The sequence below is a fragment of the Coregonus lavaretus genome (genome assembly GCF_964263955.1).
Source record: "Coregonus lavaretus genome assembly, contig: HAP1_SCAFFOLD_868, whole genome shotgun sequence".
Taxonomy (NCBI): domain Eukaryota; kingdom Metazoa; phylum Chordata; class Actinopteri; order Salmoniformes; family Salmonidae; genus Coregonus; species Coregonus lavaretus.
The window spans coordinates 64,763-207,239 of record NW_028158638.1 but is presented as its reverse complement, the minus strand read 5'-3'; the positions used below and the strand labels follow the sequence as shown (position 1 = coordinate 207,239).

General features: G+C 44.7%; 7 protein-coding genes and 1 pseudogene across 12 annotated transcripts in view; 5 read left to right on the top strand and 3 right to left on the bottom strand.

Moving 5' to 3' along the window:
• The first annotated feature begins 26,699 nt into the window (after positions 1-26,699).
• On the top strand, positions 26,700-32,210 carry LOC311123739 (protein NLRC3-like; annotated as a pseudogene). The gene is made up of 7 exons: positions 26,700-26,843; positions 27,098-27,264; positions 27,438-29,582; positions 29,662-29,835; positions 30,097-30,270; positions 31,395-31,441; positions 31,578-32,210. The product of its transcript is annotated as a protein NLRC3-like (transcript).
• Positions 32,211-34,258: 2,048 nt separating this feature from the next.
• LOC311123737 (NACHT, LRR and PYD domains-containing protein 1 homolog) lies at positions 34,259-37,945 on the top strand. Its single transcript, XM_084197977.1, has 7 exons — positions 34,259-34,466; positions 34,599-34,813; positions 35,000-35,259; positions 35,509-35,643; positions 35,771-35,903; positions 35,986-36,015; positions 36,451-37,945. Exons 1-7 carry the CDS (start codon positions 34,384-34,386, stop codon positions 36,762-36,764), a joined length of 1,170 nt encoding a protein of 389 aa, XP_084054103.1. The 5' UTR covers positions 34,259-34,383; the 3' UTR covers positions 36,765-37,945.
• A 7,001-nt stretch (positions 37,946-44,946) lies between these two features.
• Positions 44,947-68,810, top strand: LOC311123730 (NACHT, LRR and PYD domains-containing protein 1 homolog). The gene is made up of 11 exons (XM_084197968.1): positions 44,947-45,007; positions 49,821-50,095; positions 62,419-62,513; positions 64,659-64,696; positions 65,503-65,567; positions 65,700-65,914; positions 66,079-66,338; positions 66,563-66,697; positions 66,827-66,959; positions 67,042-67,071; positions 67,790-68,810. The coding sequence occupies exons 2-11, from the start codon at positions 49,848-49,850 to the stop codon at positions 68,122-68,124; spliced, it is 1,554 nt and encodes a 517-aa protein (XP_084054094.1). The 5' UTR covers positions 44,947-45,007; positions 49,821-49,847; the 3' UTR covers positions 68,125-68,810.
• Positions 68,811-70,789: 1,979 nt separating this feature from the next.
• chic2 (cysteine-rich hydrophobic domain 2) lies at positions 70,790-80,249 on the bottom strand. Of its 2 annotated transcripts, XM_084197978.1 has the most exons (6): positions 79,914-80,249; positions 79,425-79,479; positions 78,673-78,828; positions 74,612-74,668; positions 74,161-74,220; positions 70,790-74,050 (listed from the first exon to the last, which is right to left on the bottom strand). In XM_084197978.1, exons 1-6 carry the CDS (start codon positions 80,042-80,044, stop codon positions 74,000-74,002), a joined length of 510 nt encoding a protein of 169 aa, XP_084054104.1. In that variant the 5' UTR covers positions 80,045-80,249; the 3' UTR covers positions 70,790-73,999. The 2 variants fall into 2 exon arrangements, with proteins under 2 accessions (XP_084054104.1, XP_084054105.1); XM_084197979.1 differs by lacking the exon at positions 74,612-74,668 and having other exon boundaries at positions 79,914-80,226.
• Positions 80,250-81,012: 763 nt separating this feature from the next.
• On the bottom strand, positions 81,013-90,178 carry LOC311123734 (OCIA domain-containing protein 1-like). Of its 2 annotated transcripts, XR_014612635.1 has the most exons (10): positions 90,005-90,178; positions 89,677-89,761; positions 89,456-89,509; positions 88,942-88,989; positions 88,728-88,854; positions 88,559-88,646; positions 86,728-86,824; positions 84,512-84,676; positions 81,408-81,547; positions 81,013-81,082 (listed from the first exon to the last, which is right to left on the bottom strand). XR_014612635.1 is itself a non-coding variant. In XM_084197973.1 (9 exons), the coding sequence occupies exons 1-9, from the start codon at positions 90,053-90,055 to the stop codon at positions 81,504-81,506; spliced, it is 759 nt and encodes a 252-aa protein (XP_084054099.1). In that variant the 5' UTR covers positions 90,056-90,172; the 3' UTR covers positions 81,013-81,503. The 2 variants fall into 2 exon arrangements, 1 of the variants encoding a protein (XP_084054099.1); XM_084197973.1 differs by having other exon boundaries at positions 81,013-81,547; positions 90,005-90,172.
• A 3,178-nt stretch (positions 90,179-93,356) lies between these two features.
• Positions 93,357-96,577, top strand: LOC311123731 (uncharacterized protein). Of its 2 annotated transcripts, none has more exons than XM_084197969.1 (2): positions 93,357-93,625; positions 94,236-96,577. In XM_084197969.1, the coding sequence occupies exon 2, from the start codon at positions 94,727-94,729 to the stop codon at positions 96,026-96,028; it is 1,302 nt and encodes a 433-aa protein (XP_084054095.1). In that variant the 5' UTR covers positions 93,357-93,625; positions 94,236-94,726; the 3' UTR covers positions 96,029-96,577. The 2 variants fall into 2 exon arrangements, with proteins under 2 accessions (XP_084054095.1, XP_084054096.1); XM_084197970.1 differs by lacking the exon at positions 93,357-93,625 and having other exon boundaries at positions 93,649-94,702; positions 94,805-96,577.
• A 34,330-nt stretch (positions 96,578-130,907) lies between these two features.
• LOC311123736 (uncharacterized protein) lies at positions 130,908-136,813 on the top strand. Its single transcript, XM_084197976.1, has 9 exons — positions 130,908-130,995; positions 131,082-131,650; positions 131,826-132,188; positions 132,334-132,524; positions 132,616-132,952; positions 133,109-133,733; positions 133,842-134,030; positions 134,478-134,944; positions 135,047-136,813. Exons 3-9 carry the CDS (start codon positions 131,979-131,981, stop codon positions 136,085-136,087), a joined length of 3,060 nt encoding a protein of 1,019 aa, XP_084054102.1. The 5' UTR covers positions 130,908-130,995; positions 131,082-131,650; positions 131,826-131,978; the 3' UTR covers positions 136,088-136,813.
• Positions 136,814-136,952: 139 nt separating this feature from the next.
• Positions 136,953-142,477, bottom strand: part of LOC311123735 (uncharacterized protein) — a 6,610-nt gene continuing 1,085 nt past the window's right edge. The window contains exons 3-10 of one of the 2 annotated variants that reach the window (XM_084197975.1): positions 142,054-142,477; positions 141,516-141,878; positions 141,180-141,370; positions 140,752-141,088; positions 139,971-140,595; positions 139,674-139,862; positions 138,760-139,226; positions 136,953-138,657 (exon numbers count right to left, since the gene is read on the bottom strand). The exon at positions 142,054-142,477 is cut by the window's right edge and continues 37 nt beyond it. In XM_084197975.1, the coding sequence (XP_084054101.1) occupies positions 137,428-138,657; positions 138,760-139,226; positions 139,674-139,862; positions 139,971-140,595; positions 140,752-141,088; positions 141,180-141,370; positions 141,516-141,878; positions 142,054-142,477 (3,826 nt within the window). In that variant the 3' untranslated portion in view covers positions 136,953-137,427. Of the gene's footprint in view, positions 139,227-139,673; positions 139,863-139,970; positions 140,596-140,751; positions 141,089-141,179; positions 141,371-141,515; positions 141,879-142,053 lie in introns of both variants that reach the window. The other variant, XM_084197974.1, reaches the window with a different exon arrangement.

Below are 142,477 nucleotides of genomic sequence, written 5' to 3'. Positions count from 1 at the left end.
TCTCCGACCACTACTTTGTTTCCTTTTCTCTCTCGCTCTCCTCCCACACTACTCACTCTGCCCCTACACAGATGGTAATGCGCCGCCGCAACCTTCGCTCTCTCTCTCCCACTACTCTCTCCTCTTCCATCCTATCATCTCTTCCCTCTGCTCAATCCTTCTCCCTCCAATCTCCTGATTCTGCCTCCTCAACCCTCCTCTCCTCCCTTTCTGCATCCTTTGACTCTCTGTGTCCCCTATCCTCCCGGCCGGCTCGGTCCTCCCCTCCAGCTCCGTGGCTTGATGACTCATTGCGAGCTCACAGAACAGAGCTCCGGGCAGCGGAGCGGAAATGGAAGAAAACTAAACTCCCTGCCGACCTGGCATCTTTTCACTCCCTCCTCTCTACATTTTCTTCATCTGTTTCTGCTGCTAAGGCCACCTTCTACCACTCTAAATTCCAAGCATCTGCCTCTAACCCTAGGAAGCTCTTTGCCACATTTTCCTCCCTCCTGAATCCTCCTCCCCCCCCCCCCCCCCCCCCCCCCTCCTCTCTCTCTGTGGATGACTTCGTCAACCACTTTGAAAAGAAGGTTGACGACATCCGATCCTCGTTTGTTAAGTCTAATGACACTGCTGGTCCTGCTCACACTGCCCTACCCTATGCTTTGACTTCTTTCTCCCCTCTCTCTCCAGATAAAATCCTGCGACTTGTGACTGCAGGCCGCCCAACAACCTGCCCGCTTGACCCCATCCCCTCCTCCCTTCTCCAGACCATCTCCGGTGACCTTCTCCCCTACCTCACCTCGCTGATCAACTCATCCTTGACCGCTGGCCATGTCCCTTCCGTCTTCAAGAGAGCGAGAGTTGCTCCCCTTCTCAAAAAACCAACACTCGACCCCACTGATGTCAACAACTACAGACCAGTATCCCTTCTTTCTTTTCTTTCCAAAACTATTGAGCGTGCCGTCTTTAGCCAACTCTCTTGCTATCTCTCTCAGAATGACCTTCTTGATCCAAACCAATCAGGTTTCAGGACTGGTCATTCAACTGAGACTGCTCTTCTCTGTGTCACGGAGACTCTCCGCACTGCTAAAGCTAACTCTCTCTCCTCTGCTCTTGTCCTTCTAGACCTGTCTGCTGCCTTTGATACTGTGAACCATCAGATCCTCCTCTCCACCCTCTCCGAGCTGGGCATCTCCGGCGCGGCTCACTCCTGGATTGCGTCCTACCTGACCGGTCGCTCCTACCAAGTGGCGTGGCGAGAAGCTGTCTCCGCACCACGTGCTCTCACCACTGGTGTCCCCCAGGGCTCAGTTCTAGGCCCTCTCCTTTTCTCCCTATACACCAAGTCACTTGGCTCTGTCATATCCTCACATGGCCTTTCATATCATTGCTACGCTGACGATACACAACTAATCTTCTCCTTTCCCCCTTCTGATAACCAGGTGGCGAATCGCATCTCTGCATGTCTGGCAGACATATCAGTATGGATGACGGATCACCACCTCAAGCTGAACCCTGGCAAGACGGAGCTGCTCTTCCTCCCGGGGAAGGACTGCCCGTTCCATGATCTCGCCATCACGGTTGACAACTCCGCTGTGTCCTCCTCCCAGAGTGCGAAGAGCCTAGGCGTGACCCTGGACAACACCCTGTCGTTCTCCGCCAACATCAAGGCGGTGACCCGCTCCTGCAGGTTCATGCTCTACAACATTCGGAGAGTACGACCCTGCCTTACACAGGAAGCGGCACAGGTCCTAATCCAGGCACTTGTCATCTCCCGTCTGGACTACTGCAACTCGCTGTTGGCTGGCCTCCCTGCCTGTGCCATTAAACCCCTACAACTCATCCAGAATGCCGCAGCCCGTCTGGTGTTCAACCTTCCCAAGTTCTCTCACGTCACCCCCCTCCTCCGCACACTCCACTGGCTTCCAGTTGAAGCTCGCATCCGCTACAAGACCATGGTGCTTGCCTATGGAGCAGTGAGGGGAACGGCACCTCTGTACCTTCAGGCTCTGATCAGTCCCTACACCCAAACGAGGGCATTGCGTTCATCCACCTCTGGCCTGCTGGCTCCCCTTCCTCTGCGGAAGCATAGCTCCCGCTCAGCCCAGTCAAAACTGTTCGCTGCTCTGGCACCCCAATGGTGGAACAAGCTCCCTCACAACACCTCTTTAAGGAATACCTGGGATAGGATAAAGTAATCCTTCTAACCCCCCCCCCCCCCCAAATTGTAAAGTGGTTATCCCACTGGCTATAGGGTGAACGCACCAATTTGTGAGTCGCTCTGGCTAAGAGCGTCTGCTAAATGACGTTAATGTGCCCTTGAGCAAGGCACTTAACCCTAATTGCTCCTGTAAGTCGCTCTGGATAAGAGCGTCTGCTAAATGACTAAAATGTAAATGTAAATGTACTCTGCTCTGTTGGAAGATCTGGCACCGCTGCATTTCACAGAGAGCACGTTTTTAGAGACAGGTGGGACTTTTTAGCAGAAAGTACAGATTGGCTCATCAGATATCGTTTCCCAAAACCAATCTTATAGGATTTTTGAGAGGATTTAAGACCTACTTTAGAAAGGCAAACCCATGCCATTCGGGTGCGCGTCAAAGTGTTATCCATCCTCGGGTTTTTGGCAACGGCACTTTTCAACCGGAGCTTTCCGATCGGCCAGCGGCATCTCACATCCCTCGATGAGCCAATGTTTTGGATGCAATCATCAGCAAAACGTACTGTAACATACAATTCCCACCATCGCGCAACAGGTTAAGAGGGGTTTCTTTGCCATCAATGGGTTCCCAAATACGAACGGAGAAATAGACGGCCCCCACATCGCCATAAAAGAACCATCCCAAAACGAGTTCAACTAGGCTATGTGAACAGAGAAGGCTTCTACTCTTAATGAGCAGGTGATAGGTGATGTTATGTGCAAAAGACGCTACTGAATGTGGTGGCCAGGTGGAAAGCACGACTTGTTCATTCAGCAGAACCTTTTGGTTGTATTAAATATCTGACACTAGCACCTCTATTTCAGTCTAGGAAAAGTTTTTTCTTAGCTTTTGTTGTTTCATTTCATTGTAAGGCTTTGTACATTCCCCACGGGCTTTAAATGGATGATTTTGACCATATCTGGTTAATTAGGGGCGTTTCTAAATGCTAAATAGCCAAAGTAATACACAAGAACTGAGGCTGAGAACAACTGGTATTTATCAATGGCGACCTCCTACGTTTGCGTCATAGGATTGGTTGATACATCACACTTTTTCTATGCATACCAACATTTAAAATAGCGTTTATAAGTAGTATTTTAGGATAGTTTCTACACAATATTTATAAATTGATAAATGTGCACAAAAGCATTGAGATGTATAAACTTGGCGCATTCATGTTTGCAGTTATAAATCAGACCTGTTGTAAAACGGTGCCTGCATGAACTAGCGTTATGAAATACACCCATCATCAATCTTTTATGGTGACAATAATGCCCTTATTTGCTGTATACTTTGGAAGGATTGGAATTAGGCCCAGACAGTATATCTAAAGGAAATATCCATGGCGAACTTGATCAAATGTCTTTGAAGATGTTGGCAGAATGTTTTATTTTACAGTGACATTTGCTGTAGGCCTTTCTGACCTATCTGATAGGCCCAATTAAATGAGAAATGCGCATGGTAATTTTCTGTATGGCTACATCGGGAATATGAACTCATCATGGCCAGAAAAGGTGAGGAATTTATTATGCAATGATTATGATAATGTATTATGTTTGTAAATGAAATGTTTTCTACGCAAGAAATGTCACATTACATAATTCAGTCGCCTACAAACGTCAATGGAAAAGGTGAATCGTCTGTTCTAACGTTAAACTGCGCTTCGGATCGGATCGCATAGAGCAAAATAGGCTGCTGGAAATACTGTAGCTGATCTATTTACTACTGTGAAGTGGGTCCTATTAAATGAGAGATGGGACGAATGGTAGCCAATCCGAACTTGTTGTAGGCCTATAGGCTATTTGGCGAGTATAGGCTTTATTCTGCAATAACAGGAAATATATGCCTATTTCTAATTATTTTAGAATGTAAAGATAAATGGATTTTCACTAGCAGCAAATGATTGCATCTTGTTATTGTATTTAGCTAGGGCTACCGGTTGTTTTGTTATGAATAAGAGTCTCGTCATATATTCCCTATTTGCACAAAAATTTACTAGGCTACTTTTGCCTTATTAATATGCAAGACTTCAACCACTAGAAACTGTGCGCACGCATGGTCTAAAGTTTGCAGCAAATTCTCAGGTCAAGTTCCGTTTTTATAAATGACAACATTTGCGTGAAAAGTGCCACATGCATGTTTTGTGGCATATTTTGTGTGTAGGCAACGTTTATAAATGAGACCCCTGGTATTATTTATTATAGAGCAAAATACTTGAAACAGCTGATCTATTTACTGCTGTGAAGTGGGTCCAATTAAACGAGAGATGGTTGGAACAGTAACCTTGTTGTAGGTCTATATGCTACCACGTGAGTATGAAACCATCACAGAAACTGTGAGGAATTTATTATGCAATGATCATGGAAACGAAATAAATAATAGCCTAGGAAATAGATGTATATTCGTAATTATTTTAAAATGCAAAAGAAACGAAATATATTTTATCTCTAACGGAAAATGATTGCATCTTGTTATCAACCTTTTTATTGTTATGAATAAGCTTGTCCATCATATTCTCCATTTACACTAAATACTAATCGACTTGCCTGTGTGTGATGATTTTGCGGATACAGGCTGTGTTGGTATTTACATACGTGTGTGTTTGCCAGACCTTACCGAAATAGTATTTGTTTTCTTTCTGGACGCCAGCAGGTATTGAACTAACCTCTTTTCGTTCTCCTCCTCCTCCTGCTCAGACTCCTCCTCCTCCTGCTCAGACTCCTCCTCCTCAGACTCTTCCTCTTCCTCAGACTCCTCCTCCTGCTCAGACTCCTCCTGCTCAGACTCCTCCTCCTCCTGCTCAGACTCCTCCTCCTCCTCCTCAGACTCTTCCTCAGACTCTTCCTCCCCCTCCTCCTCCTCCTCCTCCTCAGACCCCTCCTCTTCCTCAGACCCCTCCTCCTCCTCCTCCTCCTCCTCCTCCTTTCTTTAGACAGGGCTCCAGATGTTGTAGTAACAACCTCCCCCTGACTCTGGAAGACCACATGCTAAGCTGGAGTTAGTAGAACATGTTGTCCCAAATGGAACCCTATTCCCTTTATAGTGCACTACTTTAGACCTGGAACCCTATTCCCTTTATAGTGCACTACTTTAGACCTGGAACCCTATTCCCTTTATAGTGCACTACTTTAGACCTGGAACCCTATTCCCTTTATAGTGCACTACTTTAGACCTGGAACCCTATTCCCTTTATAGTGCACTACTTTAGACCTGGAACCCTATTCCCTTTATAGTGCACTACTTTAGACCTGGAACCCTATTCCCTTTATAGTGCACTACTTTAGACCTGGAACCCTATTCCCTTTATAGTGCACTACTTTAGACCTGGAACCGTATTCCCTTTATAGTGCACTACTTTAGACCTGGAACCCTATTCCCTTTATAGTGCACTACTTTAGACCTGTCTCTGTGTGCGTCTGTCTGTCTGTCTGTCTGTCTTCACAGTGTTCGTTGTCTCTTCCACCACCATCTTCCTGTCTACCTGTCCAGACTGTTATCTGACCCAGACTACAACCACCATCCATGGACACACCTACACCTCTCTGGAAATCTCCAGTAACAACTGAATTGAATCATATTGAATGGATTGGAATTGAATTGATTGGACTCTGTTGAATTGAATTGAATGGATTGGATTCAGTTTAATTGAATTGGATTGAACTGAATAAAATAAAGAAATGAGTCATGTAATTCACTAAATGAAGTCATGTGTATTCACTATTATGACTTAATGTTCCAGGTAAGTGAAGGGAGCTCACCACTCCTGTCTCTGTGTGCTTGCTTCTGTCTGTCTGTCTGTCTGCCTGCCTGCCTGCCTGCCTGCCTGCCTGCTGACATCTTGAACCCAGAATCTAACTTATAAATGCCTCATGAGCTCAGTTCAACTATCATACCCCAACAGAACCCATAATCTAACATATAAATGCCTCATGAGCTCAGTTCAACTGTCATACCCCATCAGAACCCAGAATCTAACTTATAAATGCCTCATGAGCTCAGTTCAACTGTCATACCCCATCAGAACCCAGAATCTAACTTATAAATGCCTCATGAGCTCAGTTCAACTGTCATACCCCATCAGAACCCAGAATCTAACTTATAAATGCCTCATGAGCTCAGTTCAACTGTCATACCCCATCAGAACCCAGAATCTAACTTATAAATGCCTCATGAGCTCAGTTCAACTGTCATACCCCATCAGAACCCAGAATCTAACTTATAAATGCCTCATGAGCATGGTCATGTGATGAGGATAACAGACTGTCTCATTGAGAAGGCGGATCACCTGCGTTTTACACAGGCAGCCCAATTCTGATATTTTTCCTGTTAATTGGCAAAATAAGCTGATCTGATTGGTCAAAAGCCAATGAGTGAAAGAAAAGAACCCAGAATTGGTCAGCCTGTGGAAACACAGCCATAGGGACCTGTAAAGTCCACACTGAAGTTGTACAACTGATGTAGGACTACAACGTGTCAGTTAGTTCATTAACAAATAATGACTTCATTTGAATGACGTTATTCTGGCTCAGCCTTTTTCAAAGCTCTCCTCCAGGGCCCCCAGGAGGTGCATGTTTTAGCTTTTGGTCCTAGAACTAACACCTTAGATTCAACTAATTAACTTTATCATCAAGCCCTTGATTGTTTGTATCGGGTGTGTTAGTGCTAGGGCAATTTTATTTTGTATCTACCTGCCCAGGGACTACAGTTGAAAACTAGCTAGCTGGCTAAATCTGACACCTTTACTGAAATGTTGATTGATGTGCAGCGTCCCTGTCAAATACATTTCATAGATTAAATTAAAAGGAATGGAATGTATCTATGTGTCTGTCTATCTGTGTATGTGAATTTGTAAAACATGAGGAAAAAAAAAAAACTGACCCTCCCCTATACCCCAAATTACCCTCACTCCTAGGACAGACCAGAGCCTTTAGATATGGAGTTTTAGAAACTGTTCTTTGTTTTGTAACCATCACATGGCAAAGTAGCCAGAAGGTTGTGGATTCGCAGACCACCACGGACAATGGTAGGGGTGAAGAAATGATAGCTTTTATAAAAGGCATTTCATGCAATTCTTTGTCATTTTACATGACTGGAGACAAGCAGAATATATTTTAATACCACAACAGAGCATGACAACGAATGAGCGCACGCTGCAGCACCGGAGACGTTTTGATTTCTATACAGGCTGTTCACCGGAGACGTTTTGATTTCTATACAGGCTGTTCACCGGAGACGTTTTGATTTCTATACAGGCTGTTCACCGGAGACGTTTTGATTTCTATTCAGGCTGTTCACCGGAGACGTTTTGATTTCTATACAGGCTGTTCACCGGAGACGTTTTGATTTCTATACAGGCTGTTCACCGGAGACGTTTTGATTTCTATACAGGCTGTTGTTAAGAAAGAGGATAGTCTAAGTTTTGGAACAGTGCTAAAGTTGTATTCCAACTGTAAAAAATTAAGTGCAACAGAACCAGTTACAACTGAACTATTTGATCATCAATGAATTTGTGTGGTGTATTGAGATTATGAAGTTGTTAAATGTTTTTAAGTGGAACTGAAAGAATGTTGATTTTAGTATCAAGAGGGAATGTTTTAGTGTAACGTCACATACAACAGACAGGAAGTGTGTTGTAGACAGGGGAGACTGGTGATTGGCCAGAAGAGGGAGCATCATTTTGCATTGTTTATAAGTAGGGGGAAAACCGAAGGAGAAGGCAGAACGGCCATTGCAATCTGGGACGCCGTTCTCCGGACACCGCGGGTCTGTAACTTATGCTGTAACCTTGTGATATTAATAAAAGCCTCTAATCATTGTGCAGCCTAAGCGGACTCTTTGTTGACAGCAATAATTGCCACCATTCACCCGATACGACATTTGCAAAGTCAATGTTTTGTCTCCTTTGTCTCACCGGCTGGGGCGGTAGGTAGCTTAGTGGTTAAGAGCGTTGTGCCAGTAACCGAGAGGTCGCTGGTTCTAATCCCCGAGCCGACTAGGTGAAAAATCTGTCGCTGTGCCCTTGAGCAAGGCACTTAACCTTAATTGCTCCTGTAAGTCGCTCTGAATAAGAGCGTCTGCTAAATGACTAAAAATGTAAAAATATAGAAAGTTGTAGCACAGCCTCTGAATGTCATAGAGACAAACCAATGATATTCTATATGCAACACAAATCCCTCGTTGTTAGTAGCCTAAAGCGACATTAAAATGAAGGTTGTTTAAGTGAATGAAGCCTTCTTGAATTAGCCTCCTGTCAGCACCCATCCACTGTCCATCTCCACGGCTGCCGCTTCATGGGTAAGTTATGGAAATTACTGGTTTATGGTTTATTTCTTTATTTACCTGAATTTAAAATCAGGGGAGCCCAACTGAAACCAGTGTCTCATTTGTAATGGTGTCTTGAGGACAAAAATTCCATCAACACAACAACAAAAGACAAAGAGAAACTACCAGACAGCTATAAATACATGACACACTTCAGTGGGACTCATTTAACAACAGAGTTTTAAACTGCCCTATCAGCACCTGGGAATCCAGATGGATTCGAATCATCGAATTGGTGATTCGTTTTGTATTCCATAACTGTGGTGCGTTAAAACTAAAGGCAGATTTACCAAAAAATGTGTCGAGACAAGCGGGACCCCAAGAGTTAACCAACCTTGCGAACGGGTTTGGTATCTCATGTTGTTATATTTCAACAGGGAAGTGAGGTATGTTGGAATCTTGTGGACAAGAGCTCTGTAAACACGAAGGGAGTAATGAAGTGATCTATGGGATTTTAGTGAGGACCAGCCAACCTTTTAATACAGGATTCAGCGATGTTTATTAAAACTATCACCTGTGATAAAGTGAAAGGCGCTATGGTAGACGGCATCCAAATGTTTAAGAGTAGTGGCTGCTGCATTCTGGTAAATGGAGTCACCGTGGTCAAGAACTGGAAGGAAAATTGACAGCACAATCTGCTTCCTGCTGTTAATAAAAAAGAAGCCCACTTTAAAATCTTAGCTTTTTAACTAGCTCATCAGTATGTTTTTTTAAACGTTAGATCTTTATCAACCCAAATGCCCAGATATTTATTAGCGGGAACGCGCTCCATAACAGAGCCACCCAATGAGTGAATATGTAGCCCATCTGAGACAGTTTATTCAGTGAATAAGAGAACAAGATATTTAGTTTTGCCCGCAATAAGTACGAGTTTTAAATCAACAAGGGCTTCCTGTAATGTAACTAAATCAGATTGCAGCTCTAACATAGCTTTGTAAACAGTCGGCGCAATGGCATGCATAACCGTATAGTCTGCATATAGAAGAATATTACAGGATTTTAATACATAGACCAGTAGTATTTATATAAATGGTAAAGAGAGGTCAATAACTCTGATAAATAGCTTCATTATGGGGCAACAAAACATATTGTTTTTATTCATATCAATTACATCAGTAGCAAGCTTACCTCCTGTCTTCCTTCTCATGTTCACGTACTCGCTCTCAAACTGAACAGGAAGTAAGTAAGACTAGTCCGGGCACACAGATATTGCATTTTTTTTTAAACCTTTTTTTAAATTTATTTTTTCGTTAGAAGCCTTTGACTCGCCTCCTGAAGTCCCACGGTACACAGCACATCCATTGATTAGGAAGCACACCAGGGTTTACATCAGCAAGAGCAGGGTAGGACAGGGCTCATGATTGGGATAACCTATCCATTGCACTGTGTAACACTGTATACACCATCCCAGCAGCAGTGCAAAAACTCGGAAAAGGAAGTACATTTTCTTAGAAATGGAACTTGGCGCTGTTCTTCTCCGAGCATTCTCTTCCTATAGCCTTAGGCCTACAGTAGAGGCCATGGATCATGTGATTGAGACCAAGCGAAAGATCATGACCCTCCCCCATTGTGAACAATTGCGTGCATTTCGACCACTCCCTAATTTAATTAAATCATGAAATACAAAATATAAATCGACTTTTACTAGATAGAATATGAACGTATCGGCTGAATACTTGCCTTAAGTGTATGGAGACTTTACATGACCTAAATATCAATATATAATAGGCTATAAACCTATGAGTATTTTTGGTGAGCCGGTTCATTTGACTCCGTTCACATAAGAGAGCCATCATTTGGCTCCCAAATGGCTCTTCATTTAAAATGCTTAATTGCAAATCTACAATATAAAGGTCAAACGGTAGACTACCATTACGTCAGATAGTGAAATGCGCGTTCAAATACATTTTTACCTGGATAAATTATTAGATCACCTGCTTAAAAAATAAAGTTTATTTTTAACGCACTACAAACATAAGCCTGGACCAGAATGACGCGCTCTCCCCACTATTTATTGTTTCTGCAGTAAGGATTCTTCCTCTTTATATAATTATTGTGTAACTTATCTGCGGGTGATCGTTGTTTTGAGCTCAAAAAGCACCTCCTGGCTGCATGTAAATCAGGGAGACAAACTAACGGCTCTTTCACCGATGCAATTCGATTCCTGATGTTCGCCAAAAAAGATCCGTTCACAAAGAGCCGTTCTTTCGCGAACGACCCCATCACTAGTTTGAAATAGGAAATACATGTATAAGGAAGTAGAGGACGTTGTCGTCGAGGAAACATGTTTAAGAGGTTTGTAGCGTTCTTGTACAATTTAATGTAGACTATTATTTCTTGAGAAGTTATGCTATCATAAAGAGAGAGATGATTTAGGGGGGTAAGACATCCGCCAAGTCATTACAATATTGATTTCAGCTTCCGTGAATGATAATTTTGGCTAATTAACATTGGTGTTAGTGATCAGCCTAATCAATAAGATCGAATGTGATGTGAAAGGCTACGGGGCTATGATTATGGGTATTATTGTTATTGGCGATTGACAGCACATTATCGTGATAATTATCCGCGTGAAAGACTGTGTAAACTGCGCACTTTCACTTCCTGAAAGAAGACGTGCATCGGAATTATGTAAAGCTGTCCACTAAATAAAATAGTATGTCTCGTCAAGTAAAAGTGACGTGCAACAATGTGCATAGAAACTATTTAAATGTAGGGCTAAATCAAATTTTAAGTTTGAAGCTTTCTGGTGACGGATCAGAAAGGCGGTGGTCCGTTTGGCGCAGGTGCGCTCGATATAATTGACCGGCTCACGTACGCGCATTGTTAACCACAGGTTGAATCGGCAGCACACCTTTTCTCTGAATGCAAAACCCCGGTGCCCCGGGCGAGATAAACTGATCGCACCTCAAGGGAACTCAAGCGCTGCATGGGTGTATTCACTAAACCAGGGATGGGCAACTGGCGGGCCGCGACCCACCTTTTGTAGTCCCGCGGACCAATAATAAAAGACGTTGTTTTGGAACTCAGTCTGGGTCTCAACTTGCTGTTGACCGTTAGAATAATAGAACACACGAGGTGCAATTTCGAAATGTGGTTGTGCCTCAGCAGTCACTCAATTAGCCCATGTCAGCTACATTTGTTTTTAGATTGGTAGGTTACTGAATTACAGACCGCGGGTGGGGACCATTGATCATCAGTTATCATATTAAAAACGGCAAACATTTGCCTCCACCCTTTGGCAAAATGTGTAGAATTGCATGAAATTAGTTAGAAAATTGCGAAATATTCTCTCCGCCCTCATGGCGAAATGTGTAGAATTGCGAAATATTCTCTCCGCCCTCATGGCGAAATGTGTAGAATTGCAGGAAATGAACATGAAAACTATTATGGATGTGGGTACGCAGAGACACTGCGGCACCCCATGATGAGTTCTGTTTTTTTTGTGGCACCCACCCCCATCAAAGTTGCCCATCCCACCACTAGGGACCTACCAGAATTAGTCCAATAGAAAAGTCTTGTTGTTGAAACATTTTGCTACGGTTTGGTACGGTGTTCACTAACGAGTACACCCAAGCTCAGGCACTATCAAATGCACTTGCCATACAAACAAACTTTTCCATCATTGGACATTTTTCTGCATGAGGTAATTTCCATGTAAAAGGACCCATGAGCACCATGTGAAGTTCATAGGAGAATATCAAATTGGGTATCAAATGAAAGCTAAGAGTCTGTGTTTTAGGGAAATCAGAAGGCATATATACATTTTTCAACCATTTTCCATCTTAAAGATTATGCATACATTTTCGATGGGACCATCTAGCCAATGAGAGGGCAGATATGTGTGTGAACAACAGGCCATAGAGATAAAGGGACTCATCTTTGTATCTGTGCCATTATAGCATCTGTGACAGCATGGGCAGAGCCATTCAGGCTATCTCCATTTTAAAGTAGTACATTTTCTTCTTCTTCATTGGCTGATTGCTCCCAACTCACAGGAATCCCCATCCAGTTGACTACTTTAAAATGGTGGAAGGCCTCAAGCGCAATGTCCATGCTAAAACCGGTTATATCCCTGATGAGTCCTCTATTTCTATGGCAACAGGCACAACTCCGATGGTTTGTTTACATTTCTACCGTTGTGGCTAGATGGAGTAGGCCTACAGCTCTGTCTAGTGGTTGCGTTGGGGACAACAGTTGTTGACAAATGTAGCATTTTAGCTAAGCCTAACCCTTTTCCTAACCTTAACCTCAGTCTCCTAACCTGCTGTGTTACTTCTCCTAACCTGCTGTGTTAGTTCTCCTCCTAACTTGCTGTGTTAGTTCTCCTAACCTGCTGTAATAGTTATCATAACCTGCTGTGTTAGTTCTCCTAACCTGCTGTGTTAGTTCTCCTAACCTGCTGTGTTAGTTCTCCTAACCTGCTGTGATAGTTCTCCTAACCTGCTGTGATAGTTCTCCTCCTAACCTGCTGTGTTAGTTCTTCTAACCTGCTGTGTTAGTTCTCCTAACCTGCTGTGATAGTTCTCCTAACCTGCTGTGATAGTACTCCTAACCTGCTGTGTTAGTTCTCCTCCTAACCTGCTGTGTTAGTTCTCCTCCTAACCTGCTGTGTTAGTTCTCCTAACCTGCTGTGTTAGTTCTCCTAACCTGCTGTGTTAGTTCTCCTAACTTGCTGTGTTAGTTCTCCTAACCTGCTGTGATAGTTCTCCTAACTTGCTGTGTTAGTTCTCCTAACCTGCTGTGTTAGTTCTCCTAACTTGCTGTGTTAGTTCTCCTAACCTGCTGTGATAGTTCTCCTAACCTGCTGTGTTAGTTGTCCTCCTAACCTGCTGTGTTAGTTCTCCTCCTAACCTGCTGTGATAGTTCTCCTAACCTGCTGTGATAGTTCTCCTCCTAACCTGCTGTGTTAGTTCTTCTAACCTGCTGTGTTAGTTCTCCTAACCTGCTGTGATAGTTCTCCTAACCTGCTGTGATAGTACTCCTAACCTGCTGTGTTAGTTCTCCTCCTAACCTGCTGTGTTAGTTCTCCTCCTAACCTGCTGTGTTAGTTCTCCTAACCTGCTGTGTTAGTTCTCCTAACCTGCTGTGTTAGTTCTCCTAACTTGCTGTGTTAGTTCTCCTAACCTGCTGTGATAGTTCTCCTAACCTGCTGTGTTAGTTCTCCTAACCTGCTGTGTTAGTTCTCCTAACTTGCTGTGTTAGTTCTCCTAACCTGCTGTGATAGTTCTCCTAACCTGCTGTGTTAGTTCTCCTCCTAACCTGCTGTGTTATTTCTCCTCCTAACCTGCTGTGTTAGTTCTCCTCCTAACCTGCTGTGATAGTTCTCCTAACCTGCTGTGATAGTTCTCCTAACCTGCTGTGATAGTTCTCATCCTAACCTGCTGTGTTAGTTATCCTAACCTGCTGTGTTAGTTCTCCTAACCTGCTGTGTTAGTTCTCCTAACTTGCTGTGTTAGTTCTCCTAACCTGCTGTGATAGTTCTCCTAACCTGCTGTGTTAGTTCTCCTAACCTGCTGTGTTAGTTCTCCTAACTTGCTGTGTTAGTTCTCCTAACCTGCTGTGTTCATTCTCCTAACCTGCTGTGTTAGTTCTCCTAACCTGCTGTGTTAGTTCTCCTAACTTGCTGTGTTCGTTCTCCTAACCTGCTGTGATAGTTCTCCTAACCTGCTGTGTTAGTTCTCCTAACTTGCTGTGTTAGTTCTCCTAACCTGCTGTGTTCATTCTCCTAACCTGCTGTGTTAGTTCTCCTAAGCTGCTGTGTTAGTTCTCCTAACTTGCTGTGTTAGTTCTCCTAACCTGCTGTGATAGTTCTCCTAACCTGCTGTGTTAGTTCTCCTAACCTGCTGTGTTAGTTCTCCTAACTTGCTGTGTTAGTTCTCCTAACATGCTGTGTTCATTCTCCTAACCTGCTGTGTTAGTTCTCCTAACCTGCTGTGTTAGTTCTCCTAACTTGCTGTGTTAGTTCTCCTAACCTGCTGTGTTAGTTCTCCTAACCTTCTGTGATAGTTCTCCTAACCTGCTGTATTAGTTCTCCTAACCTGCTGTGTTAGTTCTCCTAACCTGCTGTGACAGTTCTCCTAACCTGCTGTGTTAGTTCTCCTCCTAACCTGCTGTGTTAGTTCTCCTCCTAACCTGCTGTGTTAGTTCTCCTCCTAACCTGCTGTGTTAGTTCTCCTCCTAACCTGCTGTGTTAGTTCTCCTCCTAACCTGCTGTGTTAGTTCTCCTCCTAACCTGCTGTGATAGTTCTCCTAACCTGCTGTGTTAGTTATCCTCCTAACCTGCTGTGTTAGTTATCCTCCTAACCTGCTGTGTTAGTTCTCCTAACCTGCTTTGTTAGTTCTCCTAACTTGCTGTGTTAGTTCTCCTAACCTGCTGTGATAGTTCTCCTAACCTGCTGTGATAGTTCTCCTAACCTGCTGTGTTAGTTCTCCTAACCAGCTGTGTTAGTTCTCCTAACTTGCTGTGTTAGTTCTCCCAACCTGCTGTGATAGTTCTCCTAACCTGCTGTGTTAGTTCTCCTAACCTTCTGTGATAGTTCTCCTAACCTGCTGTATTAGTTCTCCTAACCTGCTGTGACAGTTCTCCTCCTAACCTGCTGTGTTAGTTCTCCTCATAACCTGCTGTGTTAGTTCTCCTCCTAACCTGCTGTGTTAGTTCTCCTCCTAACCTGCTGTGTTAGTTCTCCTCCTAACCTGCTGTGTTAGTTCTCCTCCTAACCTGCTGTGTTAGTTCTCCTCATAACCTGCTGTGTTAGTTCTCCTCCTAACCTGCTGTGTTAGTTCTCCTAACCTGCTGTGTTCATTATCCTAACCTGCTGTGTTCATTATCCTAACCTGCTGTGTTAGTTCTCCTAACCTGCTGTGTTAGTTCTCCTAACCTGCTGTGTTAGTTCTCCTCCTAACCTGCTGTGTTAGTTCTCCTCATAACCTGCTGTGTTAGTTCTCCTCCTAACCTGCTGTGTTAGTTCTCCTAACCTGCTGTGTTCATTATCCTAACCTGCTGTGTTCATTATCCTAACCTGCTGTGTTAGTTCTCCTAACCTGCTGTGTTAGTTATCCTAACCTGCTGTGTTAGTTCTCCTCCTAACCTGCTGTGTTAGTTCTCCTAACCTGCTGTGATAGTTCTCCTAACCTGCTGTGATAGTTCTCCTAACCTGCTGTGTTAGTTCTCCTAACCAGCTGTGTTAGTTCTCCTCCTAACCTGCTGTGTTAGTTCTCCTCCTAACCTGCTGTGTTAGTTCTCCTAACCTGCTGTGATAGTTCTCCTAACCTGCTGTGATAGTTCTCCTCCTAACCTGCTGTGTTAGTTCTTCTAACCTGCTGTGTTAGTTCTCCTAACCTGCTGTGATAGTTCTCCTAACCTGCTGTGATAGTACTCCTAACCTGCTGTGTTAGTTCTCCTCCTAACCTGCTGTGTTAGTTATCCTCCTAACCTGCTGTGTTAGTTCTCCTAACCTGCTGTGTTAGTTCTCCTAACCTGCTGTGTTAGTTCTCCTAACTTGCTGTGTTAGTTCTCCTAACCTGCTGTGATAGTTCTCCTAACCTGCTGTGTTAGTTCTCCTAACCTGCTGTGATAGTTCTCCTAACCTGCTGTGTTAGTTCTCCTCCTAACCTGCTGTGTTAGTTCTCCTCCTAACCTGCTGTGTTAGTTCTTCTAACCTGCTGTGTTAGTTCTCCTAACCTGCTGTGATAGTTCTCCTAACCTGCTGTGATAGTACTCCTAACCTGCTGTGTTAATTCTCCTCCTAACCTGCTGTGTTAGTTCTCCTCCTAACCTGCTGTGTTAGTTCTCCTAACCTGCTGTGTTAGTTCTCCTAACCTGCTGTGTTCATTCTCCTAACCTGCTGTGTTAGTTCTCCTAACCTGCTGTGTTAGTTCTCCTAACTTGCTGTGTTCGTTCTCCTAACCTGCTGTGATAGTTCTCCTAACCTGCTGTGTTAGTTCTCCTAACTTGCTGTGTTAGTTCTCCTAACCTGCTGTGTTCATTCTCCTAACCTGCTGTGTTAGTTCTCCTAACCTGCTGTGTTAGTTCTCCTAACTTGCTGTGTTAGTTCTCCTAACCTGCTGTGATAGTTCTCCTAACCTGCTGTGTTAGTTCTCCTCCTAACCTGCTGTGTTATTTCTCCTCCTAACCTGCTGTGTTAGTTCTCCTCCTAACCTGCTGTGATAGTTCTCCTAACCTGCTGTGATAGTTCTCCTAACCTGCTGTGATAGTTCTCATCCTAACCTGCTGTGTTAGTTCTCCTCCTAACCTGCTGTGTTAGTTCTCCTCCTAACCTGCTGTGTTAGTTCTCCTCCTAACCTGCTGTGTTAGTTCTCCTCCTAACCTGCTGTGATAGTTCTCCTAACCTGCTGTGTTAGTTATCCTCCTAACCTGCTGTGTTAGTTATCCTCCTAACCTGCTGTGTTAGTTCTCCTAACCTGCTTTGTTAGTTCTCCTAACTTGCTGTGTTAGTTCTCCTAACCTGCTGTGATAGTTCTCCTAACCTGCTGTGATAGTTCTCCTAACCTGCTGTGTTAGTTCTCCTAACCAGCTGTGTTAGTTCTCCTAACTTGCTGTGTTAGTTCTCCTAACCTGCTGTGTTCATTATCCTAACCTGCTGTGTTCATTATCCTAACCTGCTGTGTTAGTTCTCCTAACCTGCTGTGTTAGTTCTCCTCCTAACCTGCTGTGTTAGTTCTCCTCATAACCTGCTGTGTTAGTTCTCCTCCTAACCTGCTGTGTTAGTTCTCCTAACCTGCTGTGTTCATTATCCTAACCTGCTGTGTTCATTATCCTAACCTGCTGTGTTAGTTCTCCTAACCTGCTGTGTTAGTTCTCCTAACCTGCTGTGTTAGTTCTCCTCCTAACCTGCTGTGTTAGTTCTCCTAACCTGCTGTGATAGTTCTCCTAACCTGCTGTGATAGTTCTCCTAACCTGCTGTGTTAGTTCTCCTAACCAGCTGTGTTAGTTCTCCTCCTAACCTGCTGTGTTAGTTCTCCTCCTAACCTGCTGTGTTAGTTCTCCTAACCTGCTGTGATAGTTCTCCTAACCTGCTGTGATAGTTCTCCTCCTAACCTGCTGTGTTAGTTCTTCTAACCTGCTGTGTTAGTTCTCCTAACCTGCTGTGATAGTTCTCCTAACCTGCTGTGATAGTACTCCTCCTAACCTGCTGTGTTAGTTCTCCTAACCTGCTGTGATAGTTCTCCTCCTAACCTGCTGTGATAGTTCTCCTCCTAACCTGCTGTGTTAGTTCTCCTAACCTGCTGTGTTAGTTCTCCTCCTAACCTGCTGTGTTAGTTCTCCTAACCTGCTGTGTTAGTTCTCCTCCTAACCTGCTGTGTTAGTTATCCTCCTAACCTGCTGTGTTAGTTCTCCTAACCTGCTGTGTTAGTTCTCCTAACCTGCTGTGTTAGTTCTCCTAACTTGCTGTGTTAGTTCTCCTAACCTGCTGTGATAGTTCTCCTAACCTGCTGTGTTAGTTCTCCTAACCTGCTGTGATAGTTCTCCTAACCTGCTGTGTTAGTTCTCCTCCTAACCTGCTGTGTTAGTTCTCCTCCTAACCTGCTGTGTTAATTCTCCTCCTAACCTGCTGTGTTAGTTCTCCTCCTAACCTGCTGTGTTAGTTCTCCTAACCTGCTGTGTTAGTTCTCCTAACCTGCTGTGTTCATTCTCCTAACCTGCTGTGTTAGTTCTCCTAACCTGCTGTGTTAGTTCTCCTAACTTGCTGTGTTTGTTCTCCTAACCTGCTGTGATAGTTCTCCTAACCTGCTGTGTTAGTTCTCCTAACTTGCTGTGTTAGTTCTCCTAACCTGCTGTGTTCATTCTCCTAACCTGCTGTGTTAGTTCTCCTAACCTGCTGTGTTAGTTCTCCTAACTTGCTGTGTTAGTTCTCCTAACCTGCTGTGATAGTTCTCCTAACCTGCTGTGTTAGTTCTCCTAACCTGCTGTGTTAGTTCTCCTAACTTGCTGTGTTAGTTCTCCTAACATGCTGTGTTCATTCTCCTAACCTGCTGTGTTAGTTCTCCTAACCTGCTGTGTTAGTTCTCCTAACTTGCTGTGTTAGTTCTCCTAACCTGCTGTGTTAGTTCTCCTAACCTTCTGTGATAGTTCTCCTAACCTGCTGTATTAGTTCTCCTAACCTGCTGTGTTAGTTCTCCTCCTAACCTGCTGTGTTAGTTCTCCTAACCTGCTGTGACAGTTCTCCTAACCTGCTGTGTTAGTTCTCCTCCTAACCTGCTGTGTTAGTTCTCCTCCTAACCTGCTGTGTTAGTTCTCCTCCTAACCTGCTGTGTTAGTTCTCCTCCTAACCTGCTGTGTTAGTTCTCCTCCTAACCTGCTGTGTTAGTTCTCCTCCTAACCTGCTGTGTTAGTTCTCCTCCTAACCTGCTGTGTTAGTTCTCCTCCTAACCTGCTGTGTTAGTTCTCCTCCTAACCTGCTGTGATAGTTCTCCTAACCTGCTGTGTTAGTTATCCTCCTAACCTGCTGTGTTAGTTATCCTCCTAACCTGCTGTGTTAGTTCTCCTAACCTGCTTTGTTAGTTCTCCTAACTTGCTGTGTTAGTTCTCCTAACCTGCTGTGATAGTTCTCCTAACCTGCTGTGATAGTTCTCCTAACCTGCTGTGTTAGTTCTCCTAACCAGCTGTGTTAGTTCTCCTAACTTGCTGTGTTAGTTCTCCCAACCTGCTGTGATAGTTCTCCTAACCTGCTGTGTTAGTTCTCCTAACCTTCTGTGATAGTTCTCCTAACCTGCTGTATTAGTTCTCCTAACCTGCTGTGACAGTTCTCCTCCTAACCTGCTGTGTTAGATCTCCTCATAACCTGCTGTGTTAGTTCTCCTCCTAACCTGCTGTGTTAGTTCTCCTCCTAACCTGCTGTGTTAGTTCTCCTCCTAACCTGCTGTGTTAGTTCTCCTCCTAACCTGCTGTGTTAGTTCTCCTCATAACCTGCTGTGTTAGTTCTCCTCCTAACCTGCTGTGTTAGTTCTCCTAACCTGCTGTGTTCATTATCCTAACCTGCTGTGTTCATTATCCTAACCTGCTGTGTTCATTCTCCTAACCTGCTGTGTTAGTTCTCCTAACCTGCTGTGTTAGTTCTCCTAACTTGCTGTGTTCGTTCTCCTAACCTGCTGTGATAGTTCTCCTAACCTGCTGTGTTAGTTCTCCTAACTTGCTGTGTTAGTTCTCCTAACCTGCTGTGTTCATTCTCCTAACCTGCTGTGTTAGTTCTCCTAACCTGCTGTGTTAGTTCTCCTAACTTGCTGTGTTAGTTCTCCTAACCTGCTGTGATAGTTCTCCTAACCTGCTGTGTTAGTTCTCCTAACCTGCTGTGTTAGTTCTCCTAACTTGCTGTGTTAGTTCTCCTAACATGCTGTGTTCATTCTCCTAACCTGCTGTGTTAGTTCTCCTAACCTGCTGTGTTAGTTCTCCTAACTTGCTGTGTTAGTTCTCCTAACCTGCTGTGTTAGTTCTCCTAACCTTCTGTGATAGTTCTCCTAACCTGCTGTATTAGTTCTCCTAACCTGCTGTGTTAGTTCTCCTAACCTGCTGTGACAGTTCTCCTAACCTGCTGTGTTAGTTCTCCTCCTAACCTGCTGTGTTAGTTCTCCTCCTAACCTGCTGTGTTAGTTCTCCTCCTAACCTGCTGTGTTAGTTCTCCTCCTAACCTGCTGTGTTAGTTCTCCTCCTAACCTGCTGTGTTAGTTCTCCTCCTAACCTGCTGTGTTAGTTCTCCTCCTAACCTGCTGTGTTAGTTCTCCTCCTAACCTGCTGTGTTAGTTCTCCTCCTAACCTGCTGTGTTAGTTCTCCTCCTAACCTGCTGTGTTAGTTCTCCTCCTAACCTGCTGTGATAGTTCTCCTAACCTGCTGTGTTAGTTATCCTCCTAACCTGCTGTGTTAGTTATCCTCCTAACCTGCTGTGTTAGTTCTCCTAACCTGCTTTGTTAGTTCTCCTAACTTGCTGTGTTAGTTCTCCTAACCTGCTGTGATAGTTCTCCTAACCTGCTGTGATAGTTCTCCTAACCTGCTGTGTTAGTTCTCCTAACCAGCTGTGTTAGTTCTCCTAACTTGCTGTGTTAGTTCTCCCAACCTGCTGTGATAGTTCTCCTAACCTGCTGTGTTAGTTCTCCTAACCTTCTGTGATAGTTCTCCTAACCTGCTGTATTAGTTCTCCTAACCTGCTGTGACAGTTCTCCTCCTAACCTGCTGTGTTAGATCTCCTCATAACCTGCTGTGTTAGTTCTCCTCCTAACCTGCTGTGTTAGTTCTCCTCCTAACCTGCTGTGTTAGTTCTCCTCCTAACCTGCTGTGTTAGTTCTCCTCCTAACCTGCTGTGTTAGTTCTCCTCATAACCTGCTGTGTTAGTTCTCCTCCTAACCTGCTGTGTTAGTTCTCCTAACCTGCTGTGTTCATTATCCTAACCTGCTGTGTTCATTATCCTAACCTGCTGTGTTAGTTCTCCTAACCTGCTGTGTTAGTTTTCCTAACCTGCTGTGTTAGTTCTCCTCCTAACCTGCTGTGTTAGTTCTCCTAACCTGCTGTGATAGTTCTCCTAACCTGCTGTGATAGTTCTCCTAACCTGCTGTGTTAGTTCTCCTAACCAGCTGTGTTAGTTCTCCTCCTAACCTGCTGTGTTAGTTCTCCTCCTAACCTGCTGTGTTAGTTCTCCTAACCTGTTGTCATAGTTCTCCTAACCTGCTGTGATAGTTCTCCTCCTAACCTGCTGTGTTAGTTCTTCTAACCTGCTGTGTTAGTTCTCCTAACCTGCTGTGATAGTTCTCCTAACCTGCTGTGATAGTACTCCTAACCTGCTGTGTTAGTTCTCCTCCTAACCTGCTGTGTTAGTTATCCTCCTAACCTGCTGTGTTAGTTCTCCTAACCTGCTGTGTTAGTTCTCCTAACCTGCTGTGTTAGTTCTCCTAACTTGCTGTGTTAGTTCTCCTAACCTGCTGTGATAGTTCTCCTAACCTGCTGTGTTAGTTCTCCTAACCTGCTGTGATAGTTCTCCTAACCTGCTGTGTTAGTTCTCCTCCTAACCTGCTGTGTTAGTTCTCCTCCTAACCTGCTGTGATAGTTCTCCTAACCTGCTGTGATAGTTCTCCTCCTAACCTGCTGTGTTAGTTATTCTAACCTGCTGTGTTAGTTCTCCTAACCTGCTGTGATAGTTCTCCTAACCTGCTGTGATAGTACTCCTAACCTGCTGTGTTAATTCTCCTCCTAACCTGCTGTGTTAGTTCTCCTCCTAACCTGCTGTGTTAGTTCTCCTAACCTGCTGTGTTAGTTCTCCTAACCTGCTGTGTTAGTTCTCCTAACTTGCTGTGTTAGTTCTTCTAACCTGCTGTGATAGTTCTCCTAACCTGCTGTGTTAGTTCTCCTAACCTGCTGTGTTAGTTCTCCTAACTTGCTGTGTTAGTTCTCCTAACCTGCTGTGATAGTTCTCCTAACCTGCTGTGTTAGTTCTCCTCCTAACCTGCTGTGTTATTTTCCTCCTAACCTGCTGTGTTAGTTCTCCTCCTAACCTGCTGTGATTGTTCTCCTAACCTGCTGTGATAGTTCTCCTAACCTGCTGTGATAGTTCTCATCCTAACCTGCTGTGTTAGTTATCCTAACCTGCTGTGTTAGTTCTCCTAACCTGCTGTGTTAGTTCTCCTAACTTGCTGTGATAGTTCTCCTAACCTGCTGTGTTAGTTCTCCTAACCTGCTGTGTTAGTTCTCCTAACTTGCTGTGTTAGTTCTCCTAACCTGCTGTGTTCATTCTCCTAACCTGCTGTGTTAGTTCTCCTAACCTGCTGTGTTAGTTCTCCTAACTTGCTGTGTTAGTTCTCCTAACCTGCTGTGATAGTTCTCCTAACCTGCTGTGTTAGTTCTCCTAACCTGCTGTGTTAGTTCTCCTAACTTGCTGTGTTAGTTCTCCTAACCTGCTGTGTTCATTCTCCTAACCTGCTGTGTTAGTTCTCCTAACCTGCTGTGTTAGTTCTCCTAACTTGCTGTGTTAGTTCTCCTAACCTGCTGTGATAGTTCTCCTAACCTGCTGTGTTAGTTCTCCTAACCTGCTGTGTTAGTTCTCCCCTAACTTGCTGTGTTAGTTCTCCTAACCTGCTGTGTTCATTATCCTAACCTGCTGTGTTAGTTCTCCTCCTAACCTGCTGTGTTAGTTCTCCTCCTAACCTGCTGTGTTAGTTCTCCTCCTAACCTGCTGTGTTAGTTCTCCTAACCTGCTGTGTTAGTTCTCCTCCTAACCTGCTGTGTTAGTTCTCCTAACCTGCTGTGATAGTTCTCCTCCTAACCTGCTGTGTTAGTTCTCCTAACCTGCTGTGTTAGTTCTCCTAACCTGCTGTGTTAGTTCTCCTAACCTGCTGTGTTAGTTCTCCTCCTAACTTGCTGTGTTAGTTATCCTCCTAACCTGCTGTGTTAGTTATCCTCCTAACCTGCTGTGATAGTACTCCTAACCTGCTGTGTTAGTTCTCCTCCTAACCTGCTGTGTTAGTTCTCCTCCTAACCTGCTGTGTTAGTTCTCCTCCTAACCTGCTGTGTTAGTTCTCCTAACCTGCTGTGTTAGTTCTCCTATCCTGCTGTGATAGTTCCCCTAACCTGCTGTGATAGTTCTCCCAACCTTCTGTGTTAGTTCTCCTAACCTGCTGTGTTACTTCTCCTATCCTGCTGTGTTAGTTCTCCTAACCTGCTGTGTTAGTTCTCCTCCTAACCTGCTGTGTTACTTCTCCTAACCTGTGTTAGTTCTCCTCCTATCCTGCTGTGTTAGTTCTCCACCTAACCTGCTGTGTTAGTTCTCCTCCTAACCTGCTGTGTTAGTTCTCCTAACCTGCTGTGTTAGTTCTCCTCCTAACCTGCTGTGATAGTTCTCCTAACCTGCTGTGTTAGTTCTCCTAACCTGCTGTGTTACTTCTCCTATCCTGCTGTGTTAGTTCTCCTAACCTGCTGTGTTAGTTCTCCTCCTAACCTGCTGTGTTACTTCTCCTAACCTGTGTTAGTTCTCCTCCTATCCTGCTGTGTTAGTTCTCCACCTAACCTGCTGTGTTAGTTCTCCTCCTAACCTGCTGTGTTAGTTCTCCTAACCTGCTGTGTTAGTTCTCCTCCTAACCTGCTGTGATAGTTCTCCTAACCTGCTGTGTTAGTTCTCCTAACCTGCTGTGTTAGTTCTCCTAACCTGCTGTGTTAGTTCTCCTAACCAGCTGTGTTAGTTCTCCTCCTAACCTGCTGTGTTAGTTCTCCTCCTAACCTGCTGTGTTAGTTCTCCTCCTAACCTGCTGTGTTAGTTCTCCTCCTAACCTGCTGTGTTAGTTCTCCTCCTAACCTGCTGTGTTAGTTCTCCTCCTAACCTGCTGTGTTAGTTATCCTCCTAACCTGCTGTGTTAGTTCTCCTAACCTGCTGTGTTCATTCTCCTAACCTGCTTTGTTAGTTCTCCTCCTAACCTGCTGTGTTAGTTCTCCTCCTAACCTGCTGTGTTAGTTCTCCTCCTAACCTGCTGTGTTAGTTCTCCTAACCTGCTGTGTTAGTTCTCCTAACCTGATGTTACTTCTCCTAACCTGCTGTGTTCATTCTCCTAACCTGCTGTGTTAGTTCTCCTCCTAACCTGCTGTGTTAGTTCTCCTCCTAACCTGCTGTGTTAGTTCTCCTCCTAACCTGCTGTGTTAGTTCTCCTAACCTGCTGTGTTAGTTCTCCTAACCTGCTGTGTTAGTTCTCCTAACCTGCTGTGTTAGTTCTCCTAACCTGCTGTGTTAGTTCTCCTAACCTGCTGTGTTAGTTCTCCTAACTTGCTGTGATAGTTCTCCTAACCTGCTGTGTTAGTTCTCCTAACCTGCTGTGTTAGTTCTCCTAACTTGCTGTGTTAGTTCTCCTAACCTGCTGTGTTCATTCTCCTAACCTGCTGTGTTAGTTCTCCTAACCTGCTGTGTTAGTTCTCCTAACTTGCTGTGTTAGTTCTCCTAACCTGCTGTGATAGTTCTCCTAACCTGCTGTGTTAGTTCTCCTAACCTGCTGTGTTAGTTCTCCTAACTTGCTGTGTTAGTTCTCCTAACCTGCTGTGTTCATTCTCCTAACCTGCTGTGTTAGTTCTCCTAACCTGCTGTGTTAGTTCTCCTAACTTGCTGTGTTAGTTCTCCTAACCTGCTGTGATAGTTCTCCTAACCTGCTGTGTTAGTTCTCCTAACCTGCTGTGTTAGTTCTCCCCTAACTTGCTGTGTTAGTTCTCCTAACCTGCTGTGTTCATTATCCTAACCTGCTGTGTTAGTTCTCCTCCTAACCTGCTGTGTTAGTTCTCCTCCTAACCTGCTGTGTTAGTTCTCCTCCTAACCTGCTGTGTTAGTTCTCCTAACCTGCTGTGTTAGTTCTCCTCCTAACCTGCTGTGTTAGTTCTCCTAACCTGCTGTGATAGTTCTCCTCCTAACCTGCTGTGTTAGTTCTCCTAACCTGCTGTGTTAGTTCTCCTAACCTGCTGTGTTAGTTCTCCTAACCTGCTGTGTTAGTTCTCCTAACCTGCTGTGTTAGTTCTCCTAACCTGCTGTGTTAGTTTGCCTCCTAACCTGCTGTGTTAGTTCTCCCCCTAACCTGCTGTGTTAGTTCTCCTAACCTGCTGTGTTAGTTCTCCTCCTAACCTGCTGTGTTAGTTCTCCTCCTAACCTGCTGTGATAGTTCTCCTAACCTGCTGTGTTAGTTCTCCTAACCTGCTGTGTTAGTTTGCCTCCTAACCTGCCACGTTTAACTATCCTAACCTGCCACGTTGTCCTAACCTGTCACATTAATTCACCTAACCTGCCACGTTAATGATCCGGTTATGTAAACCGACCATTAGTCCCGACATACCATCACTATCATCACAATGGCAACTTTGAGATAAACGACTTAGTTGTTTCTGTTGTTCATGCGTGTGTATTCCCTCTCGTTGGTTAGAATGGTCCCACCTGATCTCGCCTGCCTTTAATCATTGACGTAATATATTTCCATTGTTAGAGAGGTCACTCGGCTATCTTCTCAATATCATAGATAATATATGACAGAGAGAAGGAGTCGGAAATGGGATGCGTCACCGGTGACGTCACCGCTATATCCGCTTGTTGCCCTAGTGCACAGATTATCCATTATATTGGCCAGGTACTATAGTGGCTGCTCTATCAGATTATCCATTATATTGACCAGGTACTCTAGTGGCTGCTCTATCAGATTATCCATTATATTGACCAGGTACTATAGTGGCTGCTCTATCAGATTATCCATTATATTGGCCAGGTACTATAGTGGCTGCTCTATCAGATTATCCATTATATTGACCAGGTACTATAGTGGCTGCTCTATCAGATTATCCATTATATTGGCCAGGTACTATAGTGGCTGCTCTCAGATTATCCATTATATTGACCAGGTACAATAGTGGCTGCTCTATCAGATTATCCATTATATTGGCCAGGTACTATAGTGGCTGCTCTATCAGATTATCCATTATATTGGCCAGGTACTATAGTGGCTGCTCTCAGATTATCCATTATATTGGCCAGGTACTATAGTGGCTGCTCTATCAGATTATCCATTATATTGACCAGGTACTATAGTGGCTGCTCTATCAGATTATCCATTATATTGACCCGGTACTCTAGTGGTTTAATAATCTGATAGAGCAGCCACTATAGTACCTTGTCAATATAATGCAACCAGGTAGACTAACTGTTGTTATGGAGTCAGCTAATGGGGATCCAACCAGGGAGACTAGCTGTTGTTATGGAGTCAGCTAATGGGGATCCAACCAGGTAGACTAGCTGTTGTTATGGAGTCAGCTAATGGGGATCCAACCAGGTAGACTAGCTGTTGTTATGGAGTCAGCTAATGGGGATCCAACCAGGTAGACTAGCTGTTGTTATGGAGTCAGCTAATGGGGATCCAACCAGGTAGACTAGCTGTTGTTATGGAGTCAGCTAATGGGGATCCAACCAGGTAGACTAGCTGTTGTTATGGAGTCAGCTAATGGGGATCCAACCAGGTAGACTAGCTGTTGTTATGGAGTCAGCTAATGGGGATCCAACCAGGTAGACTAGCTGTTGTTATGGAGTCAGCTAATCGGGATCCAAATCAAATTAATAACATATTGGACTGTGCAAGTTTAAATGCAACATGAAGTCTCTGTTTGAACTTTGACCACAGACAGTAAAAGTGTTGTCATTGTTAATGTTTGGAAATATTGACTGTTCTGTTATTTCTTAGTGTAGCTAAGTGAGCTGTGACTCGAAAATGAGTCTCTCTGGGGAGAGAGAGGAGGGGACCACTGCCTCTAAAATGAGTCTCTCTGGGGAGAGAGAGGAGGGGACCACTGCCTCTAAAATGACTCAAGACACCAGTTCTAAGAGGTAAGAGATTAATTGGAAAATATACAGTTCTCTTAAAAATATCAAACTAATGAAGAGAAAAGTGTTCACAAATTACATCAAATGTAGGCCTATATCATTCATTTAAAAGGCCAAAACCGATTTACCAATTGCAGACTGTAGCTTTAAAATAAACATCAGGACTTCTAGAAGTTAAATTATACAGTTGTTGAAATGATGTAGATGAGGTACTGATGAGATATTTATGAGGTGATCTGCCTCCCTGTTTTGTTCAGTGTCCAGAAGCCCAGAGCAGAGTCACCTGCCCCCAGCCTGCTATCAATGAAGAGTGATCAGCCACCTGCTTTCAGCCAGGAACCATTACCAGATGACAATAAGGAAGTGGAGAGTTTGGACAGTGAGGATGCATTAAAGATCACACACAACCTGCTGGACAGAAGAAGTAAGACTGTGTTTCATACAATATTACAAAGAACGGGACAAAGGCCCCTCTAACACACACACACACACACACACACACACACACACACACACACACACACACACACACACACACACACACACACACACACACACATGAACTTATGAGTCCCAACTCTCATTGTTTTCCTACAGGTCAAACTCTTCTGACAGTCCAACAAGACATTAAGGCTAAACTGAAACACAAGTATCAACACATATCTGAAGGAATTGGACACCATGGAAACCAAAGTCTGTTAAAGGACATCTACACAGAGCTCTACATCACAGAGGGTGGAAGTGGAGGGGTCAATAATGAACATGAGGTGAGACAGATAGAGTTGGCATCCAAGAAACTAACCACACAAGAGACACCAATCAAATGCAACGACATCTTCAAGCCTTTAGCTGGACAAGACAAACCTATCAGAACTGTGCTGACAAAAGGAATCGCTGGCATTGGAAAAACAGTCTCTGTGCAGAAGGTCATCCTTGACTGGGCAGAGGGAAAAGCAAATCAGGACGTTCATTTCATGTTTCCTCTTCCTTTCCGTGATCTGAACCTGAAAAAGGACCAATACAGTCTGATGCAACTTCTTTCCCACTACTTCTCAGAGCTGAAAGAGATTGACAACATTGAAGATGGTGAAACCAAAACTGTTTTCATTTTTGATGGTCTGGATGAGTGTCGACTTCCTCTAGACTTCAAAAACAATGAGAAGTGCTGTGATGTCACGAAGCCAACCTCAGTGGACGTGCTGCTGACAAACCTCATCAAGGGGAATCTGCTTCCCTCTGCTCTCCTCTGGATAACCTCACGGCCTGCAGCAGCCAATCAGATCCCACCTGAGTGTGTTGACCAGGTGACAGAGGTACGAGGGTTCAATGATCCACAGAAGGAGGAGTACTTCAGGAAGAAAATCACAGATCAGAATCTGGCCAATGAAATCATCAAACACATGAAGACATCAAGGAGCCTCCACATCATGTGCCACATGCCAGTCTTCTGTTGGATATCAGCCACTGTCCTTGAGATGATGCTGAAAGAGGCAGAGAAGGATGAAGTCCCCAAAACTCTGACCCAGATGTTCACACACTTCACGCTCATCCAAATCATTGTGAAGAACAAGAAGTACAACAAAGCCACAGAGACAAACCCAAAGGAACTGTCTCAGTCAGACAAAGAGATGATCCTGAAACTGGCAAAGCTGGCTTTCCAACAGCTGCAGAAGGGCAACCTGATCTTCTATGAGGAGGACCTGAGAGAGTGTGGCCTTGATGTCACAGAGGCATCAGAGTACTCAGCATTGTGTACAGAGATCTTTAAAGAAGAATCTGGGCTGAACCAAGACAAGGTCTACAGCTTTGTGCATCTGAGCATGCAGGAGTTTCTAGCAGCAGTGCATGCTTTAGAATCATGTCTGGACAAGAAGGAAAATGTTTTTTCCCCCAAAGCAGTCACTAGTGATGATGATGATGATTCCTCTGACGATGACTATGATCAAGCAGCCACTCCAACCCTACTCCAAAATGTCATCACACAACAGTACAGAGACATGAAGTCAGACCCGTTGTATGACTTAAACAGGAGAGCAGTGGACCAGGCCTTGAAGAGTGAGAATGGACACCTGGACCTGTTCCTCCGCTTCCTTCTGGGCTTCTCACTGGAGTCCAATCAGAATCTGTTACGAGGCCTTCTGACACAGACAGGAAGTACAACACAGAGCAATGAGGAAACAGTTGAGAGAACAGTCAGGTACCTTTCAGACAAGATCAAAAGGGAATCCTCACCAGAAAGGATCATCAACTTGTTCCACTGTCTGAATGAACTTGGTGCCAACTCTCTAGTTGAAGAAATGCAAACCTCCCTGCGATCAGGAACTCTTTCAGAAACAAGACTAAAACCTGACCAATGTTCAGCCCTGGCCTACCTGTTACTGATGTCAGAGGAGGTGCTGGAGGAGTTTGACCTGAAGACATACACCACATCAGAGGAAGGTTATCAGAGGTTGCTGCCGGTAGTGAAAACCTGCAAGAGAGCACTGTAAGTTCTGCTATTGAGTTGATGTATACATTATCATTATTCTGAAGGATTTGTATATCTAACAGATGATCTCCTCTCTCCAGACTGTCTGGCTGTAAACTCACATATGAATCCTGTGAGACTCTGGCTTCAGCTCTGCAGACACCAAACTCCCCCCTGAGAGAACTGGACCTCAGCTACAATGACCTGGGAGACAGAGGAGTGGAGCTGCTCTGTGTTGGACTAACCAGTCCACTCTGCAACATACAGACACTAGTGTGAGTTAACTTTCTTCAGTATGAGTTATTATGTGGATGTTTTAAACATTTGTTAATCATGTGCTCTTCTACCCTCTAGTCTAGGTCAGTGTGGTCTGACAGAGGGTTGCTGTTCAGATCTGGCCTCAGTCCTGAGTTCACCCAACTCACAACTGAAACAACTGGAGCTGAGAGACAATGACCTGCAGGACTCAGGAGTTACACTGCTGTCTGCTGGACTGGAGGATCCAGACTGTAAACTACACACACTGGGGTATGTACAGCTGTTTCAGTCAGGTCGGTACTGAGCTGAGTTACACTGCCCTCTGCTGGACTGGAGGATCCAGACTGTAAACTACACACACTGGGGTATGTACAGCTGTTTCAGTCAGGTCGGTACTGAGCTTAGTAAAAGAAATACTCTGAAAATCTGATGTTTCATGACAATTTTTGTGTCATGGACAAATATATGGGTGTCCTACAAGATGATTGACACCAGTCCACCAACCTAGACAGCTGTTGTGTCTCTCTGTAGGCTGTCTGGCTGTCTGGTCACAGAGGAGGGCTGTGCTGCTCTGTCTTCAGCTCTGAGGTCAAACCCCTCCCACCTGAAAGAGCTGGACCTGAGCTACAATCACCCAGGAGACTCTGCAGGGGGACTGCTTTCAGCTGCTCTGGTGGATCCCACAGATAAACTGATGAAGCTGATGTAAGTCAGAATAGATGTCCTAATAGTGTGACCAGTGGTTGTGTCCTATGTAGTGTAGTAGGTTCAGTAACATGAGGACATGATGGTAGAATACAGGGGAAGTTTACCCAGCAGGCTTAGCACTCCAACACAGCATACATCATCACCACATGAATACACTTCTTCTGCATCTCTGATATCCTGTTGGAATTGTACTCTGTTCTGTATGCAGTAGGTAGGATAGAATACCCGTATTTCTCTAGTAATGAATTGTACTCTGTTCTGTATGCAGTAGGTAGGATAGAATACCTGTATGTCTCTAGTAATGGGGCGGCAGGTAGCTTAGTGGTTAAGAGCGTTGTGCCAGTTACCGAAAGGTTGCTGATTCTAATCCCCGAGCCGACTAGGTGAAGAATATGTCGATGTGCCCTTGAGCAAGGCACTTAACCCTAATTGCTTCTGTAAGTCGCTCTGGATAAGAGCGTCTGCTAAATGACTAAAATGTAAATGTAATGAATTGTACTCTGTTCTGTATGCAGTAGGTAGGATAGAATACCTGTATGTCTCTAGTAATGAATTGTACTCTTCTGTATGCAGTAGGTAGGGTAGAATACCTGTATGTCTCTAGTAATGAATTGTACTCTGTTCTGTATGCAGTAGGTAGGATAGAATACCTGTATTTCTCTAGTAATGAATTGTACTCTGTTCTGTATGCAGTAGGTAGGATAGAATACCTGGATTTCTCTAGTAATGAATTGTACTCTGTTCTGTTTGCAGTAGGTAGGATAGAATACCTGTATTTCTCTAGTAATGAATTGTACTCTGTTCTGTTTGCAGAAGGTAGGATAGAATACATGTATTTCTCTAGTAATGAATTGTACTCTGTTCTGTATGCAGTAGGTAGGATAGAATACCTGGATTTCTCTAGTAATGAATTGTACTCTGTTCTGTATGCAGTAGGTAGGATAGAATACCTGTATGTCTCTAGTAATGAATTGTACTCTGTTCTGTATGCAGTAGGTAGGATAGAATACCTGTATGTCTCTAGTAATGAACTTGGATAGTGCACCAGAACACAACAATATGGTTTAAATGTTGACTGCTGTATTAGGTCTTTGTCAGTCAATAACCTGTTTCTCCTACAGTGTGGATCATGGTGGAGAGTTCAGGCTGAAATCAGGGCTGAGGAAATGTAAGTCTCTTCAATCCTAATTAACTGCATATTCAGAACTACAGTAACATAGTAACTAATCAATACTTGTTCTCTACCTACAAAACAACATTTTATATGAAGATGTGGTTTGATTAAATTCCCCTTTTGTCTACAGATGCCTGTCATCTCACCCTGGACCCAAATACAGCAAACCCAGACCTGATACTGTCTGAGAGGAACAGGAAGGTGACACGGGTGGAGGAGAAGCAGCATTATGAAGACCATCCAGACAGATTTGACCATCATCCCCAAGTTCTCTGCAGAGAAGTCTTATCTGGATGTCGTTATTACTGGGAGGTGGAGAAGGATGGTGACGAGGCTCACATTGGTGTGGCGTACAAAGGAATGAAGAGGAAGGGAGAGGAGAAGGACAGTTGGATTGGATACAACAGGAAGTCCTGGTGTTTATTCTGCTCTGACAGAGGATATGCCTTTTACCATGCTGGAGTCATCAGATTCTTCCCTGGTCCTGTTTCTAACAGAGTTGGAGTGTATCTGGACTGGCCAGCTGGTACTTTGTCCTTCTATAGTGTGTCCTCCTCTGGTACACTGACACACCTTTACACAGAACACACCACATTGACTGAACCCCTCTATCCAGGGTTTGGGTTTGGGTTTGGGTTTGGGGTTTACTCCTCCTCCTCCTCAGTGACCCTGTGTCAGATAGATGACCAACACATTCAAAGGTGAGTCATAGCAATGTTTTATCATGTGTTTTCCTCTGGAATCATTCCTACAATTAGATTAGTAGTGGTGTGTTTTAATGTGTTCTGTTGGACCTACAGACAGTTAGATTAGTAGTAGTGGTGTGTTTTAATGTGTTCTGTTGGACCTACAGACAGTTAGATTAGTGGTGGTGGTGTGTTTTAATGTGTTCTGTTGGACCTACAGACAATTAGATTAGTAGTAGTGGTGTGTTTTAATGTGTTCTGTTGGACCCACAGACAGTTAGATTAGTAGTAGTGGTGTGTTTTAATGTGTTCTGTTGGACCTACAGACAGTTAGATTAGTAGTAGTGGTGTGTTTTAATGTGTTCTGTTGGACCTACAGACAGTTAGATTAGTAGTAGTGGTGTGTTTTAATGTGTTCTGTTGGACCTACAGACAGTTAGATTAGTAGTGGTGGTGTGTTTTAATGTGTTCTGTTGGACCTACAGACAGTTAGATTAGTGGTGGTGGTGTGTTTTAATGTGTTCTGTTGGATGTACAGATGTTTCCTCTCCTATGTCTCACTGTAGTGTCAGTTTCACTCTAACCACAAGAGGGCATCAGAACCTTTTAAAATGTTACCTGGTGACTTCACATCTCTAGGGGCTTTCATCAAGATAAGCAATGTCAGCTGTAATGTCACCATCAGTATTGACTTCATGGAAGTTGACATAGTGTTATGTCACATTAGGCAATGCACCCTACATAGGGAGCTGTTCTGTCACCCTTTATACACCCTTTGTATTGCTTATGAAGACTATATGCATGCTATATAAAGCCTTTATAAGTTGTATTTAGATTAATCACAGTCTATCCTTCTGCTTTACCAACAGCAGAGACCATGGTGGTGAGTGCTGTATCAAGCCTGGACCTGAGAAATGTGAGCGTTAACTGATTTAATTGTTTTTCAATCAAAATACTTTTAAAGCGTTCATTATACTTGAGTCCCAGGCAAGGAACACAATCATGATCTATTTGGTCAAAACAAATTAAAGGTGGAGTCAGCAATATGATGTAGATGCACAAAGTAAACAGCATAGTGGGTAAACTTCTACAACAACTAAGGGCGTTGGAGCGCGATGCTAAACTTCTCTGTTTTGGTCCCGTGGCTACCACGCTGTAAGAGAGTGAAGAGAACCCGTGCACATGGGCAAATACTGTGTGAGAGAGAAGTCAGGCATCTTGCTCATCACAATATCTGCGGTGCTGCTCGTACAACATCATTTAGCTGACTCTACCTTTAAGCTCTCATCCTGGGATCTACCAGAAATCAGGCCCCCAACATCTCCAAAACATGGACCAGAACCATGTTGTTTCCTGCTTCCACAAACATTCATTAATATAACACTAATGTGTGCTAATGAGACTGTTGCTCACTTATATAGATTTTTATTACAAGTCTATTTAATAATGATTAATTAATTATTACATGAGATTGTCCGTTTTAAATAACTACTTTTGACTTCAGGGATTCCTCAGAGCTGTAAGACTTGTGACCATGTTGAGGTAAGTCATAATGTCTATTCTCACTTTTACATACCTTCAGGAGTCAGGCACAGTCTGAAAGCCAGGTGTGTACTGACCAACCATTCATACTGGGATATAGACAGTCCTGTCTTCTGCTTTAGTAATATAAACACAGTCTGAAAGCCAGGTGTGTACTGACCAACCATTTATACTGGGATATAGACAGTCCTGTGTTCTGCTTTAGTAATATAAACACAGTCTGAAAGCCAGGTGTGTACTGACCAACCATTCATACTGGGATATAGACAGTCCTGTGTTCTGCTTTAGTAATATATACACAGTCTCAAAGCCAGGTGTGTACTGACCAACCATTCATACTGGGATATAGACAGTCCTGTGTTCTGCTTTAGTAATATAAACACAGTCTCAAAGCCAGGTGTGTACTGACCAACCATTCATACTGGGATATAGACGGTCCTGTGTTCTGCTTGTAGGCATGCAGGATTTTAGCTGTTGTCATATTTTTTCATTAGACAGTTTAATTGGATAAATCACCAGCATTCCACGTAACATTGAATAAATACATTAGATTAGTTACTTTGGTTAATGGGCCAGTTTCCCGGACACAGATTAAGCCTAGTCCTGGACCTTAAAGAACTTTCTATTGAAACTTCCATTGATCATGCTTTAAGTCCAGCACTAGACTCAATCTGTGTCCAGGAAACTGGCCCCATATGTATAACTGACATGCTTGTCCTTGTTCAGGACTCCACACACTGGCTTCAGATTGAACCCTTGACTTCCACTGTCCAGGGAGTGACAATGTTCAGGTAAAATAACTACTTTTAACATTAAATGCCACTTGCTAGTGTATTTCCCCATTACTTTTGGGAATAGGCTTCTAATCCAACCTCTCCATTTGACGATTGACCCTCTCTACCATATCTTGTTGTTGCCCTTAGGCACAGGACACCCAAAGGGCGTTATGAGTGCACAGTGTCTGGGATCCGCTGGGTGTGTGAGAGAGATGTCATTCTGAAGTATCACTTCAGGAACTGGGAACCCTACAGTCAACTTCTGAAAGACATGCAGTACGGACAAGGTGGTCCATTGCTGGACATCACTACGGAGTTAGGTGAACTGGAGGAAGTTCATCTGCCTCACTTTGTCTGTTTAGGTAAAACCATATAGACATAGTATTCAGAAAGACATTTCCATGTAACTGAGTTTCACTTCCTGAATGAATGAATGAACTATTCTGGGAGTTTGTTTACTGTGATCTGATACTGCATATTCTTTGTGTTTTAGTTGGATGAATAATATAATATTTGTCTTTCTGTCTCCTTTTTATTGTGTTGTTCAGGGACCAACCCTTCCCTGAGGAATGAGATGAAGATTCTTCATGTAGAGGAACATGGAGTGTCTGTTGAGGAAGTGCATGAGGTCACCAGATTCCATGCTAAGATTCTCCATCCCAGGTTCTCAGTTATCGCTGTTATACTGAGCTATATATTTTTTTGGAACGTAGCTGTCCACTGTGACGTGGTCCTCTATATGGCAGTAAAAAGGGCAACAGTAATTTCACGGCTGTACATGCTCCTCAGAAACTCCAGTCAGAAAGAGGTGAGGCACCATCATTGAAGTGACAACAGTATGTTGAAACTTACTAAAGGAAAGCTGATAGTTTGTTGAAAATCTATAGATTACAAAGACAACATGCAGCTCTGTGAGAAATCTATTTAGGTCGTGGCTTTCATTAATACAGTGATACAATAGAAACTATGACCAAAATTGGTTTCTCAGTTAGCTGCAAGTTGTGTGAATGAAGAGACTGCGTTGTTCTGACTGACTAATACACTGCTCATTTTGTAGGCTGTTCGGGACCGGGAGAAACATCAGGTGTCCCAAGGATATTCAGAATTGGTCCTGTCAAGTCCAAACGGGTCCTTAAAGCTGAACAGTTGGTTTGCAGTCAAGAATCCCCATTCCTCCTCCATCAATCCAGAGGTGCAGTTTTAGCAGGCTGAGGACATGAATCTGTCATATTATATATGAATAACTGGAATATCATTCTATTTCTTTCTCTCTCTCTCTGTCTGTTGTCTCAATCGTTGCACCATATGACCTTCTACAGAAGATTCAGCTGTTACCTGCAGACACCACACCAAGCTGTTGTAAGATGGTTATGAGAAACACAGGGGTTGACATTGAGATGGAGTTAATCGGGGATGATGAGAGGACAGTATGGAGAGAGATGGTACCAACAGGTAGGAGAATATGTCAATCATAACTCTGTTATTTTCTGACAGATGCTATTTAGTGATTATAACCTCTTTTTGTATTTTTCAGATGAATACATCCCTGAAACCCATTCAACTAGTAAGTAAACATGAGAGGTACAAACCAATGGCTTGAGGGCCAGTCGACATGGTTTACTGTTGGACTAGTCCTGATTATAAAAGGCTGTCTTCAAGATCAATGACATCTCCTCCAGGACTTGATGTAGATTAGCCTGGTTCTGAATGCCCCAATGACATCTCCTCCAGGACATGATGTAGATTAGCCTGGTTCTGAATGCCCCAGCATCTTTTTCTACGTCTGTGAAAACCGACCCTAAATATGAATGAAACAGTAGTGGTGTGATGTGTTCATTGATGCAGGTTGTTATTGTTACAGAATGTGTTCTTAATGCAAAGATTAATAATACAATGAAGACTTTTACTGTAGGTCACTCTGAAAGAAGTCTGTTTCTAAATGTCTGAAATGTAAATGTAAATGAACAAATGTGGTTATTTTGTAACCTGCCTCTCTCAGGTGCTGTGTTGGGGGCAGGGCGTCCGGCTGAGAGCAGTCTGACTGGTTCTACAGAGCAGCAGCTGGGTTCTGTACGGACAGAGTTTGTGAGACGAGTGTCAGGACCTGTCCTGGATGGTCTGCTGGACGGACTCCTGCAACACACAGTCATCAACCAGGAGGAAATGGAGTCAGTAAAGGTGATAGCTGAGAGGGCAGAGAAGGCACGTGACATCATCGACATGGTGTTGAGAAAAGGAACTGAGTCATGTTCCAGGATGATCAACCTTCTTGGGGAGCTGGACCCCTGTCTTTGGTCACAGCTTCAGATCTAAAGTTGTAGCCAACCCCTGGGTGTGGGGAGACCAGGCAGAATAGACAGGCAGGGTGGTTCAACATGGTCTTGTTGTCTGTTGCTTTAATTCAGGCTCCTAAAAATGTACAGAAAATGTCAATCAAACATGACCACTATAATAGCAATAAACTAACCAAAGGTCCAGCCACACAGCCTCTCTCCTTCTGCAGCCTCCTGGAGGTGTGGATCTTCTAGCAGGAGGGTCAGTTAGTCCTCCATTAGGTACCTAGGTATGGACCCCTATCTAGCAGGAGGGTCAGTTAGTCCTCCACTAGGTACCTAGCTGGACCCCTATCTAGCAGGAGGGTCAGTTAGTCCTCCACTATGTACCTAGCTGGACCCCTATCTAGCAGGAGGGTCAGTTAGTCCTCCACTAGGTACCTAGCTGGACCCCTATCTAGCAGGAGGGTCAGTTAGTCCTCCACTATGTACCTAGCTGGACCCCTATCTAGCAGGAGGGTCAGTTAGTCCTCCACTATGTACCTAGCTGGACCCCTATCTAGCAGGAGGATCAGTTAGTCCTCCACTAGGTACCTAGCTGGACCCCTATCTAGCAGGAGGGTCAGTTAGTCCTCCACTAGGTACCTAGCTGGACCCCTATCTAGCAGGAGGGTCAGTTAGTCCTCCACTAGGTACCTAGCTGGACCCCTATCTAGCAGGAGGGTCAGTTAGTCCTCCACTAGGTACCTAGCTGGACCCCTATCTAGCAGGAGGGTCAGTTAGTCCTCCACTAGGTACCTAGCTGGACCCCTATCTAGCAGGAGGGTCAGTTAGTCCTCCACTAGGTACCTAGCTGGACCCCTATCTAGCAGGAGGGTCAGTTAGTCCTCCACTAGGTACCTAGCTGGACCCCTATCTAGCAGGAGGGTCAGTTAGTCCTCCACTAGGTACCTAGCTGGACCCCTATCTAGCAGGAGGGTCAGTTAGTCCTCCACTAGGTACCTAGCTGGACCCCTGTCTAGCAGGAGGGTCAGTTAGTCCCCCACTATGTACCTAGCTGGACCCCTTTCTAGCAGGAGGGTCAGTTAGTTCTCCACTAGGTACCTAGCTGGACCCCTATCTAGCAGGAGGGTCAGTTAGTCCTCCACTAGGTACCTAGCTGGACCCCTATCTAGCAGGAGGGTCAGTTAGTCCTACACTAGGTACCTAGGTATGGACCCCTATCTAGCAGGAGGATCAGTTAGTCCTCCACTAGGTACCTAGCTGGACCCCTATCTAGCAGGAGGGTCAGTTAGTCCTCCACTAGGTACCTAGCTGGACCCCTATCTAGCAGGAGGATCAGTTAGTCCTCCACTAGGTACCTAGGTATGGACCCCTATCTAGCAGGAGGGTCAGTTAGTCCTCCACTAGGTACCTAGCTGGACCCCTATCTAGCAGGAGGATCAGTTAGTCCTCCACTAGGTACCTAGGTATGGACCCCTATCTAGCAGAACATGTTGATACAACTCTGTCTCTCTCTCACACCAACACACCTACCTACCTGATGTCTGTGTATTTTAAACTTTAGATTTTAAATTTCATTGTATACGCATTGTAAACATGTATTGTATACGTATTGTAAACATGTATTGTATACGCATTGTAAACATGTATTGTATACGCATTGTAAACATGTATTGTATACGCATTGTAAACATGTATTGTATACGCATTGTAAACATGTATTGTATACGCATTGTAAACATGTATTGTATACGCATTGTAAACATGTATTGTATGCGCATTGTAAACATGTATTGTATACACATTGTAAACATGTATTGTATACATATTGTAAACATGTATTGTATAGGCATTGTAAACATGTATTGTATACGCATTGTAAACATGTATTGTATACGCATTGTAAGCATGTATTGTATACGCATTGGAAACATGTATTGTGATGTTATTGGAATTTACTTACTGTATTTGCATACTCACTGTGAATGTGTCCGGGAAAATGGCTCTGAGAATTTGGCATTCAACTTAAAACCACAGAAACGTATTTTATGAATATATTGTACAGTGTTGGCCTGATATAGGTTAATGAGAGGGGCTGGATATCAACACAACCACCTCAGTCTATCAGCAGTTTCTCAGTGAGAGCACATTGACCATTGACAGACATAAGGAGCTGTTCAACCTCTCACCCCTTTACCAATGACTTGAGAGGCTAAAGGACATATAAGGAGCTGTTCAACCTCTCTCCCCTTTACCAATGACTTGAGAGTGGCTGAAGGACATATAAGGAGCTGTTCAACCTCTCACCCCTTTACCAATGACTTGAGAGTGGCTGAAGGACATATAAGGAGCTGTTCAACCTCTCACCCCTTTACCAATGACTTGAGAGGCTGAAAGACATATAAGGAGCTGTTCAACCTCTCTCCCCTTTACCAATGACTTGAGAGTGGCTGAAAGACATATAAGGAGCTGTTCAACCTCTCACCCCTTTACCAATGACTTGAGAGTGGCTGAAGGACCAATCAGCCCCCATCTATACACAATGTTTTACTAAATGTTTTATAACGTTGTATTTTTCTATGTGTATCTACCTGCCCAGGGACTACAGCTAAATCTGGCACATTTACAGAAATGTTGATTGATGTGCTGTATCCCTGTCAAATACATGTTGTGCATATCAATTAAAAGGAATGTATTGTGACTTAGAATGTTGTTTAACAATATGGAAAAAAGCAATAAAGTCAACCGCCTTTATAGCACAAATAATATTATAGCACTGACATTTTTTAACAGCATTGAAAGTAATGATTACTAGACAGTTGTCATGGTAAAAGCAGTAATACAAATAACATTATTTATGATGCTACTATTAATAATAATAATAATATTATTATAATAATCAATTTTAGAAAACACTTTAAAATCCCATTGTTAATTAGATTAGATTAGTTTATTAGTCACATGGAGAGGGACGCAAAATCTTGTGCTCTGGGCTCCAACAGCGCAGGTGGGGGCAGGGTAAGAGTCTGTTGGGTGGTGGGGGCAGGGTAAGAGTCTGTTGGGTGGTGGGGGCAGGGTAAGAGTCTGTTGGGTGGTGGGGGCAGGGTAAGAGTCTGTTGGGTGGTGGGGGGGGCAGGGTAAGAGTCTGTTGGGTGGTGGTGGGGGCAGGGTAAGAGTCTGTTGGGTGGTGGGGGGGCAGGGTAAGAGTCTGTTGGGTGGTGGGGGGGGGCAGGGTAAGAGTCTGTTGGGTGGTGGGTGGTGAGGGCAGGGTAAGAGTCCGTTGGGTGGTGGGGGCAGGGTAAGAGTCCGTTGGGTGGTGGGGGCAGGGTAAGAGTCCGTTGGGTGGTGGGGGCAGGGTAAGAGTCCGTTGGGTGGTGGGGGCAGGGTAAGAGTCTGTTGGGTGGTGGGGGCAGGGTAAGAGTCTGTTGGGTGGTGGGGGCAGGGTAAGAGTCTGTTGGGTGGTGGGGGCAGGGTAAGAGTCTGTTGGGTGGTGGGGGCAGGGTAAGAGTCTGTTGGGTGGTGGGGGCAGGGTAAGAGTCTGTTGGGTGGTGGGTGCAGGGTAAGAGTCTGTTGGGTGGTGGGGGCAGGGTACGAGTCTGTTGGGTGGTGGGGGCAGGTTAAGAGTCTGTTGGGTGGTGGGGGCAGGGTAAGAGTCTGTTGGGTGGTGGGGGTAGGGTAAGAGTCCGTTGGGTGGTGGGGGCAGGGTAAGAGTCTGTTGGGTGGTGGGGGCAGGGTAAGAGTCCTTTGGGTGGTGGGGGCAGGGTAAGAGTCCGTTGGGTGGTGGGGGCAGGGTAAGAGTCCGTTGGGTGGTGGGGGCAGGGTAAGAGTCCATTGGGTGGTGGGGGCAGGGTAAGAGTCCGTTGGGTGGTGGGGGCAGGGTAAGAGTCTGTTGGGTGGTGGGGGCAGGGTAAGAGTCTGTTGGGTGGTGGGGGCAGGGTAAGAGTCTGTTGGGTGGTGGGGGCAGGGTAAGAGTCTGTTGGGTGGTGAGGGTAGGGTAAGAGCCTGTTGGGTGGTGGTGGGGGCAGGGTAAGAGTCTGTTGGGTGGTGGTGGGGGCAGGGTAAGAGTCTGTTGGGTGGTGGTGGGGGCAGGGTAAGAGTCTGTTGGGTGGTGGTGGGGGCAGGGTAAGAGTCCGTTGGGTGGTGGGGGCAGGGTAAGAGTCCGTTGGGTGGTGGGGGCAGGGTAAGAGTCCGTTGGGTGGTGGGGGCAGGGTAAGAGTCTGTTGGGTGGTGGTGGCAGGGTACGAGTCTGTTGGGTGGTGGGGGCAGGGTAAGAGTCTGTTGGGTGGTGGGGGCAGGGTAAGAGTCTGTTGGGTGGTGGGGGCAGGGTAAGAGTCTGTTGGGTGGTGGGGGCAGGGTACGAGTCTGTTGGGTGGTGGGGGCAGGTTAAGAGTCTGTTGGGTGGTGGGGGCAGGGTAAGAGTCTGTTGGGTGGTGGGGGTAGGGTAAGAGTCCGTTGGGTGGTGGGGGCAGGGTAAGAGTCCGTTGGGTGGTGGGGGCAGGGTAAGAGTCCGTTGGGTGGTGGGGGCAGGGTAAGAGTCTGTTGGGTGGTGGGGGCAGGGTAAGAGTCTGTTGGGTGGTGTGGGCAGGTAAGAGTCCGTTGGGGAATGCCCACAGGGGGAGCAGCAGGGGGGGGAGTGATATGTGAATGAAACAGTAATAAAGCAGAATAATATGTAGATATTTACTCTGTAACAATGAGACATCTCCATTGGGGGGTGTGGCTAGGGTAAATGAGGAAGTGATCCATGGTGGCCATCAGTAACAACAAACCAGGTATGGTTTTATTTACTTTACATTTTTCTCCCCTCTTATCATAGTTTTGTTTTTGTCCTGTTGTGTTCTAAAATACAATTCTGGTACAAACCTCCCAAAAATACTAATGTGTTGTTTGTTAAACTTTTATTTTCTAGTTTATTTTATGCACTTTGAGATTATTCTTGGTTTCAAAATAATGATTATTATTACTATTCATTACATCATACGTAGGCGCTAATCTGTACATAAACCATGCAAGGGATCATTTCCACGCAAAGTGTGAGATTTATCAATATAAATGTTAGTTTGAGAGTGTTCAGCCCCATGACCACGATCAGTGCCAAGTGGTGGAATAGGGGAACTGCTTGTCAAGCGTAGAATGGGGAAAGGGAGATAATAGCAGGTTGTACAACTGAATGAATGAATTCAACTGAAATGTGTCTTCCGTATTTAACCCCTCTGAATCAGAGAGGTGCTGGATCTGGATCTGCCTTAATCGACATCCACGTCATCGGCGCCCGGGGAACAGTGGGTTAACTGTTCAGGGGCAGAACGACAGATTTTTACCTTGTCAGTTTGGGGATTCGATCCAGCAACCTTTCGGTTACTGGCCCAACGCTCCTACCCGCCAGGCTACCTGCCGCCCCAAAATATACTGTATGTTGAAAATGTGTGAAATTGTGAGAGTAATAATGACATTTTTTTATGTAATTATATTGACATTGTGAATTCATGCAACATGTCTTGACAGGCTATATATTTTGACCACATCAGTGCATTTGTAACGATAATAATCCATATAAAGTACAGTCATTTGTTAAATTAGAGGTACGTGTGAAAGTGAAACTATTGTGTAAATCCTATAAAAGACTGAGATAATGGAAATCCAATGAGAGATGGCTGATCTTGCTCTGTTGGAAGATCTGGCACCGCTGCATTTCACAGAGAGCACGTTTTTAGAGACAGAAGGACTTTTTAGCAGAAAGTACAGATTGGCTCATCAGCATGGGCGGTGTGTTCAATAGGGCGATATGGGCGACGCACTGCCAAACGGGAAAAGGAAGGGATTTTTTTTCTAATCAATTATATCATGGCAACAGTAGTTCAGTGTTCACGTCTGATCTGCCAGCCACTAAATGTCCAATCAGGCTAAAGTCGTGCTTCAAATGTCCCCGCCCGTTTTGGGGCGATTTCAGTCAGGTTGAAAATCGCCCAGAAGTCTCTCATAGCCTCTAATGTAAAATATTTTTTTTTCAAATTTCTGAGCTTTCAATACATTCTCTATGGGTGTCTGAGGGCTTGCACTTACGCGCTTTCGTCATACGTAACGTAACGTAACCATGAACGGCAGACAGCAACGCTTGGACAGCGACTGGTGTAACCGACATGCACCATCTTTCAGAAAAGATTAAGAAAAATGAGCTGTCAAAGACCCACATTGATAGCTGTTTGAGATTGTCTGCTTTGGTGAGAGTGAATATTGCCACTCAACTGGATGAGGGATACAGGCTAGCTGTCCGCCGCCACAACGATGAGGTTAGCAACAGCAGAGTCGTGAACACTGTCTACGAGAATCGAGACGACCTCATAGAATGTTTTGAAGCCATCCGGACGGGTTCATTGGGTTCATTTGACCAGCCCACCGTACCAGAAGCTACAGAATAAGGACATCGATGCTGTCTTTATCAAACGTGCCCTCGACAGCTTCGCAAGCAGTGTGCAGGCCATAAGGTAAGATAAAGATTAAACAATATCATTCGATCTTTCTCAAAGCAGAGCTTTATTTGAAAATGTATGCATGAAAGGAGACTGCATTTGTGTTTGAAATTACATTATTGTCATTATATATGGCCAGTGGTGTAATCTATCTTATTTTATATACTATGTGTACTGTACAGTGGTGCTCATAAGTGTATGAACACATTCTAAAGCTGACTAAAAAGAGGAATAAAAAAATAAAAAAATCATCTTTTGGAAATTGATCTTAATGACTTAATTAAAAAAGTTGGAAAATCCAACCTTTAAGGACACCAATTTTCTTTTCTTTTTTATTCCTCTTTTTAGTCAACTTTAGCATGGGATCATAAGCTTATGAGCACCACTGTATACTGTGCTGAACATCCAGGCTATGTGAGACACAAAGGCTAACTTAAACACTAAAGACTTTATGCATCCCTGCCCATTTTAAGTGGAACTGAAGTATTTGTACTATACATGGATACATTGCATATACCTGTGCATCACATAGACAACAATACTGTACAAAGCCAACAAACACATTGGTCTGTTTGCCTTCAGGGACTCCTCTCAACAGCAGCTGCAAGAAGCAACAGGAGCCAAAAGACCCAGAACAGCTTTGAGAGAAGAGGAGAAGCAGAGGCTGTCTGAAGAGGTCTGCAACACCATCCTGGATCACACCAAAGAAAGGTTCTCTTTCTCTGGCCACCTTGTGAGTGCTACCTTACTGCAAGCAGACATGTTTGAAAGGTACTGCCATTCAAAAAAATAAAAAATCTGTTCATGTTCATTTTTACAAATCTATACAATTGGCCAGAATATGGTTGTTCATATTTACAAATCTATACAATTGGCCAGAATATGGTTGTTCATTTTTACAAAGCCATACATATTGTTTATGCAGTGTTGAGGAATGTGAAAGAACACCCTTGATTATTTTTACTGTGATAACTTATTTTGCTTTTGTAAGCCAACACTTTTGAGATCAGTCAATAAATGCTTCTGGTATTGACTTATATGCTGCCCCTGTCTTCATGTTGTTGCTGGACATATCTTTTTAAAAATGTGTGTAGGTCACCTAAATCATCAGAAAAATTGCCCCTCCTGAGAATTTTTTCAGGAGCCGCCACTGCTCATCAGATATCGTTTCCCAAAACCAATCTTATAGGATCTTTGCGAGGATTTAAGACCTACTTTAGAAAGGCAAACCCATGCCATTCGGGTGCGCGTCAAAGTGTTATCCATCCTCGGGTTTTTGGCAACAGGGCACTTTTCAGCCGGAGCTTTCCGATCGGCCAGCGGCATCTCACATCCCTCGATGAGTCAATGTTTTGGATGCAATCATCAGCAAAACGTACTGTAACATACAATTTCCACCATTGCGCAACAGGTAAATAGGGGTTTCTTTGCATCAATGGGTATTTTGGGGGGTTTGCAGAGTCATTGTATATCATTGGTTACTCATCCTATCATGTTACCACACAGATATGACCGTCTAGCGTCCTTCTGCCAAACCTGGGTGTTGTCACAGGGCCCTCTCTTGGTAACACCTGCAAAACATCACTAAATCAAATCCTGAAATAAAAGAATAAAAACCCACCTTTACGAGATAAAATATGAATTTATGGGCTGACTACTTGCATTAAGTGTATGAAGACTTTACATTACATACATATATACTATAAACCTATACGTGGTGAACCCGCCCACTGTGTTGAAATAGGAAGTACATTTATAAGGAAGTAGAGGAAAAAATGGACGCTATCGGTCGGAGAAAAATGTTTCTGAGGTTTGTAGCGTTCTTTTACAATTTGATGTAGAAAAGTGTTTTGTAAAAGTTAGGCCATCGCAGAGAGAGGTGATTTAGGGGGTAAGACATCCGCAGAATTGTTAAGTCATTAAAATACTGATTTCAACGTTCAATGTCGATCATTTTAGGCTTACTTACATTGTCGCTGATTCATATTGATTAGCCTAGTCAATATGAATCAATGTTATATTATAGGCTACAGGGCTATGAGGTAGGGTATGGGCGATTGACTGCACATGATCGTGATTATTATATTTGCGCTCTTTCACTTCCCGGAGAAAGACGTGTTTCAGGTAAACTAGTTTCTATGAAAAAAAAGTCAATCTCGTCAATTCGGCGAAGTAAAAGTGACGTGCAGCAATGGGCATTGAAACGTTTTTTTTTTCCCGAGTACCAAGTTGCACTGAAGTCGAAAGTCGGAGAGTTCCCAGTTGTTCCCAACGCAGCATTAGGGTGAGAAAGATTTGTGGTGACACAGCTCAGAAAGGTGGTCAACTGTTTTGCTCACTTCAGGTGGGTGGTCACTAGTTACCACAGACACAAAGTCAGAAGGCCCGCTTACGGGACCAATCATTAGGTTGCGGGCAATGCTGCATTCTCCAACTGGCATATCTCCAGTTCAAGTTTTGAGGACCAAATAACGAAATACATTCGGGAACAAGAATTGGCAACGTCACTAAAATTCAGAACATTAGGAGAATACTAAAGTCTTGGGCAAAAGGGTAAGTTGACGTTTTAATTTTTTAGATAACTAGTATTTAACTTTTGCTATTCTCATCTAACATGAGCTAGCTAGCAAGCATAAGGGTTTGCCAAACAGTGTGGCATGAGATACACTACATGACCAAAAGTATGTGGACACTTCCTTGTCGAACATCTCATTCCAAAATCATGGGCATTAATATGGAGTTGGTCCCCCCTTTGCTTCTATGACAGCATCCACTCTTCTGGGAAGGCTTTACACTAGATGTTGGAACATTGCTGTGGGGACTTGCTTCCATTCAGCCACAAGAGCTTTAGTGAGGTCGGGCACTGATGTTGGGCGATCATGCCTGGCTCGCAGTCGCCGTTTCAATTCATCCCAAAGGTGTTTGATGGGGTTGAGGGCAGGGCTATGTGCAGGCCAGTCAAGTTCTTCCACACCGATCTCGACAAACCATTTCGGTATGGACCTCGCTTTGTGCACGGGGCACTGTCATGCTGAAACAGGAAAGGGCCTTCCCCAAACTGTTGCCACAAAGCTGGAAGCACAGAATCATCTAGAATGTCATTTATATGCTTTAGCGTTAAGATTTCCCTTCACTGGAACTAAGGGGCCTATCCCGAACCATGAAAAACAGTACGCCAAACCCAAATTTGTCCATCGGACTGCCAGATGGTGAAGCGTGATTCATCACTCCAGAGAACATGTTTCCACTGCTCCAGAGTCCAATGGCGGCGAGCTTTACACCACTCCAGCCGACACTTGGCATTGCGCACGGTGATCTTAGGCTTGTGTGCAGCTGCTCGGCCATGGAAACCCATTTCATGAAGCTCCCGACTAACAGTTATTGTGCTGACGTTGCTTCCAGAGGCAGTTTGGAACTCGGTAGTGAGTGTTGCAACCGAGGACAGACGATTTTTACGCGCTACTCGCTTCAGCACTCGGCGGTCTGTGAGCTTGTGTGGCCTACCACTTCACAATAACAGCACTCACAGTTGACTGCCGCAGCTTTAGCAGGGCAGAAATTTGACGAACTGACTTGTTGGAAAGGTGGCATCCCATGACAGTGCCACGTTGACATGACAGTGCCAAGTCACTGATATCTTCAGTAAGGCCATTCTACTAAAAATGTTTGTCTATGGAGATTGCATGGCTGTGTGCTCGATTTTATACACCTGTCAGCAACGGGTGGGGCTGAAATAGCCAAATCCACTAATTTCAAGGCGTGTCCACATACTTTTGTGTGTGTGCATGTGTGTATGTATGTATGTATGTATGTATGTATGTATGTATGTATGTATGTATGTATGTATGTATGTATGTATGTACAGTTGAAGTCGGAAGTTTACATACACTTAGGTTGGAGTTATTAAAACTTGTTTTTCAACCACTCCACAAATGTCTTGTTAACAAACTGTAGTTTTGGCAAGTCGGTTAGGACATCTACTTTGTGCATGACACAAGTAATTTTTCCAACAATTGTTTAGAGACAGATTATTTCACTTATAATTCACTGTATCACAGTTCCAGTGGGTCAGAAGTTTACATACACTAAGTTGACTGAGCCTTTAAACAGCTTGGAACATTCCAGAAAATGATGTAATTGCTTTAGAAGCTTCTAATAGGCTAATTGACATCATTTTAGTCAATTGGAGGTGTACCTGTGGATGTATTTCAAGGCCTACCTTCAAACTCAGTGCCTCTGCTTGACATCATGGGAAAATCAAAAGAAATCAGCAAAGTCCTCCACAAGTCTGGTTCATCCTTGGGAGCAATTTCCAAACGCCTGAAGGTACCACGTTCATCTGTACAAACAATAGTACGCAAGTATAAACACCATGGGACCACGCAGCCGTCATACCGCTCAGGAAGGAGACGCGTTCTGTCTCTTAGAGATGAACGTACTTTGATGCGAAAAGTGCAAATCAATCCCAGAATAACAGCAATGGACCTTGTGAAGATGCTGGAGGAAACCGGTACAAAAGTATCTCTATCCACAGTATAACAAGTCCTATATCGACATAACCTGAAAGGCCGCTCAGCAAGGAAGAAGCCACTGCCCCAAAACCGCCATAAAAAAGCCAGACTACGGATTGCAACTGCACATGGGGACAAAGATCGTACTTTCTAGAGAAATGTCCTCTGGTCTGATGAAACAAAAATAGAACTGTTTGGCCATAATGAACATCGTCATGTTTGGAGGAAAAAGGGGGTACTTGCAAGCCGAAGAACACCATCCCAACCGTGAAGCACGGGGATGGCAGCATCATGCTGTGGGGGTGCTTTGCTGCAGGAGGGACTGGTGCACTTCACAAAATAGATGGCATCATGAGGAAGGAAAATTATGTGAATATATTGAAGCAACATCTCAAGACATAAGTCAGGAAGTTAAAGCTTGGTCGCAAATGGGTCTTCCAAATGGACAATGACCCCAAGCATACTTCCAAAGTTGTGGCAAAATGGCTTAAGGACAACAGTCAAGGTATTGGAGTGGCCATCACAAAGCCCTGTCCTCAATCCTATAGAAAATGTGTGGGCAGAACTGAAAAGGCGTGTGCGAGCAAAGAGGCCTACAAACCTGACTCAGTTACACCAGCTCTGTCAGGAGGAATGGGCCAAAATTCACCCAACTTATTGTGGGAAGCTTGTGGAAGGCTACCGGAAACATTTGACCCAAGTTAAACAATTTAAAGGCAATGCTACCAAATACTAATTGAGTGTATGTAAACTTCTGACCCACTGGGAATGTGATGAAAGAAATAAAAGCTGAAATAAATCATTCTCTCTACTATTATTCTGACATTTCCCATTCTTAAAATAAAGTGTTGATCCTAACAGACCTAAAGACAAGGAATTTTTACTAGGATTAAATGTCAGGAATTGTGTAAAACTGAGTTTAAATGTATTTGGCTAAGGTGTATGTAAACTTCCGACTTCAACTGTATTCATGTTTAAGTTATTTTGATTATATTTATATTATTATTATATCATTTATATTATACATCTTCAGTAAGGCCATTCTACTGCCAATGTTTGTCTATGGAGATTGCATGGCTGTGTGCTCGATTTTATACACCTGTCAGCAACGTGTTGACAGCAATAAAGTAACAGTGTTGAAGTTATAATCTTAAATCAGCCAAAAATCAGCCAATTTCAAAACTTGAAATTTCTGTGAAACTGTGTACGTTTTACTTGTGAATTTTGAAAATAAAAATCTGAAATCAAGGTGTGTCAATTTGTTTGTCTACGTGCCGTTTTAAAAACAATGCAGATATTGGAGTAAACCTATTTTGGGTGAAGACAAGTCACTATGAGTGAGGGCAAACATCATGGTAAGCTTGCAAGCTGAGTTTGAATAAGACATCCGATTACCACTTTACATTTAGAACGGTTGGTTCTATTACAGCTAATAAAATAAAATCAATGATGGATCACGGGATAAAAGAAATGCATGTCTCTCGTCTGCCCCTGCAAGTCTGTCCGCATACGCGTCATCACACTCATCTGATTGGAGGCTTTGTGGCTGTGGTAACTAGTGACGACACTTCAAGATTTAACTTAGCCGGTGCGCTGTTGCGCATCGCGAGCCACGGCCTCAATGATTGCTCTGCACACACAAACTTGCTAACTAACTAGCTAGCTAGCGCTGGTCGAACATTAGGTAAGCCAACTCTCTGAAGTTCAAAGACCTTCAAAGTTCCTTCACAGGTGGTGAAGTAATTAAATGTTGAGCTAAATAAAATAAAAATAGAGAGATTTCAGAGGTTTAAAAAAAGGGACAGAAAGGAACAATAGAAACTGTTACTTTTTTTGGGGGTTTGAACCGGTTCAGAACTTAATTTTGCTGTTCTAAACAGTGGAACAGAACAAAATAAATTATGGTTCTGTTCAGAACGAAACAATTGGAAAATAATTTCAGTTCCAACCCCTGGTTGTTACATTTGAACTGACAAATGCTGTTATCAAGGTCATTTCACTTAGCAGGTGACGTCGTTGTGTGAACTCTGTGACAGTAAAAGTCTTGTCATTGTTTATGGTACTTCCAACAATGTTTAGAAATATTGACTGTTCTGTTATTTCTTATTGTAGCTGAGTGAGCTGTGACTTACATCTAAAATGAGTCTCTCTGGGGAGAGAGAGGAGGAGACCACTGCCTCTAAAACGAGTCTCTCTGGGAAAAGAGAGGAGGAGACCACTGCCTCTAAAATGAGTCTCTCTGGGGAGAGAGAGGAGGGGACCACTGCCTCTAAAATGAGTCTCTCTGGGGAGAGCGAGAATACTGCCTCTAAGAGGAAGTATTCTGAGAGAGAGGAGGGGACCACTGCCTCTAAAAAGAGTCTGCCTCAAGACACCAGTTCTAAGAGGTAAGAGATCAATTGTAAATATATACAGTTATTTTAAAGATGTACAACTAATTTAAGAGAAGTGTTTCCAAGTTACATAACAGGTAGGTAGGGCTGTGGCGGTCATGAAATGTTGTCAGCTGGTGATTGTCAAGCAAATAACTGCCGGTCTCACGGTAATTGGCCGTTAATGAAACATAAACACGTTTAGCATCTCCTGGCTTCCACACACACCCTACAAGCCACTGATGCTAATTTAAAAAAGTCTAATAAATCCATGTAATATAGCCTACACCATCACAATAAATCTATTATTTATTTTAGACAGGTCTAAAATAACATGTTATGAAGAAAATGTTGTCTATTTCAGAAGAACAGAATGGCATACTCTGAGTCGTCCTTATGTTAGGCCCTGATCTGGCTATGCCATATGGCTGTGGGCTACACTAGTTCATTTAGCAGACAAGATTTGCTTAGAATTCCATGGCATTATTTTATAGTATGAAGAATACAATTGAACATAGCTGAATAAAATAGAACATATATTTTCTCCAAACGATTTGAGGGAGTGCGCACATGCGGCTATTCTGTGTTGAGCGGTTAACAAAGAAACAGGTACTCCTGTATGCTTAATGTAGAGTTATTTATCTACTTTAGTTGTGATACAAACGTTGGGCCATATGTTTTGATTTTTAATAAATTCTAAGGCTGCATGATGAGACTCTCTAATGATGATTTGAAAAAAAGTATCATGAAATGCATGAGCTCTGCTCTGTTTTTTTGCGCAGGCTGTACACACTTCATCAGTCTCTCATTCACAATTTGACAAACACTTGATATTCCTCGAATTTCCTGGCTGCATCCCCATTGTGTGGCCGTAATGCACCCTAAACAAATCCATGCCTTTTGTGGCCAGTGGCCGTTGTGCCCTTGGCTGAATATAATAATTATAATTCCATTCTCCCGGCTGCGTGCAGAAGCACCTCTCACTCACATGGCCCTCCGTCATGTGATGCGGTCTTTCTCACAGGCTCAAGTGAAGACCGACACATCGGGGACAGAACTGCGCATGTTCAATTCCGAGGCGCATATTGAAGATATTGGAAGAACTGTCCACAATTTATTTTCGTCAGCCAACAAGATGAGTAGGCCTAACGAACAGCAAAAGCACTAGCCTATGTCAATCTACTATCCCCATAGTACAAAAGTTGACCTGTTCTGTGCGAGAAATAAATATTCCAAAAAACAGTCTGGGATCGTTGTGGGATGCGATAGATCCCAAATTAATACAGCCACTAGCATCAAAAAACCTGTTTTAAGCAATGAGCCTGACGCAACAGATGAGAACGTTTAGCTTAAAATGTTGAAAAGCTATTAGACTATTTATTCATTTCAGGGTACTAGGAGGTAACTAGCCCCCTGGGGTAACTTCTCTCCCCCCCCCCCCCCCCCCGTAATTCACATTAAGACCATAAGATGTCGCCAAAATATTTTTCCAACACTTTCCCTGGCTGCCACTGCTTTTGCTCAACAAAAAATGTCCTCTATGTCATCACAACTTTTGGAGATATTTCAACAAAACGATTTTGTGGTAAATTGATCAAATTTTTTTAAATGGTAGATGTTGGAGATGTATTCCAATTAAGTTAGATCTATATTTGTTTTTTAAATATACAAGTAGGTAAGCCTTAAGATTAAATAATCCACTTGTTTAGAGAGAAAAATGTAGATAATCTTTGAGTAAAGTAGTAATATGTTGGATAAGTGTGTTGGGGGCAACTCGCCCAGGGGGGCTAGTTACCCCTTTATGGTTATGAATGTGTTTCTACCTGTCATCTAGACATTGACTAGCCCAGTTAGTGCTAGTTTATGCTAACTTGCTAGCTAGCAACTTCACTAGCAGTAAATGCTAGGAGTGCTAGCTAGCAACCTTACTACCAGATCGTCTGAGGTAAAATACATTAAAAATAAAACGTAACTTGATTGCAATTGTAAATGTTTCCACCAGGGACTGATAGCTTTACAATTAATGTTACTTTATAACCTTTTTAGCTATTTTACATAGCATTTTGTCATATAGCTAGATAGCTAGCTACGTTTTTAAGAGAGAGATTTTCAATTGGCATCTATCCCCCTGTTTTCAGTCACAGGTGGGGGCTGGGTTAGATGTGAGCAGTGAAGGAGGTGGACTCATGAGTTGTGTTCCAATTTTACTGCGGATAGTTTTATTTGTGACCTATGTACAAATTTAAAATCGTGCAATAGCAGAGCATAAGCGAGTTGACACATCAATGTTACACTGAGTTAAGTTATTGTTATTAAATGTTATATTCCAATGTTATTAGTTATATTCCATTCCAATATTATATTCCAATGATTATTATTTTATTTTTTTATGAGTTAAAAACAACTATTGAAAACCTTTTGCTCCTGAATGTAATTTTAAAGACTGCTGGGATTTAAAATCTTGCATTATTCAAATCATATTTAGTTATAATTGTACATAATGGATTGTTTGGAAAAAGGAACAACAAAGAAAGAACAAAGAAAATTAAAGGTGAGTTAAAAAGAGGGACTTTACATCAATCTCCCCAGGGCGGATATGAATGCTGACATGTTCAACACCATTTCCCCCCCATATTTTATTTAAATAATTAAAATAAGACAACTAGACTTAGCTTTGAAGTGTAACTTACTAAAGAATTTCTAAATAAAATGGATTAAATGGATTTTAACACACTTGTGTGATAATCGTCTACCCTCAGACCCCTTGACTTTTTCCACATTTTGTTACGTTACAGCCTTATTCTAAAATTGATTAAATTAGTTTTTCCCCCTCATCAATCTACACACAATACCCCAAAATGACAAAGCAAAAAACAGGTTTATAGAAATTGTAGAACATTTATTTAAAAGAATACAAATATTCAGACCCTTTACTCAGTACTTTGTTGAAGCACCTTTGGCATATATTACAGCCTTGAGTCTTCTTGGGTATGACACTATTTATTTTATTTATTTTTTATTTCACCTTTATTTAACCAGGTAAGCCAGTTGAGAACAAGTTCTCATTTACAACTGCGACCTGGCCAAGAAAAAGCATAGTAGTGCGATTAAAACAACACAGAGTTACATATGGGGTAAAAATACATAAAGTCAAAAAAAAAATACAAAAGAAAATATATATACAGTGTGTGCAAATGTAGCAAGTTATGGAGGTAAGGCAATAAATAGGCTATAGTGCAAAATAATTACAACACTGGAATGCTAGATGTGCAAGAGATTATGTGCAAATAGAGATACTGGGGTGCAAAAGAGCAAAATAAATAACAATATAGGGATGAGGTAGTTGGGTGGGCTAATTTCAGATGGGCTGTGTACAGGTGCAGTGATCGGTAAGGTGCTCTGACAACTGATGCTTAAAGTTAGTGAGGGAGATAAGAGTCTCCAGCTTCAGAGATTTTTGCAATTCGTTCCAGTCATTGGCAGCAGAGAACTGGAAGGAATGGCGGCCAAAGGAGGTGTTGACTTTGGGAATGACCAGTGAGATATACCTGCTGGAGCGCAGACTACGGGTGGGTGCTGCTATGGTGACCAATGAGCTAAGATAAGGTGGGGATTTGCCTAGCAGTGATTTATAGATGGCCTGGAGCCAGTGGGTTTGACGACGAACATGTAGTGAGGACCAGCAGCAAGAGCGACATCATTGATATACACGGAGAAAAGAGTCGGCCCAAGAATTGAACCCTGTGGCACCCCCATAGAGACTGCCATAGGTCCAGACAACAGGCCCTCCGATTTGACACACTGAACTCTATCTGAGAAGTAGTTGGTGAACCAGGCGAGGCAGTCATTTGAGAAACCAAGGCTATTTAGTCTGCCAATAAGAATGCGGTGGTTGACAGAGTCGAAAGCCTTGGCCAGGTCGATGAAGACGGCTGCACAGTACTGTCTATTATCGATTGCGGTTATAATATCGTTTAGGACCTTGAGCGTGGCTGAAGTGCACCCATGACCAGCTCGGAAACCGGATTGCATAGCGGAGAAGGTACGGTGGGATTCGAAATGGTCGGTGATCTGTTTGTTAACTTGGCTTTCAAATACTTTCGAAAGGCAGGGCAGGATGGATATAGGTCTGTAACAGTTTGGATCTAGAGTGTCACCCCCTTTGAAGAGGGGGATGACCGCGGCAGCTTTCCAATCTCTGGGGATCTCAGATGTTACGAAAGAGAGGTTGAACAGACTAGTAATAGGGGTTGCGAAAATTTCGGCGGCTAGTTTTAGAAAGAAAGGGTCCAGATTGTCTAGCCCAGCTGATTTGTAGGGGTCCAGATTTTGCAGCTCTTTCAGAACATCAGCTGTCTGAATTTGTGTGAAGGAGAAGCGGGGGGGGCATGGGCAAGTTGCAGCGGAGGGTGCAGAGTTGGTGGCCGGGGTAGTGGTAGCCAGGTGGAAAGCATGGCCAGCCGTAGCAAAATGCTTGTTGAAATTCTCGATTATTGTAGATTTATCGGTGGTGATAGTGTTTCCTAGCCTCAGTGCAGTGGGCAGCTGGGAGGAAGTGCTCTTATTCTCCATGGACATTACAGTGTCCCAAAACTTTTTGGAGTTAGTGCTACAGGATGCACATTTCTATTATTTGGACAACTATTTGGTCCTTCTGCCGACGAATGGCCCTCTGGAGATGGACCTGTCCAGCCCTGTGGAACCACTCGTCGACAGCAGGCGCGTCGGTCTGGCTGGGTGTCCAAGGGGCCAGGGCCGGCTGGTACCCCAGGACGCACTGGAAGGGAGTGAGCCCTGTGGAGGAGTGAACGAGGGAGTTCTGGGCATATTCTGCCCAGGGAAGAAACCTTGCCCACTCACCCTGCCGGTCCTGACAGTGGCAACGAAGAAACCTCCCCAGCTCCTGGTTCATGCGCCCCACCTGCCCATTCGACTGAGGCCTATACCCGGAAGTGAGGCTGGCCGTGGCCCCGATCTTCTCCAGGAAAGCCTTCCACACTCGGGAGGTGAATTGGGGGCCACGGTCCGAGACAATGTCCTCCGGAAGTCCATAATGCTGGAAGACCTGTTGGAACAGGACCTCAGCGACCTGGAGAGCAGAAGGAAGACCAGTTAGTGGCAAAAAAACGCATGATTTGGAGAAACGATCTACGACCACCATGACTGTGGTGAAGCCGTCAGAACGTGGAAGGTCGGTGACAAAGTCTATGGACAGGTGTGACCAAGGTTGCTGAGGCACTGGAAGAGGAACTAGTTTGCCTGCCGGGGCGTTCCGAGGTGTCTTCGTTTGGGCACATACGGAACAGGAGTTGACATAGCGGGAGACATCAGAAGCCAAGGTGGGCCACCATTATTTTTGGGCTAGAGAATGCAGGGTGCGCGTAATACCAGAGTGCCCTGCCGTAAGGGTGGTGTGCGCCCAGATCAGCCGGCGGTCACGGACACTGGTGGGTACATACACGCGACCCGGAGGGGCGTTGGCAGGCGCTGGGTCCTCCTGAGCCGCCAGGCGGATGTCTTCGTCCACATCCCAAACGACAGGAGCAACGATGAGAGACGAGGGCAGGATCCCCCAGATCCTTCCTTTCTCCGGTATGGTGCATCCTGGAGAGTGCGTCGGCCTTCACATTCTGGGATCCTGGGCGGTAGGACAGAATGAATTGGAAGCGAGTGAGAAATTGGGCCCACCTGTGTTGACGAGAGTTCATCCGTTTTGCTGCCCGTATGTGCTCCAAATTCCGGTGGTCAGTAAGAATCCGGAATGGTTGGACTGCGCCCTCCAGCCAGTGTCTCCATTCCTCCAGAGCGAGGACCACCGCCAACAGCTCCCTGTCTCCAACTACATAGTTCCTCTCTGCGGGGCTAAGCTTTTTAGAGAAAAAGGCACAGGGATACATTTTCTCTGGCTTACTGTGCCGCTGGGAGAGGACCGTACCCACGCCTTCCTCCGATCCGTCCACCTCCAGGATGAAAGGACGAGATGGATCTGGGTGTTTTAGGATGGGTGCTGTGGTGAACCTCTCCTTCAGCCTCTTGAAGGCAGCGTCAGCCTCAGGGTTCCAGGCCAGCTTCTGAGGCCCACCCTTCAGGAGAGAGGTGAGCGGGGTGGCTATGGAGCTGAAGGACCTGATGAAACGCCGGTAGAAATTAGCGAAGCCCAGGAAGCTCTGTAGGCCCTTGATGGTGGTGGGAACTGGCCATGACCTGACGGCGTCCGTCTTCACTCCTTCCATGAACACCCCCTGAGGACTGATCCTGTATCCCAGGAAGGAGATGGCCTGTTGGTGGAATTCACATTTCTCCCCCTTCACCAACAGGCTGTGTTCCCAGAGGCGGAGTAGGACAGCTCGGACGTCCCTGACGTGCTCCTCGAACGTAGCCGAGTAGATCAGGATATCGTCGATGTACACCACCACCTGTCTACTCAGCATGTCCCGGAACACGTCATCGACGAAGGACAGGAACACGGAAGATGTGTTGCGAGGCCATAGGGCATGACGCAGTATTCATAGTGGCCTGAGGTAGTGCTGAATGCAGTCTTCCACTCGTCTCCTTCCCGGATTCAGATCAGGTTGTAGGCTCTCCTCAAGTCCAACTTGGTAAAGTACCGGGCCCCTCGTAGCTGCTCGATGGCCGACGGAACCAGAGGGAGGGGGTACCGGTACTTGATGGTGACTGCGTTCAGCCCCCTGTAGTCAATGCATGGTCTCAGTCCTCCATCTTTCTTGGCCACGAAGAAGAAGCTGGCGGAGGCAGGAGAGGTAGAGCGTCTGATGAACCCCTGTTTCAGGGTTTCCGCCACATACTTCTCCATGGCCTCAGTCTCTGCCATGGAAAGGGGGTAAATGCGACTCTTCAGGGGGTGTTGTCCCTCCAGCAGGTCAATGGCGCAGTCCCAGGGCCTGTGAGGAGGGAGACACGTAGCCTTTAATGAAGCGAATACATCGGAGAGATCTGCGTACTGAGTATACGAAGAGGCAGGACGCAGATGCAGGAATTAACAAGGTCAAGGTTTACTGAACAATAAGCAAGAAAAATAAGAAAGATAGAGTAGACGTACGGGAGTTGCAGCGAGGGGACAAGACTTTAAACTACCAATTGGATATCATGAAATTGGGGAGAAAAGGGGGTCAAAAGTAAAATCAATCATCCATAAGTTTAAGATAGATATATCTGCGTTTCAAACCACCGCATCCACGGTGGCAGAGCCAGGGTGTTTTGTCTCAGGGGACTCATCTGAAGTCAGTACCGTTGATCTGCCAACTTCTGTTTTGTAGCGTCCAAACCATTTTGGCTACAAACTCATCTGACCCCACTTTATAATAATATAATAATATGCCATTTAGCAGACGCTTTTATCCAAAGCGACTTACAGTCATGCGTGCATACATTTTTGTGTATGGGTGGTCCCGGGGATCGAACCCACTACCTTGGCGTTACAAGCGCCGTGCTCTACCAGCTGAGCTACAGAGGACCACTTTGGAAAGGGGAGATTCCCACACACACTATAGTGTCCTCCATTTTGCGACCTACGACCCCCAAGATAACCGGTACCGGTTGGATAAAAAGGAAGGTAATGAAGGTAGTGTTGTGCCCCAAAAAAGGGGTTAAAGACCGTATGTGTAAAACATATATCTACTAGATATAGAATAGACATTTCCAAACCTTATCCCTTTATGATACATTTTTTGACTGTCTTTTTGCCATTTTATGAATGAGTTATTCAATGCTTTTCTATGGGCTTAGATTAGTAGTAGTGGTGTGTTTTAATGTGTTCTGTTGGACCTACAGACAGTTAGATTAGTAGTAGTGGTGTGTTTTAATGTGTTCTGTTGGACCTACAGACAGTTAGATTAGTAGTGGTGGTGTGTTTTTAATGTGTTCTGTTGGACCTACAGACAGTTAGATTAGTAGTAGTGGTGTGTTTTAATGTGTTCTGTTGGACCTACAGACAGTTAGATTAGTAGTGGTGGTGTGTTTTAATGTGTTCTGTTGGACCTACAGACAGTTAGATTAGTAGTAGTGGTGTGTTTTAATGTGTTCTGTTGGACCTACAGACAGTTAGATTAGTAGTAGTGGTGTGTTTTAATGTGTTCTGTTGGACCTACAGTTAGATTAGTAGTAGTGGTGTGTTTTAATGTGTTCTGTTGGACCTACAGACAGTTAGATTAGTAGTAGTGGTGTGTTTTAATGTGTTCTGTTGGACCTACAGACAGTTAGATTAGTGGTGGTGGTGTGTTTTAATGTGTTCTGTTGGACCTAAAGTTAGATTAGTAGTAGTGGTTTGTCTCCTGAGTGGCGCAGTGGTCACTGCATCGCAGTGCTAACTGTGCCACTAGAGATCCTGGTTCGAATCCAGGCTCTGTCGCAGCCGGCCGCGACCGGGAGACTCATGGGCGGCGCACAATTGGCCCAGCGTCGTCCAGGGTAGGGGAGGGAATGGCCGGCAGGGATGTAGCTCAGTTGATAGAGCATGGCGTTTGCAACGCCAGGGTTGTGGGTTCGATTCCCACGGGGGGCCAGTATAATATATATATATATATATATTTTTTTTTTAAATTAAAAATGTATTCACTAACTGTAAGTCGCTCTGGATAAGAGCGTCTGCTAAATGACTTAAATGTAAATGTGTTTTAATGTGTTCTGTTGGACCTACAGACAGTTAGATTAGTAGTGGTGGTGTGTTTTAATGTGTTCTGTTGGACCTACAGTTAGATTAGTAGTAGTGGTGTGTTTTAATGTGTTCTGTTGGACCTACAGCCAGTTAGATTAGTAGTAGTGGTGTGTTTTAATGTGTTCTGTTGGACCTACAGACAGTTAGATTAGTAGTGGTGGTGTGGTTTAATGTGTTCTGTTGGACCTACAGACAGTTAGATTAGTAGTAGTGGTGTGTTTTAATGTGTTCTGTTGGACCTACAGACAGTTAGATTAGTAGTGGTGGTGTGTTTTAATGTGTTCTGTTGGACCTACAGACAGTAACTCATGATACCGGGTGACATCACATCTCTAAAGGCTTTCCCAAAGATAAGCAATGTCACCTGTAATGTCACCATCAGTGTTGACAGTGTGTTATGTCACATGTCCTCTCCGCACAGGCTACACAAACGCCTCACACCGCGTGGCTGCTGCCTCTCTAACCTGGTGGTCCCTGCACGCTCCACCCACGTGGAGTTCCAGGTCTCAGGCAGCCTCTGGAACTGCCGTTCTGCTGCCAACAAGGCAGAGTTCATCTCAGCCTATGCTACCCTCCAGTCCCTCGACTTCTTGGCGCTGACGGAAACATGGATTACCACTGAAAACACTGCTACTCCTACTGCTCTCTCCTCGTCTGACCATATGTTCTCGCATACCCCGAGAGCATCTGGTCAGCGGGGTGGTGGCACAGGAATCCTCATCTCTCCCAAGTGGACATTCTCAATTTTTCCCCTGACCCATCTGTCTATCTCCTCATTTGAATTCCATGCTGTCACAGTCACTAGCCCATTTAAGCTTAATATCCTTGTCATCTATCGCCCTCCAGGTTCCCTTGGAGAGTTCATCAATGAGCTTGACGCCTTGATAAGTTCCTTTCCTGAGGATGGCTCACCCCTCACAGTTCTGGGGGATTTCAACCTCCCTACGTCTACATTTGACTAATTTCTCTCTGCCTCCTTCTTTCCACTCCTCTCCTCTTTTGACCTCACCCTCTCACCGTCCCCCCCTACTCACAAGGCAGGCAATACGCTTGACCTCATCTTTACTAGGTGCTGTTCTTCTACTAATCTCACTGCAACTCCCCTCCATGTCTCCGACCACTACTTTGTATCCTTTTCTCTCTCGCTCTCCTCCAACACTACTCACTCTGCACCTACACAGATGGTAATCCGCCGTCGCAACCTTCGCTCTCTCTCTCCCGCTACTCTCTCCTCTTCCATCCTATCATCTCTTCCCTCTGCTCAATCCTTCTCCCTCCACAATCTCCTGATTCTGCCTCCTCAACCCTCCTCTCCTCCCTTTCTGCATCCTTTGACTCTCTATGTCCCCTATCCTCCCGGCCGGCTCGGTCCTCCCCTCCAGCTCCGTGGCTTGATGACTCATTGCGAGCTCACAGAACAGAGCTCCGGGCAGCTGAGCGGAAATGGAAGAAAACTAGACTCCCTGCGGACCTGGCATCTTTTCACTCCCTCCTCTCTACATTTTCTTCATCTGTTTCTGCTGCTAAGGCCACTTTCTACCACTCTAAATTCCAAGCATCTGCCTCTAACCCTAGGAAGCTCTTTGCCACATTCTCCTCCCTGCTGAATCCCCCTCCCTCCCTCTCTGTGGATGACTTCGTCAACCATTTTGAAAAGATGGTTGACGACATCCGATCCTCTTTTGTTAAGTCAAATGACACTGCTGGTCCTGCTCACACTGCCCTACCCTATGCTTTGACTTCTTTCTCCCCTCTCTCTCCAGATAAAATCTTGCGACTTGTGATGGCAGGCCGCCCAACAACCTGCCCGCTTGACCCTATCCCCTCCTCCCTTCTCCAGAACATCTCCGGTGACCTTCTCCCTTACCTCACCTCGCTGATCAACTCATCCTTGACCGCTGGCTATGTCCCTTCCGTCTTCAAGAGAGCGAGAGTTGCACCCCTTCTCAAAAAACCAACACTCGATCCCTCTGATGTCAACAACTACAGACCAGTATCCCTTCTTTCTTTTCTCTCCAAAACTATTGAGCGTGCTGTCTTTAGCCAACTCTCTTGCTATCTCTCTCAGAATGACCTTCTTGATCCAAACCAGTCAGGTTTCAAGACTGGTCATTCAACTGAGACTGCTCTTCTCTGTGTCACGGAGGCTCTCCGCACTGCTAAAGCTAACTCTCTCTCCTCTGCTCTTGTCCTTCTAGACCTGTCTGCTGCCTTTGATACTGTGAACCATCAGATCCTCCTCTCCACCCTCTCCGAGCTGGGCATCTCCGGCGCGGCTCACTCTTGGATTGCGTCCTACCTGACCGGTCGCTCCTACCAAGTGGCGTGGCGAGAAGCTGTCTCCGCACCACGTGCTCTCACCACTGGTGTCCCCCAGGGCTCAGTTCTAGGCCCTCTTCTATTCTCCCTATACACCAAGTCACTTGGCTCTGTCATATCCTCACATGGCCTCTCCTATCATTGCTACGCTGACGACACACAACTAATCTTCTCCTTTCCCCCTTCTGATAACCAGGTGGCGAATCGCATCTCTGCATGTCTGGCAGACATATCAGTATGGATGACGGATCACCACCTCAAGCTGAACCTTGGCAAGACGGAGCTGCTCTTCCTCCCGGGGAAGGACTGCCTGTTCCATGATCTCGCCATCACGGTTGACAACTCCGTTGTGTCCTCCTCCCAGAGTGCGAAGAGCCTTGGCGTGACCCTGGACAACACCCTGTCGTTCTCCGCTAACATCAAGGCGGTGACCCGATCCTGTAGGTTCATGCTCTACAACATTCGGAGAGTACGACCCTGCCTTACACAGGAAGCGGCACAGGTCCTAATCCAGGCACTTGTCATCTCCCGTCTGGATTACTGCAACTCGCTGTTGGCTGGGCTCCCTGCCTGTGCCATTAAACCCCTACAACTCATCCAGAATGCCGCAGCCCGTCTGGTGTTCAACCTTCCCAAGTTCTCTCACGTCACCCCGCTCCTCCGCACACTCCACTGGCTTCCAGTTGAAGCTCGCATCTGCTACAAGACCATGGTGCTTGCCTACGGAGCTGTGAGGGGAACGGCACCTCCGTACCTTCAGGCTCTGATCAGTCCCTACACCCAAACGAGGGCATTGCGTTCATCCACCTCTGGCCTGCTGGCTCCCCTACCTCTGCGGAAGCATAGTTCCCGCTCAGCCCAGTCAAAACTGTTCGCTGCTCTGGCACCCCAATGGTGGAACAAGCTCCCTCACGACGCCAGGACAGCGGAGTCACTCACCACCTTCCGGAGACATTTGAAACCCCACCTCTTTAAGGAATACCTGGGATAGGATAAAGTAATCCTTCTACCCCCCCCTTACCCCAACCCAAACCCCAACCCCCCCAAAAAAATATATATTTTTTAAAATAAAATTATATAAAAAATTTACATAAAATAAAATAAAATAAAAACATTGTAAAGTGGTGATCCCACTGGCTATAAGGTGAATGCACCTATTTGTAAGTCGCTCTGGATAAGAGCGTCTGCTAAATGACGTAAATGTAAATTTAGGCCACCATAGGGAGTGGTTCTATCACCCGTTATACACCTTTGTATTGCTTATGAAGACTGTATGTATGCTATATAAAGCCTTTATCAGTTGTATTTAGTTTAATCACAGTCTATCCATCTGCTTTCCCAACAGCAGAGACCATGGTGGAGAGTGTTGTATCAAGCCTGGACCTGAGAACACCAGAGACCATGGTGGAGAGTGTTGTATCAAGCCTGGACCTGAGAAATGTGAGTGTTAACTGATTTAATTGTTTTTCAATCAAAATAATTTTAAAGCGTTCATTATACTTGAGTCCCAGGCAGGGAACACAATCATGATCTATTTGGTCAAAACAAAACTTAAAGGTAGAGTCAGCAGTATGATGTAGATGCACAAAGTAAACATCATAGTGGGTCAATTTCTGCAACAACTACAGTGAGGGAAAAAAATATTTGATCCCCTGCTGATTTTGTACGTTTGCCCACTGACAAAGACATGATCAGTCTATAATTTTAATGGTAGGTTTATTTGAACAGTGAGAGACAGAATAACAACAACAAAAATCCAGAAAAATGCATTTCAAAAATGTTATAAATTGATTTGCATTTTAATGAGGGAAATAAGTATTTGACCCCCTCTCAATCAGAAAGATTTCTGGCTCCCAGGTGCCTTTTATACAGGTAACGAGCTGAGATTAGGAGCACACTCTTAAAGGGAGTGCTCCTAATCTCAGTTTGTTACCTGTATAAAAGACACCTGTCCACAGAAGCAAGCAATCAATCAATCAGATTTCAAACTCTCCACCATGGCCAAGACCAAAGAGCTCTCCAAGGATGTCAGGGACAAGATTGTAGACCTACACAAAGCTGGAATGGGCTACAAGACCATCGCCAAGCAGCTTGGTGAGAAGGTGACAACAGTTGGTGCGATTATTTGCAAATGGAAGAAACACAAAAGAACTGTCAATCTCCCTCGGCCTGGGGCTCCATGCAAGATCTCACCTCGTGGAGTTGCAATGATCATGAGAATGGTGAGGAATCAGCCCAGAACTACACGGGAGGATCTTGTCAATGATCTCAAGGCAGCTGGGACCATAGTCACCAAGAAAACAATTGGTAACACACTACGCCGTGAAGGACTGAAATCCTGCAGCGCCCGCAAGGTCCCCCTGCTCAAGAAAGCACATATACAGGGCCGTCTGAAGTTTGCCAATGAACATCTGAATGGGTGGGTGAAAGTGTTGTGGTCAGATGAGACCAAAATCGAGCTCTTTGGCAATAACTCAACTCGCCGTGTTTGGAGGAGGAGGAATGCTGCCTATGACCCCAAGAACACCATCCCCACTGTCAAGCATGGAGGTGGAAACATTATGCTTTGGGGGTGTTTTTCTGCTAAGGGGACAGGACAACTTCACCGCATCAAAGGGACTTAGGACGGGGCCATGTACCTTTCAACTTGGGTGAGAACCTCCTTCCCTCAGCCAGGGCATTGAAAATGGGTCGTGGATGGGTATTCCAGCATGACAATGACCCAAAACACATGGCCAAGGCAACAAAGGAGTGACTCAAGAAGAAGCAGATTAAGGTCCTGGAGTGGCCTAGCCAGTCTCCAGACCTTAATCCCATAGAAAATCTGTGGAGGGAGCTGAAGGTTCGAGTTGCAAAACGTCAGCCTCGAAACCTTAATGACTTGGAGAAGATCCCTCCTGAGACGTGTGCAAACCTGGTGGCCAACTACAAGAAACGTCTGACCTCTGTGATTGCCAACAAGTCATGTTTTGCAGAGGGGTCAAATACTTATTTCCCTCATTAAAATGCAAATCAATTTATAACATTTTTGACATGCTTTTTTCTGGATTTTGTTGTTGTTATTCTGTCTCTCACTGTTCAAATAAACCTACCATTAAAATTAGACTGATCATGTTTTGTCAGTGGGCAAACGTACAAAATCAGCAGGGGATCAAATACTTTTTTCCCCTCACTGTAAGGGCATTAGAGCGTGATGCTAAACTTCTCAGCTGTTTTGGTCCCGTGACTACCACGCTGTAAGAGAGTGAAGAGAACCCGTGCACATGGGCAAATACTGTGTGAGAGAGAAGTCAGGCATCTTGCTCATCACAATATCTGCGGTGCTGCTCGTACAACATCATTTAGCTGACTCTACCTTTAAGCTCTCATCCTGGGATCTACCAGAAATCAGGCCCCCAACATCTCCAAAACATGGACCAGAACCATGTTGTTTCCTGCTTCCACAAACATTCATTAATATAACACTGTGTGCTAATGAGACTGTTGCTAACATATATAGATTTTTATTACAAGTCTATTTAATAATTATTAATTCATTATTACATGAGATTGTCCATTTTAAATAACAACTACTTTTGACTTCAGGGATTCCTCAGAGCTGTAAGACTTGTGAACATGTTGAGGTAAGTCATAATGTCAATTCTCACTTTTACATACCTTCAGGAGTCAGGCACAGTCTGAAAGCCAGGTGTGTACTGACCAACCATTCATACTGGGATATAGACAGTCCTGTGTTCTGCTTTAGTGATATAAACACAGTCTGAAAGCCAGGTGTGTACTGACCAACCATTCATACTGGGATATAGACAGTCCTGTGTTCTGCTCTAGTGATATAAACACAGTCTGAAAGCCAGGTGTGTACTGACCAACCATTCATACTGGGATATAGACAGTCCTGTGTTCTGCTTTAGTGATATGAACACAGTCTGAAAGCCAGGTGTGTACTGACCAACCATTCATACTGGGATATAGACAGTCCTGTGTTCTGCTTTAGTAATATAAACCCAGTCTGAAAGCCAGGTGTGTACTGACCAACCATTCATACTGGGATATAGACAGTCCTGTGTTCTGCTTTAGTGATATAAACACAGTCTGAAAGCCAGGTGTGTACTGACCAACCATTCATACTGGGATATAGACAGTCCTGTGTTCTGCTTGTAGGAATGCAGGATTTTAACTGTCATATTTTGTCATTAGACAGTTTAATTGGATCAATCACCAGCATTCCATGTAACATTGAATAAATACATTAGATTAGTTACTTTGGTTAATGGGCCAGTTTCCCGGACACAGATTAAGCATAGTCCTGGACCTTAAAGAACTTTCTATTGAAGCTTCCATTGAGCATGCTTTAAGTCCAGCACTAGACTCAATCTGTGTCCAGGAAACTGGCCCCATATGTATAACTGACATGCTTGTCCTTGTTCAGGACTCCACACACTGGCTTCAGATTGAACCCTTGACTTCCACTGTCCAGGAAGTGACAATGTTCAGGTAAAATAACTACTTTTAACATTTAATTCCACTTGCTAGTGTATTTCCCCATTACCTTTGGGAATAGGCTTCTAATCCAACCTCTCCATTTGACGATTGACCCTCTCTACCATATCTTGTTGTTGCCCTCAGGCACAGGACACCCAAAGGGCGTTATGAGTGCACAGTGTCTGGGCTCCGCTGGGTGTGTGACAGAGATGTCATTCTGAAGTATCACTTCAGGAACTGGTATCCCTACAGTCACCTTCTGAAAGACATGCAGTACGGACAAGGTGGTCCATTGCTGGACATCACTATGGAGTTAGGTGAACTGGAGGAAGTTCATCTGCCACACTTTGTCTGTTTAGGTAAAACCATATTGACATAGAAACTGAGTTTCACTTCCTGAATTAATGAATGAACTATTCTGGGAGTTTGTTTACTGTGATCTGGTACTGCATATTCTTTGTGTTTTAGATGGATGAATAATACAATATTTGTCTTTCTGTCTCCTTTTTATTGTGTTGTTCAGGGACCAACCCTTCCCTGAGGAATGAGATGAAGATTCTTCATGTAGAGGAGCATGGAGTGTCTGTTGAGGAAGTGCATGAGGTCACCAGATTCCATGCTAAGATTCTCCATCCCAAGTTCTCACCTATCGCTGTTATACTGAGCTATATATTTTTTGGGAACGTAGATGTCCACTGTGACGTGGTCCTCTATATGGCAGTAAAAAAGGCAACAGTAATTTCACGGCTGTACATGCTCCTCAGAAACTCCAGTCAGAAAGAGGTGAGGCACTGTCATTGAAGTGACAACAGTATGTTGAAACTTACTATAGGAAAGCTGATAGTTTGTTGAAAATCTATAGATTACAAAGACAACATGCAGCTCTGTGAGAAATCTATTTATGTCGTAGCATTAATTAATACAGTGAAACTATAGAGTTAGCTGCAAGTTGTGTGAATTAAGAGACTACATTGTTCAGACTGACTACCACACTGCTCATTTTGTAGGCTGTTCGGGACCGGGAGAAGAATCAGGTGTCCCAAGGATATTCAGAATTGGTCCTGTCAAGTCCAAAGGGGTCCTTAAAGCTGAACAGTTGGTTTGCAGTCAAGAATCCCCATTCCTCCTCCATCAATCCAGAGGTGCAGTTTTAGCAGGCTGAGGACATGAATCTGTCATATTATATATTAATAACTGGAATATCATTCTATTTCTTTCTCTCTCTCTCTCTGTCTGTTGTCTCAATCGTTGCACCATATGACCTTCTACAGAAGATTCAGCTGTTACCTGCAGACACCACACCAAGCTGTTGTAAGATGGTTGTGAGAAACACAGGGGTTGACATTGAGATGGAGTTAATCGGGGATGATGAGAGGACAGTATGGAGAGATATGGTACCAACAGGTAGGAGAATATGTCAATCATAACTCTGTTATTTTCTGACAGATGCTATTTAGTGATTAAAACCTCTTTTTGTTTCTTTCAGATGAATACATCCCTGAAACCCATTCAACTAGTAAGTAAACATGAGAGGTACAAACCAATGGCTTGAGGGCCAGTCGACATGGTTTACTGTTGGACTAGTCCTGATTATAAAAGGCTGTCTTCAAGAACAATGACATCTCCTCCAGGACTTGATGTACATTAGCCTGGTTCTGAATGCCCCAATGACATCTCCTCCAGGATTTGATGTAGATTAGCCTGGTTCTGAATGACATCTCCTCCAGGACTTGATGTAGATTAGCCTGGTTCTGAATGCCCCAATGACATCTCCTCCAGGATTTGATGTAGATTAGCCTGGTTCTGAATGACATCTCCTCCAGGACTTGATGTAGATTAGCCTGGTTCTGAATGCCCCAATGACATCTCCTTCAGGACTTGATGTAGATTAGCCTGGTTCTGAATGACATCTCCTCCAGGATTTGATGTAGATTAGCCTGGTTCTGAATGCCCCAATGACATCTCCTCCAGGACTTGATGTAGATTAGCTTGGTTCTGAATGCCCCAGGCATCTTTTTCTACGTCTGTGAAAACTGACCCTAAATATGAATGAAACAGTAGTGGTGTGATGTGTTCATTGATGCAGGTTGTTATTGTTACAGAATGTGTTCTTCATGTAAAGATTAATAATACAATGAAGACTTTTACTGTAGGTCACTCTGAAAGAAGTCTGTTTCTAAATGTCTGAAATGTGAATTAACAAATGTAGTTATTTTGTAACCTGCCTCTCTCAGGTGCTGTGTTGGGGGCAGGGCGTCCGGCTGAGAGCAGTCTGACTGGTTCTGCAGAACAGCAGCTGCGTTCTGTACGGAAAGAGTTTGTGAGACGAGTGTCAGGACCTGTCCTGGAAGGTCTGCTGGAGGGACTCCTGCAACACACAGTCATCAACCAGGAGGAAATGGAGTCAGTAAAGGTGATAGCTGAGAGGGCAGAGAAGGCACGTGACATCATCGACATGGTGTTGAGAAAAGGAACTGAGTCATGTTCCAGGATGATCAACCTTCTTGGGGAGCTGGACCCCTGTCTTTGGACACAGCTTCAGAACAACAGTGTTGGGGTCCCAACCTAATGGTAGAATGGATAGTAACAGTGTTGGGGTACCATCCTAATGGTAGAATGGATAGTAACAGTGTTGGGGTACCAACCTAATGGTAGAATGGATAGTAACAGTGTTGGGGTACCAACCTAATGGTAGAATGGATAGTAACAGTGTTGGGGTACCATCCTAATGGTAGAATGGATAGTAACAGTGTTGGGGTACCATCCTAATGGTAGAATGGATAGTAACAGTGTTGGGGTACCAACCTAATGGTAGAATGGATAGTAACAGTGTTGGGGTACCAACCTAATGGTATAATGGATAGTAACAGTGTTGGGGTACCAACCTAATGGTAGAATGGATAGTAACAGTGTTGGGGTACCAACCTAATGGTAGAATGGATAGTAACAGTGTTGGGGTACCAACCTAATGGTAGAATGGGATAGTAACAGTGTTGGGGTACCAACCTAATGGTAGAATGGATAGTAACAGTGTTGGGGTACCAACCTAATGGTAGAATGGATAGTAAGTGTTGGGGTACCAACCTAATGGTAGAATGGATCAATAAAGATAAATACACCTTTCCCCCATACATTGAAGAGACTCTCCATGCAGACACACTGTTGTTTTTGGTTGTGACCTCTCATCCCTTTACCATTGTAAATAAGGATTTGTTCTTAACTGACTTGCCTAGTGAAATAAAGGTTAAATAAATACATTTTTAAAAAACACTTGTTTTTGGTCGTGGCATTTTGGGGCTTCTATGTGTTCATTTATTTTGGCACCTTAACACCCCTCATTATCACCATCTATGGACACTTCCACTCACACTATTGACTACACACACACACACACACACACACACACCGTTGCCACTTGGATATAGTTTACTTTAATAAATATGTTTTTCTTTATCTCTGCGTTGTCTCCCTCTTTGTTACGGGCTATGAGCCAGTTCTTAACAGTGTATAAGAATAAGAATCTGAATCATTTGGACCGGGGAGACCTGATCATTACTACTCAACACCATGGGGGTGTATTCACCAGGAAACAGACCTGATCAGCATTACTACTCAACACCATGGGGTGTATTCACCAGGAAACAGACCTGATCAGCATTACTACACAACACCATGGGGGTGTATTCACTAGGAAACAGACCTGATCCTAGATCAGCATTACTACTCAACACCATGGGGGTGTATTCACTAGGAAACAGACCTGATCCTAGATCAGCATTACTACTCAACACCATGGGGTGTATTCACCAGGAAACAGACCTGATCAGCATTACTACTCAACACCATGGGGGTGTATTCACCAGGAAACAGACCTGATCCTAGATCAGCATTACTACTCAACACCATGGGGGTGTATTCACTAGGAAACAGACCTGATCCTAGATCAGCATTACTACTCAACACCATGGGGGTGTATTCACCAGGAAACAGACCTGATCCTAGATCAGCATTACTACTCAACACCATGGGGGTGTATTCACCAGGAAACAGACCTGATCAGCATTACTACTCAACACCATGGGGGTGTATTCACCAGGAAACAGACCTGATCCTAGATCAGCATTACTACTCAACACCATGGGGGTGTATTCACCAGGAAACAGACCTGATCCTAGATCAGCATTACCACTCAACACCATGGGGGTGTATTCACTAGGAAACAGACCTGATCAGCATTACTACTCAACACCATGGGGGTGTATTCACTAGGAAACAGACCTGATCAGCATTACTACTCAACACCATGGGGGTGTATTCACTAGGAAACAGACCTGATCCTAGATCAGCATTACCACTCAACACCATGGGGGTGTATTCACTAGGAAACAGACCTGATCAGCATTACTACTCAACACCATGGGGGTGTATTCACTAGGAAACAGACCTGATCCTAGATCAGCATTACTACTCAACACCATGGGGGTGTATTCACCAGGAAACAGACCTGATCAGCATTACTACTCAACACCATGGGGGTGTATTCACTAGGAAACAGACCTGATCAGCATTACTACACAACACCATGGGGGTGTATTCACCAGGAAACAGACCTGATCCTAGATCAGCATTACTACTCAACACCATGGGGGTGTATTCACTAGGAAACAGACCTGATCAGCATTACTACTCAACACCATGGGGGTGTATTCACTAGGAAACAGACCTGATCAGCATTACTACTCAACACCATGGGGGTGTATTCACTAGGAAACAGACCTGATCAGCATTACTACTCAACACCATGGGGGTGTATTCACCAGGAAACAGACCTGATCCTAGATCAGCATTCCGGGCATACAGGTTCACACTGAATGCTTTCCCCCCCCTCAAAAAAACAGGGTAAGGACCTACCTGAATTTGTCCAAAAGAAACGGTTGTGTTTTTTTTGCAAAATCTTATGCTACGGTGGGCGACTATTAAATACACCCCTGATCTGACTGGGCTGTAATTCTTTGTCAATAATTGGTTCCTAAAATGGTTCCACAGGGCACTTGTTTTGTTTAGAGAGAGAGAGAGAGAGAGAGAGAGAGAGAGAGAGAGAGAGAGAGAAGACACTACAGAGAGAGAGAGAGAGAGAGAGAAGACACTACAGAGAGAGAGAGAGAGAGAACACTACAGAGAGAGAGAGAGAGAAGACACTACAGAGAGAGTAGACACTACAGAGCCAGTGAATATAGTATTTGTTTCTGGGTAGTTTACTGTACATACACCTGTCCATATGCCTCATACACACACCTGTTACATTTACACACACACCTGTTCAGAAATACTATACAAAGAATATAAAAAGGGGTGAAAAATATCCAATCATGGACTGAGATTAATTGAAAACATAACTACACACGCAGGAAATCTGCTTATGGCATTAAACTTGCTTTATATGTGAGGTAACCAATCAGAAAGCTTGTTGATGGCCGGTAAACCAATCAGAAAGCTAGTTGATGACGTATGAACCTAAGTGGTCTTGGTGATACCAACCCTCCTCCCAGAGAGCTACTGGGTCTGCAAGCTTTTGCTTCCGCCCTGCTCTAACGCGCCTAATTCTGCTAGTCAAGGTTCTGATTAGACCGATTAGTAGAATCAGGTGTGTTAGAGCAGGGTTGGAGCAAAAGCCTGCACGGCCAGTAGTATCTCTCCAGGAGAAGGCTTGGCCGTCCCGTTTTAATTCAACATATTCCTGTATATCCATGGTAACCCCCTGAGCATGACCCTCGACCTTTACTGATCAGCCAAAGCTGTCCAAAACAGCATCCTATTCCCTATACATAGCCCTATGGGCCCTGGTCTAAAGTAGTGCACTACATAGGGAATAGGGTGCTGTTTGGTACAGACAGAGACTCAAGGCTGAGTGTTTAACAGTACAAAGAGATTGAGAAATGACAACAGAGAAGTAGGTTAAAAGTAGGGAGAGCACCGATGCAGAGAGAGAGAGAGATACCAGTGGAGAAGAGAGAGAGAGAGATACCAGTGGAGAAGAGAGAGAGAGAGATACCAGTGGAGGAGAGAGAGAGAGAGAGATACCAGTGGAGGAGAGAGAGAGAGAGAGATACCAGTGGAGAAGAGAGAGAGAGAGATACCAGTGGAGAAGAGAGAGAGAGAGATACCAGTGGAGAAGAGAGAGAGAGAGATACCAGTGGAGAAGAGAGAGAGAGAGATACCAGTGGAGAAGAGAGAGAGAGAGATACCAGTGGAGAAGAGAGAGAGAGAGATACCAGTGGAGAAGAGAGAGAGAGAGATACCAGTGGAGGAGAGAGAGAGAGAGAGATACCAGTGGAGAAGAGAGAGAGAGAGAGATACCAGTGGAGAAGAGAGAGAGAGAGAGATACCAGTGGAGAAGAGAGAGAGAGAGAGATACCAGTGGAGAAGAGAGAGAGAGAGATACCAGTGGAGAAGAGAGAGAGAGAGATACCAGTGGAGAAGAGAGAGAGAGAGATACCAGTGGAGAAGAGAGAGAGAGAGATACCAGTGGAGAAGAGAGAGAGAGAGATACCAGTGGAGAAGAGAGAGAGAGAGATACCAGTGGAGAAGAGAGAGAGAGAGATACCAGTGGAGAAAAGAGATCAGTGATGAAAAAGAGAGAGAGAGACACCAGTGATTAAAGAAAGACTAAACCAAACCCAGGCATTAGTGTTTGAGCAACAAGGGTCATGAGGAGTGCAGCTTGGTATGACTTCCAAATGGCACCCTATTCACTATACAGTGCATTACTGGTCTAAAGTAGTGCACTACAAAGGGAATAAGGTATCATTTAGGATTCAACCTTTAACTCAGGTGAGTATTCCACCACGGTTCTGTCTGTTCACCATTGGTTGGCTGGGAAGCCTGCTGGCATTCATCTAATACACACACATTCAAAATGAGACACACACACAACGAGAGCAGTAATGCAAAAACATCCACCTTCCTTGTCACAGAACAGGTAAACAAAACCAGAACAGGTAAACAAAACCAGAACAGGTAAACAAAACAAAAAAACAAGGTGAAGAAAAACAATCAGTTCCGTTCGTTCTGCATCGCTGATCATCAGTCCTCTGCCTGTCGCTAGGCAACGATCGCTAGACTGACACTACAGCCCAGCGCCATGGATACAGGAAACCGGCCCATGTCCAGGTGTAGCATAGGGGTCCATACACATAGGCTATAATCCCAACTGGCACCCTATTCCCAATGAAGTGCACTACTTTAGACCAGAGCTGTGGGGAAAGTAGTACATTATATGGGGACTAGGGTGCCATTTGAGGGTGTGACCATAGAGTACAGTCAGACAGTTTGTGTGATTGTCTCTGGTTTAGGGGTGACAGTCTAGTGTGTAGAGATAACGGGAGATAGGGGAGTCTTCCATCTGAAATGACACCCTATTGGGAAGAGATAGGGGAGTCTAGGGCTTCCATCTGAAATGACACCCTATTGGGAGGAGATAGGAGAGTCTTCCATCTGAAATGACACCCTATTGGGAGGAGATAGGGGAGTCTAGGGCTTCCATCTGAAATGACACCCTATTGGGAGGAGATAGGGGAGTCTAGGGCTTCCATCTGAAATGACACCCCATTGGGAGGAGATAGGGGAGTCTAGGGCTTCCATCTGAAATAGCAGTCTATTCCCTAGATAGCGCCATACTTTTGGCCAGAGCCCTGTTAGGGAATAGGGTACCATTTCAGACGTAGCCTCTGTGTTTAGTTTGGCTGTTCTTTCTTTCTACTGATACACTTGACTAGTCAAAAGGCTGATGATGCTGCAAGTTCCACAACTGTTCTACCAATGTTCCGTTGGAGTTCCATAGCTGTTCTAATGATGTTCTGTCAGAGTTCCATAGCTAATCCATTGAAGTTATGTCAATGTTCTATAGAAGTTCTGTTAATGTTCTGTAGAAGTTCCGTAGCTAATCCATTTGATTGTTACCTCAGCGGTTCCATAGAGGTTCTAGAACAGCACGGAGTGTCTCATAGTTCAGGTTGGGGAACAATATAAGAGGGGTATAAATCTGAGTAAAGATTGTGCCTCGTGTACAGGGAAGGGGTGTGAGGAGGAGGGGTTCATCATTGCAGGTCCAGAGCTAGGAGTCCACGTTCTCCAATTCCACAGTTCTATGGTTCCGTTAACACCTTTCTGAGCTGGGTCTCCCAATGACGACCCACAAACCGGTGACAGTCAATAGGTCAGGGGTCAAAGGTTGATATCAGAGAAGGGGGAGGGCCTTTAGGGTGTAAACAGGTGTTTTCTGGGTATATAGAGTAGTCAGACGACACCCAGTAAACACAAAATGGTGGTGTAGTTTCATGGGTATGTGGCTGATTAGGGGAGGAAAGAGGGGGACATTTTGGATAGGTGACTGAGCCAAGTGAAGAGAGGCACCATGGGAGGATGTGGGTGGAGCCCACGGAGGGCTAGTCCGGTCTGAGGATGGGGATCTTGGGTAGGAACTCTATCAGGATTACCTGACGGGGAAGAGAGAGAGAGCGAGACAGAGGTTATTCAAAGTGTGTGTGTGTGTGTGTGTTACTCAAGTACCCCATCATGTTTCTGTGTGTGTGTATATGATACTCACATATTCCATCATGTTGTTGGTTTCACACTTCCTCTTGCTCAGCCTCCAATGTAGACACAGCTGAGAGAGAGAGACCGAGAGAGAGACCGAGAGAAAGAGACAGAGACAGAGAGAGAGACAGAGAGAGAGACAAAGAGAGACAAAGAGAGACAGAGAGAGACAGAGAGAGAGAGACAGAGAGAGAGAGACAGAGAGAGAGAGAGAGAGAGAGAGACAGAGAGAGACAGAGAGAGAGAGAGACAGAGAGAGAGAGACAGAGAGAGAGAGACAGAGAGAGAGAGAGAGGCACAGAGAGAGACACAGAGAGAGACACAGAGAGAGAGAGACACAGACACAGAGAGAGAGATTAGTCAAACTTAACTACCGCTCCACCCCCCCTCCCCCCGCCAACACACCTTGTGGTACAGTCGGCTGTTCTCCCACTCCACCCCCCCTCCCCCCGCCAACACACCTTGTGGTACAGTCGGCTGTTCTCCCACTCCAACAGCTTCTCCATGGATCTCTGGGTCTGTGGAGGAGAGAGAGACGGGTAACCTTGAGTATGGTCTGTGTCTATCTGTCTGTGGAGGAGAGAGAGACGGGTAACCTTGAGTATGGTCTGTGTCTATCTGTCTGTGGAGGAGAGAGAGACGGGTAACCTTGAGTATGGTCTGTGTGTATCTGTCTGTGGAGGAGAGAGAGACGGGTAACCTTGAGTATGGTCTGTGTGTATCTGTCTGTGGAGGAGAGAGAGACGGGTAACCTTGAGTATGGTCTGTGTGTATCTGTCTGTGGAGGAGAGAGAGACGGGTAACCTTGAGTATGGTCTGTGTCTATCTGTCTGTGGAGGAGAGAGAGACGGGTAACCTTGAGTATGGTCTGTGTCTATCTGTCTGTGGAGGAGAGAGAGACGGGTAACCTTGAGTATGGTCTGTGTCTATCTGTCTGTGGAGGAGAGAGAGACGGGTAACCTTGAGTATGGTCTGTGTGTATCTGTCTGTGGAGGAGAGAGAGACGGGTAACCTTGAGTATGGTCTGTGTGTATCTGTCTGTGGAGGAGAGAGAGACGGGTAACCTTGAGTATGGTCTGTGTGTATCTGTCTGTGGAGGAGAGAGAGACGGGTAACCTTGAGTATGGTCTGTGTCTATCTGTCTGTGGAGGAGAGAGAGACGGGTAACCTTGAGTATGGTCTGTGTGTATCTGTCTGTGGAGGAGAGAGAGACGGGTAACCTTGAGTATGGTCTGTGTCTATCTGTCTGTGGAGGAGAGAGAGACGGGTAACCTTGAGTATGGTCTGTGTGTATCTGTCTGTGGAGGAGAGAGAGATGGGTAACCTTGAGTATGGTCTGTGTGTATCTGTCTGTGGAGGAGAGAGAGACGGGTAACCTTGAGTATGGTCTGTGTGTATCTGTCTGTGGAGGAGAGAGAGAGACGGGTAACCTTCAGTATGGTCTGTGTCTATCTGTCTGTGGAGGAGAGAGAGACGGGTAACCTTGAGTATGGTCTGTGTCTATCTGTCTGTGGAGGAGAGAGAGACGGGTAACCTTGAGTATGGTCTGTGTCTATCTGTCTGTGGAGGAGAGAGAGACGGGTAACCTTGAGTATGGTCTGTGTCTATCTGTCTGTGGAGGAGAGAGAGACGGGTAACCTTGAGTATGGTCTGTGTGTATCTGTCTGTGGAGGAGAGAGAGACGGGTAACCTTGAGTATGGTCTGTGTGTATCTGTCTGTGGAGGAGAGAGAGACGGGTAACCTTGAGTATGGTCTGTGTCTATCTGTCTGTGGAGGAGAGAGAGACGGGTAACCTTGAGTATGGTCTGTGTCTATCTGTCTGTGGAGGAGAGAGAGACGGGTAACCTTGAGTATGGTCTGTGTCTATCTGTCTGTGGAGGAGAGAGAGACGGGTAACCTTGAGTATGGTCTGTGTCTATCTGTCTGTGGAGGAGAGAGAGACGGGTAACCTTGAGTATGGTCTGTGTGTATCTGTCTGTGTGTGTGTCAGGGCACGCATGTCTGTGTGGATATATATATCTCAGTGTGTGTGTGTGTGTGTGTGTGTCTCAGTGTGTGTATGTATATATATATATATCTCTGTGTGTGTGTATATATCTATATAGATATATATCAGTGGGTGTGTGTGTGTGTGTGTCTCAGTGTGTGTATATACACTGCTCAAAAAAATAAAGGGAACACTAAAATAACACATCCTAGATCTGAATGAATGAAATAATCTTATTAAATACTTTTTTTCTTTACATAGTTGAATGTGCTGACAACAAAATCACAAAAATAATCAATGGAAATCAAATTTATCAACCCATGGAAGTCTGGATTTGGAGTCACCCTCAAAATTAAAGTGGAAAACCACACTACAGGCTGATCCAACTTTTATGTAATGTCCTTAAAACAAGTCAAAATGAGGCTCAGTAGTGTGTGTGGCCTCCACGTGCCTGTATGACCTCCCTACAACGCCTGGGCATGCTCCTGATGAGGTGGCGGATGGTCTCCTGAGGGTTCTCCTCCTAGACCTGGACCAAAGCATCCGCCAACTCCTGGACAGTCTGTGGTGCAACGTGGCGTTGGTGGATGGAGCGAGACATGATGTCCCAGATGTGCTCAATTGGATTCAGGTCTGGGGAACGGGCGGGCCAGTCCATAGCATCAATGCCTTCCTCTTGCAGGAACTGCTGACACACTCCAGCCACATGAGGTCTAGCATTGTCTTGCATTAGGAGGAACCCAGGGCCAACCGCACCAGCATATGGTCTCACAAGGGGTCTGAGGATCTCATCTCGGTACCTAATGGCAGTCAGGCTACCTCTGGCGAGCACATGGAGGGCTGTGCGGCCCCCCAAAGAAATGCCACCCCACACCATGACTGACCCACCGCCAAACCGGTCATGCTGGAGGATGTTGCAGGCAGCAGAACGTTCTCCACGGCGTCTCCAGACTCTGTCACATCTGTCACGAGCTCAGTGTGAACCTGCTTTCATCTGTGAAGAGCACAGGGCGCCAGTGGCGAATTTGCCAATCTTGGTGTTCTCTGGCAAATGTCAAACGTCCTGCATGGTGTTGGGCTGTAAGCACAACCCCCACCTGTGGACGTCGGGCCCTCATACCACCCTCATGGAGTCTGTTTCTGACCGTTTGAGCAGACATGCACATTTGTGGCCTGCTGGAGGTCATTTTGCAGGGTTCTGGCAGTGCTCCTCCTTGCACAAAGGCGGAGGTAGCAGTCCTGCTGCTGGGTTGTTGCCCTCCTACGGCCTCCTCCACGTCTCCTGATGTACTGGCCTGTCTCCTGGTAGCGCCTCCATGCTCTGGACACTACGCTGACAGACACAGCAAACCTTCTTGCCACAGCTCGCATTGATGTGCCATCCTGGATGAGCTGCACTACCTGAGCCACTTGCGTGGGTTGTAGACTCCGTCTCATGCTACCACTAGAGTGAAAGCACCGTCAGCATTCAAAAGTGACCAAAACATCAGCCAGGAAGCATAGGAACTGAGAAGTGGTCTGTGGTCACCACCTGCAAAACCAGTCCTTTATTGGGGGGTGTCTTGCTAATTGCCTATAATTTCCACCTGTTGTCTATTCCATTTGCACAACAGCATGTGAAATGTATTGTCAATCAGTGTTGCTTCCTAAGTGGACAGTTTGATTTCACAGAAGTGTGATTGACTTGGAGTTACATTGTGTTGTTTAAGTGTTCCCTTTATTTTTTTGAGCAGTGTATATATATGAGCTCTGTGTGTGTGTTTTCCCATGATGTCAAGCAAAGAGGCACTGAGTTTGAAGGTAGGCCTTGAAATACATCCACAGGTACACCTCCAATTGACTCAAATGATGTCAATTAGCCTATCAGAAGCTTCTAAAGCCATGACATCATTTTCTGGAATTTTCCAAGCTGTTTAAAGGCACAGTCAACTTAGTGTATGTAAACTTCTGACCCACTGGAATTGTGATAGTGAATTATAAGTGAAATAATCTGTCTGTAAACAATTGTTGGAAAAATTACTTGTGTCATGCACAAAGTAGATGTCCTAACCGACTTGCCAAAACTATAGTTTAACAAGAAATTTGTGGAGTGGTTGAAAAACGAGTTAATGTCTCCAACCTAAGTGTATGTAAACTTCCGACTTCAACTGTATCTCACTGTGTGCATCTCAGTGTGTGTGTGTGTGTGTGTGTGTATATATCTCAGTGTGTATATATATATATATATATATCTCAGTGTGTCTCAGTGTGTATATATATCAGTGTGTGTATATATCTCAGTGTGTGTGTCTCAGTGTGTGTATATGTCTCAGTGTGTATATGTCTCAGTGTGTATATGTCTCAGTGTGTGTGTATATATATATAGATATCAGTGTGTCTCAGTGTGCGTGTCTCACCCTCTTGCTCAGACAGATGACGGGCCAGAGACTGAAGCCCAGTGTATATATCTCAGTGTGTGTGTCTCACCCTCTTGCCCAGACAGATGACGGGCCAGAGACTGAAGCCCAGTGTATATATCTCAGTGTGTGTCTCACCCTCTTGCTCAGACAGATGACGGGCCAGAGACTGAAGCCCAGCGAACAGCAGCAGCAGAGACAGCCACACAGCAGCCACCGCACGTTCACTGGCAGCGTCTTCTTCAGACAGCCGTTAACGTGGTTCATACTGGCCTTGAACTCCTCTGGCGCCACCTAGGAACACAGGACAACCACGGGGGAAATACTAACATCAGATTAATTATTCATAATTCAACATAAAATGTACTGAAACGGGTAGGGAGAGTGAGCTTGTCCGAGGGTGGAATCGAACCCAGAAGATTCTGGTGGGGAGACCTGCACACTACCAACGGCTCCAAGAAAGATTGTTAGCTGTCTCGGGGGAGTCGATATTACGTCCTAATAAACACAAGGTTGTTCCAATGAATTCAGGTGAATCTTTATAAGTTAAAGTTGCATATACAATACTACAAAAAGTTACAATACTGTAAAATTGCCTTTTGTAAGGTATTCTCGCAGAGTTAGTAGCTAGCTGGAAATGCAGGGTTGCCGGGTATGATAGTTGTTTCTAGAGAATGGCACCACAACACTATCCCAATACAAAAATATATATACAATCATGGTTGATGCACACCTGGCAACTGCCCTGACCACCTGCAAATCATTAAACCTCTGAGGGGCACATGTCGAAAATGGCAGCTTTAAATCAAATCAATGTTTTTATTTGTCAAATGCACCTTACCGTGAAATACTTCCTTTTACAGAACATGTATGTGCTTTCGTGGACTCACCTTCCCTGTAAGTGCCGACGGGAACTCCGACTCAAACTTGTTACTGAGTCCAAACCTTCGGGGACAAGAACATGGCAAGTAAATGCATTATTTGATGCACACAACACTGTCACTAGTTAGCCTCATACCCCTTGAGTGACGTTATATTTTAACTATTTTACTAGACCACATATGGAAAGTATATTTAGTTAACCAGGTAGTTACGATGTTTATTCTTTTTTTTTTAAGGTAGCTAGTTAGTAGCTAAGTTGACAGACTAATAGGCTGGCCATGTTATCGTAAATACACCGACCTGATTATGTTAGCTAACAAGCTAGCTTTCTGCTAACAAGCTAGTTAATGCCAAACGGGGTTCGTAGTGTACTTTCGTTTACTAGCTAGCTAGCTACACAGCGCTTAGCTAATCGTTATTTTATGACGACTAACGTTAGCTACCTACGGGTGCTTCGGTCTTTCCCAACCCCCCCGCGAGCCTTGCCGGTTGCTTACACAGTGACGTGGCCAGATCCTCGGACGACCACCGGGTCTGGAGCGTACTTTAGCAGCTGCTCCTCAGCGGCCCTCTCCTCGTCCTCTTCCTCTTCCTCCTCCTCGTAGATCTCGTCGAAGTCCTCCATCATCGCACGACTCGGCCTCGCGCTTCCCCGGTGAGGAGCCGGGAGAGACACGGTGCCGTCTTTAGGGAGTGGATGCTTCCCTATTTGAAAACGATTAAAAAAAACGTCGGACAACAACCAAACAAAAAAGTATCCGGCAACGACGAAAGCTCGCTAGCTAGCTCTGGTGGTAGTCTCCAAAACAGAACATCAACATCCGCCGCAGAGCCCCGCCAAAACCGGAAGGGGAAGAGACGTTCTTGCGTCGTCGATTTAGGAATTCCACAGAATGTATTTATTCTGTGTATTCCAAATGGCTTTCTGTTCTACATATCAATATTTGCTCTCAACATATGTATCTAAGAGTAGCTAGCTATCGTATGTTTTTGGTGAAGGTATGTAGCTATTTGTAATTGATTTATAGTTGCAGTAAAGAACAGACATGTGATTCAGAGTTGAGATGATTAGGCCTGCTTGTGACTGTACCAGTGTGCCATGATGATCACACATGAGCTAAACCTCTTCCTTCTGTCCATACCACTAAAGCTTTATCATATGAAGCAACCGTCTATAGGAAAACAATTGTTTTCATTAGTTGTATCTTACTAAGCTGTGTGCATTTTAAAAACGACACATTCCAATCCATACTGTTTATTGACCCTAGGTCGGCAGATTGTAAACATGGAGATAGATGACTTACCTTTGTATGTGTGCCATTTTTGCGTCTGTGGCAGCACCATTGAGGCAATCTCAATTTAAGTAGTACATTTTCTTCACGATTGGCTGATCACTCCTGATGACGTTGGACATGACGACAACAGGGTCACCAGGAGGTATCAGCTAACGAAGCTGGAAGTCCCACCCAGTTGACTATGTTAAAATGGTGGAAGCCCTCAATGGCTCTCCCCATGCTAATACGGCCTTTTGGCCACTAGAGGCCTCTATCATTCTCTATGATTGCAACAGACAAGACACGCAAAGACAACATTACGCATTCTGAAAACCTATTTGGGTTTATTGACATGTTTTCAAAAGACAGAATCAGACAGACAATGGGAGAATCTCAATTGCATTTCCTTCATTCCTCGCATTCGGCAGGTCCCTAATAAAAATAAATAAAAAAACATTAGTAATTTAGCAGACTCTTATCCAGAGCAACTTACAGGAGCAATTAGGGTTAAATGCCTTGCTAAAGGGCACAGACAGATTTTTCACCTAGTCGGTTTCGGAGATTCGAACCAGCGACCTTTCGGTTACTGGCCCAACGCTCTTAACCACTAGGCTACCTGCCTGCCCTCTGACCTTCTCATCCAATGGGTTTTGAGAAGACGAGGAGAGAGGAAACAAGGAAAAGCAATTGAGATTCTCCCATTTAATAAATTGAGACCTAAATCATAGCAAAGCAACCACATGGGGTTTTGTAGGTATCGTTGCGCAATCAGCACTGCCAGTGATAACAGATGACGAGGTGGGATGGAGAGACTCACTCCTCCTCCCAGCTGTCTCCGTAGACATTCTTCTTCCCCGCTGAAAGAATGAAAGGAGCAGAGAATAGAGGAGAGGATGAAGGGACGATGAACAACATTATTATTTTCTCCTCTCTGGAAACGTTGCACCCTTAATGAACACGACCCTATTGGCTTGATTATCAGCTGTTGTCAGTCAAGTGGGTCTGAAGACTTCTCTTTCTCAATAACGTGCAGCCAATTCATACTAGATGAAAAGCCGGAATGGCATTTAAAATATAATAATAATAATAATAATAATAATAATAATAATACACATACTGGGAAACGTTCTGTTCTCGCACATAGGACAAGTATCTGAACATGGGCACAGGGGCTGCGTCAAATGGCACACAGAAGCCTATAGGCTCTGGTCTAAAGTAGTGCACTATATAGTGAATAGGGTGCCATTCTCTGGTCTAAAGTAGTGCACTATATAGGGAATAGGGTGCCATTCTCTGGTCTAAAGTAGTGCACTATATAGGGAATAGGGTGCCATTCTCTGGTCTAAAGTAGTGCGCTATATAGGGAATAGGGTGCCATTCTCTGGTCTAAAGTAGTGCACTATATAGGGAATAGGGTGCCATTCTCTGGTCTAAAGTAGTGCACTATATAGTGAATAGGGTGCCATTCTCTGGTCTAAAGTAGTGCACTATATAGGGAATAGGGTGCCATTCTCTGGTCTAAAGTAGTGCACTATGTAGGGAATAGGGTGCCATTCTCTGGTCTAAAGTAGTGCACTATATAGGGAATAGGGTGCCATTCTCTGGTCTGAAGTAGTGCACTATATAGGGAATAGGGTGCCATTCTCTGGTCTAAAGTAGTGCACTATATAGGGAATAGGGTGCCATTCTCTGGTCTAAAGTAGTGGACTATATAGGGAATAGGGTGCCATTCTCTGGTCTAAAGTAGTGCACTATATAGGGAATAGGGTGCCATTCTCTGGTCTAAAGTAGTGGACTATATAGGGAATAGGGTGCCATTCTCTGGTCTAAAGTAGTGCACTATATAGGGAATAGGGTGCCATTCTCTGGTCTAAAGTAGTGCACTATATAGTGAATAGGGTGCCATTCTCTGGTCTAAAGTAGTGCACTATATAGGGAATAGGGTGCCATTCTCTGGTCTAAAGTAGTGCACTATGTAGGGAATAGGGTGCCATTCTCTGGTCTAAAGTAGTGCACTATATAGGGAATAGGGTGCCATTCTCTGGTCTAAAGTAGTGCACTATATAGGGAATAGGGTGCCATTCTCTGGTCTAAAGTAGTGGACTATATAGGGAATAGGGTGCCATTCTCTGGTCTAAAGTAGTGCACTATATAGGGAATAGGGTGCCATTCTCTGGTCTAAAGTAGTGCACTATATAGGGAATAGGGTGCCATTCTCTGGTCTAAAGTAGTGCACTATATAGGGAATAGGGTGCCATTCTCTGGTCTAAAGTAGTGCACTATATAGGGAATAGGGTGCCATTCTCTGGTCTAAAGTAGTGCACTATATAGTGAATAGGGTGCCATTCTCTGGTCTAAAGTAGTGTACTATATAGGGAATAGGGTGCCATTCTCTGGTCTAAAGTAGTGCACTATATAGGGAATAGGGTGCCATTCTCTGGTCTAAAGTAGTGCACTATATAGGGAATAGGGTGCCATTCTCTGGTCTAAAGTAGTGCATTATATAGGGAATAGGGTGCCATTCTCTGGTCTAAAGTAGTGCACTATATAGGGAATAGGGTGCCATTCTCTGGTCTAAAGTAGTGCACTATATAGGGAATAGGGTGCCATTCTCTGGTCTAAAGTAGTGCACTAATAAGGGAATAGGGTGCCATTCTCTGGTCTAAAGTAGTGCACTAATAAGGGAATAGGGTGCCATTCTCTGGTCTAAAGTAGTGCACTATATAGGGAATAGGGTGCCATTCTCTGGTCTAAAGTAGTGCACTATATAGGGAATAGGGTGCCATTCTCTGGTCTAAAGTAGTGCACTATATAGGGAATAGGGTGCCATTCTCTGGTCTAAAGTAGTGGACTATATAGGGAATAGGGTGCCATTCTCTGGTCTAAAGTAGTGCACTATATAGGGAATAGGGTGCCATTCTCTGGTCTAAAGTAGTGGACTATATAGGGAATAGGGTGCCATTCTCTGGTCTAAAGTAGTGGACTATATAGGGAATAGGGTGCCATTCTCTGGTCTAAAGTAGTGCACTGTATAGGGAATAGGGTGCCATTCTCTGGTCTAAAGTAGTGCACTATATAGGGAATAGGGTGCCATTCTCTGGTCTAAAGTAGTGCACTATATAGGGAATAGGGTGCCATTCTCTGGTCTAAAGTAGTGCACTATATAGGGAATAGGGTGCCATTCTCTGGTCTAAAGTAGTGGACTATATAGGGAATAGGGTGCCATTCTCTGGTCTAAAGTAGTGCACTATATAGGGAATAGGGTGCCATTCTCTGGTCTAAAGTAGTGGACTATATAGGGAATAGGGTGCCATTCTCTGGTCTAAAGTAGTGGACTATATAGGGAATAGGGTGCCATTCTCTGGTCTAAAGTAGTGCACTGTATAGGGAATAGGGTGCCATTCTCTGGTCTAAAGTAGTGCACTATATAGGGAATAGGGTGCCATTCTCTGGTCTAAAGTAGTGCACTATATAGGGAATAGGGTGCCATTCTCTGGTCTAAAGTAGTGCACTATATAGGGAATAGGGTGCCATTCTCTGGTCTAAAGTAGTGGACTATATAGGGAATAGGGTGCCATTCTCTGGTCTAAAGTAGTGGACTATATAGGGAATAGGGTGCCATTCTCTGGTCTAAAGTAGTGCACTGTATAGGGAATAGGGTGCCATTCTCTGGTCTAAAGTAGTGCACTATATAGGGAATAGGGTGCCATTCTCTGGTCTAAAGTAGTGCACTATATAGGGAATAGGGTACCATTCTCTGGTCTAAAGTAGTGCACTATATAGGGAATAGGGGGCCATTTGGGACACAGTCACTGACTCACCGTCCATCTTGGGGGCGGTCCTCTCTTGCCGGTCAGGCTCTGGTTTGAGCAGCGTCTCAGCCTTCTGGGTAAGCGTGACCTCATAGTTCTCTCGGTTCTTGTTCCTTAGGTGCTCGTACATGATGGGCTTCCTCCTGGGTTCCTCGTCATCCAGGAACGACTGGGCTGGAGGGGGCAGAGGTCAGAGGTGACGGGTCAGGAAAACGAACACAAGCACTTTATTGGACAAATTCAGGTAGGCCCCACAGTTTGCTCCGGGGTGAAGTTTTCCCTAGGTGCAGATATACTGAACAAAAATATAAACGCAACATGTAAAGTGTTGGTCCCATGATTCATGAGCTGAAATAAAATATCCCAGAAATCTTCCATACACACAAAAAGCTTATTTCTCTCATGTTGTGCACAAATTTGTTTACATCCCTGTTAGTGAGCATTTCTCCTTTGCCAAGATAATCCATCCACCTGATAGGTGAGGCATATCAAGAAGCTGATTAAACAGCATGCTCATTACACAGGTGCACCTTGTGCTGGGGACAATAAAAGGCCACTCTGAAATGTGCAGTTTTGTCACACAACACAATGCCACAGATGTCTCCAGTTTTGAGGCAGCATGCAATTAGCATGCTGACTGCAGGAATGTCCACCAGAGCTGTTGCCAGAGAATTGAAATTTCATTTCCCTACCATAAGCCGCTTTAGAGAATTTGGCAGTACGTCCAACCGGTCTCACAACCGCAGACCACGTGTAACCACGCCAACCCAGGAACTCCACATCCGACTTTTTCACCTGCAGGGTTTTCTGAGATCAGCCACCCGGACAGCCGATGAAACTGTGGGTTTTCATAACCGAATAATTTCTGCACAAACTGTCAGAAAACGTCTCAGGGAAGCTCATCTGCGTGCTCGTCGTCCTCACCAGGGTCTTGACCTGACTGCAGTTGGGTGTCGTAACCGACTTCCGTGGGAAAATGCTAACCTTCAAATGTCCACTAGCACACTGGGGAATGTGCTCTTCACGGATGAATCTCAGTTTCAACTGAACCGGGCAGATGGCGTCACGTGGGGGAGCAGTTTGCTGTTGTGAACAGAGTGCCCCATAGTGGCGGTGGGGTTATGGTATGGGCAGGCATAAGCTACGGACAACGAACACAATTGCATTTTATCGATGGCAATTTGAACGCACAGAGATACCGTGACGAGATCCTGAGGCCATTCATCCGCCGCCATCACGTTCATGTTTCAGCATGATAATGCACGGCCCCATGTCGCAAGGATCTGTACAGAATTCTTGGAAAAAAATAAAATGTCCCAGTTCCATAATCTGCATACTCACCAGACATGTCACCCATTGAGCATGTTTGGGATGCTCTGGATCGACGTATACAACACCGTGGTGTTCCAGTTCCCGCCAATATCCAACAACTTCGACACAGCCATTGAAGAGGAGTGGGACAACATTCCACAGGCCACAATCAACAGCCTGATGAACTCTATGCGAAGGAGATGTGTCGCGCTGCATGAGGCAAATGCTGGTCACACCAGATACGGACTGGTTTTCTGATCCACGCCCCTATCTTTTTTTGTAAGGTATCTGTGACCAACAGATGCATATCTGTATTCCCAGTCATGTGAAATCCATAGATTAGGGCCTAATACATTTATTTCATTTGACTGATTTCCTTATATGAACTGTAACTCAGTCAAATTTGAGAAATTGTTGCATGTTACGTTTATTTTTGTTCAGTGTAGATAGATATCTACTTGGAAATAACTTGTTTAAACATGGACATTGTCATTGAGGACAATTCTAAAGTAGTCAACTGGGTGGGACTTCCTATGCAACTGACCTAAGATCAGTGTCTAGGGGCAACTTCACCCTCCGCTCGGTTCCTAGTTAAAAAACGACCCTGGGCTGCAGGGGAGAGACGTCCAAGATTACAGGTTAGAGGTCAGAGTTCAGAGGTTGGGCTGCAGGAGGAGAGGTGGAGGGGTCAGGCTGAGGTTAATCAGGCAGTTAACTAGGAGGATCCCGTGGTGGTTGTCATGGTTAACGCTGTAGTTAGGTTACTACTTTTTTTTTTTTATAATTTTTTATTTATTTATTGAATATTTAAAACATACAATATACTTGCAGTGAAGCCGCTCAACAACTACATCACATTAATCATCTAACAGACTCCCATCCAGAGTTAGGTTACTACTTGCTGCCATGGTTACCTGGCATGTTGTAGTCGATGTCTGCAGCGGTGCGGCTGGTCTGTGCTGCTGGGGTGGGGGCGTCACTGTATCCATAGTCTCTGGCGTCGGGTGGGACCTGACACACAGAATCAAAATGGGACACTTACACAGAGCACATGGTGTAGTACTGAGTGGAGCTCAGGTGGACACGGACTGATATGCAAACTGAGCCAGTGACTGCGGGTGTTGTGTTGTGGAGGCTTCCGTCACCCATCTCCATCCTGCATCCAGGACAACACTCGGTATCAGACGGATGCAGCTACTGCAACACTGGACTGGCCTGGGGCTGCAGGGGGAAACTGGACTGGCCTGAGGCTGCAGGGGGAAACTGGACTGGCCTGAGGCTGCAGGGGGAAACTGGACTGGCCTGAGGCTGCAGGGGAAACTCACTGTTCTGGACTGTGCTGACCTCTCTGTCTCCCGTTCCATGTACCAGAATGCTGCCATTTGGCCAGGACATTCTCACCTTTACTGTTAAGGCGAAGCTGCAAGTTCTACCAACAAAAATATAATCTAGCACTCTGGTACCCTGCAAACCATGACCCATTTTGTATTCTACATGAGTCAAATGTTACGGAGTCCGTTGCCCATGTTGTGATTGGTTGCCGTTTATACAAGGATTTGTACATTGCTAGACATGACCGCCTTGTCGACCTGATAGCCAGCGAGGAGAGACAAGTAGTCTCACCAACAGCACACATCCATAAACATTATTGTGTAACAGGAAGGAAAGCAGTTGGCTAGGTACTGCTCTGTTTCAGCTGTCATGAGCTATTTGGAGAAGGAAAGCAGTTGGCTAGGTACTGCTCTGTTTCAGCCGTCGTGAGCTATTTGGAGAAGGAAAGCAGTTGGCTAGGTACTGCTCTGTTTCAGCCGTCGTGGGCTATATGGAGAAGGAAAGCAGTTGGCTAGGTACTGCTCTGTTTCAGCCGTCGTGGGCTATATGGAGAAGGAAAGCAGTTGGCTAGGTACTGCTCTGTTTCAGCTGTCGTGGGCTATATAGAGAAGGAAAGCTGTTGGCTAGGTACTGCTCTGTTTCAGCCGTCGTGGGCTATATGGAGAAGGAAAGCAGTTGGCTAGGTACTGCTCTGTTTCAGCCGTCGTGGGCTATATGGAGAAGGAAAGCAGTTGGCTAGGTACTGCTCTGTTTCAGCTGTCGTGGGCTATATAGAGAAGGAAAGCTGTTGGCTAGGTACTGCTCTGTTTCAGCCGTCGTGGGCTATATGGAGAAGGAAAGCAGTTGGCTAGGTACTGCTCTGTTTCAGCCGTCGTGGGCTATATGGAGAAGGAAAGCTGTTGGCTAGGTACTGCTCTGTTTCAGCCGTCGTGGGCTATATGGAGAAGGAAAGCAGTTGGCTAGGTACTGCTCTGTTTCAGCTGTCGTGGGCTATATGGAGAAGGAAAGCTGTTGGCTAGGTACTGCTCTGTTTCAGCCGTCGTGGGCTATATGGAGAAGGAAAGCAGTTGGCTAGGTACTGCTCTGTTTCAGCCGTCGTGGGCTATATGGAGAAGGAAAGCTGTTGGCTAGGTACTGCTCTGTTTCAGCCGTCGTGGGCTATATGGAGAAGGAAAGCAGTTGGCTAGGTACTGCTCTGTTTCAGCTGTCGTGGGCTATATGGAGAAGGAAAGCAGTTGGCTAGGTACTGCTCTGTTTCAGCTGTCGTGGGCAGCCTAGCTGTTTGGAGAAGGAGGTGCTTTCTGTACTGTTGAGTGCCATGCATACAGGGACCTTAGAAATGTTTGGATCCATTTGTTATGTAAATTTGATTGGTGGACTCAAAGTATTTAAATGTGTGTGTTTTGTGTGTACCTGGCTCTGGGGGTCAGAGGCCTGGAACATGGGGTCAAAGGTCACCTGGTCGGGGTCACTCATCTCTGACTGGGGGCCCTGAGACGACCTGAGAGAGAAGAGGAGAGTGTGTGTGTGTGAGAGAGTGTGTGAGTGAGAGAATGTGTGTGTGTGTGTGTGTGTTACTGACTGTGCGTTGGGTCTGGTCCTCTGTCTCAGTGCTTCTCCCAGAGGGGAGTGCTCCAGCCTCTTGAACTTCTCCTGACAATGCTTCATGTACGACATCTTCCCTGCCAGGTAGCCACACAGCCCCGCAACTGGACACACACTGTGTTACCTTCTCATAATAACAACGCACACACACTTTATACACAAACACACATGTCTGTGTTCAGTGAACTCACAGGCCACTTTAGGGAGGGATCCAAACCTGGACGACGACGTCAGAGCTCCTAGAAGACAGGAAGGAACACAGGAGAGTCAGTCTTGATGTCACCAGGGTTAAGACAGGAAGGAACACAGGAGAGTCAGTCTTGATGTCACCAGGGTTAAGACAGGAAGGAACACAGGAGAGTCAGTCTTGATGCCACTAGTCCAATTCATGGAAGAAAAAAAGTGTCGACCGGGTGGGTTGCAGACACTCCTCAAAAGTGCAACACCTGCAGCAAACACCTCCATCTTTTTGTCTGCTGTCTCTTCACCTTCATCTGCAGCCCTCTGCAACAAACACCTCCATCTTTTTGGCTGCTGTCTCTTCATCTGCAGCAAACACCTCCATCTTTTTGGCTGCTGTCTCGTCACCTTCATCTCGGATGGCACTTGTCATTAAGGTATCTCTAACTGGAAGCTCCTATTCTATATAAGATCATACATGTACAGTAAGATACAGTGATGAGGGGAAATGGAAGGTGGGCCTACCTCTATGGATGAGGCCTTGAGTGACAAGCATGCTGACCACTGAGAAGGGCACGGCTGTAGGAAGGTAGGGGAGAAACAAGGTTAGAATCACACCATGCATCAATACCTGCACCTAGAATGAATGATATCTTGAACGTGAACTTGACTCCTATCAAATATAGGCTCCTGTCAAATGTATTGATATTTTGTCTGTCTGTCTGTGGTTACCCATGGTAACTTACATCTGTACCAGAAGCTCTCCTGGTTGCATTCTCTGAAGACTCTCCTCTCATCTTCTGTGGGGATGTAATCCATTCCTACAGGACTCTATACACACACACACACACACACAGGTTAGCTGTCCCAAAACCGAACCTCCATTGATTTCATCAACACATATCCATTGAAGCAACCTGCTTTATTGTCAAGCATTCGAGCGCATCGAAAACGTTAGCTATCTAGCCAACACGAACTGCAGCTTGCTAGTAGCAGTAAGCATGCTAACAGACTGCAAGTGACAGGCTAGCTTGGGTAGTTTAGCTAGTTATTGTAGCAGCTTTATGTGTTTACCTGTGCTTTGCCCTGTCGCTCTTCAGTGAATCCCGTCGACATTGGTGTCATATTGTAAAACTATGTCGGTCAACGATGTCTTTCATAAAAATGTACAGCAACAACGTGAACAGACACACTCCCCGTACAGATTGTGTAAATGTTTGGTACAATGTCATTGCATGGAACGAAGCTGACCCGGAAGTAGTAGTAGCCATGGAACGGGAAGTTTGACAAGGACTTTTATTTTGAATGTTTTTCTTAGCAGTAAAATCGCATTCATAGAGGGACAGCGTTATATGAGTACATTTATTCCAGCTCTTTTTTTTTTCTAAATCCAGTTATCGAATTAACCCCGAGGGGTTGTGGTATATGGCCAATATACCACGGCTAAGGGCTGTTCTAACGCACGGCACAACATGCGAAGTCACGTTTCTTCGCATGTTTTTGGTCTGATCATAGATTATCATTTAGATTGCTGCTGCCTGCTACTATGATAAATCACACGACAAGGACGTTTGCTATCAATGTAATATCTCACAAGTGGGGCAATTGTAGGGAACAAAGATGAAACGCTAATGTGTATTCTGACAGTGGCAGCAAACTTGGCTGCCCACACACACACACACCTCAGCGCACTGATCCTTATCTGGAGTTTTTTTTGCAGTGAGGTATTTTGCCAACATCTCTTTAGGCATATTAAAACGCTTCCGTTTTTTTCAGATCACAAGTATCATCCGATCCGACTATCAACTGTGAATTTACAGATACAATTACAAATACGAGTATGGCCATGTCTGCACAACCCTAAAAACGACTGTCTTGTTGTCGATGAAGTAGCAGGCTGCTGTTTCTCCTCCATATCTGGGGGTCGTATGCCACCCTGTGGTCGATGGTGGCATCATATTTTACTGAGCGCAGAAAACAAGCGTGAGGAAACGATGCCTACAATGTCTGGAACGATACAAAACACCAGAACTATTTGGTGTCATTCGGTTGGCTGTGTGTGCACAAACGTGGTTTCAGCATTTTGGTACATCGCCTACTTTTGTGTAATCAGACGGACGTTCAGATAGAAAAAAATAAGGTCAATAGAATTTCTACCGTGTTGCATGATGGGAAATTAGTCAGACAGTGATATAATCTAGTTAAACAAAATGGATCGCTTTTCCACCGCTTTGTCCGTAACTGTATTCGTAAACGTCATTAAACCCTGGTCGATATGATGTGGTATTATCAGTAGTCGAGGTGGTAACCGTCAGCCAAAAACCTTTGCCCTGGAATGAGTCCCCCTCTAGCAACGTGTACAACTCATACTTACCTGGCAAGGGAGATACCGTGATCAAGAAGGCGGTTCACCCAGGGTGAGGCTCAGCCATTGCACCCCGGATGTGCTGAATGTAACCACTCTCAGATTACAGTTTTTTTCAATTGTTTAAGCACAATTTTGAAAACAGGGCCCGGTTTGTCAAAACACTACACACAATTAGCACAACCCTACACCAAAGTAGCACAACACTTCAGATCATTTGCAAAATGGAACACTTTTGTCAAAACTATACACGACTTCATAAAAACAATATTTTGTTACCATACGAAACACACATTTCATATGACTTCAATCTTTTTGAACCAGTTACACACTGCTGTTACTAACCTAAAACACCTTTAGCAAGTCTAATTCTCAGTGATTAGAGTACTGTAAATGAAGTACACAGAGAAAGTGCAACTATACAAACACTACACAAGACCAATGCTGCAGACTGAGGAAAATATAATTTATTTCTCTCCATATACCCAAATCAGTCAACATGTCAACATGGAGAATCACAACAAAACATGTCCCAGTTTTCATGCTACTACAGTAGTGTGCAGAACACTGTTAGCTCAGCAAACAACAGACAAACGTAAAACACTGTATCCAGTACAGTTTACAATTACAGTAAATAACAACAACAAACTTAAAAAATAATCTGAAAAAAACTGACAATATTGTACAGAAAATACTACAGTAAACATACTATACATTATCTCTTCGCCTAGCTGGATCTGGCCAGAGAATTTCATCAACATCACAAGCAATATCCTCATTAGCAAGACAACGCGGGAAGAACCGTCTTGAATGTCGAATCCATCCTTGCACAGCTGCGGCGTCGACTTGGTCACAGGCGTCCTCCATGGCCTGAATGAGCGGTACCTGAGCCTGGGGCTGGAGATCGTAAACCTTCCACCGTCATGCAGAGAAAAACTATTCGATAGGGTTTAGAAACGGAGAGTATGGTGGAAGGTATAGTACTGTCAACTGTGGATGGTGTTGAAACCAGTTCTGGACCAAAGCAGAGTGGTGGAATGACACATTGTCCCAGATGACAGTGTATTGCATCTGGTGCATTTCATTACCTGCTGTGACGATGTGGTGCAATCGGTCCAAAAATGCGAACATTTGAGGTGTGTTGTAAGGGCCCATTTTGGCATGACGGAGGAGAACCCCATGCTGTGAAATGGCAGCGCAAAGGGTGATGTTGCCCCCACGTTGCCCTGGGACATTGATTATAGCCCTGTGGCCAATGATATTTCTGCCTCTCCTTGCTTTTGTGAGGTTGAACCCTGCCTCATCAATATATATGAATTCATGCAGGATTTCCTCAGCATCCATCTGCAAAACTCTCTGAAATACAGTGAAAGACACGATTGTGTAGTTCAGGATAGGTCTAGTACACAGTCAATGTAAAATAGTCATGTTTGCAGTATGCAACATCACAGTGCTAAAGTGAACAATACAAACCTCCACATACTCATGTCGCAGCCGTTTGACACTCTCTGAATTCCGCTCAAAAGGCGGCACTCGATAAAGTTGTTTCATTTGAACCTGATGTCTTTTCAGGATGCGTGCCAGTGTTGACTGAGAGACCTGATGGACATTATTGAAAATGGCATGGTCACCGATAATTTTGGCTTGTAGTTCTCTGAGCCTGATAGCATTATTGGCCAAAATGTATCTATAAGGGCTTAGTTTGCTTTGAAATAGATCCTAATTTCTAAAACCATTCATGTGATGAGGAAGAAAAGGGAGAAGCTGATAAACGTCCTTCTCAACACGAAACTCCATAGCACACAGAGTAAACACTAGTACCATCACACAGGGAACATTACTTCCAACATATTATATTGAACAACAAGATCAGGGGAGAGCGCGAACGCAGTCCCCCACTACCAGAAATTATGCAATCGAGATTTCCACATTTGGGAAATTCGCAGAGGTCGAGTCTACAGTAGCGCAACGACTGTAGACGACTGTAGACGACTGTAGACAGTTACGCGTTCTGTTTGGTCAAGAGTCTACAGTCACTGTAGACTCTAGACCAATCAGAACGCGTAACTGTCTACAGTCGCTTGCGTCACTTGAAAAAAAATCTCATTAGCAGCCTCGCAAAAATCGCATTAGCCCCGTATTTGGACCCGACTTTCGCTCATTACTTTATTCGTATATCATTCATTGTCTTGGGATTTGGTGGAAGTTATCTGAGACCCTTGGAGACCTTAACCAACGTTTTTGTTTTGTGCGAATTGGTCTAGTTTTTCTCTTGATGAAAACGCATCTTTTCACTGGCTTGTGGAAAACGATGTGGGCTACTTGAAGTAGTAAGTATATTATATTTAATACCATTGGAGGCAATGCATTTATTATACAATTTTAATGGCATGCTTATAATAAATGGCAGTATACTTGACAAGGACAGATCAGAGGAGACCACTCAACATAGGGAGGGAGAGAGAGTGAACCAGGGAGTGAACATGATTCCAGGTACACAGGTGTATTCTCTATACTTGTAACAAATTAAATATGTGACCCTGTCATTAAGCAATAATGACAGGAGAGGGGGTGCGATTGTACTGAATATATCACAGCTGTGATTTGGATATAGCTTTAATACAACCATTCTACAATTGCCATTTATTAGTTAACAGTAATAAGCCACAACAGATTATGATTTGTTTCTTTTTTTAATCATTTATTTTCCTCCGCCAACACAAAAAGATCTGCAACTGGACTTCGGACTTGACTTTTGCCAAGCAACACAAACAAAACATTTATTAGAACACCTGTAAAGCGGAGTGATACATGTAGTTAAAAGTCCCCGTGCAGTAACGCTCAATATAGGAACTCATGGAATGCCCATTGTCCAATCAAACTAATTAGTTGAAAAAGTGGAACTAACTGTTGTATAATACCTTCAATTTTGATTTTCAGGTCCCCACTGTGCAGCACGGCCCTATCAGGTTTACCTGATCAGTGGCATTGCACGGTGGAACTCTGACAGGAGCGGGGATGCCGTGTTTGGTGGCAAAGGACGGCACCACAGGACCTATTCGGCGCCGCTGATTGATCGCCTCAACGCTCGCTGTCAGCAGCTGTTCGGAGAGACTGTGGAGGAGAATTTCCGGGCCCCTGCTGATGTCTCTTCCAACGAGCTGCTCGGGTTGGAGTACCTGTTCAGCCAGAGCACGGGGGAATCTGGGCCCTTCTCTCTTCAGGACATTGTCAACGATGGACCTGGTCCAGAAGAGGAGGTGCTCCGACCTGGGCAGCCTGATCCAGATGACGCAGACGAGGCGTACCAGAGCGATGTGGAGGCACACGACCGTGCGCTGGATGCCGTCCTGCCCCACATCACACTCACCAGCGACGAAACCGCCACTGTTCACCCTCCGGCCTTTGTGAGTAGCCGTGTGTCTGCTAGAATGAAATACAATGCACCAGTTACTGAAAAAGACAACATATTTGAACTTACCACATTCATATGGCTTTTTCTTTTACAGGAGGATGCCTGCAGTCCAAACCCTCTTCCTGGCTTTCCTAAGTTGGAAATGTTCTGCTCTGTGCTGGTGGAGATTGGCCTGGCAGAAGAAAAGCTGTCACTCACCACCGAGCAGAGAAACCAGGTCCTTAAAGCCTGGAATGCCGTGGAGGAGCATGACAAGCAGCCACAAAAGTTCAACCAGTTGTACAGAACACACTGGGGCAACACCCTCTACTGCCGCACAAAAAGGGACGATCTTGTTGACGCTGATCTGATACAGAGGGTAAAGATGGCCAAGCGCTACGCACCAGCGCAACAGGACATCAGTGCTCAGCACAACAGGCTGATGTACACGCTGGTGAAACTGTTGTGGTTGCGCTCACCTCAAGGCTCTCGCAACAGTCCTGAGAAGAGAACCCTCTTGAAGGCGTACGAGCGAGTCCAGCACCGGATTTTAGTGGAGGATCCAGTCCTGTGCAAAGCAGGCATTCCTCTACCCAAGATTAACAGCAAGACTGTGCAGGACTTTATCCGTCGCCAAGAGAGGCTCCTCAACTTGCACGCCACAAAACAGCCCTCCACCATCACTAAGACCACCTCCATCTCATCTGCAGACCTTCCACCAGCACCACATCAGCCTGCAGTCCTCCCTCCACCAGACTACCCCCTGATGGAATATGTGCCCACACCCAGCACAGCAGGGACCAAGGTGTTAAAGGGAAGGACAGATATGATGGCACCACTCTCCCGGCCTCAGCCACCGATGCCACATTTGCTACTGCCACCACCAGTGAGAAAACCCAACGCCCCCTCTACCATCACCAGACCTGTGCCCTCCCTCTCTGCATCTACAGCAACCCCAGGAATTGCTGGCCCCTCCACATGGCCCATAATGCCTGCTAGTGAGGCAAATCCAGGGATTGATGGTCCACCTAAATCAGTCCCTCCAACTCTGCCCAAAATGCCTACTACAATTGGCACAGCACACAGTAGTACTTCATTCTGGGCAAGAGCTACGCAATTCAAGCGGAAGCATAAGGAACACTCCTCAGAAGTAGGAGCCAAAGTGTCAAGGGTGCAAAATCTCCCTGTCTGTACACTCTGTGGCCAAACAACCCAGGGACATAAAAAATACAAAAAAAAGAGTTTCTGCCCTACAAATATGATGTCCCCATCAAAAGGTCTGGACAACAAAGTGTACAGCAGCTACGAACACTTCACCTCTGTTGTTGACAAGTTGTAGTAATATAAATATGTTGTAATAAATCTGTAAATATGGGACGGTTGCATTGTACATATGGTAAATAGGCTTTGATTTTATGACATTTTATATTGTCTAACTTATATTGTCTACACTGTAGTGCTGTGTTTTTTATAAGTGTTCCCCAATATACATGCACTTTATTCATTAAAGTGGTCAGTGCTACAGTAACAGTTGTGGAATATCAATTAATGAATTGAACAATGGGGTTATATTTGTATGTATCAAAACATAAAGACACAGATAAAGTAACTGAGGTAAGGAAATGTGCCAATAGCACAATGAAATCAGATCATTTTGCACATATTTTAGTAGAAAAGGTAAAGCCACAAAACAACATTAAATTCCTTGGGAAAAAACTAAATAGGAGGCATGGAAGCAGTTATTGCCATCTATCAGTTCAATCTGTCCTGAAGTTCAATTAATTCTGTTTAACTCACACACTGACAAACACCATATAATTACTTATCCCACGCTCCAAACTTCCAGCCAATCACGATCAGGGGCAATTGCACTACCCTACGGCGCATCCCCATTCGTAGGGGTCAGCACAGCCGGAGTACAATGGCTGAGCTTCACCCTGGGTGAACCACCTTCTTGATCACGGTATCTCCCTTGCCAGGTAAGTATAAGTTGCACACGTTGCTAGAGGGGGACTCATTCCAGGGCAAAGGTTTTTGGCTGACGGTTACCACTTCGACTACTGATAATACCACATCATATCGACCAGGGTTTAATGATGTTTACGAATATAGTTACGGACAAAGCGGTGGAAAAGCGATCCATTTTGTTTAACTATATTATATCACTGTCCGACTATTTACCCATCATGCAACACGGCAAAAATTATATTGAACTTTTTTTTTTCTATCTGAACGTCCGTCTGATTACACAAAAGTAGGCGATGTACCAAAATGCTGAAACCACGTTTGTGCACATACAGCCAACCGAATGACACCAAATAGTTATGTGTTTTGTATCGTTCCAGACATTGTAGGCATCGTTTCCTCACGCTTGTTTTCTGCGCTCAGTAAAATATGATGCCACCATCGACCACAGGGTGGCATACGACCCCCAGATATGAAGGGGAAACAGTAGCCAGCTACTTCATCGACACCAAGACCAGGGTTGGGTAGGTTACTTTCTAAATGTAATCCGTTACAGTTACTAGTTACCTGTCCAAAACTGTAATCAGTAACGTAACTTTTAGATTACCCAAACTCAGTAACGTAATCTGATTACATTCAGTTACTTTTTAGATTACTTTCCTCTTAAAATGCATCAGAAGAAGACAATAATGTATGTTACTAATTGAACAAAAATATATTGCAGGATAACCCAACATTAAAGTTTACATAGCTGGCCATATATGGCTGTTACATTTTACTTTATGGGTTGGTTATGTAGGCCTCTTCTAACCCATCGCTTTCTACTACAAAAAATAATACGATTAAATTATATCTTTACATTAAAAACCTTAGTCTATCAGAAGTCCAGTCATTCCAATACATGTTATACCCCTTGATCATCAAGAATAGGATTTGGAAATATGGAAGTATAGATTAGCCAGAATTTTTTACCTGAGCATAACCCCAAAACTAAGGATTTATTAGCCAGCCCTACATTTTACATTTACATTTACGTCATTTAGCAGATGCTCTTATCCAGAGCGACTTACAAATAGGTGCATTCACCTTATAGCCAGTGGGATAACCACTTTACAATTTTTTTTTGTGGGGGGGGGGGGGGGGGGGGGTTGGGGTAAGGGGGGGGTAGAAGGATTACTTTATCCTATCCCAGGTATTCCTTAAAGAGGTGGGGTTTCAAATGTCTCCGGAAGGTGGTGAGTGACTCCGCTGTCCTGGCGTCGTGAGGGAGCTTGTTCCACCATTGGGGTGCCAGAGCAGCGAACAGTTTTGGCTAGCAGCTCTGTAGGCAAGCACCATGGTCTTGTAGCAGATGCGAGCTTCAACTGGAAGCCAGTGGAGTGTGCGGAGGAGCGGGGTGACGTGAGAGAACTTGGGAAGGTTGAACACCAGACGGGCTGCGGCATTCTGGATGAGTTTTAGGGGTTTAATGGCACAGGCAGGGAGCCCAGCCAACAGCGAGTTGCAGTAATCCAGACGGGAGATGACAAGTGCCTGGATTAGGACCTGTGCCGCTTCCTGTGTAAGGCAGGGTCGTACTCTCCGAATGTTGTAGAGCATGAACCTACAGGATCGGGTCACCGCCTTGATGTTAGCGGAGAACGACAGGGTGTTGTCCAGGGTCACGCCAAGGCTCTTCGCACTCTGGGAGGAGGACACAACAGAGTTGTCAACCGTGATGGTGAGATCATGGAACAGGCAGTCCTTCCCCGGGAGGAAGAGCAGCTCCGTCTTGCCAAGGTTCAGCTTGAGGTGGTGATCCATCATCCATACTGATATGTCTGCCAGACATGCAGAGATGCGATTCGCCACCTGGTTATCAGAAGGGGGAAAGGAGAAGATTAGTTGTGTGTCGTCAGCGTAGCAATGATAGGAGAGGCCATGTGAGGATTTGACAGAGCCAAGTGACTTGGTGTATAGCGAGAATAGGAGAGGGCCTAGGACTGAGCCCTGGGGGACACATCTACAGCCCTACTCTGTTGTTTATGATTCCTTATTGCAGAGTTATCCAATATCACTAAATGGCTTTAGATAACAAACTTTGTCTGCATTTGGAAAAACAGAATCCATCTTATTTGGTTTCAGAGTAAAGGTTGCAAGGTCCCCTGGATTTTGGTGTGAAAGTGGGCAACTCAGTGGTCACACCAGAAACCTCAGTCAGCTACCTTGGGTGTGAATTGGATAGGTACCTGACTGCTGAGAATATGGCCCTATAGTTTATTTTTATTTTTATTATTATTATTATAATTTTTAAAAACTTTTTATTATTTTTTCTCCCCAATTCCGTGATATCCAATTGGTAGTTACAGTCTTGTCCCATCGCTGCAAATCCCCTACGGACTCGGGAGAGGCGAAGGTCGAGAGCCATGCGTACTCCGAAACGCAACCTTGCCAAGCCACACTGATGGCCCTAAAGGTTTTAACAAAGATAAAACAAACATTTTAATTCCTAGCTGGGACATCAAAAAGTATTGATAGTGTAAGAGTCTATCTGGTAAGAACACCTTTTATTTACCGGCGCTGTTGAGTGGAACAAACTATCACAGCAACTCAAAGCCACGTCGACCAGAACTTCATTTAGAAAGAATGTCTAAAGCTGGCTAATGATGGACCAATAGAATGGTTCCTTTTCCATGTCAGTATGTAAGGCTCTGGACTATGCTAATGTCCTCCTGTCCTTTGTTGTGTTATGTGGATCCTAGCCCTACTATGTTTAGAAAGACATTTAAAGAGGACCACAATGGAAATACGTTTTCAATCTTTATTTTTGTGTCATTCTCGATGATCGTACATGCATTCTCCACATGTGTGGTTGTATTGTGTTTTAAACGGGTCAAATAAATCTACCTAAGCGATCCTTAAGGTGGGGCGATGGCGTCATCGGCCACTCCACAGTCGAGGAATGAGAGGTGGATACACTATACAAAGTGGATGAGCCTCGGTGATATAGACCGAGTCCATGTCCCACGATATAAAATCAAAGCAGACCAAATTAACATTCTAAATCTGTATTCGGGACATTTCAACTTCAGGCACACCTTTAAAGTGAATGTGATTCTCCAAGTCATTCAATACATTATCTCCCTCTTAATTGTGATCATTCTGTTATAATGAGCAGTAATCTATTATTTATTGTGGGCTTAAATGGCATCCTGTTCTATAAATGACTTCATTATGTAGCAAATATAACACCTCAACCTAGATTCTGTCTGAGGGCGCAAGACGTTCCGTTAACAAGTAGGCCTATACATTATCAGGACATGACAGGTATAATCACCAGTGCTTTTAATAACAGATCACAAACATTTGGGGTTTTCAGAAGACAAAATGTATCTTTAAGGCCTTAGTTTGCTTTGAAATAGATCCTAATTTCTAAAACCATTCATCTGATGAGGAAGAAACGGGAGAAGCTGATAAATCTGTTTCTACACACGGAACACCAGAGCACACAGTGAATTTTAGTTCCCACGTATTATTTTAAACACTATAATCAGGGGAGAGCGCGAACGCAGTCCCCCACTACCAGAAATTATGCAATCGAGATTTCCACATTTGGGAAATTCGCAGGGGTCAGCACAGCCGGAGTACAATGGCTGAGCCTCACCCTGGGTGAACCGCCTTCTTGATCACGGTATCTCCCTTGCCAGGTAAGTATAAGTTGCACATGTTGCTAGAGGGGGACTCATTCCAGGGCAAAGGTTTTTGGCTGACGGTTACCACTTCGACTACTGATAATACCACATCATATCGACCAGGGTTTAATGATGTTTACGAATATAGTTACGGACAAAGCGGTGGAAAAGCGATCCATTTTGTTTAACTATATTATATCACTGTCCGACTATTTACCCATCATGCAACACGGCAAAAATTATATTGAACTTTTTTTTTTCTATCTGAACGTCCGTCTGATTACACAAAAGTAGGCGATGTACCAAAATGCTGAAACCACGTTTGTGCACATACAGCCAACCGAATGACACCAAATAGTTATGTGTTTTGTATCGTTCCAGACATTGTAGGCATCGTTTCCTCACGCTTGTTTTCTGCGCTCAGTAAAATATGATGCCACCATCGACCACAGGGTGGCATACGACCCCCAGATATGGAGGGGAAACAGTAGCCAGCTACTTCATCGACACCAAGACCAGGGTTGGGTAGGTTACTTTCTAAATGTAATCCGTTACAGTTACTAGTTACCTGTCCAAAACTGTAATCAGTAACGTAACTTTTAGATTACCCAAACTCAGTAACGTAATCTGATTACATTCAGTTACTTTTTAGATTACTTTCCTCTTAAAATGCATCAGAAGAAGACAATAATGTATGTTACTAATTGAACAAAAATCTATTGCAGGATAACCCAACATTAAAGTTTACATAGCTGGCCATATATGGCTGTTACATTTTACTTTATGGGTTGGTTATGTAGGCCTCTTCTAACCCATCGCTTTCTACTACAAAAAATAATACGATTAAATTATATCTTTACATTAAAAACCTTAGTCTATCAGAAGTCCAGTCATTCCAATACATGTTATACCCCTTGATCATCAAGAATAGGATTTGGAAATATGGAAGTATAGATTAGCCAGAATTTTTTACCTGAGCATAACCCCAAAACTAAGGATTTATTAGCCAGCCCTACATTTTACATTTACATTTACGTCATTTAGCAGATGCTCTTATCCAGAGCGACTTACAAATAGGTGCATTCACCTTATAGCCAGTGGGATAACCACTTTACAATTTTTTTTTGTGGGGGGGGGGGGGGGGGGTTGGGGTAAGGGGGGGGTAGAAGGATTACTTTATCCTATCCCAGGTATTCCTTAAAGAGGTGGGGTTTCAAATGTCTCCGGAAGGTGGTGAGTGACTCCGCTGTCCTGGCGTCGTGAGGGAGCTTGTTCCACCATTGGGGTGCCAGAGCAGCGAACAGTTTTGGCTAGCAGCTCTGTAGGCAAGCACCATGGTCTTGTAGCAGATGCGAGCTTCAACTGGAAGCCAGTGGAGTGTGCGGAGGAGCGGGGTGACGTGAGAGAACTTGGGAAGGTTGAACACCAGACGGGCTGCGGCATTCTGGATGAGTTTTAGGGGTTTAATGGCACAGGCAGGGAGCCCAGCCAACAGCGAGTTGCAGTAATCCAGACGGGAGATGACAAGTGCCTGGATTAGGACCTGTGCCGCTTCCTGTGTAAGGCAGGGTCGTACTCTCCGAATGTTGTAGAGCATGAACCTACAGGATCGGGTCACCGCCTTGATGTTAGCGGAGAACGACAGGGTGTTGTCCAGGGTCACGCCAAGGCTCTTCGCACTCTGGGAGGAGGACACAACAGAGTTGTCAACCGTGATGGTGAGATCATGGAACAGGCAGTCCTTCCCCGGGAGGAAGAGCAGCTCCGTCTTGCCAAGGTTCAGCTTGAGGTGGTGATCCATCATCCATACTGATATGTCTGCCAGACATGCAGAGATGCGATTCGCCACCTGGTTATCAGAAGGGGGAAAGGAGAAGATTAGTTGTGTGTCGTCAGCGTAGCAATGATAGGAGAGGCCATGTGAGGATTTGACAGAGCCAAGTGACTTGGTGTATAGCGAGAATAGGAGAGGGCCTAGGACTGAGCCCTGGGGGACACATCTACAGCCCTACTCTGTTGTTTATGATTCCTTATTGCAGAGTTATCCAATATCACTAAATGGCTTTAGATAACAAACTTTGTCTGCATTTGGAAAAACAGAATCCATCTTATTTGGTTTCAGAGTAAAGGTTGCAAGGTCCCCTGGATTTTGGTGTGAAAGTGGGCAACTCAGTGGTCACACCAGAAACCTCAGTCAGCTACCTTGGGTGTGAATTGGATAGGTACCTGACTGCTGAGAATATGGCCCTATAGTTTATTTTTATTTTTATTATTATTATTATAATTTTTAAAAACTTTTTATTATTTTTTCTCCCCAATTCCGTGATATCCAATTGGTAGTTACAGTCTTGTCCCATCGCTGCAAATCCCCTACGGACTCGGGAGAGGCGAAGGTCGAGAGCCATGCGTACTCCGAAACGCAACCTTGCCAAGCCACACTGATGGCCCTAAAGGTTTTAACAAAGATAAACCAAACATTTTAATTCCTAGCTGGGACATCAAAAAGTATTGATAGTGTAAGAGTCTATCTGGTAAGAACACCTTTTATTTACCGGCGCTGTTGAGTGGAACAAACTATCACAGCAACTCAAAGCCACGTCGACCAGAACTTCATTTAGAAAGAATGTCTAAAGCTGGCTAATGATGGACCAATAGAATGGTTCCTTTTCCATGTCAGTATGTAAGGCTCTGGACTATGCTAATGTCCTCCTGTCCTTTGTTGTGTTATGTGGATCCTAGCCCTACTATGTTTAGAAAGACATTTAAAGAGGACCACAATGGAAATACGTTTTCAATCTTTATTTTTGTGTCATTCTCGATGATCGTACATGCATTCTCCACATGTGTGGTTGTATTGTGTTTTAAACGGGTCAAATAAATCTACCTAAGCGATCCTTAAGGTGGGGCGATGGCGTCATCGGCCACTCCACAGTCGAGGAATGAGAGGTGGATACACTATACAAAGTGGATGAGCCTCGGTGATATAGACCGAGTCCATGTCCCACGATATAAAATCAAAGCAGACCAAATTAACATTCTAAATCTGTATTCGGGACATTTCAACTTCAGGCACACCTTTAAAGTGAATGTGATTCTCCAAGTCATTCAATACATTATCTCCCTCTTAATTGTGATCATTCTGTTATAATGAGCAGTAATCTATTATTTATTGTGGGCTTAAATGGCATCCTGTTCTATAAATGACTTCATTATGTAGCAAATATAACACCTCAACCTAGATTCTGTCTGAGGGCGCAAGACGTTCCGTTAACAAGTAGGCCTATACATTATCAGGACATGACAGGTATAATCACCAGTGCTTTTAATAACAGATCACAAACATTTGGGGTTTTCAGAAGACAAAATGTATCTTTAAGGCCTTAGTTTGCTTTGAAATAGATCCTAATTTCTAAAACCATTCATCTGATGAGGAAGAAACGGGAGAAGCTGATAAATCTGTTTCTACACACGGAACACCAGAGCACACAGTGAATTTTAGTTCCCACGTATTATTTTAAACACTATAATCAGGGGAGAGCGCGAACGCAGTCCCCCACTACCAGAAATTATGCAATCGAGATTTCCACATTTGGGAAATTCGCAGGGGTCAGCACAGCCGGAGTACAATGGCTGAGCCTCACCCTGGGTGAACCGCCTTCTTGATCACGGTATCTCCCTTGCCAGGTAAGTATAAGTTGCACACGTTGCTAGAGGGGGACTCATTCCAGGGCAAAGGTTTTTGGCTGACGGTTACCACTTCGACTACTGATAATACCACATCATATCGACCAGGGTTTAATGATGTTTACGAATATAGTTACGGACAAAGCGGTGGAAAAGCGATCCATTTTGTTTAACTATATTATATCACTGTCCGACTATTTACCCATCATGCAACACGGCAAAAATTATATTGAACTTTTTTTTTTCTATCTGAACGTCCGTCTGATTACACAAAAGTAGGCGATGTACCAAAATGCTGAAACCACGTTTGTGCACATACAGCCAACCGAATGACACCAAATAGTTATGTGTTTTGTATCGTTCCAGACATTGTAGGCATCGTTTCCTCACGCTTGTTTTCTGCGCTCAGTAAAATATGATGCCACCATCGACCACAGGGTGGCATACGACCCCCAGATATGGAGGGGAAACAGTAGCCAGCTACTTCATCGACACCAAGACCAGGGTTGGGTAGGTTACTTTCTAAATGTAATCCGTTACAGTTACTAGTTACCTGTCCAAAACTGTAATCAGTAACGTAACTTTTAGATTACCCAAACTCAGTAACGTAATCTGATTACATTCAGTTACTTTTTAGATTACTTTCCTCTTAAAATGCATCAGAAGAAGACAATAATGTATGTTACTAATTGAACAAAAATCTATTGCAGGATAACCCAACATTAAAGTTTACATAGCTGGCCATATATGGCTGTTACATTTTACTTTATGGGTTGGTTATGTAGGCCTCTTCTAACCCATCGCTTTCTACTACAAAAAATAATACGATTAAATTATATCTTTACATTAAAAACCTTAGTCTATCAGAAGTCCAGTCATTCCAATACATGTTATACCCCTTGATCATCAAGAATAGGATTTGGAAATATGGAAGTATAGATTAGCCAGAATTTTTTACCTGAGCATAACCCCAAAACTAAGGATTTATTAGCCAGCCCTACATTTTACATTTACATTTACGTCATTTAGCAGATGCTCTTATCCAGAGCGACTTACAAATAGGTGCATTCACCTTATAGCCAGTGGGATAACCACTTTACAATTTTTTTTGTGGGGGGGGGGGGGGGGGGGGGGTTGGGGTAAGGGGGGGGTAGAAGGATTACTTTATCCTATCCCAGGTATTCCTTAAAGAGGTGGGGTTTCAAATGTCTCCGGAAGGTGGTGAGTGACTCCGCTGTCCTGGCGTCGTGAGGGAGCTTGTTCCACCATTGGGGTGCCAGAGCAGCGAACAGTTTTGGCTAGCAGCTCTGTAGGCAAGCACCATGGTCTTGTAGCAGATGCGAGCTTCAACTGGAAGCCAGTGGAGTGTGCGGAGGAGCGGGGTGACGTGAGAGAACTTGGGAAGGTTGAACACCAGACGGGCTGCGGCATTCTGGATGAGTTTTAGGGGTTTAATGGCACAGGCAGGGAGCCCAGCCAACAGCGAGTTGCAGTAATCCAGACGGGAGATGACAAGTGCCTGGATTAGGACCTGTGCCGCTTCCTGTGTAAGGCAGGGTCGTACTCTCCGAATGTTGTAGAGCATGAACCTACAGGATCGGGTCACCGCCTTGATGTTAGCGGAGAACGACAGGGTGTTGTCCAGGGTCACGCCAAGGCTCTTCGCACTCTGGGAGGAGGACACAACAGAGTTGTCAACCGTGATGGTGAGATCATGGAACAGGCAGTCCTTCCCCGGGAGGAAGAGCAGCTCCGTCTTGCCAAGGTTCAGCTTGAGGTGGTGATCCATCATCCATACTGATATGTCTGCCAGACATGCAGAGATGCGATTCGCCACCTGGTTATCAGAAGGGGGAAAGGAGAAGATTAGTTGTGTGTCGTCAGCGTAGCAATGATAGGAGAGGCCATGTGAGGATTTGACAGAGCCAAGTGACTTGGTGTATAGCGAGAATAGGAGAGGGCCTAGGACTGAGCCCTGGGGGACACATCTACAGCCCTACTCTGTTGTTTATGATTCCTTATTGCAGAGTTATCCAATATCACTAAATGGCTTTAGATAACAAACTTTGTCTGCATTTGGAAAAACAGAATCCATCTTATTTGGTTTCAGAGTAAAGGTTGCAAGGTCCCCTGGATTTTGGTGTGAAAGTGGGCAACTCAGTGGTCACACCAGAAACCTCAGTCAGCTACCTTGGGTGTGAATTGGATAGGTACCTGACTGCTGAGAATATGGCCCTATAGTTTATTTTTATTTTTATTATTATTATTATAATTTTTAAAAACTTTTTATTATTTTTTCTCCCCAATTCCGTGATATCCAATTGGTAGTTACAGTCTTGTCCCATCGCTGCAAATCCCCTACGGACTCGGGAGAGGCGAAGGTCGAGAGCCATGCGTACTCCGAAACGCAACCTTGCCAAGCCACACTGATGGCCCTAAAGGTTTTAACAAAGATAAAACAAACATTTTAATTCCTAGCTGGGACATCAAAAAGTATTGATAGTGTAAGAGTCTATCTGGTAAGAACACCTTTTATTTACCGGCGCTGTTGAGTGGAACAAACTATCACAGCAACTCAAAGCCACGTCGACCAGAACTTCATTTAGAAAGAATGTCTAAAGCTGGCTAATGATGGACCAATAGAATGGTTCCTTTTCCATGTCAGTATGTAAGGCTCTGGACTATGCTAATGTCCTCCTGTCCTTTGTTGTGTTATGTGGATCCTAGCCCTACTATGTTTAGAAAGACATTTAAAGAGGACCACAATGGAAATACGTTTTCAATCTTTATTTTTGTGTCATTCTCGATGATCGTACATGCATTCTCCACATGTGTGGTTGTATTGTGTTTTAAACGGGTCAAATAAATCTACCTAAGCGATCCTTAAGGTGGGGCGATGGCGTCATCGGCCACTCCACAGTCGAGGAATGAGAGGTGGATACACTATACAAAGTGGATGAGCCTCGGTGATATAGACCGAGTCCATGTCCCACGATATAAAATCAAAGCAGACCAAATTAACATTCTAAATCTGTATTCGGGACATTTCAACTTCAGGCACACCTTTAAAGTGAATGTGATTCTCCAAGTCATTCAATACATTATCTCCCTCTTAATTGTGATCATTCTGTTATAATGAGCAGTAATCTATTATTTATTGTGGGCTTAAATGGCATCCTGTTCTATAAATGACTTCATTATGTAGCAAATATAACACCTCAACCTAGATTCTGTCTGAGGGCGCAAGACGTTCCGTTAACAAGTAGGCCTATACATTATCAGGACATGACAGGTATAATCACCAGTGCTTTTAATAACAGATCACAAACATTTGGGGTTTTCAGAAGACAAAATGTATCTTTAAGGCCTTAGTTTGCTTTGAAATAGATCCTAATTTCTAAAACCATTCATCTGATGAGGAAGAAACGGGAGAAGCTGATAAATCTGTTTCTACACACGGAACACCAGAGCACACAGTGAATTTTAGTTCCCACGTATTATTTTAAACACTATAATCAGGGGAGAGCGCGAACGCAGTCCCCCACTACCAGAAATTATGCAATCGAGATTTCCACATTTGGGAAATTCGCAGGGGTCAGCACAGCCGGAGTACAATGGCTGAGCCTCACCCTGGGTGAACCGCCTTCTTGATCACGGTATCTCCCTTGCCAGGTAAGTATAAGTTGCACACGTTGCTAGAGGGGGACTCATTCCAGGGCAAAGGTTTTTGGCTGACGGTTACCACTTCGACTACTGATAATACCACATCATATCGACCAGGGTTTAATGATGTTTACGAATATAGTTACGGACAAAGCGGTGGAAAAGCGATCCATTTTGTTTAACTATATTATATCACTGTCCGACTATTTACCCATCATGCAACACGGCAAAAATTATATTGAACTTTTTTTTTTCTATCTGAACGTCCGTCTGATTACACAAAAGTAGGCGATGTACCAAAATGCTGAAACCACGTTTGTGCACATACAGCCAACCGAATGACACCAAATAGTTATGTGTTTTGTATCGTTCCAGACATTGTAGGCATCGTTTCCTCACGCTTGTTTTCTGCGCTCAGTAAAATATGATGCCACCATCGACCACAGGGTGGCATACGACCCCCAGATATGGAGGGGAAACAGTAGCCAGCTACTTCATCGACACCAAGACCAGGGTTGGGTAGGTTACTTTCTAAATGTAATCCGTTACAGTTACTAGTTACCTGTCCAAAACTGTAATCAGTAACGTAACTTTTAGATTACCCAAACTCAGTAACGTAATCTGATTACATTCAGTTACTTTTTAGATTACTTTCCTCTTAAAATGCATCAGAAGAAGACAATAATGTATGTTACTAATTGAACAAAAATCTATTGCAGGATAACCCAACATTAAAGTTTACATAGCTGGCCATATATGGCTGTTACATTTTACTTTATGGGTTGGTTATGTAGGCCTCTTCTAACCCATCGCTTTCTACTACAAAAAATAATACGATTAAATTATATCTTTACATTAAAAACCTTAGTCTATCAGAAGTCCAGTCATTCCAATACATGTTATACCCCTTGATCATCAAGAATAGGATTTGGAAATATGGAAGTATAGATTAGCCAGAATTTTTTACCTGAGCATAACCCCAAAACTAAGGATTTATTAGCCAGCCCTACATTTTACATTTACATTTACGTCATTTAGCAGATGCTCTTATCCAGAGCGACTTACAAATAGGTGCATTCACCTTATAGCCAGTGGGATAACCACTTTACAATTTTTTTTTGTGGGGGGGGGGGGGGGGGGTTGGGGTAAGGGGGGGGTAGAAGGATTACTTTATCCTATCCCAGGTATTCCTTAAAGAGGTGGGGTTTCAAATGTCTCCGGAAGGTGGTGAGTGACTCCGCTGTCCTGGCGTCGTGAGGGAGCTTGTTCCACCATTGGGGTGCCAGAGCAGCGAACAGTTTTGGCTAGCAGCTCTGTAGGCAAGCACCATGGTCTTGTAGCAGATGCGAGCTTCAACTGGAAGCCAGTGGAGTGTGCGGAGGAGCGGGGTGACGTGAGAGAACTTGGGAAGGTTGAACACCAGACGGGCTGCGGCATTCTGGATGAGTTTTAGGGGTTTAATGGCACAGGCAGGGAGCCCAGCCAACAGCGAGTTGCAGTAATCCAGACGGGAGATGACAAGTGCCTGGATTAGGACCTGTGCCGCTTCCTGTGTAAGGCAGGGTCGTACTCTCCGAATGTTGTAGAGCATGAACCTACAGGATCGGGTCACCGCCTTGATGTTAGCGGAGAACGACAGGGTGTTGTCCAGGGTCACGCCAAGGCTCTTCGCACTCTGGGAGGAGGACACAACAGAGTTGTCAACCGTGATGGTGAGATCATGGAACAGGCAGTCCTTCCCCGGGAGGAAGAGCAGCTCCGTCTTGCCAAGGTTCAGCTTGAGGTGGTGATCCATCATCCATACTGATATGTCTGCCAGACATGCAGAGATGCGATTCGCCACCTGGTTATCAGAAGGGGGAAAGGAGAAGATTAGTTGTGTGTCGTCAGCGTAGCAATGATAGGAGAGGCCATGTGAGGATTTGACAGAGCCAAGTGACTTGGTGTATAGCGAGAATAGGAGAGGGCCTAGGACTGAGCCCTGGGGGACACATCTACAGCCCTACTCTGTTGTTTATGATTCCTTATTGCAGAGTTATCCAATATCACTAAATGGCTTTAGATAACAAACTTTGTCTGCATTTGGAAAAACAGAATCCATCTTATTTGGTTTCAGAGTAAAGGTTGCAAGGTCCCCTGGATTTTGGTGTGAAAGTGGGCAACTCAGTGGTCACACCAGAAACCTCAGTCAGCTACCTTGGGTGTGAATTGGATAGGTACCTGACTGCTGAGAATATGGCCCTATAGTTTATTTTTATTTTTATTATTATTATTATAATTTTTAAAAACGTTTTATTATTTTTTCTCCCCAATTCCGTGATATCCAATTGGTAGTTACAGTCTTGTCCCATCGCTGCAAATCCCCTACGGACTCGGGAGAGGCGAAGGTCGAGAGCCATGCGTACTCCGAAACGCAACCTTGCCAAGCCACACTGATGGCCCTAAAGGTTTTAACAAAGATAAACCAAACATTTTAATTCCTAGCTGGGACATCAAAAAGTATTGATAGTGTAAGAGTCTATCTGGTAAGAACACCTTTTATTTACCGGCGCTGTTGAGTGGAACAAACTATCACAGCAACTCAAAGCCACGTCGACCAGAACTTCATTTAGAAAGAATGTCTAAAGCTGGCTAATGATGGACCAATAGAATGGTTCCTTTTCCATGTCAGTATGTAAGGCTCTGGACTATGCTAATGTCCTCCTGTCCTTTGTTGTGTTATGTGGATCCTAGCCCTACTATGTTTAGAAAGACATTTAAAGAGGACCACAATGGAAATACGTTTTCAATCTTTATTTTTGTGTCATTCTCGATGATCGTACATGCATTCTCCACATGTGTGGTTTTATTGTGTTTTAAACGGGTCAAATAAATCTACCTAAGCGATCCTTAAGGTGGGGCGATGGCGTCATCGGCCACTCCACAGTCGAGGAATGAGAGGTGGATACACTATACAAAGTGGATGAGCCTCGGTGATATAGACCGAGTCCATGTCCCACGATATAAAATCAAAGCAGACCAAATTAACATTCTAAATCTGTATTCGGGACATTTCAACTTCAGGCACACCTTTAAAGTGAATGTGATTCTCCAAGTCATTCAATACATTATCTCCCTCTTAATTGTGATCATTCTGTTATAATGAGCAGTAATCTATTATTTATTGTGGGCTTAAATGGCATCCTGTTCTATAAATGACTTCATTATGTAGCAAATATAACACCTCAACCTAGATTCTGTCTGAGGGCGCAAGACGTTCCGTTAACAAGTAGGCCTATACATTATCAGGACATGACAGGTATAATCACCAGTGCTTTTAATAACAGATCACAAACATTTGGGGTTTTCAGAAGACAAAATGTATCTTTAAGGCCTTAGTTTGCTTTGAAATAGATCCTAATTTCTAAAACCATTCATCTGATGAGGAAGAAACGGGAGAAGCTGATAAATCTGTTTCTACACACGGAACACCAGACCACACAGTGAATTTTAGTTCCCACGTATTATTTTAAACACTATAATCAGGGGAGAGCGCGAACGCAGTCCCCCACTACCAGAAATTATGCAATCGAGATTTCCACATTTGGGAAATTCGCAGGGGTCAGTACAGCCGGAGTACAATGGCTGAGCCTCACCCTGGGTGAACCGCCTTCTTGATCACGGTATCTCCCTTGCCAGGTAAGTATAAGTTGCACACGTTGCTAGAGGGGGACTCATTCCAGGGCAAAGGTTTTTGGCTGACGGTTACCACTTCGACTACTGATAATACCACATCATATCGACCAGGGTTTAATGATGTTTACGAATATAGTTACGGACAAAGCGGTGGAAAAGCGATCCATTTTGTTTAACTATATTATATCACTGTCCGACTATTTACCCATCATGCAACACGGCAAAAATTATATTGAACTTTTTTTTTTCTATCTGAACGTCCGTCTGATTACACAAAAGTAGGCGATGTACCAAAATGCTGAAACCACGTTTGTGCACATACAGCCAACCGAATGACACCAAATAGTTATGTGTTTTGTATCGTTCCAGACATTGTAGGCATCGTTTCCTCACGCTTGTTTTCTGCGCTCAGTAAAATATGATGCCACCATCGACCACAGGGTGGCATACGACCCCCAGATATGGAGGGGAAACAGTAGCCAGCTACTTCATCGACACCAAGACCAGGGTTGGGTAGGTTACTTTCTAAATGTAATCCGTTACAGTTACTAGTTACCTGTCCAAAACTGTAATCAGTAACGTAACTTTTAGATTACCCAAACTCAGTAACGTAATCTGATTACATTCAGTTACTTTTTAGATTACTTTCCTCTTAAAATGCATCAGAAGAAGACAATAATGTATGTTACTAATTGAACAAAAATCTATTGCAGGATAACCCAACATTAAAGTTTACATAGCTGGCCATATATGGCTGTTACATTTTACTTTATGGGTTGGTTATGTAGGCCTCTTCTAACCCATCGCTTTCTACTACAAAAAATAATACGATTAAATTATATCTTTACATTAAAAACCTTAGTCTATCAGAAGTCCAGTCATTCCAATACATGTTATACCCCTTGATCATCAAGAATAGGATTTGGAAATATGGAAGTATAGATTAGCCAGAATTTTTTACCTGAGCATAACCCCAAAACTAAGGATTTATTAGCCAGCCCTACATTTTACATTTACATTTACGTCATTTAGCAGATGCTCTTATCCAGAGCGACTTACAAATAGGTGCATTCACCTTATAGCCAGTGGGATAACCACTTTACAATTTTTTTTTGTGGGGGGGGGGGGGGGGGGTTGGGGTAAGGGGGGGGTAGAAGGATTACTTTATCCTATCCCAGGTATTCCTTAAAGAGGTGGGGTTTCAAATGTCTCCGGAAGGTGGTGAGTGACTCCGCTGTCCTGGCGTCGTGAGGGAGCTTGTTCCACCATTGGGGTGCCAGAGCAGCGAACAGTTTTGGCTAGCAGCTCTGTAGGCAAGCACCATGGTCTTGTAGCAGATGCGAGCTTCAACTGGAAGCCAGTGGAGTGTGCGGAGGAGCGGGGTGACGTGAGAGAACTTGGGAAGGTTGAACACCAGACGGGCTGCGGCATTCTGGATGAGTTTTAGGGGTTTAATGGCACAGGCAGGGAGCCCAGCCAACAGCGAGTTGCAGTAATCCAGACGGGAGATGACAAGTGCCTGGATTAGGACCTGTGCCGCTTCCTGTGTAAGGCAGGGTCGTACTCTCCGAATGTTGTAGAGCATGAACCTACAGGATCGGGTCACCGCCTTGATGTTAGCGGAGAACGACAGGGTGTTGTCCAGGGTCACGCCAAGGCTCTTCGCACTCTGGGAGGAGGACACAACAGAGTTGTCAACCGTGATGGTGAGATCATGGAACAGGCAGTCCTTCCCCGGGAGGAAGAGCAGCTCCGTCTTGCCAAGGTTCAGCTTGAGGTGGTGATCCATCATCCATACTGATATGTCTGCCAGACATGCAGAGATGCGATTCGCCACCTGGTTATCAGAAGGGGGAAAGGAGAAGATTAGTTGTGTGTCGTCAGCGTAGCAATGATAGGAGAGGCCATGTGAGGATTTGACAGAGCCAAGTGACTTGGTGTATAGCGAGAATAGGAGAGGGCCTAGGACTGAGCCCTGGGGGACACATCTACAGCCCTACTCTGTTGTTTATGATTCCTTATTGCAGAGTTATCCAATATCACTAAATGGCTTTAGATAACAAACTTTGTCTGCATTTGGAAAAACAGAATCCATCTTATTTGGTTTCAGAGTAAAGGTTGCAAGGTCCCCTGGATTTTGGTGTGAAAGTGGGCAACTCAGTGGTCACACCAGAAACCTCAGTCAGCTACCTTGGGTGTGAATTGGATAGGTACCTGACTGCTGAGAATATGGCCCTATAGTTTATTTTTATTTTTATTATTATTATTATAATTTTTAAAAACTTTTTATTATTTTTTCTCCCCAATTCCGTGATATCCAATTGGTAGTTACAGTCTTGTCCCATCGCTGCAAATCCCCTACGGACTCGGGAGAGGCGAAGGTCGAGAGCCATGCGTACTCCGAAACGCAACCTTGCCAAGCCACACTGATGGCCCTAAAGGTTTTAACAAAGATAAACCAAACATTTTAATTCCTAGCTGGGACATCAAAAAGTATTGATAGTGTAAGAGTCTATCTGGTAAGAACACCTTTTATTTACCGGCGCTGTTGAGTGGAACAAACTATCACAGCAACTCAAAGCCACGTCGACCAGAACTTCATTTAGAAAGAATGTCTAAAGCTGGCTAATGATGGACCAATAGAATGGTTCCTTTTCCATGTCAGTATGTAAGGCTCTGGACTATGCTAATGTCCTCCTGTCCTTTGTTGTGTTATGTGGATCCTAGCCCTACTATGTTTAGAAAGACATTTAAAGAGGACCACAATGGAAATACGTTTTCAATCTTTATTTTTGTGTCATTCTCGATGATCGTACATGCATTCTCCACATGTGTGGTTGTATTGTGTTTTAAACGGGTCAAATAAATCTACCTAAGCGATCCTTAAGGTGGGGCGATGGCGTCATCGGCCACTCCACAGTCGAGGAATGAGAGGTGGATACACTATACAAAGTGGATGAGCCTCGGTGATATAGACCGAGTCCATGTCCCACGATATAAAATCAAAGCAGACCAAATTAACATTCTAAATCTGTATTCGGGACATTTCAACTTCAGGCACACCTTTAAAGTGAATGTGATTCTCCAAGTCATTCAATACATTATCTCCCTCTTAATTGTGATCATTCTGTTATAATGAGCAGTAATCTATTATTTATTGTGGGCTTAAATGGCATCCTGTTCTATAAATGACTTCATTATGTAGCAAATATAACACCTCAACCTAGATTCTGTCTGAGGGCGCAAGACGTTCCGTTAACAAGTAGGCCTATACATTATCAGGACATGACAGGTATAATCACCAGTGCTTTTAATAACAGATCACAAACATTTGGGGTTTTCAGAAGACAAAATGTATCTTTAAGGCCTTAGTTTGCTTTGAAATAGATCCTAATTTCTAAAACCATTCATCTGATGAGGAAGAAACGGGAGAAGCTGATAAATCTGTTTCTACACACGGAACACCAGAGCACACAGTGAATTTTAGTTCCCACGTATTATTTTAAACACTATAATCAGGGGAGAGCGCGAACGCAGTCCCCCACTACCAGAAATTATGCAATCGAGATTTCCACATTTGGGAAATTCGCAGGGGTCAGCACAGCCGGAGTACAATGGCTGAGCCTCACCCTGGGTGAACCGCCTTCTTGATCACGGTATCTCCCTTGCCAGGTAAGTATAAGTTGCACACGTTGCTAGAGGGGGACTCATTCCAGGGCAAAGGTTTTTGGCTGACGGTTACCACTTCGACTACTGATAATACCACATCATATCGACCAGGGTTTAATGATGTTTACGAATATAGTTACGGACAAAGCGGTGGAAAAGCGATCCATTTTGTTTAACTATATTATATCACTGTCCGACTATTTACCCATCATGCAACACGGCAAAAATTATATTGAACTTTTTTTTTTCTATCTGAACGTCCGTCTGATTACACAAAAGTAGGCGATGTACCAAAATGCTGAAACCACGTTTGTGCACATACAGCCAACCGAATGACACCAAATAGTTATGTGTTTTGTATCGTTCCAGACATTGTAGGCATCGTTTCCTCACGCTTGTTTTCTGCGCTCAGTAAAATATGATGCCACCATCGACCACAGGGTGGCATACGACCCCCAGATATGGAGGGGAAACAGTAGCCAGCTACTTCATCGACACCAAGACCAGGGTTGGGTAGGTTACTTTCTAAATGTAATCCGTTACAGTTACTAGTTACCTGTCCAAAACTGTAATCAGTAACGTAACTTTTAGATTACCCAAACTCAGTAACGTAATATGATTACATTCAGTTACTTTTTAGATTACTTTCCTCTTAAAATGCATCAGAAGAAGACAATAATGTATGTTACTAATTGAACAAAAATCTATTGCAGGATAACCCAACATTAAAGTTTACATAGCTGGCCATATATGGCTGTTACATTTTACTTTATGGGTTGGTTATGTAGGCCTCTTCTAACCCATCGCTTTCTACTACAAAAAATAATACGATTAAATTATATCTTTACATTAAAAACCTTAGTCTATCAGAAGTCCAGTCATTCCAATACATGTTATACCCCTTGATCATCAAGAATAGGATTTGGAAATATGGAAGTATAGATTAGCCAGAATTTTTTACCTGAGCATAACCCCAAAACTAAGGATTTATTAGCCAGCCCTACATTTTACATTTACATTTACGTCATTTAGCAGATGCTCTTATCCAGAGCGACTTACAAATAGGTGCATTCACCTTATAGCCAGTGGGATAACCACTTTACAATTTTTTTTTGTGGGGGGGGGGGGGGGGGTTGGGGTAAGGGGGGGGTAGAAGGATTACTTTATCCTATCCCAGGTATTCCTTAAAGAGGTGGGGTTTCAAATGTCTCCGGAAGGTGGTGAGTGACTCCGCTGTCCTGGCGTCGTGAGGGAGCTTGTTCCACCATTGGGGTGCCAGAGCAGCGAACAGTTTTGGCTAGCAGCTCTGTAGGCAAGCACCATGGTCTTGTAGCAGATGCGAGCTTCAACTGGAAGCCAGTGGAGTGTGCGGAGGAGCGGGGTGACGTGAGAGAACTTGGGAAGGTTGAACACCAGACGGGCTGCGGCATTCTGGATGAGTTTTAGGGGTTTAATGGCACAGGCAGGGAGCCCAGCCAACAGCGAGTTGCAGTAATCCAGACGGGAGATGACAAGTGCCTGGATTAGGACCTGTGCCGCTTCCTGTGTAAGGCAGGGTCGTACTCTCCGAATGTTGTAGAGCATGAACCTACAGGATCGGGTCACCGCCTTGATGTTAGCGGAGAACGACAGGGTGTTGTCCAGGGTCACGCCAAGGCTCTTCGCACTCTGGGAGGAGGACACAACAGAGTTGTCAACCGTGATGGTGAGATCATGGAACAGGCAGTCCTTCCCCGGGAGGAAGAGCAGCTCCGTCTTGCCAAGGTTCAGCTTGAGGTGGTGATCCATCATCCATACTGATATGTCTGCCAGACATGCAGAGATGCGATTCGCCACCTGGTTATCAGAAGGGGGAAAGGAGAAGATTAGTTGTGTGTCGTCAGCGTAGCAATGATAGGAGAGGCCATGTGAGGATTTGACAGAGCCAAGTGACTTGGTGTATAGCGAGAATAGGAGAGGGCCTAGGACTGAGCCCTGGGGGACACATCTACAGCCCTACTCTGTTGTTTATGATTCCTTATTGCAGAGTTATCCAATATCACTAAATGGCTTTAGATAACAAACTTTGTCTGCATTTGGAAAAACAGAATCCATCTTATTTGGTTTCAGAGTAAAGGTTGCAAGGTCCCCTGGATTTTGGTGTGAAAGTGGGCAACTCAGTGGTCACACCAGAAACCTCAGTCAGCTACCTTGGGTGTGAATTGGATAGGTACCTGACTGCTGAGAATATGGCCCTATAGTTTATTTTTATTTTTATTATTATTATTATAATTTTTAAAAACTTTTTATTATTTTTTCTCCCCAATTCCGTGATATCCAATTGGTAGTTACAGTCTTGTCCCATCGCTGCAAATCCCCTACGGACTCGGGAGAGGCGAAGGTCGAGAGCCATGCGTACTCCGAAACGCAACCTTGCCAAGCCACACTGATGGCCCTAAAGGTTTTAACAAAGATAAACCAAACATTTTAATTCCTAGCTGGGACATCAAAAAGTATTGATAGTGTAAGAGTCTATCTGGTAAGAACACCTTTTATTTACCGGCGCTGTTGAGTGGAACAAACTATCACAGCAACTCAAAGCCACGTCGACCAGAACTTCATTTAGAAAGAATGTCTAAAGCTGGCTAATGATGGACCAATAGAATGGTTCCTTTTCCATGTCAGTATGTAAGGCTCTGGACTATGCTAATGTCCTCCTGTCCTTTGTTGTGTTATGTGGATCCTAGCCCTACTATGTTTAGAAAGACATTTAAAGAGGACCACAATGGAAATACGTTTTCAATCTTTATTTTTGTGTCATTCTCGATGATCGTACATGCATTCTCCACATGTGTGGTTGTATTGTGTTTTAAACGGGTCAAATAAATCTACCTAAGCGATCCTTAAGGTGGGGCGATGGCGTCATCGGCCACTCCACAGTCGAGGAATGAGAGGTGGATACACTATACAAAGTGGATGAGCCTCGGTGATATAGACCGAGTCCATGTCCCACGATATAAAATCAAAGCAGACCAAATTAACATTCTAAATCTGTATTCGGGACATTTCAACTTCAGGCACACCTTTAAAGTGAATGTGATTCTCCAAGTCATTCAATACATTATCTCCCTCTTAATTGTGATCATTCTGTTATAATGAGCAGTAATCTATTATTTATTGTGGGCTTAAATGGCATCCTGTTCTATAAATGACTTCATTATGTAGCAAATATAACACCTCAACCTAGATTCTGTCTGAGGGCGCAAGACGTTCCGTTAACAAGTAGGCCTATACATTATCAGGACATGACAGGTATAATCACCAGTGCTTTTAATAACAGATCACAAACATTTGGGGTTTTCAGAAGACAAAATGTATCTTTAAGGCCTTAGTTTGCTTTGAAATAGATCCTAATTTCTAAAACCATTCATCTGATGAGGAAGAAACGGGAGAAGCTGATAAATCTGTTTCTACACACGGAACACCAGAGCACACAGTGAATTTTAGTTCCCACGTATTATTTTAAACACTATAATCAGGGGAGAGCGCGAACGCAGTCCCCCACTACCAGAAATTATGCAATCGAGATTTCCACATTTGGGAAATTCGCAGGGGTCAGCACAGCCGGAGTACAATGGCTGAGCCTCACCCTGGGTGAACCGCCTTCTTGATCACGGTATCTCCCTTGCCAGGTAAGTATAAGTTGCACATGTTGCTAGAGGGGGACTCATTCCAGGGCAAAGGTTTTTGGCTGACGGTTACCACTTCGACTACTGATAATACCACATCATATCGACCAGGGTTTAATGATGTTTACGAATATAGTTACGGACAAAGCGGTGGAAAAGCGATCCATTTTGTTTAACTATATTATATCACTGTCCGACTATTTACCCATCATGCAACACGGCAAAAATTATATTGAACTTTTTTTTTTCTATCTGAACGTCCGTCTGATTACACAAAAGTAGGCGATGTACCAAAATGCTGAAACCACGTTTGTGCACATACAGCCAACCGAATGACACCAAATAGTTATGTGTTTTGTATCGTTCCAGACATTGTAGGCATCGTTTCCTCACGCTTGTTTTCTGCGCTCAGTAAAATATGATGCCACCATCGACCACAGGGTGGCATACGACCCCCAGATATGGAGGGGAAACAGTAGCCAGCTACTTCATCGACACCAAGACCAGGGTTGGGTAGGTTACTTTCTAAATGTAATCCGTTACAGTTACTAGTTACCTGTCCAAAACTGTAATCAGTAACGTAACTTTTAGATTACCCAAACTCAGTAACGTAATCTGACTACATTCAGTTACTTTTTAGATTACTTTCCTCTTAAAATGCATCAGAAGAAGACAATAATGTATGTTACTAATTGAACAAAAATCTATTGCAGGATAACCCAACATTAAAGTTTACATAGCTGGCCATATATGGCTGTTACATTTTACTTTATGGGTTGGTTATGTAGGCCTCTTCTAACCCATCGCTTTCTACTACAAAAAATAATACGATTAAATTATATCTTTACATTAAAAACCTTAGTCTATCAGAATTCCAGTCATTCCAATACATGTTATACCCCTTGATCATCAAGAATAGGATTTGGAAATATGGAAGTATAGATTAGCCAGAATTTTTTACCTGAGCATAACCCCAAAACTAAGGATTTATTAGCCAGCCCTACATTTTACATTTACATTTACGTCATTTAGCAGATGCTCTTATCCAGAGCGACTTACAAATAGGTGCATTCACCTTATAGCCAGTGGGATAACCACTTTACAATTTTTTTTTGTGGGGGGGGGGGGGGGGGGGTTGGGGTAAGGGGGGGGTAGAAGGATTACTTTATCCTATCCCAGGTATTCCTTAAAGAGGTGGGGTTTCAAATGTCTCCGGAAGGTGGTGAGTGACTCCGCTGTCCTGGCGTCGTGAGGGAGCTTGTTCCACCATTGGGGTGCCAGAGCAGCGAACAGTTTTGGCTAGCAGCTCTGTAGGCAAGCACCATGGTCTTGTAGCAGATGCGAGCTTCAACTGGAAGCCAGTGGAGTGTGCGGAGGAGCGGGGTGACGTGAGAGAACTTGGGAAGGTTGAACACCAGACGGGCTGCGGCATTCTGGATGAGTTTTAGGGGTTTAATGGCACAGGCAGGGAGCCCAGCCAACAGCGAGTTGCAGTAATCCAGACGGGAGATGACAAGTGCCTGGATTAGGACCTGTGCCGCTTCCTGTGTAAGGCAGGGTCGTACTCTCCGAATGTTGTAGAGCATGAACCTACAGGATCGGGTCACCGCCTTGATGTTAGCGGAGAACGACAGGGTGTTGTCCAGGGTCACGCCAAGGCTCTTCGCACTCTGGGAGGAGGACACAACAGAGTTGTCAACCGTGATGGTGAGATCATGGAACAGGCAGTCCTTCCCCGGGAGGAAGAGCAGCTCCGTCTTGCCAAGGTTCAGCTTGAGGTGGTGATCCATCATCCATACTGATATGTCTGCCAGACATGCAGAGATGCGATTCGCCACCTGGTTATCAGAAGGGGGAAAGGAGAAGATTAGTTGTGTGTCGTCAGCGTAGCAATGATAGGAGAGGCCATGTGAGGATTTGACAGAGCCAAGTGACTTGGTGTATAGCGAGAATAGGAGAGGGCCTAGGACTGAGCCCTGGGGGACACATCTACAGCCCTACTCTGTTGTTTATGATTCCTTATTGCAGAGTTATCCAATATCACTAAATGGCTTTAGATAACAAACTTTGTCTGCATTTGGAAAAACAGAATCCATCTTATTTGGTTTCAGAGTAAAGGTTGCAAGGTCCCCTGGATTTTGGTGTGAAAGTGGGCAACTCAGTGGTCACACCAGAAACCTCAGTCAGCTACCTTGGGTGTGAATTGGATAGGTACCTGACTGCTGAGAATATGGCCCTATAGTTTATTTTTATTTTTATTATTATTATTATAATTTTTAAAAACGTTTTATTATTTTTTCTCCCCAATTCCGTGATATCCAATTGGTAGTTACAGTCTTGTCCCATCGCTGCAAATCCCCTACGGACTCGGGAGAGGCGAAGGTCGAGAGCCATGCGTACTCCGAAACGCAACCTTGCCAAGCCACACTGATGGCCCTAAAGGTTTTAACAAAGATAAACCAAACATTTTAATTCCTAGCTGGGACATCAAAAAGTATTGATAGTGTAAGAGTCTATCTGGTAAGAACACCTTTTATTTACCGGCGCTGTTGAGTGGAACAAACTATCACAGCAACTCAAAGCCACGTCGACCAGAACTTCATTTAGAAAGAATGTCTAAAGCTGGCTAATGATGGACCAATAGAATGGTTCCTTTTCCATGTCAGTATGTAAGGCTCTGGACTATGCTAATGTCCTCCTGTCCTTTGTTGTGTTATGTGGATCCTAGCCCTACTATGTTTAGAAAGACATTTAAAGAGGACCACAATGGAAATACGTTTTCAATCTTTATTTTTGTGTCATTCTCGATGATCGTACATGCATTCTCCACATGTGTGGTTGTATTGTGTTTTAAACGGGTCAAATAAATCTACCTAAGCGATCCTTAAGGTGGGGCGATGGCGTCATCGGCCACTCCACAGTCGAGGAATGAGAGGTGGATACACTATACAAAGTGGATGAGCCTCGGTGATATAGACCGAGTCCATGTCCCACGATATAAAATCAAAGCAGACCAAATTAACATTCTAAATCTGTATTCGGGACATTTCAACTTCAGGCACACCTTTAAAGTGAATGTGATTCTCCAAGTCATTCAATACATTATCTCCCTCTTAATTGTGATCATTCTGTTATAATGAGCAGTAATCTATTATTTATTGTGGGCTTAAATGGCATCCTGTTCTATAAATGACTTCATTATGTAGCAAATATAACACCTCAACCTAGATTCTGTCTGAGGGCGCAAGACGTTCCGTTAACAAGTAGGCCTATACATTATCAGGACATGACAGGTATAATCACCAGTGCTTTTAATAACAGATCACAAACATTTGGGGTTTTCAGAAGACAAAATGTATCTTTAAGGCCTTAGTTTGCTTTGAAATAGATCCTAATTTCTAAAACCATTCATCTGATGAGGAAGAAACGGGAGAAGCTGATAAATCTGTTTCTACACACGGAACACCAGAGCACACAGTGAATTTTAGTTCCCACGTATTATTTTAAACACTATAATCAGGGGAGAGCGCGAACGCAGTCCCCCACTACCAGAAATTATGCAATCGAGATTTCCACATTTGGGAAATTCGCAGGGGTCAGCACAGCCGGAGTACAATGGCTGAGCCTCACCCTGGGTGAACCGCCTTCTTGATCACGGTATCTCCCTTGCCAGGTAAGTATAAGTTGCACACGTTGCTAGAGGGGGACTCATTCCAGGGCAAAGGTTTTTGGCTGACGGTTACCACTTCGACTACTGATAATACCACATCATATCGACCAGGGTTTAATGATGTTTACGAATATAGTTACGGACAAAGCGGTGGAAAAGCGATCCATTTTGTTTAACTATATTATATCACTGTCCGACTATTTACCCATCATGCAACACGGCAAAAATTATATTGAACTTTTTTTTTTCTATCTGAACGTCCGTCTGATTACACAAAAGTAGGCGATGTACCAAAATGCTGAAACCACGTTTGTGCACATACAGCCAACCGAATGACACCAAATAGTTATGTGTTTTGTATCGTTCCAGACATTGTAGGCATCGTTTCCTCACGCTTGTTTTCTGCGCTCAGTAAAATATGATGCCACCATCGACCACAGGGTGGCATACGACCCCCAGATATGGAGGGGAAACAGTAGCCAGCTACTTCATCGACACCAAGACCAGGGTTGGGTAGGTTACTTTCTAAATGTAATCCGTTACAGTTACTAGTTACCTGTCCAAAACTGTAATCAGTAACGTAACTTTTAGATTACCCAAACTCAGTAACGTAATCTGATTACATTCAGTTACTTTTTAGATTACTTTCCTCTTAAAATGCATCAGAAGAAGACAATAATGTATGTTACTAATTGAACAAAAATCTATTGCAGGATAACCCAACATTAAAGTTTACATAGCTGGCCATATATGGCTGTTACATTTTACTTTATGGGTTGGTTATGTAGGCCTCTTCTAACCCATCGCTTTCTACTACAAAAAATAATACGATTAAATTATATCTTTACATTAAAAACCTTAGTCTATCAGAAGTCCAGTCATTCCAATACATGTTATACCCCTTGATCATCAAGAATAGGATTTGGAAATATGGAAGTATAGATTAGCCAGAATTTTTTACCTGAGCATAACCCCAAAACTAAGGATTTATTAGCCAGCCCTACATTTTACATTTACATTTACGTCATTTAGCAGATGCTCTTATCCAGAGCGACTTACAAATAGGTGCATTCACCTTATAGCCAGTGGGATAACCACTTTACAATTTTTTTTTGTGGGGGGGGGGGGGGGGGGGGGTAGGGGTAAGGGGGGGGTAGAAGGATTACTTTATCCTATCCCAGGTATTCCTTAAAGAGGTGGGGTTTCAAATGTCTCCGGAAGGTGGTGAGTGACTCCGCTGTCCTGGCGTCGTGAGGGAGCTTGTTCCACCATTGGGGTGCCAGAGCAGCGAACAGTTTTGGCTAGCAGCTCTGTAGGCAAGCACCATGGTCTTGTAGCAGATGCGAGCTTCAACTGGAAGCCAGTGGAGTGTGCGGAGGAGCGGGGTGACGTGAGAGAACTTGGGAAGGTTGAACACCAGACGGGCTGCGGCATTCTGGATGAGTTTTAGGGGTTTAATGGCACAGGCAGGGAGCCCAGCCAACAGCGAGTTGCAGTAATCCAGACGGGAGATGACAAGTGCCTGGATTAGGACCTGTGCCGCTTCCTGTGTGAGGCAGGGTCGTACTCTCCGAATGTTGTAGAGCATGAACCTACAGGATCGGGTCACCGCCTTGATGTTAGCGGAGAACGACAGGGTGTTGTCCAGGGTCACGCCAAGGCTCTTCGCACTCTGGGAGGAGGACACAACAGAGTTGTCAACCGTGATGGTGAGATCATGGAACAGGCAGTCCTTCCCCGGGAGGAAGAGCAGCTCCGTCTTGCCAAGGTTCAGCTTGAGGTGGTGATCCATCATCCATACTGATATGTCTGCCAGACATGCAGAGATGCGATTCGCCACCTGGTTATCAGAAGGGGGAAAGGAGAAGATTAGTTGTGTGTCGTCAGCGTAGCAATGATAGGAGAGGCCATGTGAGGATTTGACAGAGCCAAGTGACTTGGTGTATAGCGAGAATAGGAGAGGGCCTAGGACTGAGCCCTGGGGGACACATCTACAGCCCTACTCTGTTGTTTATGATTCCTTATTGCAGAGTTATCCAATATCACTAAATGGCTTTAGATAACAAACTTTGTCTGCATTTGGAAAAACAGAATCCATCTTATTTGGTTTCAGAGTAAAGGTTGCAAGGTCCCCTGGATTTTGGTGTGAAAGTGGGCAACTCAGTGGTCACACCAGAAACCTCAGTCAGCTACCTTGGGTGTGAATTGGATAGGTACCTGACTGCTGAGAATATGGCCCTATAGTTTATTTTTATTTTTATTATTATTATTATAATTTTTAAAAACTTTTTATTATTTTTTCTCCCCAATTCCGTGATATCCAATTGGTAGTTACAGTCTTGTCCCATCGCTGCAAATCCCCTACGGACTCGGGAGAGGCGAAGGTCGAGAGCCATGCGTACTCCGAAACGCAACCTTGCCAAGCCACACTGATGGCCCTAAAGGTTTTAACAAAGATAAACCAAACATTTTAATTCCTAGCTGGGACATCAAAAAGTATTGATAGTGTAAGAGTCTATCTGGTAAGAACACCTTTTATTTACCGGCGCTGTTGAGTGGAACAAACTATCACAGCAACTCAAAGCCACGTCGACCAGAACTTCATTTAGAAAGAATGTCTAAAGCTGGCTAATGATGGACCAATAGAATGGTTCCTTTTCCATGTCAGTATGTAAGGCTCTGGACTATGCTAATGTCCTCCTGTCCTTTGTTGTGTTATGTGGATCCTAGCCCTACTATGTTTAGAAAGACATTTAAAGAGGACCACAATGGAAATACGTTTTCAATCTTTATTTTTGTGTCATTCTCGATGATCGTACATGCATTCTCCACATGTGTGGTTGTATTGTGTTTTAAACGGGTCAAATAAATCTACCTAAGCGATCCTTAAGGTGGGGCGATGGCGTCATCGGCCACTCCACAGTCGAGGAATGAGAGGTGGATACACTATACAAAGTGGATGAGCCTCGGTGATATAGACCGAGTCCATGTCCCACGATATAAAATCAAAGCAGACCAAATTAACATTCTAAATCTGTATTCGGGACATTTCAACTTCAGGCACACCTTTAAAGTGAATGTGATTCTCCAAGTCATTCAATACATTATCTCCCTCTTAATTGTGATCATTCTGTTATAATGAGCAGTAATCTATTATTTATTGTGGGCTTAAATGGCATCCTGTTCTATAAATGACTTCATTATGTAGCAAATATAACACCTCAACCTAGATTCTGTCTGAGGGCGCAAGACGTTCCGTTAACAAGTAGGCCTATACATTATCAGGACATGACAGGTATAATCACCAGTGCTTTTAATAACAGATCACAAACATTTGGGGTTTTCAGAAGACAAAATGTATCTTTAAGGCCTTAGTTTGCTTTGAAATAGATCCTAATTTCTAAAACCATTCATCTGATGAGGAAGAAACGGGAGAAGCTGATAAATCTGTTTCTACACACGGAACACCAGAGCACACAGTGAATTTTAGTTCCCACGTATTATTTTAAACACTATAATCAGGGGAGAGCGCGAACGCAGTCCCCCACTACCAGAAATTATGCAATCGAGATTTCCACATTTGGGAAATTCGCAGGGGTCAGCACAGCCGGAGTACAATGGCTGAGCCTCACCCTGGGTGAACCGCCTTCTTGATCACGGTATCTCCCTTGCCAGGTAAGTATAAGTTGCACACGTTGCTAGAGGGGGACTCATTCCAGGGCAAAGGTTTTTGGCTGACGGTTACCACTTCGACTACTGATAATACCACATCATATCGACCAGGGTTTAATGATGTTTACGAATATAGTTACGGACAAAGCGGTGGAAAAGCGATCCATTTAGTTTAACTATATTATATCACTGTCCGACTATTTACCCATCATGCAACACGGCAAAAATTATATTGAACTTTTTTTTTTCTATCTGAACGTCCGTCTGATTACACAAAAGTAGGCGATGTACCAAAATGCTGAAACCACGTTTGTGCACATACAGCCAACCGAATGACACCAAATAGTTATGTGTTTTGTATCGTTCCAGACATTGTAGGCATCGTTTCCTCACGCTTGTTTTCTGCGCTCAGTAAAATATGATGCCACCATCGACCACAGGGTGGCATACGACCCCCAGATATGGAGGGGAAACAGTAGCCAGCTACTTCATCGACACCAAGACCAGGGTTGGGTAGGTTACTTTCTAAATGTAATCCGTTACAGTTACTAGTTACCTGTCCAAAACTGTAATCAGTAACGTAACTTTTAGATTACCCAAACTCAGTAACGTAATCTGATTACATTCAGTTACTTTTTAGATTACTTTCCTCTTAAAATGCATCAGAAGAAGACAATAATGTATGTTACTAATTGAACAAAAATCTATTGCAGGATAACCCAACATTAAAGTTTACATAGCTGGCCATATATGGCTGTTACATTTTACTTTATGGGTTGGTTATGTAGGCCTCTTCTAACCCATCGCTTTCTACTACAAAAAATAATACGATTAAATTATATCTTTACATTAAAAACCTTAGTCTATCAGAAGTCCAGTCATTCCAATACATGTTATACCCCTTGATCATCAAGAATAGGATTTGGAAATATGGAAGTATAGATTAGCCAGAATTTTTTACCTGAGCATAACCCCAAAACTAAGGATTTATTAGCCAGCCCTACATTTTACATTTACATTTACGTCATTTAGCAGATGCTCTTATCCAGAGCGACTTACAAATAGGTGCATTCACCTTATAGCCAGTGGGATAACCACTTTACAATTTTTTTTTGTGGGGGGGGGGGGGGGGGGTTGGGGTAAGGGGGGGGTAGAAGGATTACTTTATCCTATCCCAGGTATTCCTTAAAGAGGTGGGGTTTCAAATGTCTCCGGAAGGTGGTGAGTGACTCCGCTGTCCTGGCGTCGTGAGGGAGCTTGTTCCACCATTGGGGTGCCAGAGCAGCGAACAGTTTTGGCTAGCAGCTCTGTAGGCAAGCACCATGGTCTTGTAGTAGATGCGAGCTTCAACTGGAAGCCAGTGGAGTGTGCGGAGGAGCGGGGTGACGTGAGAGAACTTGGGAAGGTTGAACACCAGACGGGCTGCGGCATTCTGGATGAGTTTTAGGGGTTTAATGGCACAGGCAGGGAGCCCAGCCAACAGCGAGTTGCAGTAATCCAGACGGGAGATGACAAGTGCCTGGATTAGGACCTGTGCCGCTTCCTGTGTAAGGCAGGGTCGTACTCTCCGAATGTTGTAGAGCATGAACCTACAGGATCGGGTCACCGCCTTGATGTTAGCGGAGAACGACAGGGTGTTGTCCAGGGTCACGCCAAGGCTCTTCGCACTCTGGGAGGAGGACACAACAGAGTTGTCAACCGTGATGGTGAGATCATGGAACAGGCAGTCCTTCCCCGGGAGGAAGAGCAGCTCCGTCTTGCCAAGGTTCAGCTTGAGGTGGTGATCCATCATCCATACTGATATGTCTGCCAGACATGCAGAGATGCGATTCGCCACCTGGTTATCAGAAGGGGGAAAGGAGAAGATTAGTTGTGTGTCGTCAGCGTAGCAATGATAGGAGAGGCCATGTGAGGATTTGACAGAGCCAAGTGACTTGGTGTATAGCGAGAATAGGAGAGGGCCTAGGACTGAGCCCTGGGGGACACATCTACAGCCCTACTCTGTTGTTTATGATTCCTTATTGCAGAGTTATCCAATATCACTAAATGGCTTTAGATAACAAACTTTGTCTGCATTTGGAAAAACAGAATCCATCTTATTTGGTTTCAGAGTAAAGGTTGCAAGGTCCCCTGGATTTTGGTGTGAAAGTGGGCAACTCAGTGGTCACACCAGAAACCTCAGTCAGCTACCTTGGGTGTGAATTGGATAGGTACCTGACTGCTGAGAATATGGCCCTATAGTTTATTTTTATTTTTATTATTATTATTATAATTTTTAAAAACTTTTTATTATTTTTTCTCCCCAATTCCGTGATATCCAATTGGTAGTTACAGTCTTGTCCCATCGCTGCAAATCCCCTACGGACTCGGGAGAGGCGAAGGTCGAGAGCCATGCGTACTCCGAAACGCAACCTTGCCAAGCCACACTGATGGCCCTAAAGGTTTTAACAAAGATAAACCAAACATTTTAATTCCTAGCTCGGACCTCAAAAAGTATTGATAGTGTAAGAGTCTATCAGGTAAGAACACCTTTTATTTACCGGCGCTGTTGAGTGGAACAAACTATCACAGCAACTCAAAGCCATGTCGACCAGAACTTCATTTAGAAAGAATGTCTAAAGCTGGCTAATGATGGACCAATGGAATGGTTCCTTTTCCATGTCAGTATGTAAGGCTGTAGACTATGATAATGTCCTCCTGTCCTTTGTTGTGTTATGTGGATCCTAGCCCTACTATGTTTAGAAAGACATTTAAAGAGGACCACAATGGAAATACGTTTTCAATCTTATTTTTGTGTCATTCTCGATGATCGTAAATGCATTCTCCACATGTGTGGTTGTATTGTGTTTTAAAACGGGTCAAATAAATCTACCTAAGCGATCCTTAAGGTGGGGTTGATGGCGTCATCGGCCACTCCACAGTCGAGGAATGAGAGGTGGATACACTATACAAAGTGGATGAGCCTCGGTGATATAGACCGATTCCATGTCCCACGATATAAAATCAAAGCAGACCAAATTAACATTCTAAATCTGTATTCGGGACATTTCAACTTTAGGCACACCATTAAAGTGAATGTGATTCTCCAAGTCATTCAATACATTTTCTCCCTCTTAATTCTGATCATTCTGTTACAATGAGCAGTAATCTATTATTTATTGTGGGCTTAAATGGCACACTGTTCTATAAATGACTTAATTATTATAGCAAATAAAACACCTCAACCTAGATTCTGTCTGAGGGAGCAAGACGATCCATTAACAAGTAGGCCTATACATTATCAGGACATGACAGGCATAATCACCAGTGCTTTTAATAACAGATCGCAAATATTTGGTGTTTTCAGAAGACAAAATGTATCTTTAAGGCCTTAGTTTGCTTTGAAATAGATCCTAATTTCTAAAACCATTCATCTGATGAGGAAGAAAAGGGAGAAGCTGATAAATGTCCTTCTCAACACAAAACTCCACAGCACTCAGAGTAAACACTCGGAACATGACGTTGACTCCCACATTTTATTTTGAACAACAAGATCAGGGGAGAGCGCGAACGCAGTCCCCCACTACCAGAAATTATGCAATCGAGATTTCCACATTTGGGAAGACAGTAGCGCAACGACTGTAGACAGTTACGCGTTCTGTTTGGTCTAGAGTCTATAGTCACTGTAGACTCTAGACCAATCAGAACGCGTAACTGTCTACAGTCGCTTGCGTCACTTGAAAAAAAATCTCATTAGCAGCCTCGCAAAAATCGCATTAGCCCCGTATTTGGACCCGACTTTCGCTCATTACTTTATTCGTATATCATTCATTGTCTTGGGATTTGGTGGAAGTTATCTGAGACCCTTGGAGACCTTAACCAACGTTTTTGTTTTGTGCGAATTGGTCTAGTTTTTCTCTTGATCGAGCCATTTCGGAGACCCACTGTTACGATCTTGCTGAGTTTACTGTCACTGTCAGTTTTGTATGTCAATGAAGATGGCGAGCCCAGTAATCCGCGTAATCAACCCAGATGCCCCTCCATATCGTCAGCAGGCCGTATTGGTGGCGACAAAAGAGGCCCGTTACTATCGGGAGAAAAGGATGCTCTTTCCCAAACCTCCACAGGAGCTGCGGAACCAGGCTACAGCCTTGGCTCATGCAGAGAAGCTCCTTCGAGCGGAGGGTATCCACACTCCTTCGCGTCAGCTGTGCCTGGGAAAGCTGGTGATACCATTTGGCCAGTATGAAAACGCATCTTTTCACTGGCTTGTGGAAAACGATGTGGGCTACTTGAAGTAGTAAGTATATTATATTTAATACCATTGGAGGCAATGCATTTATTATACAATTTTAATGGCATGCTTATAATAAATGGCAGTATACTTGACAAGCACAGATCAGAGGAGACCACTCAACATAGGGAGGGAGAGAGAGTGAACCAGGGAGTGAAAGACTACCTCAATGAATATGCAGAGAGTTTCCCACAAGTCTGCATTCTCCTGGAGGCCAACATCGACAGGTGTATTTACGGTCAGAGAGGGTTTGAGGAAAGCACCTTTCAGGAGATGTGGACTCTCTACAGCAAGTACCCCACCCAAAAGGACAGGCCAGAGCTATTCAGTGAGGAGGAGAAGGAGATAATAAAGAAAGCATACAGTTCTGTGAGGAGGTGGCTGCACACACCAGTGACCCACATCACAAGTGTGCAGATGAAGCGGTTCAGGAAATATATTGTTGACAAGGAGCAAGTAAGTTGTATGTAATGGGAAGAGCAGAATAGCATGGTAAATTATTTTCATATTAGAGATATTTTAATCACTAAATGTTTTTGTTTGCTTTTGATAATTAAAAGCTGGTACATCATAAAATCTATATAGTTACAATAAATTTTGTTGTCCAGCAACCGCAGGCAAGCACCTCCAAGTGTGATCCTTCATCATGGCCAGGGGACGACAGTGAACTGTTAGCTGCAAGCCAGGCTGTTGAAGGTAGGGGAGTTACAGAGTAAACAGACATGAAACCGTAAAAAATTTAAAAATTATACAAAACAACTTTGTTTGGAAAATTCCCACAGACACAATCAAACAGTTCGAGCCCCCTGTCCGGCCCAAGCAGCCCGAGCCCCCTGTCCGGCCCAAGAAGCCCGAGCCCCCTGTCCGGCCCAAGCAGCCCGAGCCCGCTGTCCGGCCCAAGAAGCCCGAGCCCGCTGTCCGGCCCAAGCAGCCCGAGCCCGCTGTCCGGCCCAAGAAGCCCGAGCCCGCTGTCCGGCCCAAGCAGCCCGAGCCGCCTGTCCGGCCCAAGAAGCTTGAACCCGCTGTCCGGCCCAAGAAGCTCGAGCCCGCTGTCCGGCCCAAGAAGCCCGAGCCCGCTGTCCGGCCCAAGCAGCCCGAGCCGCCTGTCCGGCCCAAGAAGCTTGAACCCGCTGTCCGGCCCAAGAAGCTCGAACCCGCTGTCCGGCCCAAGAAGCTCGAGCCCCCTGTCCGGCCCAAGCAGACCGAGCCCGCTGTCCGGCCCAAACAGCCCGAGCCCCCTGTCCGGCCCAAACAGCCCGAGCCCCCTGGCCAACTCACAGAGTCCCCGTCCACAGCACAGGATCATGAGGGTCAGCCTTTTCCCACGGAATCACCTCTGAGTGACTCCCCTGTAAGTAAAATTCACATTATATGCAAACAATGTCAAGGAGAACAATTTGTTTAACATGTTGGTTTTTTTTTTTTTTTTAATTGGTTGTATGTTTTGACATTCATTTGTACTAACCAAAGTAATGTAAAATAATAAGTAATAACTAAGTGTGTTTTGTATGTGTTGTGTGTTGCAGGTGGAGCTAGAGGGTTGGGTGCGTCTGTGGGAAAACCCCAATGGCATCCCATCTGCAGACATTTCCTGGCTCAAAGACCACAATGAAAGAGGGCTGTTCACACCCGTTCAAATCTATAAGGACAAAAGTGGTCTGTTCAGGAGGCGACGGGTGATGAAATCGGACCGCATGTGGTTTTACCCAGAAGAACCTCCCGGCTACGTCAGGGGTGCCCCGCCAACTCCACAACAGTTTTTTCGGAGTCGTGTTTTTGTGTGGCGTCCTGTTGGAGTGTGGAGGTACTCCCTGAAGTGTCCTCGAGGGGATCAGTGTCTGGGTAGAGGACGGAACGTGCACCTCTACAAGTCTGGCTATCACCACCGGGTATAACTCACTTCACCTTTGTTAGAGTTTTTACATTAGTTTATTACTATGTATGTAAACATGCAAGACAAAAAAAGAGCACAGAAAGCCATATCCTGCTATTGGCCTTTTTTTTAATAAGATTTTCTCCCCATATGTACTTTAGGTACGTCACATCTGTGACGTGTCCACCTGGTACACCATGCTCACTGAGGTCCTGTGCTGTGGACCATGTACAAAAGCGGCCAGAAGCGGAGAAGGTGGCACAATGGGTCGGTGGCTTGCGTGGGATGCCGCTATTTTGTCCCAGCTTAGCGAGGCTCACCAAGCTATGTTCCCTGCCATCCTCACCAGCAAGTGAGTATACTGAACATAATGTGTGCGTTTGACAGACCTGGAAGTGTCACTCAAATCCACCTGAACATATTGATTGTGACTCTACTTATAGGCGTGGCGTGGATAGGACTGTTGTGCGCCTTCTGAGGGACCGGACGGAAGGGAACACCATGGTCAAGGTGTGGCGGCAGATACAGGAGAACCACGTTGAAGAGTACCTTCAGCGTAAGGACCTGTACACCACACTCCTCATGACTGTCGTGAAACCTGGAGGGATCGTTTCTGCACTAAGGCACACTTTCCAGGCTCCACCTCCTCCAAGAGAGCTCCCCTCCGCGCGGCTCCTGCGCCACGCCTTCCTGCTGGCGGAGGCCAACAACGTGCAGGATTACCGGAGCCAGATCCTCTCCACTTTTGGCACTGTGCTGAAAATGGATTCCACCAAGAAAGTATGTAAATCATGCAAAACATCTTGCAGTATTGTTTGGTTTTTTATTAAGTTTTAAATTGAACCCATTTTCACATTGTTGTAAAGTGATTAAGAAAAATCACATATCAATAAAATCTAACAGGTTATCTCATTATGCACACTTGACATGTTTTAGGTGGTGAAGAAGCTGTCTGGGGAGGGTGGAGGCTCAGCTGAGTGGTTCACCAGCATCGGAAACGAGCACTCCCAGATAGTTTCATTTGTGCTGACCTGTGAGGAGTCCACAGAGAAGCTGAAACCGATGTGCCTTGGGGTCATGGAGAGGTTCCGGCTGGCCAATCAACCAGTCCCAAAAATTATATACGTGGACCGTGGGTGTTGCCGTGCGCAGGGCCCAACAGCGCTGGGGATTTTGTTCCAGCCTTGGGTGGACAACGGGATGGTTGTGCGTCTGGACATCTTTCACTGGATCCACCGGTTTGATGCAGCCATACGCACAGAGTCCCACTCGAAGTATGCTGCATTCAAGTCTGCGCTAGCTGGGGGAGTGCTGGCCTATAACCGCTCAGACCTGGAGCTGCTCATCAAGGCCATGAGAGCCAAGGACCCGGCAACGCTGATGACTGTGTCAGATGAGGATATTGTCCGCCTCTACATTACCAGGGAGCACCTCAAACACCACGTGCGAAGGGTCACACTGGGAGCTCAGGAAACATTCCGGCTCATCCATCTGGCCATTGAGGAGCTGAAAGGTCCCGCAGGGCTGGACGAGAGCGGAGTGAGCCTTTTCAAAACACCTGGTATAAAAGACCTCATTCAAAAAAGTTATTACAACATTGATACGGATAGAGTTGCATACAAAGTGAACATAACTCACTGTATGCATGCATGTATGTATGTATTTACAGAGGCCATTGATGAGATGTGGGCAGGCCAGCAGCGACACCTGGAGTGCATCCAGGATCCACCAGACATGGACATGTATAGGGTGGCGCGTACCACAACCATTAACAATGTGGACCTACCCTACTACAAATGTCTGCGTGGAAGCAACAGCCTGGAAGGATTCCACAAAGCTCTGCCGAACATGATTCCAGGTACACAGGTGTATTCTCTATACTTGTAACAAATTAAATATGTGACCCTGTCATTAAGCAATAATGACAGGAGAGGGGGTGCGATTGTACTGAATATATCACAGCTGTGATTTGGATATAGCTTTAATACAACCATTCTACAATTGCCATTTATTAGTTAACAGTAATAAGCCACAACAGATTATGATTTGTTTCTTTTTTTAATCATTTATTTTCCTCCGCCAACACAAAAAGATCTGCAACTGGACTTCGGACTTGACTTTTGCCAAGCAACACAAACAAAACATTTATTAGAACACCTGTAAAGCGGAGTGATACATGTAGTTAAAAGTCCCCGTGCAGTAACGCTCAATATAGGAACTCATGGAATGCCCATTGTCCAATCAAACTAATTAGTTGAAAAAGTGGAACTAACTGTTGTATAATACCTTCAATTTTGATTTTCAGGTCCCCACTGTGCAGCACGGCCCTATCAGGTTTACCTGATCAGTGGCATTGCACGGTGGAACTCTGACAGGAGCGGGGATGCCGTGTTTGGTGGCAAAGGACGGCACCACAGGACCTATTCGGCGCCGCTGATTGATCGCCTCAACGCTCGCTGTCAGCAGCTGTTCGGAGAGACTGTGGAGGAGAATTTCCGGGCCCCTGCTGATGTCTCTTCCAACGAGCTGCTCGGGTTGGAGTACCTGTTCAGCCAGAGCACGGGGGAATCTGGGCCCTTCTCTCTTCAGGACATTGTCAACGATGGACCTGGTCCAGAAGAGGAGGTGCTCCGACCTGGGCAGCCTGATCCAGATGACGCAGACGAGGCGTACCAGAGCGATGTGGAGGCACACGACCGTGCGCTGGATGCCGTCCTGCCCCACATCACACTCACCAGCGACGAAACCGCCACTGTTCACCCTCCGGCCTTTGTGAGTAGCCGTGTGTCTGCTAGAATGAAATACAATGCACCAGTTACTGAAAAAGACAACATATTTGAACTTACCACATTCATATGGCTTTTTCTTTTACAGGAGGATGCCTGCAGTCCAAACCCTCTTCCTGGCTTTCCTAAGTTGGAAATGTTCTGCTCTGTGCTGGTGGAGATTGGCCTGGCAGAAGAAAAGCTGTCACTCACCACCGAGCAGAGAAACCAGGTCCTTAAAGCCTGGAATGCCGTGGAGGAGCATGACAAGCAGCCACAAAAGTTCAACCAGTTGTACAGAACACACTGGGGCAACACCCTCTACTGCCGCACAAAAAGGGACGATCTTGTTGACGCTGCTCTGATACAGAGGGTAAAGATGGCCAAGCGCTACGCACCAGCGCAACAGGACATCAGTGCTCAGCACAACAGGCTGATGTACACGCTGGTGAAACTGTTGTGGTTGCGCTCACCTCAAGGCTCTCGCAACAGTCCTGAGAAGAGAACCCTCTTGAAGGCGTACGAGCGAGTCCAGCACCGGATTTTAGTGGAGGATCCAGTCCTGTGCAAAGCAGGCATTCCTCTACCCAAGATTAACAGCAAGACTGTGCAGGACTTTATCCGTCGCCAAGAGAGGCTCCTCAACTTGCACGCCACAAAACAGCCCTCCACCATCACTAAGACCACCTCCATCTCATCTGCAGACCTTCCACCAGCACCACATCAGCCTGCAGTCCTCCCTCCACCAGACTACCCCCTGATGGAATATGTGCCCACACCCAGCACAGCAGGGACCAAGGTGTTAAAGGGAAGGACAGATATGATGGCACCACTCTCCCGGCCTCAGCCACCGATGCCACATTTGCTACTGCCACCACCAGTGAGAAAACCCAACGCCCCCTCTACCATCACCAGACCTGTGCCCTCCCTCTCTGCATCTACAGCAACCCCAGGAATTGCTGGCCCCTCCACATGGCCCATAATGCCTGCTAGTGAGGCAAATCCAGGGATTGATGGTCCACCTAAATCAGTCCCTCCAACTCTGCCCAAAATGCCTACTACAATTGGCACAGCGCACACAGTAGTACTTCATTCTGGGCAAGAGCTACGCAATTCAAGCGGAAGCATAAGGAACACTCCTCAGAAGTAGGAGCCAAAGTGTCAAGGGTGCAAAATCTCCCTGTCTGTACACTCTGTGGCCAAACAACCCAGGGACATAAAAAATACAAAAAAAAGAGTTTCTGCCCTACAAATATGATGTCCCCATCAAAAGGTCTGGACAACAAAGTGTACAGCAGCTACGAACACTTCACCTCTGTTGTTGACAAGTTGTAGTAATATAAATATGTTGTAATAAATCTGTAAATATGGGACGGTTGCATTGTACATATGGTAAATAGGCTTTGATTTTATGACATTTTATATTGTCTAACTTATATTGTCTACACTGTAGTGCTGTGTTTTTTATAAGTGTTCCCCAATATACATGCACTTTATTCATTAAAGTGGTCAGTGCTACAGTAACAGTTGTGGAATATCAATTAATGAATTGAACAATGGGGTTATATTTGTATGTATCAAAACATAAAGACACAGATAAAGTAACTGAGGTAAGGAAATGTGCCAATAGCACAATGAAATCAGATCATTTTGCACATATTTTAGTAGAAAAGGTAAAGCCACAAAACAACATTAAATTCCTTGGGAAAAAACTAAATAGGAGGCATGGAAGCAGTTATTGCCATCTATCAGTTCAATCTGTCCTGAAGTTCAATTAATTCTGTTTAACTCACACACTGACAAACACCATATAATTACTTATCCCACGCTCCAAACTTCCAGCCAATCACGATCAGGGGCAATTGCACTACTCTACGGCGCATCCCCGGAAGGGGGCATGCGCCGTAGAGTAGTGCAATGCCCCCGATCGTGATTGGCTGGAAGTTTTAATTATATGGTGTTTGTCAGTGTGTGAGAATTGCCCCTGATCGTGATTGGCTGGAAGTTTTAATTATATGGTGTTTGTCAGTGTGTGAGTTAAACAGAATTAATTGAACTTCAGGACAGATTGAACTGATAGATGGCAATAACTGCTTCCATGCCTCCTATTTAGTTTTTTCCCAAGGAATTTAATGTTGTTTTGTGGCTTTACCTTTTCTACTAAAATATGTGCAAAATGATCTGATTTCATTGTGCTATTGGCACATTTCCTTACCTCAGTTACTTTATCTGTGTCTTTATGTTTTGATACATACAAATATAACCCCATTGTTCAATTCATTAATTGATATTCCACAACTGTTACTGTAGCACTGACCACTTTAATGAATAAAGTGCATGTATATTGGGGAACACTTATAAAAAACACAGCACTACAGTGTAGACAATATAAGTTAGACAATATAAAATGTCATAAAATCAAAGCCTATTTACCATATGTACAATGCAACCGTCCCATATTTACAGATTTATTACAACATATTTATATTACTACAACTTGTCAACAACAGAGGTGAAGTGTTCGTAGCTGCTGTACACTTTGTTGTCCAGACCTTTTGATGGGGACATCATATTTGTAGGGCAGAAACTCTTTTTTTTGTATTTTTTATGTCCCTGGGTTGTTTGGCCACAGAGTGTACAGACAGGGAGATTTTGCACCCTTGACACTTTGGCTCCTACTTCTGAGGAGTGTTCCTTATGCTTCCGCTTGAATTGCGTAGCTCTTGCCCAGAATGAAGTACTACTGTGTGCTGTGCCAATTGTAGTAGGCATTTTGGGCAGAGTTGGAGGGACTGATTTAGGTGGACCATCAATCCCTGGATTTGCCTCACTAGCAGGCATTATGGGCCATGTGGAGGGGCCAGCAATTCCTGGGGTTGCTGTAGATGCAGAGAGGGAGGGCACAGGTCTGGTGATGGTAGAGGGGGCGTTGGGTTTTCTCACTGGTGGTGGCAGTAGCAAATGTGGCATCGGTGGCTGAGGCCGGGAGAGTGGTGCCATCATATCTGTCCTTCCCTTTAACACCTTGGTCCCTGCTGTGCTGGGTGTGGGCACATATTCCATCAGGGGGTAGTCTGGTGGAGGGAGGACTGCAGGCTGATGTGGTGCTGGTGGAAGGTCTGCAGATGAGATGGAGGTGGTCTTAGTGATGGTGGAGGGCTGTTTTGTGGCGTGCAAGTTGAGGAGCCTCTCTTGGCGACGGATAAAGTCCTGCACAGTCTTGCTGTTAATCTTGGGTAGAGGAATGCCTGCTTTGCACAGGACTGGATCCTCCACTAAAATCCGGTGCTGGACTCGCTCGTACGCCTTCAAGAGGGTTCTCTTCTCAGGACTGTTGCGAGAGCCTTGAGGTGAGCGTGAGCGCAACCACAACAGTTTCACCAGCGTGTACATCAGCCTGTTGTGCTGAGCACTGATGTCCTGTTGCGCTGGTGCGTAGCGCTTGGCCATCTTTACCCTCTGTATCAGAGCAGCGTCAACAAGATCGTCCCTTTTTGTGCGGCAGTAGAGGGTGTTGCCCCAGTGTGTTCTGTACAACTGGTTGAACTTTTGTGGCTGCTTGTCATGCTCCTCCACGGCATTCCAGGCTTTAAGGACCTGGTTTCTCTGCTCGGTGGTGAGTGACAGCTTTTCTTCTGCCAGGCCAATCTCCACCAGCACAGAGCAGAACATTTCCAACTTAGGAAAGCCAGGAAGAGGGTTTGGACTGCAGGCATCCTCCTGTAAAAGAAAAAGCCATATGAATGTGGTAAGTTCAAATATGTTGTCTTTTTCAGTAACTGGTGCATTGTATTTCATTCTAGCAGACACACGGCTACTCACAAAGGCCGGAGGGTGAACAGTGGCGGTTTCGTCGCTGGTGAGTGTGATGTGGGGCAGGACGGCATCCAGCGCACGGTCGTGTGCCTCCACATCGCTCTGGTACGCCTCGTCTGCGTCATCTGGATCAGGCTGCCCAGGTCGGAGCACCTCCTCTTCTGGACCAGGTCCATCGTTGACAATGTCCTGAAGAGAGAAGGGCCCAGATTCCCCCGTGCTCTGGCTGAACAGGTACTCCAACCCGAGCAGCTCGTTGGAAGAGACATCAGCAGGGGCCCGGAAATTCTCCTCCACAGTCTCTCCGAACAGCTGCTGACAGCGAGCGTTGAGGCGATCAATCAGCGGCGCCGAATAGGTCCTGTGGTGCCGTCCTTTGCCACCAAACACGGCATCCCCGCTCCTGTCAGAGTTCCACCGTGCAATGCCACTGATCAGGTAAACCTGATAGGGCCGTGCTGCACAGTGGGGACCTGAAAATCAAAATTGAAGGTATTATACAACAGTTAGTTCCACTTTTTCAACTAATTAGTTTGATTGGACAATGGGCATTCCATGAGTTCCTATATTGAGCGTTACTGCACGGGGACTTTTAACTACATGTATCACTCCGCTTTACAGGTGTTCTAATAAATGTTTTGTTTGTGTTGCTTGGCAAAAGTCAAGTCCGAAGTCCAGTTGCAGATCTTTTTGTGTTGGCGGAGGAAAATAAATGATTAAAAAAAGAAACAAATCATAATCTGTTGTGGCTTATTACTGTTAACTAATAAATGGCAATTGTAGAATGGTTGTATTAAAGCTATATCCAAATCACAGCTGTGATATATTCAGTACAATCGCACCCCCTCTCCTGTCATTATTGCTTAATGACAGGGTCACATATTTAATTTGTTACAAGTATAGAGAATACACCTGTGTACCTGGAATCATGTTCGGCAGAGCTTTGTGGAATCCTTCCAGGCTGTTGCTTCCACGCAGACATTTGTAGTAGGGTAGGTCCACATTGTTAATGGTTGTGGTACGCGCCACCCTATACATGTTCATGTCTGGTGGATCCTGGATGCACTCCAGGTGTCGCTGCTGGCCTGCCCACATCTCATCAATGGCCTCTGTAAATACATACATACATGCATGCATACAGTGAGTTATGTTCACTTTGTATGCAACTCTATCCGTATCAATGTTGTAATAACTTTTTTGAATGAGGTCTTTTATACCAGGTGTTTTGAAAAGGCTCACTCCGCTCTCGTCCAGCCCTGCGGGACCTTTCAGCTCCTCAATGGCCAGATGGATGAGCCGGAATGTTTCCTGAGCTCCCAGTGTGACCCTTCGCACGTGGTGTTTGAGGTGCTCCCTGGTAATGTAGAGGCGGACAATATCCTCATCTGACACAGTCATCAGCGTTGCCGGGTCCTTGGCTCTCATGGCCTTGATGAGCAGCTCCAGGTCTGAGCGGTTATAGGCCAGCACTCCCCCAGCTAGCGCAGACTTGAATGCAGCATACTTCGAGTGGGACTCTGTGCGTATGGCTGCATCAAACCGGTGGATCCAGTGAAAGATGTCCAGACGCACAACCATCCCGTTGTCCACCCAAGGCTGGAACAAAATCCCCAGCGCTGTTGGGCCCTGCGCACGGCAACACCCACGGTCCACGTATATAATTTTTGGGACTGGTTGATTGGCCAGCCGGAACCTCTCCATGACCCCAAGGCACATCGGTTTCAGCTTCTCTGTGGACTCCTCACAGGTCAGCACAAATGAAACTATCTGGGAGTGCTCGTTTCCGATGCTGGTGAACCACTCAGCTGAGCCTCCACCCTCCCCAGACAGCTTCTTCACCACCTAAAACATGTCAAGTGTGCATAATGAGATAACCTGTTAGATTTTATTGATATGTGATTTTTCTTAATCACTTTACAACAATGTGAAAATGGGTTCAATTTAAAACTTAATAAAAAACCAAACAATACTGCAAGATGTTTTGCATGATTTACATACTTTCTTGGTGGAATCCATTTTCAGCACAGTGCCAAAAGTGGAGAGGATCTGGCTCCGGTAATCCTGCACGTTGTTGGCCTCCGCCAGCAGGAAGGCGTGGCGCAGGAGCCGCGCGGAGGGGAGCTCTCTTGGAGGAGGTGGAGCCTGGAAAGTGTGCCTTAGTGCAGAAACGATCCCTCCAGGTTTCACGACAGTCATGAGGAGTGTGGTGTACAGGTCCTTACGCTGAAGGTACTCTTCAACGTGGTTCTCCTGTATCTGCCGCCACACCTTGACCATGGTGTTCCCTTCCGTCCGGTCCCTCAGAAGGCGCACAACAGTCCTATCCACGCCACGCCTATAAGTAGAGTCACAATCAATATGTTCAGGTGGATTTGAGTGACACTTCCAGGTCTGTCAAACGCACACATTATGTTCAGTATACTCACTTGCTGGTGAGGATGGCAGGGAACATAGCTTGGTGAGCCTCGCTAAGCTGGGACAAAATAGCGGCATCCCACGCAAGCCACCGACCCATTGTGCCACCTTCTCCGCTTCTGGCCGCTTTTGTACATGGTCCACAGCACAGGACCTCAGTGAGCATGGTGTACCAGGTGGACACGTCACAGATGTGACGTACCTAAAGTACATATGGGGAGAAAATCTTATTAAAAAAAAGGCCAATAGCAGGATATGGCTTTCTGTGCTCTTTTTTTGTCTTGCATGTTTACATACATAGTAATAAACTAATGTAAAAACTCTAACAAAGGTGAAGTGAGTTATACCCGGTGGTGATAGCCAGACTTGTAGAGGTGCACGTTCCGTCCTCTACCCAGACACTGATCCCCTCGAGGACACTTCAGGGAGTACCTCCACACTCCAACAGGACGCCACACAAAAACACGACTCCGAAAAAACTGTTGTGGAGTTGGCGGGGCACCCCTGACGTAGCCGGGAGGTTCTTCTGGGTAAAACCACATGCGGTCCGATTTCATCACCCGTCGCCTCCTGAACAGACCACTTTTGTCCTTATAGATTTGAACGGGTGTGAACAGCCCTCTTTCATTGTGGTCTTTGAGCCAGGAAATGTCTGCAGATGGGATGCCATTGGGGTTTTCCCACAGACGCACCCAACCCTCTAGCTCCACCTGCAACACACAACACATACAAAACACACTTAGTTATTACTTATTATTTTACATTACTTTGGTTAGTACAAATGAATGTCAAAACATACAACCAATTAAAAAAAAAAAAAAAACCAACATGTTAAACAAATTGTTCTCCTTGACATTGTTTGCATATAATGTGAATTTTACTTACAGGGGAGTCACTCAGAGGTGATTCCGTGGGAAAAGGCTGACCCTCATGATCCTGTGCTGTGGACGGGGACTCTGTGAGTTGGCCAGGGGGCTCGGGCTGTTTGGGCCGGACAGGGGGCTCGGGCTGTTTGGGCCGGACAGCGGGCTCGGTCTGCTTGGGCCGGACAGGGGGCTCGAGCTTCTTGGGCCGGACAGCGGGTTCGAGCTTCTTGGGCCGGACAGCGGGTTCAAGCTTCTTGGGCCGGACAGGCGGCTCGGGCTGCTTGGGCCGGACAGCGGGCTCGGGCTTCTTGGGCCGGACAGCGGGCTCGGGCTGCTTGGGCCGGACAGCGGGCTCGGGCTTCTTGGGCCGGACAGCGGGCTCGGGCTGCTTGGGCCGGACAGGGGGCTCGGGCTTCTTGGGCCGGACAGGGGGCTCGGGCTGC

Bases quoted from the DNA above. Each gene is read 5' to 3' on its own strand.
- LOC311123731 (XM_084197969.1), top strand. From the start codon at position 94,727: ATGAAATACAATGCACCAGTTACTGAAAAAGACAACATATTTGAACTT.
- LOC311123734 (XM_084197973.1), bottom strand. From the start codon at position 90,055: ATGACACCAATGTCGACGGGATTCACTGAAGAGCGACAGGGCAAAGCA. The intron at 89,762-90,004 runs GTAAACACATAA...GTGTGTGTATAG, and splicing joins AGCGACAGGGCAAAGCACAG to AGTCCTGTAGGAATGGATTA. The intron at 81,548-84,511 runs GTGAGTCAGTGA...TCATTCTTTCAG, and splicing joins GACCGCCCCCAAGATGGACG to CGGGGAAGAAGAATGTCTAC.
- LOC311123736 (XM_084197976.1), top strand. From the start codon at position 131,979: ATGAAATCGGACCGCATGTGGTTTTACCCAGAAGAACCTCCCGGCTAC. The intron at 133,734-133,841 runs GTATAAAAGACC...ATGTATTTACAG, and splicing joins GAGCCTTTTCAAAACACCTG to AGGCCATTGATGAGATGTGG. The intron at 134,031-134,477 runs GTACACAGGTGT...TTTGATTTTCAG, and splicing joins TCTGCCGAACATGATTCCAG to GTCCCCACTGTGCAGCACGG.
- chic2 (XM_084197978.1), bottom strand. From the start codon at position 80,044: ATGATGGAGGACTTCGACGAGATCTACGAGGAGGAGGAAGAGGAAGAG. The intron at 78,829-79,424 runs GTGAGTCCACGA...CTGTGTTCCTAG, and splicing joins CGTCGGCACTTACAGGGAAG to GTGGCGCCAGAGGAGTTCAA. The intron at 74,051-74,160 runs GTGAGTATCATA...CTTCCCCGTCAG, and splicing joins CCAACAACATGATGGAATAT to GTAATCCTGATAGAGTTCCT.
- LOC311123737 (XM_084197977.1), top strand. From the start codon at position 34,384: ATGCTTGTCCTTGTTCAGGACTCCACACACTGGCTTCAGATTGAACCC. The intron at 34,467-34,598 runs GTAAAATAACTA...TGTTGCCCTTAG, and splicing joins CAGGGAGTGACAATGTTCAG to GCACAGGACACCCAAAGGGC. The intron at 35,644-35,770 runs GTGCAGTTTTAG...GACCTTCTACAG, and splicing joins CCTCCTCCATCAATCCAGAG to AAGATTCAGCTGTTACCTGC.
- LOC311123730 (XM_084197968.1), top strand. From the start codon at position 49,848: ATGAGTCTCTCTGGGGAGAGAGAGGAGGAGACCACTGCCTCTAAAACG. The intron at 62,514-64,658 runs GTGAGTGTTAAC...TTTTGACTTCAG, and splicing joins CAAGCCTGGACCTGAGAAAT to GGATTCCTCAGAGCTGTAAG. The intron at 64,697-65,502 runs GTAAGTCATAAT...GTCCTTGTTCAG, and splicing joins AGACTTGTGAACATGTTGAG to GACTCCACACACTGGCTTCA.